This window comes from Brachyistius frenatus, unplaced genomic scaffold (genome assembly GCF_029030835.1).
Source record: "Brachyistius frenatus isolate BFR_SWC_R1_liver_20210118 unplaced genomic scaffold, ASM2903083v1 Contig_25, whole genome shotgun sequence".
In the NCBI taxonomy this organism is placed as follows: domain Eukaryota; kingdom Metazoa; phylum Chordata; class Actinopteri; family Embiotocidae; genus Brachyistius; species Brachyistius frenatus.
In genome coordinates, this window is record NW_027210624.1 from 3,904,057 (window position 1) to 4,030,000 (window position 125,944).

Below are 125,944 nucleotides of genomic sequence, written 5' to 3' on the forward strand. Positions count from 1 at the left end.
ACCCTAGAATGTCATAGAAGAATGGTGAAAAAAACTCCAAGGCCCAGGTGAGATGGGCTGTTACACTAAAGTACAGTTTGAAATGTATCCCCTGTACTGTGAAGCCTCGTGGACAGCCTCTTTTAATCTTTAAAAAACAATGCACTTCCAACCGTGCAGCACAACCCAGGAGCCTTTAGAGGCAGAACAATAGGTGGCAGTGTTAGGCACCTCCAAATGACTGAACCTAAGCTATGCTGAACAGACAATTCAGCAGCTGTAAGAAAGTCACAGTGGGCGGCTGGTTGAACATCAAAGAATACAGCCACAAAGATACAGTGAGGAGGATATATGCCTAAATGTCTGTTTTGTAAGAGGACTGAATTGTGACTTTAATCCATTTAGGTGCGTACCTCCTCCGAAAAGGAGCCCTTGAATGTAAGATGAGTAATAAAGCAAAAGCAGCCACATCCATGCTTTACCTTAATCCCACACACTCTCATTTTTGTCACTAATCTGACAGATTTACACCCTTTTATTACCTGAATACACCGCCCTCTACATATTTCACCTCATGGAGAATCCTATTTGAGAATGTTTAAGTTGTAGGAGCATTTCTTCATGGTTTCTGAGAACACGTTATCTCAGACAACAGATGAATAAACTCGGAGGAAAAAGGTAAAAGAACCTCAAGTAACAGCAGAAGCTTTTTAACTTTTAGGCCATGCTGAAGGGCAGTCCTAAATAAAGTTTCTTGGATATTATTATTATTCCATCAGGACTTGAAAACCCCATAATTACAGAATCCTTCAGATGAGCTAATGTTGTAAGTTTAGGAAAGATGACAGTAATAACCTGCTAAAGCATGAGCCTTACTGGCTTTATACTCAGAGGGAACAGAGTGAGGGAGAGAAAAGGGAGAAACTGTGGCTACTCGTGACGTGTTCCTGAACCGATTCGTGTTTAAGTTTAAATATTACTGTGCTTTCTCTACAAAACGTGAATCGTCCCCTCTTTCAATATGCTGCTCTTGTTCAGCTTTGTTCATTTGTACTGTTGCCAGGGATATTTATGAGTGCTTTGGCTTGTGATGCATTCAAATAAACAAACTCCCTCACTGTTTCCACAGCGAGGAAAGTGCAGCTTCGCAGTGCACCGTAATGATCAGTGAGAGTTTCGGGGTTTGACTACATGCAGAGCCTCGTCATGTTGAACCGAGCTGCGAGGCACGACCGAAAAACACGGCTCGTGTGGTCGCATGTGGAAACACTCTGACTTCTTACATGTGTCTATGACGGTGTGAATTGACAAACTGTGATTTTTGTTGGCCTCTGCCGTAGCTTTTATCTTGCGGATTGATGAACTGATTTTAAGAGAATGAATCTGCTGAGCTGAGACGCTTCGGTGATGTAAGTGTTTGACTCGGGTTCCTTCCAGTGGGAACAATGAAGAAGCTTTCACTCGTCGTTTCTAGTTTCACCCTCACTCTTTGTGTAGCCTCAGATGCACTCAGAGGTGCTTTTTTCACATGTGCGTCGAAGAGATGATAGAAAATCTCCCAGGTTGTATTGAGTGGGCGGAGGTGAGTTTTCATGAAACGGCTGTGTGAGAGGTGCTTGTTTTCCCTCAAGTCTCCAGGGGATTCCCCTCTCATCTCTCTGCTGTAAACCAGCATCACCGCACCGCTGATGGACGTCTCTGTTTGGCAGGTGCTCATATACTTGGCGCCTACTGTTGCCCACAGCAATGAGGCTGTCAGGGCAGAATGCCTTCCAAGAGTGCAGGGGAACATTATATTTCACATTATCTCAGAACAATAGGTCATTTCCTGCTCGCTGCAGGCCAGTGAGGCTGATCGGGGGCTGCCAAGCTCCAGGAAGGGAGCACAGACTGCAGGAGAGGTTGGCGTCTGAAGGGGGGAACTGTATGAAGTTGATGAATTGTTAGGTAGGTGTTTCCAGAGTAGGTGCAAGCTGAACTAACCTGCCAGTGTGAGCAAAAACAGCAGCAGAGTGTATTTCAGGTAGGATTTTAACAGAAACATGTGTCTAAAACTTTACTGCCTGTTTGAGTTTTTTTCATGTAACGGGAGGGGGAGGGGGGGTGTACAGACATCTACAATGAATCCTAATGACTTTAGTGATTACTGACTTTTTACTCTAGTGCGGAGATGGCCATGTTTTTTTCCAGAGGGTCATCCTGATGTATATTTTAAGGGTCACACATTGGAGAAGGAAACATGAAATTCATAGTGCTGAATTATGTTAAGCTACATGAACTTGGTGAACATAACGGGTGGACGACACAAAAGGCTGCACTTTTGAGCCGTTGCAAAAAGCGTAAACTTTCCTTTAAAAAATATTGACTTTTTTTTTTTTTTTTACAGCTCTGTGGGTTAATCTACTGACTCTGAGGTTACAATGGAAATATTGCCTACATAAAAAAAACTCCACTTAAATCCACTAAGAACTTTTATATTAGCCTACACCTTGCCAATTGTGTGATATGCACTGCTGTAGAGGTCATTGATGATAAGTGTGAACTTTCAACGTAGGGAAAGTTGCAGCACAGTGGACCGGCTTGTCTCAGCCAGCTTATGGTGCTGCCTGCAATACTGGTGGCGGAGCTGACCGCACGCCTCCGCCCGACGGACGGAAAACCGTGAGGACGACGACACATCGAACCGGCGCCACGCCGGCCCAACTTCGTTTGTCTCTTCAGAGGAGTCTGCAGAAAAGGAACGTTTTCATCCTCCTGGTGTTCGAGACTCGGACTGATTACATCAACACGCTTTACAGGATTTTAGGGTTTTAACTCTCTATGCCTTTGAATTTTGCATATTTTTGCCAGTGGGCAGTTTTAAAGTGTGTTATCCCTTTCAACAGCCAATCAGCTCTTAGTAAAGTCAGCTGGTCGAAAACAAAAAGTTTTGGAGAGCACAAAGAAAGACTCAACTCGGCAGTTTATTTCAGGAATAGTCACATCTTCTTGTCTTTCTTTGGTGGGAAGTGGCCCTGCTTTCATCAATGCACCCTCTGTTGGAGTCAAGTTAAACAGTGCATACCCATTGTAGTGATTCATCTCAAAATCATCAAGATTTATATTTTGGATTCATCAGGGGCATCTTTGTTATTTATGAGGATGTTGCGGTCAGGATTGAGAAGGTCCTGGTTTCGGCCCTTGGGGCATATTTTTCCCCTGTGTGCTGTTGTGCCACCAACAGGTCAAAGTTCCCCTGACGTTTGTAATGTTTGGTGAAATATCAACAGCTATTTGACCGATTGCCATGACTTTTGTCCGCCTCAGGAGGGGGACTGTGGGTGTGGACAAAAACTGTGGGTGTGGACAAAAACTTAACTAATGACCCCATCAGCCACAGCTTTATTTTGTGTTAGCATCATAACAGGCTAAATTTTAACATAAATAATACCCATAAGACATCAGCTTGTTATCATCTTCACTGTGGGCACGTTAACATAGCTTTAAACTCTAAACACTGCTGTACAACCTCACAGAGCTCCCCTCACCCTGGACCGGTTGGAGGCTGTTAACCCCCTCCAGTCACTTTTTGGATGGCTGAGCAAGTTGGTAAATCACACAGATTTCAACACACTGTTATTACATGAAATATAACTGTGAGGTCAGTTCGGGTCGCTGGCTCACCCTCAGCCCCACCCAGATCCATCCAGCCATTTAGCTCCGGCGCCAAATGCTTCGCAACCTCTGGAAATACCTTTTCACTGAGTGCTCTGTTTCTGCCTCTCACCCCTTTCTTTGGGTTGCGTAACTGCTCTTGTGTTGTATTATTGAAACGTTTGGCTCTGATTAGTGCAGCAGATGAAACGGCTAAATGCTAATGTGTGATTTCCCAGGGGGCCGCCTGGCTTCATGGGCTGCAGGTGTTTGCAGAGAAGGAGGGGGAGGAGGAGGGCTTTTAAAGCGCATCAATGCCAATTACACCCAGCATTGTTTGTATTTTATGTTACTCATCGGGGCAGGTGAACACTCCAGGTTTGCCTCTCAAGTATTTTTGAGGTGCCTGCAATGCCAGTTGGTATCGGACCCCTCCTCCTCCCCTTCGCCCATGAGGTGTGTGAGCTATTAAAATCAGTCACGCATTAAATATGAGAGATGTAGGGAGCAGCAGAACCTCTCCTTGGCTCTGCTCTTGCGAATAACATGGTATTGATTATCTTGATGGACGCAAACCCTCCCACATATCAGCCCCAGGTCACAGATCTGTTGTTTTCTTCACAATAAGATCTGTTATACCTGCGCATTCATTCCAACAGCTAAGCATCACGTGTCGAAGGTGATTCTGCTTTGCATTGATGTTGAAAGATGTTTTTACATTTCTGGCTCAGGAGGAGCACTGAAGGCTTCCAGCTGTATGATATCCCGTGAGCAAACTGAGCTGCCTGTAGGATCATGCAACCAGGGTCCAAGGTGAGTAACTCTTTTACTGTCCTGTTTCCCCCTGCCCCTCTTCTTTTTAATCCCCCCCACATCTCTATCCTTCTGGGATGGATTCCTCTTTTTTTCTGCTGTGCTGAGCAGGCAGGCAGCAGCGCTGAGCCTCCCGGCTTCTTTTCTCTTCTCCTTCATTTAATTTTTTTCTACAGTACATCGCTGCAGATTTATCACCTTGTGCCGTTTTCCTCCCGAAAGCATCGGAAAAGCAGGGGAATTATTCCTGGGTCCTGACAGGGGAGGCCTCAGGGTGGTGGGGGCAGGGGGAGGTGTTGTGAAGAAAGAAGGGAAGGAAGGAAGGAAAGTGGATGCTTGAGACGGGGTCTGAAAAATGTGACTCATGTAAACGCTGCCGAAGAGAAAAGGGGGGATGAGGATAATTGATTCTGACGACCCGAGTCGGATGGCGGTCTACCCCAAGGGGGAGACGGTGAGCGGATCCCAGCCAGAGTCACTATTGTAGGGGGGATGGGACAGGGGACGAGATGGGGGTGGAGGTGGAGGTGTGTTCTCTGTCTGTGTGTTTCATACACACATAGTCACTTCACTTTCCATCTAATCCAACACACGGTCTCCCCAAAATGCACTGAATCTAGACCACCGTCTTTAATCTAGTCAATCTAGTTTCCATTACACATCATATATGCATGAGCTAATTAACCTGTCAAATCTGAGAGGGAAATTTCCCCATTTGTCTCTTTCTTGTTGGGTGGGAGAGAAAAGAAACAATGGGATGATGATGGGCCTCTGCACTTAAATCTAAATCTCTCTTTTTCTTACTTGCACAATTTTATTCAGAAGAACCTTCTTCCTCTTATTAGCCCACGCCCACGACTCCTTGGAGCCAGACTAAATAAATTAATTACAGATTCAGATGCCTGCTTACTTGCTAACCTTGTTAGCTTTTGCACTACAGCAAACAGAAACCTCCTTGTTTGAGTGTGTGTGTCTGGAATGTTTGTATTGATGATTGTTATATCTGTGTGTGTGTGTGTGTGTGTGTGTGTGTGTGTGTGTGTGTGTGTGTGTGTGTGTGTGTGTGTGTGTGTGTGTGTGTGTGTGTGTGTGTGTGTGTGTGTGTGTGTGTGTGTGTGTGTGTGTGTGTGTGTGTGCGTGCTCATATGAAGGGTCCGTTCGTCCTCCAGCAGGCTTGATTCATTTAACCTTATGTGTAAGAATGCTCAGTAAATGTAGGTTACTGCTCAGGCAGACTTAATTCCCCAAAGGCAAACGAGAGGCATTAGCATCCGGTTATTTCGCCACGTTCCCCGGAGCCAAGATGACTCCAGAAAGATGCTCTCTGTCTCCTTTGAATTCTGTTGGACACACACACACACACACACACACACACACACACACACACACACACACACACACACACACACACACACACACACACACACACACACACACACACACACACACACACACACACACACACACACACACAATGCCACACATTCAGGTAGCAGAAATAGAATCTGATGTGAGAGTGAGGAATGAGGACAGGGCAGTGTTAAATAGGCCCATCATTACAGAATAAATGTTTGAATCTCCGGGTGAGCTGCTTGATTGTATTTACTCATCAGTTGTGGAGAAAAATGGAATGGGACAGAAGCATATCTTTATGACAGATCTGAGCATGTACATTAAGTGTGCCGAGGTTCAGACTCTGATTTATATGAGGGGAGAGGAGAGGATTGGAACAGATGGCAGGAGTCCCCCCGGGCGAACGGCGCCTACCCCCCCAAACACTGGGAGCTCTTGACCATCTGGACCAAACGCCAGTGAGCAGCATCCCTGTAGCGGATTCCTCATCGAAGCAACATGGAAAAGGTGAGGTGGGCTCACTCGGAGCAATGTCACCAACATACTGTCCATCAGCTCCATGTGAGGATAAGGTGTCCCACATATGGGGTGCAGTGACCAGATCGACCCTGTGTCTGTCGGGTTGATCCGACTCACCGGATGGAGAATGTTGCTATGAGCCTACAAATGGCCGACTATCCCAATCAACATCCTCCTTTTCCACTAACTGTGTGTGACGATATTAAAAATCTATGTTGCAATGGGAACAGGAATCAACAACAACCTCCGAGCAGCAGCCTACATACTGAAAGAGGCAAGTTTTCATAACGATTTGGATCTTGCAATAAGGCAGACCTGCTTAATTCTTTTCAGTCTTTTGTGGGGATTTAGTTATTTTAATTCCAGAGCTCGCTTCTCCACATGCAAATGTTCCACCCAACACAATTTTTGTAGGAGAACCGTTGCTGCTTCCTGGCTTAATTCCGCCCAAGACAAAATACAAACAAGCCAGTGTGCTTATTCCATCTATAGAAGAATGATATATGGGTGCAGCCAGATAATTCTCTAGCGTTGGCACAAGTGGCGATTCATCACGACGTCACCAATTGGTTTGTGAACGGCGGTTTTGAAGCCTCAAAAGTTCTGCATTTCAGACGTTGCCATCTTGGTTTTCTGAATCCAGATATGTCCTAATTTTGAAGAGCCAAAAAAGAGCAAGGAGTGGATCTACATGTGCTGGAAACCTGACTGCACCAGTAGAACAAGCATGCTCCAAACATACCTCCATTTGAGGCCTAATATCTACTTAATTATGGACTTATTTTCAGGAGGACCACCAGAACACTGATCAGAAGGAATTGATGCAATTAATGACACCATCATGACTTGTGGGGGAAAAAAATTATTGACTTTGTATTTCATGAGAAGTTGATGCTTTTTTTGGGAACCAGCCGCTCGTGGCCCTCAGTGGTATTACACGTTAAGGAACTTTTACATTGACTTCACTTTTCAGGCTCGGAGACCACATCCAGTTTCATATATACACTCTATGAGTTGGAACAGCACGGTTATGATAAGTCCAGCTATGTAAGACTAGGTTGATTTTTAGCGGATGCATCAGGTTTAGTGATCTGTTGCTGTTCTTGTACAGAAATGAATGAAGTGCTGGGTTGGAGGTTGAAATGAAATGTAATCAACTAAAGATGAAGCTTGTCATGAAGCAAAGGTCGCGTTTATATGACCGGTCTTGGAGAGAGAAGTCTTGTGTTTCTGAAGGAGGATAGATCTCCTCAGGACTCTTAGAGTTTTCCGTCCTTCTGTGGGTGCACTTTCTGGAATGAACCATGTGTAGCCGGAGTGGTTGGATAAACCTGCTTCTCTCGCAGAAATAATGTCTCACCCACAAATCAAAAGCATATTCTTGACTTGGCTCGATTAGCTGTGCCGTCATCTCTCATGCTGAAGAGCATGCGACTAGTGGAGCCGGAGACTGTAGTGTATCGTGTAAAGGTATTTGATGTGAACCAGTTACTGAGCTTTCAGCACAAAAAAATCTCATCCTTCAGCATGTTGAAGGTTTAATTCTTATTGAGTCAACAAAATGACATTCTCAAACAAAATGGTACATCTGATTCACCTACTCATGGTTGGATCAGCGAGGTCAAGCCTTTTCCGTAGTCTAGGGCTCTATACTGTATTTGCTATTAGTCATGCATCCTTGTTTATACTAGCTAATGATTAAAACACGCTTCTCCACAGCAAGAAGAAAGTTTCTATTCAATTATCTAAAAAAGTGCTGTTAAGGACTGAAGAGGGCCTCCTTCTACGATGCTGTCATATCCTCATATGATATGAAGAGGAGGAAGAGGAGATAGAATTTGATAGATTGGACATTAAACACATTATTTGGCTCTATCAACAAAGTTTGTGCCATCTGACATCCAAACAGATCGAATACAATGTTACTCTTTTAAGACATGTGACTAAGTGCCATTTAGCCTGATGAGTGGAATTAGCTAGCTGCCCCAAAACGCATTTAATTTGATCAATTTATGTACACACAAGCTCAACACATTATGACATGTCACAGGAGGAGAACAGTATGACATATATATTATTATTATTATTATTATTATTATTATTTGGCATATGCATAGAGACAGGATCAGAACATAGATAGTATTTTATTTTACTCTGTGATGAATATAGCAAAATTACTATCCTGTTACAAGTCTAATGATTCCTTGTCATAATTTTGTCAGAATTAGAAACATCCTGTTTCAATGAGAGGCTAAAAAACTAGTTAATGCAATTGGTACCTGGAGGCTGGACTATTGTAATTCCTTGGTATCAGGGTGTCGCAATAACTCTTAAAAGCCTGCCGTTGATCCAAAATGCTGCAGCATGAGTACTAACAGGATTTAGCAAGAGAGAGAATTTTTTTTCCCATCTTGGCTTCTCTTCATTGACTTCCTGTAAAATCAAGAATACAATTCAAAATTCTTCTCCTGATATACAAAACTCTCGAAGACATCTCGTGTAAAAGATCTTATAGTAACATATTATTCTAATAGAGCACTGGCATACTTGTGGTTCCTCAGTTTCCAAAAGTTGAATGGGAGGCAGCTTATTTAGTTTCCAGGCTCCTCTCCCAGTATTGGTTCAGGAGGCAAACACCCTTTTTACTTTGAAGATTATGCTTAAAACTTTCCTTTTTGAAAAAGCTTGTAGTTCGAGCTGGCTCAGTTGATCTGGTAAAGGCTTGTGGCTGTTGGAGTCATCTTATGATGCTCTGTTGCCTCCATTGCATCTTATTCCTGCTGGTATCTCTGAAGCTGCATGTTTCTGATCTGTGTTGTCTGTCTCCACCAACCTTCCCAATATTTAGTATTTGTTGTCTCTATGCTCCCCTCACCCCAACTGACCATCTCTGAGACTAATTCCTTTCTTTCTGTTAAAGGGGAGTTTTTCTTCCTAACTGTCGCTCATGTGGGAATTATTAAATTGTTGATTTTATCTATAATGTTATAAAGTTCTGTTCTGAAGACTTTACTATTCACTGTCCTGAGATGAATTACATTGGGAGTTGGCTCTATAAATAAAATTGAATGTAATTGAATAATGAAAGTCTTCACCCACACTATTATCCCCACATGCACATTCTAGATAGATAGATAGGTAGATAGATAGATAGATAGATAGATAGATAGATAGATAGATAGATAGATAGATAGATAGATAGATAGATAGATAGATAGATAGATAGATAGATAGATAGATAGATAGATAGATAGATAGATAGATAGATAGATAGATAGGTAGATAGGTAGATAGATAGATAGATAGATAGGTAGATAGGTAGATAGATAGATAGATAGATAGATAGATAGATAGATAGATAGATAGATAGATAGATAGATAGATAGATAGATAGATAGATAGATAGATAGATAGATAGATAGGTAGATAGATAGATAGGTAGATAGGTAGATAGATAGATAGATAGATAGATAGATAGATAGATAGATAGATAGATAGATAGATAGATACTTTATTAATCCCCAAGGGGACATTTTTTTCACTACAGCAGCATTTATAGATACAGGAAAGAAATAAAATAACAGTAAAAATTTTTTTTTTTAAATCAACATCAAATATATGAATCAACAATTACTCTGACAACAACAATGCTCCATAATGTGGTATTGCAAACAAAGTTCTATAAAGTCAGGATCCTAAAGCACCATTTTGGTAAAGAATGGTGAAGCCTGCATCCTCCATAGGTGGCTCTTCGTCCTTTTTCTTGGCAAAACCACTAGATCTGAGTCCCAGTTACCCCATACAGTGTAGCTGTGATGTACCTGCGTCTGCTTATCCTCCTGAGGTGTCTCCTTCCCTGCTCCATTTAGAGCCACAGCCCGGCTCGGATCGATGCCTTTCTCCAGCCGCCCGCCATCAATTATTCACCTGATCAGCACTGCTGCTCATTAGATGACTAATCTGGGAGGGTGAGGAGAGATGGGGTGCTTTGAAACCTGAGACCGAGAGGCAGCAGGGATGGGAAGGGCAGATCACATCTCCAGATCGAGAGAGAGAGAGAGAGATGGAGGGAGAGGGAGAGAGAGAGATGGAGGGAGAGTTCATAGATGTGGGATTACCGATTTGTACATCTAAGTCCTGACATCCAGGAGAGTTTATAAATCTTTGATGAAACCATAGAATCACTTTGATGAATGTGCACATGTATCACCAACATAGTGCACGTGCTGATAGAAGCTTCATGGAACTTAGTGTATTATGACAGACTGGCAGCAGAGCGTGCATCAACAGTGAAAAGTGAGAAAGGAGGAGTGGAGCTGGCGTTAGCCAAAAGATTGCATGTTGCACTCACATTACACCCCACCTAAGTTGTTCACAAGAACATCTGTGGTCAGTGTGGGTCACATTTTTACTGTCCCATAAATCTCCCACGGCCTTTTCCCAGTGACGCCAGCTTTGTTATTCTAAGTCTCCCTGCCTGTAGTTTGGTGTTGTTTCCACCCTGCTCACTCGGTACGTCAGGGTCAAATGAAAGAGAGACAGCTTGTGCAAGAGCTGAACAGGTACACACAACAAGTAAGTGCACTTCTTCTGACACAAAGACATCAACGTGTCCAACATTGGTATCTGAACAGGATTAAAGAAGCAGTGCCACTGTTTATTGCCCACTTTTGTTGCTCAATCTCAACACTTCCAGGCTGTGGTAGTGTTGAAGGGGGAGTAGCTCAAAGACCCAAAGAAAGAAAAGAACCAGAGAAAGAAAGAGAGCAGCCCCCAGATCTCCTTCTTTCCCACTGATCATGTACAAGTGAGGTTGTGGTGGTGGAGGGGGGGGGAGGGGGGAGGTGCGGCTTTGATCGCTGCTGTCCCCCTGAGAGCCACATTGAGGTGGGAGTGCAGTGTGATGGCTGTGGTACACGTTAGCTCTGATTAAAGGGAAATATGCATCACCGTATAGCGTGTTCCTTTTTATCTGCTCCTGCAATGTGGTGTGATGGCGACGGTAGATTGGGCCCCGGTATGTACTGATGTGGCAGCTTTATCTGTGTTGGATCTGAAAGGCACCTGAAGTTGAGTCACTCATTTGAAACCTTTGAGTGCTTGTAAAGTAGTTTGAAGAAGTTGAGGAGCTGATGTGAACCTCACTGAGGTTGTTTTGTGTTTTGGGGAGCGAGTGTTGCTTGTTTGAGTAGCAGCAGAAATCACAGCAAAGGTGCCCTTTGACCTTTGGATACAGGGTCATGTGCCTCCAAATCAATTAGAGCTGAGGACCTGCATTTCACACAGGCATGGTGATGACTAGCAGGGCTGGGCCTGCATTTAATTATGACAGCATGGAAACTAATAGAAAGTCCATTGTGGGGCGTTCACTGTGTTTGTCCCTCTCTGTTGTGTGTGAACGTGTTTTCTTCTTTGAGTTGACCCTGCAAAGCAGAAAAAGTCAGGCAACGGACAAGATCGGTACTAATGTTATCTCCATTCATTAAATATGAAGCCATCACAAGACAGCTATTGTTTCTGTGCTCCTCTCAGAACATGGCAACCTCCTCTCAGCAGTCTCTTAGAAATTGCCTTCAACCCACATCTTCTCCTGTCATGCTGCATTTTAAAAACACTTTTTTATAATGCAGTATTTCGTCATCATATGCAGTCAGTCTAGTAACAGAGACAGTGTGATGTGCATGAGGTAGCAAGTCCAAATGGTAGCAACATTTACACATGCACACACACACACACACACACACACACACACACACACACACACACAGGTCTGAGTATGTGACAGATGGGAAGTCTATTGGGAGGGGAGGAGTGCAGAGGTGAGGCATATATGTAGGCTCCTAAAGGCCCTTTGGCTAACCTACTTCGCTTGACCTTTACACACTACACATGCACAAAACCTTTGTAGAGTGAAATACAATTAATGCCATTCTCTGAACTCTTTTGAGAAGTACATGGTGACTCTTCCCTCCTGTCGGCCTCAATCCTTGACTCAAGCTGTTGTTCTTGCTGCACGTGGCTTCATTCTGTATTTCTGCTTTTTAATAAAGCTGAAAAGCAGGAACGGAAAAAAGTTCGCAGGAACGGAAATAATCTAGTCACTTTAATTTTGCAGCCCAGACTGTAAATATACAACCTGAGTTACATATCAGTAAGGTACCACCTGTCCTGTCATCTTCCAGTACAGTACGCTGTCAGCGGTAGGAGCTCAGCTAAAAGCACATGGCACGTTCGAAACTGCAACTGAAAGTTGAACCGTCATTCCTATTTTCAGGATGAGTGAACTGAGAAATTCTTAGGCATGAAAAACCACATCGATCGTTTTAGGGGAAAAAACGTGGTTTAGAAAAATATTTATTAAAAAAAGTTAGTTTTATTGACTGATACCAGCTACCATAAATAATGATAATACAGTCAGTGGTAGGTAATGGAATCAGCACTTTCAACTATGAATACCATGATGAACTCCCCTCAAGTCTGAAGTCCACCTCTACTCAAACTTGTGTTTTGGTAAAACGTTACTTCTTGTGGATGTTCGGCATCACTGTTACAGACTGGTGTATGTACAGAGTTGGACAATGACTCTTGGCTGTATTTATTTGGGCATTATCCCTGCTACATTTTCTGCAGAAAAAGGAATTGATGAACTCGTTTTCACTCATCAATTTTGTTTGGGGGGGCTGTAGACAGCTTTGTTACTGGAGCCTTCACAAACTCCTGTAAATGAAACTAGCCGAACAATTTTCAGCCGGATTTACTCAGACGGACTATAAGTGGACTTGAAAAGTCAGGCTAACATTAAAGGCCTTAAACATTAAGGTTATGAACAACCCGTAATGCAAAGCTCTCCGTAGAAGACCACAATTACACATGTAAACTCTCTATTCAAAGAGAATATCTGAATCCTTCAGAAAATATGAGTCCTTACTTATATTTAGGCCAATACAGTATCCTCTCTGTCCACAGTGGTACAGAACTCTGCATGAATAATTGGAGAGCTTATGATCATTTGTGAGCTTTATTTACTAATTCAAAGGTGTTTTTAGTACAAAAGTTCAAGTTTTTTTTAAACTGCCTAAACACTAAACTAAGCAACATATTAAAAAAAAAAAAAAAAATTACAAAAATGGGAACAAAGTTAAATGAATTTCCTCAGACTGCCCCGCCCAAACATTCTTATGCACTGGGCTTTAGCAGAACAGCGATTGGGGCAGCATGCTTCTTACTATTGGTGTGGTCGTGAAGGGCCCCTTCTCCCATATTTCCATAAATCAATAGTCTACATTTGGTAGCCAAAGCTCTTGAAATTTGTATTTTTCTGCATGTTCACTTTTGTAAGCAGCTACAGTAAAAAGCACATCTTGACTGAAGTGATTGTTGATGAGTGGGAAGGATAAAAACCACTCAGGAAACACGTTAGATGACACTACAGTACATTGAAAAATATTTCGTGGAGAATATTACGTTTTGATAAATGGCAACTCAAATTTAAATATGCTACAACCAAAACTCCATGATATTCCATGAGTTAGCCTAAACAATTATTAAATCCCCTAATTTTCCATGTCTGGAAAATACTTTTTATTATTCCCTAAATTTCCAGAAATCCCATGACCAGTGGGAATCCTTCTGACAAACCTGTAGGATCAGTTGTAAGTCTTGAGTTTAAATTTCCACACAGCTGGACACACAACAATGTGTCAATGGTTAATGGACCTTGAGGACTTCTGTCTGTATGCCATCATAAGGAAACATTACAATCACAATGTCCTCAACAAAGCATATCTTTATTCTCATAAACATCAGGTTCTTCAGGTACATAAACAGTCACAAGCACAAACACTTTTTTTTCGGACACAGTCAACATATTAAGTGAGCCAAACACATTATGTCACCTAATGTGGGATTTTTCACTTTGACTTGTGCCGACAGTCATGTATGTTTCTCATGTAACTGAGGAAAGAAGAGACTGACCCTTAATTCTGTCACTTCCTGGTTTGTGATGAGGGCTTGAAAACAAAGGACAATTCACCGATGAACACTCAGACCTGGCATACAGTGAACGGTCCGGTGTACAGTAGCAGACCCACATCAGTGCTTTGCCCTTCATTTACAGTCCTACGTTTTGTGTCAGACACATAAGGACAGCTCCACATGGCTTTTGTTGCAATGATATATGCATCTTGTTTCTCTCCTCCACTGTGACACAACAAAGCAGCTGATTCACTAATTACTCTATGTAAATATATATATTTTTTCTCAATATATCTGTATATTCTATCTGTAGAATAAGTCTATAATAGCATATATATACTTTTGGTAGGTTTTTTTCTTTTTCTTTTTTTTTAAACATTCAGGTACATTCACTTGACCCTGTGATCTTTTTTTCTTCATATGAAAGATAAACACAGACAAATGTTAACAGAGCTACTTGCCATGTCGTAATGGCCTCCCAAACGAGAAACAAGACATTAAGCATCCCCCAAAATCAGAAGCAAACATAACAAATGTCTCAGTGCTGGTTCTTTAAGGACCACTCGCAAGCATAAATATACTAAAAGACCTCTGTGTTAATCTAGAGTATAAAATAGCATATTTTTCTGGACTTGACAACAGTTTATATCAACTCTAGTCAGAGTCTGGGTGCACACAATTCCACAGGTGCGTACATGAGCTGGCAACAACAGGTAGGCAATTCAATAATGTCCTTTGCGTATTTACTAAATCAGCAAACAGTATTCTGTCAGTGGTTTAAAATGCTTAAATGCAAAACTCACTTCTACAATCACTAGTGAATAGACCCTTGGCATATCACAGAATACACATATAGGCATTAATCACCAAGCCAAGAAGATAGAACTCGGCCTACAGAGGAACATACCAATGATAAGCCACATTACGCATGAACACCGATTTTTTTTTTTCAGAAGGCCACACGGATGTCACTTGGGTGCTGGTTAGGGAAGTGCTCCTTCATGGGTCCAGACAATCAGACTGTGGGGTGGGAGTTCAAGTCATAACTGGAAAGCTGGGTTTTCCGTTCCATGGGCAGTATTACGTCAAAAGACTGAAGATACGGATTTCTGTTAACCTGTACTAACCCAAGGCCAATGGATAAATTCTCAGCCAGTGTGATAGTAGACAATGCACTCCTGTAATGAGACTCAGTCCTCCCTAATTGAAGAACATTTGCTCACGTTCCCATAGTGCTATCTAGCCATGCAGATTTGGTAGTTTTCAGTGAAGATGTCAACTTTGAGATTTCTAACTCCACCCACATGAATGGAGGTAAATGGAGCATTTTAAAGGATCAGTGTCAGGTTCAGGAGGATCCATTGAGAGAAATGGAATACAACATTAATAATTACATTTCTATTAGTGTATAACCACCTGAAACTAAGAGTCATTGTGTTTTCATTACCTTAGAATGAGCCCTTCATATCCACATAGGTAGCGGGTCCTCTTTCCCGAAAGCGTGCCATGTTGAACCGCCATGTTTTTAAAATTCAACAGGAGAAACAAACCAAACACTGGCTCTAGAGGGCCTTTAGCTACCAAAGATTCTCCTACCTGCTTGGAAGAGGAGGCTGAGGGGTGTGTCATTTATTTCCATTGCCCAACCTCTCCACTAGATGCCCCTAAATCCTACACACTGCTGCTTTAAAAAGTAAATTATGATTCATCTTCAAGAACAACATTTGGGCTTCTCTGTTGATTTCGGAGGCCAGACACAAAAAACCTGCAACAATACTTCAATACTGAGCGAGGACCTTTGTAGCATTTTATCTCTGTTCTGACTCTATATAATCAATGCTAAAAGGCTTTATAAATTCATTAAAATGAAAAAAAAAAATTATTCCAACAGATGATCCACAGAGTGCAGGCATAGAAGCAAACAGGTATCAATGGTACAAATATGTCTTCTGAGTAAAGTGAACTTGTTTCCCTGATGCCAAGCTAGGCTAACATGTTTGCCACCCGACGGTTTGTGAGCTCATTAGGCAGGACAGCTTTAACTTTCCTTTTTCAGTAACTTTTTGTTCAGTAGAGTTACACTTGAACAGAATGCAGGAAAAGTAAACAGTAGAACAGTAGAGAGGGAAATAAGGAGAGCATCTCGGAGGACTATCGTGACATGCAAACAATGAATCCAGCAGTTCACCAACTTAATTCTGCGAGTGGTCACTGCCACCGTGGTTCTGGCCGCAACATGTTTCATTTTGAAAAGTGAGTATCACATCAAAGGGATACTGTTTCCTTAAAGAGATGCTTCCCTTTTAAACTTTTTGAATGTGATGCTTTATTGGGTTTAGTTTTCTTAAAAAAACAAGCTAATAAAACCAAATTATCTGCATGGCCAGATAGATTAAAGGGTAAAATGACCCTTTAACACTTTTACTGTCAGCTAGGTAATAAATTACCGTCAATAACATTAAATAAGTAGTAGAAAAAAAATCATCTAATTTCAAACAGGATATTAAATACATACGTCCAAACAAAAAAGTCCAAAAACAGAACAGTGCAATCAAAATGACATGAGAAATTAGATTGTTTATAAAACTGGATTCTCTGACCTACTGAGAATATCCCATAAGAATTGTAACACCAAGATCCATTTTCACCATTGAGTTAATATTCTTTTTTCTTTTCTTCTTATTTGGACTAGGTCAAATGTCTCAACTGGTGAAAGATGAAACTAGCGTTAAAAGCCATAAGAGAAACTCTCTATCCCTGTGCTGCTGATTGTTACGACTGAGTGTGTGTGAGGAGGAACCACAGTGAAGGGCTCCGTGCCCGTTCAAGGGCTAGGCTGGCTAGTGTGGGCTTGGAGCAGGAGTGTCCAGATCCCCTTCTGCCTCACCCTCCTGGCCGGAGTAGGAGCTCAGCGCATCCCACAGCAGGCCTGGCTGCTCACAGTGGTGGCGACTCCTCCAGTGCTCCATAACCACCTTTTTAGTGTCAAACACCTCACTGCAGAGCACACAGTTAAAGGCTGTACCCGCTGCAAGGACGCCGAGGCCTCCACTGCTTTCTGGTGATGAGAGACTTCCGCTGTCCTCCCCCTCCCTGGCACGGTGGTGGGACATGATGTGCCTCTTAAGCTTGGAGAAGGAAAAGAACTCCTCGTCGCAGCTGCCGCACTTGACCAGGTTGCGCTTCTCGTTTAGTTGTCGCCAATAGTGGGCGGCGTGCTTCACTAGCTCATTCTCAGCATCACGGCCGCCCCGCGGTGGTTGGCCCTCGTGAAGTCGAATGTGGACCTCCTCTCCGTGCACATACAACAAATGCATCTTCATGTCAGCAAAGGTGGGGGTGATGGCCTGGCAGCGGCCACATTTAATTTGTAACTCCACAGGATCCTCCCGGTCCTGTTCATCGGATGGCTCTGGTGAGTTGGCTCTGGTGAGAAAAATAAGAAATAACGGTTATATACAACTTTGTTATGACTGTTTGGAAAAGGTTACCTCGTCTGGCAATAAATCGATATTTTGAGCCATTCGATTAATATGTTGACGTCTGAGCATAAAATCTGCTACAGGGTGAAGGTCACATATTCGTTAGTTATCGCATAATAATCTTACCCTTCCATAGACACGTCATCCTCATGATGGCTGATTGATGGCTCCACAGTCAGCACCACCTTGTGGACCTCTCTCAGGTGACTGAAGTACACCCCCACATATCCAAAGGCTTTGTCGCAGAACTCGCAGCACAGAGAGCGACGTGGTCGTACCTCACAGTGGTGAAGCTTCATGTGTGTGCTCAGGCTACCCGAGTGAGCGTACGCTTTGCGACAGACGGGGCAGCTGTAGGGCCGGCTGTTGGTGTGACTGTTCATGTGGCTCTGGAGGTGATGCTTGAACTGGAAACAGCGGCTGCAGGTGGGGCAACGGTGGAGCGGACGGCTTCCGATGAACAGTCTTGAGTGGGAGCCACCTCTCAGGTGGAGGGTTAGTGGAGCTGGAGGGGGAGGACAGTCCAGAGCCTTGGTTGTGGTAGTGGTGGGGAGCTGATGTCCGAGTAAGAGCTCCTTTTCTTGGCCATCTGGGGTAATGCCAGGCAAACTAACCAGTTGGGGAACTGTCTCCATAACCAACATGGGCTTGGGTCGGATGCTGCGGTATTTCTTTGAAATATCCACTTCCTTTGGTTTGGATCCAGGAACAACTGCTGGTGGTTTCTCAGGGACCCTTCTACGGAAGAAAGACAGGGACCTCTTCTTTCGGGCCTCAAAAGCTAAGATGTCTTCCATTGTCTTTCTCTTCCTTCCTCTCTTCTTGCCAGGTGATTTCTGGAAGGTTCCCAAAACAGGCATGAGTGTGGTCTTGGCCTGCGGCTGTAGAGTGGAGTTTGGCACCTGGTTGTGACTCAAGGCTTCAGCTGTCTCAAGGATCTTGGATGTAGTATCTAAGGGGCTTTTGAGTCCTGTGGGGCTCGAGAAACCTTTATTCTCTGGGGGCACATTGCTAAGCTTGGCAGCAGGGATGAGGGTGCTCTTAATTTTAGAGTAGGGCAGAATGGGCAGTTTACCCTTAGGTGGGGATGGGATAATCTGGACTGCTTTACTAAAGATGGCCGGGGACAGGACAGTGATACTATTCTGGGGCTGGGCTGCAGCTGGCTTAGACTGGCACAGCCTCACTGCTGTCTTACTTTCCTCTGGGGAGTTTTTGACAGAAGCAGGAGGGTACTGAAGGTTCTGAATAAGGCCAGTTGTAGCAGGTCGTTCTGAGCCGTCTGGCGTTCGCTCCAACTGAGAACCTGGATAGAGGACAGCATTGTCTGGTAGAAGAGCTGTGACAGAAATGTCAGAGGAGGCTGGGTCGATGAGAATTACCTGCTCTGAAGGCTCCTCTTTTGGCACTAAGGTTTCCTTTGTGTGCTTGGTCTCTTGTAGTTTCTGTGCCATTGATGCGCCACTTCCCACTGACTTGGTTTGCACCGTCAAGGGAAGCTTGTGGGCTGTGTTGACCCTAGCACCTAGTGTTGGAGATCTGACCTTATCTGTGGTCCCCTTGCTCCTCACCGGCTGATATCTGGGAATGGGTAGCTTGAGGTTCTTCTGGATTGACGGACTTTGTTGCTGTGAAGCCTGAGAGGAGACAGAAGGGGGCAGTGCCACCAGGGAGAATGTGCCATCTTGACCTGCTATTTGCATCAGTGCATAGTTTTGGGTGGGCACGATGATGGAGTTGGGACTGGAGGCAGTGGAAGCCTCAGGGAGGGCTGACGGAGGCTGGCAGGACAGGACCGCAGGGGAGGGGGCGGGCACCACAGCCGGGGCCTTTGGAGCAATGCTCCGAAACTGAAGGCTCTTCATCTGAAGGGCTGGATTCACTTTCTACCAACTGAAAAAGAAGAACAAAAACATTCGTATCGGTTACTGCACTGAGGCAGCTCACCCTTTCCAGTCTTAAATTGCCCTTAAAACCCAAACCCTCAAGTTTCCATATCAACAATAATGGCAAACATTGCGACATTGTGTGTGGCTGCAGGCTTAAATATGTTCAATCTAACATACTTCACAGGAATAACTGAAATGGCAACATGACTTCCTGGTCTGTCTGAAGCTGCTAAAATCATTAATATAAAAGTAACCTTTCTGCAAAAGGTCTCCATTTTGTTTTTATGGTTCCAATGGTCAGCAACCCAAACAGGACAGAAAACACAATGTCAAAAATACAGGCATTTGCACAAGTGTGACAAGCTGTCCTATTACCCATGCCTCTCTGGTCCCAAACAGCAGACTGCGTTTCCCCCAGGCTAAGGACAGACTGCCCCCTTTGATATGGGCTCAGCATGCAGCCATGGTACATGCTGAGGATCTGCAGGGGGCTCCTTGTAGCCTCCCTCACTTCCTGGAAGGATCAGCCAGTGGAGCGTGAAAGCTGCCCAACGGCAGGATCTTTACCAGATGAAGAGGGGCTCCCCTCTCATCTCTCCTTCCACTGACCAGCACTGCAACCCGGCCAAAGGCAATGAGGATGCCCCTGAAAAAAAATCCCTGGATTTACTTTATCATCCCTTGTTCACAAATAACATTTCATGGTGTCCCAGTGGGGATGAGGCTTTTCCACACAGAGTTTCGCCTCTCTGCCTGTGTTGATACAAAATACGGCTGAACTCTATGGGGAAACTATAACCTCAGAGTGAGGTTTTAAACAAGGCTTTATTATCTCAATCTACCGTACAGTTTCCAGCCATCAATCAAAAGCCACAGGTATGGTTTTAAAAACAAAAGCCAAGTTCCCTTCATTTATATCAATACAGTATCTTTATATCAAAAGGAGGGAGAGATTACAGTGGAATGCTTCAAAGGGCCTAATTGTAAACAGACTCCAAGTTTGAATTTCACATTATGACCTGACTTTCAATTGCAGCGTTTGATACAGGCAAAGTTCCAATTGCACTCTGCAATACTAATCAGCATAAACTGCAACAATCTGGTGGTGTTACAAAAGGCCAATATTCAACAAAATCATTTCTCAATACAAAAATCACCTCCGTATGCTGAAGGTGATTTAATCATTCAAAAGAAGGAGAGAAGAAAAACTGCAAAGGGCATATTGTTTAACAGTTGGAAGTGTTTCTGTGCGGAGATTATTTATACAGTACCCCTACCGCATTACGACTCCATAAAACCGGAGATATTCCTCCTCTGTGTGGATAGTTGATCCCAGCTTGACTGTGACTCCGGCTGCACACACGGTGGAATAAAACTGTGGGATGTGTGTTCCTCTGGGCATTTTAAAGAAAGTGGAGATTAGGGTAGAGGCAACGCTCGTAGGAGTTGCAAAGGTCAAAGTTTTTCACAGTGATAAACATATCAGAAAATAGCCCAGTATGACAGTATCACTGTGTACGGTATTTCATTATTAGTAGTAGTCACATTGTTTAAAGTGCCATCAGAAATGTTCTAAATGAATTATCAAAAAAGTTTGACAGTTTTCTTGAGGTGCGAGTTATAAACGGGACACATACTTTAATCTGCAAGGAGGGATTTGTGAGAAAGTTTGATGTGTTTCCTCCTTTGGGGACACTGCGTCCACGTTCTTTGCAAACTGGACATTTGTCCTCGAGGACAAACCCACGTTCATTTATAAGATGTCCAAAGTTATCCCACGTTGATTTTAATCACTTTTTCGAAGGGTGGCGATGGTGCTCAGTTTTGTTTTCTCTGCAGCAACTGTGTGTGTGAAACTCCTTTGCAGAGTCTCACAGACAGTGATTAGGAAAGGTATACCGGTGTACCGCTGCAACACTAAATGCTAGTCGAATTATTCTACAATGTGAAAATATACAGCTGAAAACAGTGGATGGAAAGTTGTGTATCTACAGCTGGAGAAGCAGCCAGTAGGTGAGTAATCCTTCGGTCACAGACAATTCAGCAGACATCACCTGACAGCAAGACACGCCCCACAAAAACAAAATATGCTTGTCTGTTCGTCTCATTCCAACTGGAAAAGTAGGAGCAGTGGAGCAGCTATCCTGTTTCAACTTTAGTACTTGAAGACATCTCATATTTAAAAGAGCCATACAAATTTGATATTAGACAACAAGATTAAGGTATTATCATTATCCTCATTATTCGACCAATATAGAAGATAAGACAAGATGCATGTGATAAACAGAAGGCCTGTCCTCACAATTCTTTCTCAATAATACACAAACTACTGTTTGCTGAGCTAGAGTTGCTGTTTTACAAAAGTCTGTACACTGGTGTGTTTGCACACACGGACAGATGTGTGATGATGACATGACGATGACAAATTAACTTTGATTTTTGGACAATGTAGGGATGCCGTGAGAAGCGGTACTTTGATACCAAGTCAATACCCGTATTCAGAAAGTGTCAACTAAACAATACCAAGAAAAAGCTGCTGAGAGCAGCTGTACGTGTAACTGATACAACATCTGGTAAATTCACAGAACAGACTCACACGACTCTCCAGAGGCCTCAAAGCCACCACTGTAAGAAACATGTAGACTTTGAGCTTTACCTCAGGAAGTACGCTGGTACAACAGGTGAGTGTCTGTGATTATGACACGGCCTCTGGCTACGACTAGTAATTCACCATACTGAATGATGATTGTCTCCTTTACTGGTGTAGGCAACAAGGCAATACTCACATCTGAAAAAGTCTAAACATCTTTCACATCTCTCAGCTTTCCTGTTCTCCTTCCACGCTCTCCGCCTAGTATTCCCCTCTATGCGTGTCCATTCTATTTATACTGTGACTCACTTTTTGGGATGCTCCTCTCACCGTGTGCCTCCATCTCCATAATGAGATTTTTAACAACTCTCTACTTCTCCAGTTCAGCCACATGGGAGAGGGTAGAGAAAGGGGGAAAGATGTGAGCAAAAGGCTGCAACGGTAGCGGTCAACTTGCCCCGTCATCATTCTCTATTCTCCTCAGGTGGTTTTTGTGGTATTTAAGCACAGAGAGAAAAGAAAGCGAGTGGAAAAAAGCCAGAGATGCTTAAGAGACAGACCTGTAAACCTTTGTCTGTTCATAATGATGGAGACATAGCAGGGAGAGCAGTGGAGACAGTATGGTTAAAGGCAGACAAAACAAAGTCTATAATCACATCAAGACATTGTAGTCACTCTGTATAATTTCCTCCAGTATGGCATTTTAATATATTTTCAAAATAGGGTAATTTATTTTGTTTGTAGTGACTCAAAGGATTTGCTCACCATCCAAGAACACAACAGGCAGCAATGGTATAAAAAAAAAATAATAAAATAAAAAAAAATATATATATATATATAATTTTCCTTTAAACAAGTAAATATCAGGGCTGTCTATGCCATTATTGGTATTTATGAAGCCACACAAATTTATAAAAAGTTTTCAGCCCCCTTAAATTTTTGCTTCCCGATATCATAAAGCTGCCGTCACCATGCTTCATCACATGTACTGTAGTAGACATCGCTGATGAGCAACACCTGCTTTCTGTGCGATGTAGTGCTTCGATTTCATCGTTTAACTTTAAAAAAGCAATTTGACAGAAGAAATTCTAAACCCAAGTGAACCCTTTAAATGGTATTTGACGAGTCCGTGAGGTTTGGCACTCATCATGTCCTCTGTGTATCCACTCTGCCATCAACGTCTGACTGACTGAGTGCTTCGGAGATGGTTGTTCTCCTGGCGGGTTTTTACAATCTCCAAAGAAAACATCTGAAATGCAACAAGTGGCCAGAATGTCTCTTGGTCAGCTAGTTGGCTGAAGGACTCATCTTGTCTGACTGTGCAGTTTGGCTTGGTGGCTCCTCTCTGCTCCCCAGACTCACTGGGTGGGTGGTGGAATGTGACTTACTCATTCGCTCATTGGAAAACTTCAAAGCTGTTGGAGATTCAGTATCTTTAGGATATCACAGCAAACCAGGCAGCTCAATAAAGCTCAAATTAGAGTGCCATAACAAAGGCTCTCAATACTTTGACTTTCATGTGGTTAGCATTGATGTGTTCCCTTTGCAATTATGGGTTATTTTGTGTAGACAAATGAGCAAAAGGTACATTTAATCAATTCAAAGTGAAACGGTCTGAATACTTTCCACAGCCACTGTAATGAACTCACACACCAGTGGCCTACATGGGTTAGAGGACACTTCGGGGTGCTGCTTCAGAGGTTCAACATGTGGCTGCAAACCTGACTCACTTTAAATGTAACCGAGACCTGCAAGGCCTCGTCTTCTCTCCAAGTGGGAATAACACAACAAGGCTCGGAGAGAGATGCACGGGGAGGTCACAGATGCTACTCAATCTGCAGCTGGATTTGAAACGCCAACCGCTCTAATCTGACCGGGGTCAGAGGTCAGGGCTAAGGTGACGCAAAAACCTAGTTTCTGGGGGGGAATGTAAAAGACAGAGAGAGAGAGAGAGAAAAAAAAGGTGTTTGTGTGTGAGTGAGTGTGTGTGTGTGTGTGGGGGGGGTGTATAGGGGAGATGGGGGGTGGAGGATGTACGTGATCCACAGAGACAGATTATCAGGTAAAACTAGAGGGGTGAGAGGTGAGGATCTGCTGTTTATGCTGGGAACAGGTCAGAGTTGAGCAAGAGGGCAGTGTGGGGACGGGCCAGGCATCCACCTGGAATGGAATGAAATGGTATGAAGTGAACTGCAGAAGCTGCACACACACGCACACAAAGCTTCAGCTCACTCTCAAACCTGGACCTGGGTCACATGAAGAGGTGATCCAGCCAAGACTGATGGGCTGACCAGCCAAAACAACATACCAATTGTTAGCCAGTAATGCAATTTACTGAGAGGTGAAAGCGCAGCTCAGTGAAACATGGGGAGAAGTGTGTTTAGGTAGCATCCCTGATGCATTCTCTGATTCCGCTACGTCTAGCCAACTACTGTTTCAACTGCAGAGTCCAGCACTTTGTTCCCAATCTATGCAGACGGTGGTCAGGACCCAAATACAGGACAACCAAAGCTGAGTTAGACTCTTATTACCATTCTCACGTGTGAAAAGGTAGTAGACAATCAAAGAGGGAACACAGTTTCTTTTTCTCTTGTGAATGTTTTGGGGAAAGCGGAGCAGAGAGCTGAGTAGTGTGAGGTTTGTTATCTTCCTTGTAGGTGAGAGCAATACTCATCTGGGAATCACAGATAGAGCCTGGAGATGGAGGGGGTCTGGAATGAAGCGTGTGTGTGTGTGTGTGTGTGTGTGTGTGTGTGTGTGTGTGTGTGTGTGTGTGTGTGTGTGTGTGTGTGTGTGTGTGTGTGTGTGTGTGCGCGTGTGCGAGAGGGAGGGCCAAAAACCCAGCAGAGGCCAAGATCCCCCAGGTTTTAGCCCAGATGAAAGGCCAGGATCTGGGCTAGATAAGAGGGCAGATCACGGGGGTCGGGGCCAGCGGGCTGTAAGGAGCCATGTCCAGCAGCCATCTTTCACCTGCCTCCTCGCTCTCACACTCGTATACAAACGCATATACACAGCATGTGGGATTGGTACGTGTGTGAGGTAGTGGAAAAGATAAAACATTTCTCAGTGGCCTTTTTCAGGCCATTTACTAAAACACAATAAAGGAATATCCTGTGAATCATTCAGTCCAAGAGGAAATTAGATCATTCCATTTTTTTTCCGCCTGAGTGAACTTAAGAGTTATCTGTGCTCGATTGCTTCTTCTTGCATGCATGCTAACTGCTCATCTTTGCTCTCCGGCCTAAAGTGTGCGAGTGTGTGCGCATGTGCATGCGTGTGAAGGCGAGCTCGGGTCTGGAGCGATGCGGTCATGGGGAAAATGAAATCAGTGTTTGCAGAGGTCCTTGTTTCATCCCAGAGCTCTGCTGAGTGAGCGAGCCAAGGAGTAGGTGTGTACACACACACACACAAAGTATCTGACTATTTGGTAGTATTGAGCAGCTCCTTTTACCTTTTCATCGGACAACAAACAGTGAAAGGTGCTGCAAAGCGAGAACATTAGTGCACTATGGTATTCACTGCACACACACACACGCGTATGTCATCCACTGTCACCTGAGCAAATCAATGCAGTGGAGAAATCCATTCCAATTAGGATCCGGCTGCTCTCCCCTGCATGTGGATGTAGATGAATCAATATTGAACTCCCACTGCGAACCTGCTATTCCTCATACAGACCGCACTAATCTGAGACGCTGGATGTTCTGCTTTCATTGACTTGCATAGATAAAAGGAAATAAATGCGCTAATCACTTTCATTTGTATCTAAACTATTTCCTAGGGATACATACTCCAAGCAGAGAGCTCCGAGGCTGAAGGATGTCAGAGTGGTCACTTCAGAGGAGCTGGACCCTCAATAAAAAAAACGAGGCACTGCTCTTTGAAGGCAGGATGCTGTAAACCCCTGACAACCGGTGAACTTTGACCCAAAGTCCAACCGGGCCATGTGTCATCCCCGGGAAGCTGGAACGTCCTCAATCATCCGTACTTACAGATGAACCAAATGAGCAAACGAGCACACACACGCACAAACAGAGTCCCGTGGACACAGATGACATGGCTGCTGGCTCAGAGCTGAGTGGTGTCAGCGTGGAGCGGAGGTGACAGCAGTGTGTCCAAGTGTGTGTGTAAGCGTATAAAGGTGCGTGTTCAAGGTCTCAAGTGTTAACGTGCCAGTCCCCTTACCTCCACCTCCTCAGGTGGCCAGCACTGTGTTAGCCATCCACACTTTGCTCAACACTAAACCTTTACCTGACCTTTCCCTCCGCCGTGACATTTGGAACCTTCGGAATAGGTCAAACAGCACTAAAGAGTGGCAGAAAAATGGAAGGAAGCTGGAGGAGAAAAAGGAAAGAGGAGAGGGATGAGAGCTGTCAGGAGTGAGGAGATGACAAGAAGTGTGTTCGAATGAGACAAGGAGGTGCAGGTGGGACCAGTTCAGACACTTTCGATTTCGGTATCCCAGACAATTCATCGTTGGTACACAGCAACAGAGCAGCATTCAGCGGGAAAAGCCTGAGGAATTTAAAATGGCATTCTGCTGCATTCAGGTCTGTGAAAAAGTACTGGCAGATACTTTGTTTCATAAAAGTGCAGAGTCACTGATGTCAGGAAGGTGCTGTGAGCTCATTTTGCCAAGTGATCAACAGGAACAAGGCAGGAAATGACAACACGCTGGTTTGATACTACAGAAGCAGATAACACACAAAAGCACGGATACCGGTGGATGTCCGACGTAGGACGATGTCTTAACTGTACCAATGAGGGAGCAGATAAAAATGTATTGCACTTAAAAATAAGAATTGAAAGATAGAAGAGGAAACAAACAAGGACTTATGTCGGCACCTCTGTGGACACAAATCTATAACAAGCAAACTAAAAGGTCATCAACAAAGGTGATGTGAAACCCGTCTAGTTTCAACTTGAAGTTACACAAATTGATGATGATGAAACCTTAATGATCACAACACATTGGGAGAACTTTAATGGGGGCCCTGGAAGGAAGGAAGGAAGGAAGGAAGGAAGGAAGGAAGGAAGGAGAGGAAGCTGCCAGCTTGCTAATTTTAGGCACTCTGCATCTCAGATGAAACGCTGGAAAAGGCAGAGAGGAGGCGTGGAGAGGCGGGAAAGTTCTCTATCTCTCACTTTCTCGACTTTCTGCATCATGTCTTTCTAACTATCATTACCCCCTGCAACTGGTATGAGAGAGTCTCATAGCGCTTTGATTCTCTGAATCTTCTCTCCCTCTCTTCCTGCCCCCCTCCCCCTCCCACTGCTCTCTCTCTCTCTCTGGCTTTCTCTGTCTCTGTCTCCCGTTTTTCTGACTCTCTCTTTCATTCTCACCTCCCTCCCCTCCTGTCGGTACCTGAGTAAATAAACAGTGTTGTGTGGGATGCTAATTAGAGCAGGTTCAGGGACGTGACGAGCCCAGAGACAGATAAACAGCAAGGTGGGGAGGAGATGAGATGAGATGGAGGGGGTGGAGGTAACCCACCCCAAGGGCAACACAACACAGACACAAACACGTCAGCTTAGCGGTGAAGGACAGACGAGAGTGCTTTTGGCTTTCAACCCAACTTGGGGTGGCTTTGAAGCGAAGGGCGGTAGCAAGGTAGAGGACTTTGAAGGGGCAGCGATGGAGTGAAGGGCACCGGCAGAGAAGGATGCACGTGGTAGAGCTTCAGCCACGGTGAGCGGAAGAGGGAACGGTGTGCAAACTTCCTTAATGACGGCTGCTCCTGGAGACCTGACGCGAGATCAAAAGAATATGCAGATGAACCCAACAGTTCTTCTCCTGTTGAAGCGTGGGCTTCTAAAAGCAGGTCAATGCAAGGCAGCTTGTTCTTATTTAACATCGGATGGCCTTTCTGGGGGGAATAAGCTGCTGGGTATGCAGGTGAGGAGGTAACGCTACCGAGGAGAAGTGAACGCAAACAAGCCTGCTCACACTTGAGAGGTAGCTCTATGTTTTAAAAGCGAAAATATTATTTCGTCAGCTACAGTCTGTAGGAAGTTGACTTTGGAGGAACGTACAGAAGGCCCCTCAGCAGCATTATGTGTTCAAAATGCATCAAATACATCTGTAAATAAACTATTATACTCGTGTTATTGAAACAAAGCTGCGCATTCAAGACCAGGACTTGAAACCTGACGTCGTGTTCCACTGCAACAACTTCACAACCTGTAAACCTGTACTGGTACCAGGAAAGTGGGACATTTTAGGTGTGCTTTATTAAAAAAGATGCAGCACAGACATTATATCTATGTGCTTTTTGGTTGGGAGTAACGCAATCAGATGAAATGACAGACAATCGGTTAATTTGTACTGCAGGAAATTCCGTTGACGGACAAACGGGTAACTTTATTAGAACTCGGTTCCTCTACCTGTGTTTTCACAAGGGGGAACCAGGGTCTAAATCAAGTTCTGGAGAGATAGTTTTACACCCCCAGAAGTCCCTGCTCAGGGGGTAGTTCTCTCTGAATGTTCAGAACATTTTTGGGTGGAGTTAGCAGCAATGAATATCACTGATTATAATCAGGATAGAGCAGTGCAAGAGATTTTATGACCAACTAGCCAACGTCGAAGCCCAGGCTTATTTGAAATTCAGTAGGAACTGGAGGCCGAGGTCGTTGCACTTTTAATAAGTCAGCGGTCTTATTTTCTAAATGTTCCTCAGGCACAAAACAGCATCTAGCACGTCAACCCTCTTGCCCCATTTGGAGACTGCTCCAATGAGTGCATTATGATAATTGACTGAGCCATCTGACCAGTCACCTTCATCAGCACTGCCACCGTCCCCTGAAAGTACCTGGAACTTGTATTCTGCATCACCTGCCAAGCAATGCCAAAATATTATACCGAACACTCGACACCAACGAGGAAAACAGTGAAAACAAAAGTGGAACTTGTGAAATTTACATGACAGCTGCTCCTAGAGATCTGATGCGAGATCAAAGAGACAATGTTAACCCATCATGTAAATGACAGTGCTATCTGTCATTTCCTGGAGATGTAAACAACTGCTGGACTCGCATAGTGTGATACTGCACTTAAAGAATTGACCTTGTGAAATTTCAGAAATGAATAGCCACACTCCTTGACTATTTAATTCCAAGACCTGTGATTAAAGATACTCAGTGTTGGCTTTGTAAAAAAAAAAAAAAAAAATAAACTATAACAGTTTTGAAAGGAAGATGTTCAGAAGCTGTGTAATTTTAATGGTCAGCACTCAGATCTGTAATACCATCAACTGACTCAAACAATCTTGCCTCAAAGGATAGGTTTTCCGCGTTTTATTTTTAAATTAGTTAATTATGACTGTTACTACTTTATTACAACATCATCTGATTTTGATCTTTGTAAGTGGTTTGCCTTTTTCCAGAGGAAATCCAGTGAGTCTGTTCTCTAGATTACAGTGATGCACATTATAACTGGTTTTGAAAACTGTGAGGCGGGCTATTTGTAGTCATTTGTACGCTAATTATTTTTGCTGCAGTAGCCTGAGCTGAGTGGCTCAGCGGCCAGCAGTGCTGTGCTTGAATAAAAATCTCTCAGTGGTGACTATGTGTTAACTGTAAACGTAAAACAGCATGAGTGCACCATCGCTTTTATCTGGCAAAAAAAAAAAAAAAAAAACTAAAGAAAAACGTCACTATGTCTCAGTCTTTGTCTGGAGTTCATAAATCGAGCATCTGCAAAGGTGTCTTTGTTGGGTTATTAAAACCGCAGCGAACGCTGTCTGGCAGGATCAAAGCCAGCCTTGGACTGTAATGATCACTGATGCTGCTGTTAAATTAACCAGACCTGAGCGCTGTTCACTCTAATGGGGGGGGGGGGGGGGTTCGCTCCAGTAGGTGGAGTGAGGCAGTGGACCAGGTACAAGCGAGAAGAGGAAGCCCTACCTTATCAAGAGACAATGTTAACCCATCATGTAAATGAAAGCTTTAATGTTACCTCGGAGATGTGTCATCATTAAAAGACATCCTAGATTAGGGCCAGATTGGTGATGACAGGAGCAGGGGAAACCTCGCAGTTACAAGGACTTGCATAAGCTTTTAATCTCACGTTAAGTCCAGCACAAACACTGATGGAGAGATGAGAGCGTGGAAGGTAGGGAGGATCACCATATATCCAAGAGGCTGCGGAGGAGAGGGGGAATAGAGGGAAATGTGATGGCTGGATAGATGAGCTATTTTTATAATGAGGTCAGTGTGAGCTGTGGGATTTCATTCTCCTGGGAGACACGCGCACGCACACACACACACACACACACACACACACACACACACACACACACACACACACACACAGAGAGAAACTGTGGAGATGTATCACTCCTGCTGAGAGGGACTGCCTCTGTCCACAGGAAAAAGAGGTGGATGTGGAATACAGGAGAGGAGAAAGAGGGGGGGGGGGGGGCAGAGACATAACCGGATGTCAGGAGTGAGAATTTCAGGGATTTTGAATCACCTGTTTGGTCAGAACATTCCTATTTTCTGTTGTAGGTACTAGAATGAGGGCTGATACTTAGTTATGGAACAAGATCTGCAGTTTTTCTCATCATGCGTTTGTTACAGAGCAAACAGAGATTATTCCACTTCCATGTCGCCGACTGTCGCCTCTAATCCAGCGAATATAATGACAGACAACACTGTTGTTCAACACAAGACAGTTCAGCCACCCAATTTCAGTCTCTTAAGTGCAATTTCTGATTAAAAAAAAAACGTGTTTGTGACTATTTTTGTCTCAATACCCTTGTTATCTACAGTACAGAATAGTACCGAGTGCCTTCTATTTGGACGTTCACCTGAATACAGTAGGTAGGAGCTTTTTATCTGCTCTTGTTTTGCTGTGTGCTTCACTTCAGTTTCTCTGCACGGGATCAATAAAGTTAAACTTATCTGAAAACAAAAGACGTTCAACCAAGTGTTTACCGATTGGATGATTCCCTTCCTCCTCAGCTGCTTCCTCGCTCCTCCGCTCGTGGTGGAGTCCGGGTCGTGGTCCTGTCCCCCCTCTCCACACTCCCCCTGTAAAGACAAACCACAATCAGTGCAGTTCGTAGAGAATCCCAAAGGCTTCAACATTAAATGAATACTATATCAAAGTAAATTAATGTATTGTTAATAATGGGTGAAATCATTTACTAAATTACTAAAACTATATAACGGTGTTGTCACCAGGGCCAACCAATGGGCATCCAGCCACTGTTACAAAAGTTTAGCCAGTTCACGAGCTAAAGCAAAAATATTGCTACAACAATCATGTACAATAATTAACAACTCCTTTAATTTAGTTTAACAGGGCTACACTGGCAATTTAATTAGCTGGTTATCAATTATTACTCTGCATTAAAGTGAAAGACCAGAAGGACAAATAACAGTATACAATCGGAAGTAATTATAATATGAAAATTATAGAGGAAAATTCTATTAGAACAATTTCCTCAATTAATTCATACTTTTTTCAATAAATTTTACTTAGTTTTCAAGTGATTATTCATCTCATAATGTGTTTATTTATTTATTTTGTACTAGTTTGAGGCCCCGTAAATAAGCACCAAAAATGAACCAAAAAAACCCAAATGTTGGATAGTATTTTTTTCCGGCACTCGTCAGAGGAAAAGCATGAATTTATTCCATGAATTTCTGGAAGCCTTCTGAAATCGGTGAGCGGATCTCTCATGTTATCTGTCAAGGTATAAAGAGTAACATGATGCGACGACAGAGTATACAGCGGTGACATGGTTTACACACTAGCACAGCTCTGCATGGACTGTTTCACACGCGCGCGCGCACACACACACACACACACACACACACACACACACTATCAACAGACTCACTCTCTCCCAGCACCTTGCTCTCTCTAAATGCCTGTCGCTTCGGCCCTCCATTAAGCTGAGCGAGCGCTCGTTTAGCCAACACTGTCTCGGCATTTGGGGACGCAGGCTGCCCACTCAGTCAGATCCAGCCGTATTAAATAAATAAGGAGCGCTCTTCTGTGTAAATTATTCATTTAACATGCCTTATCCTCTTCCAACAACCTTGTTAGAGCAACTCGGGAGCGGAGAGGGGGCGATGGGAAGGGGGCAAAGGAGGGGAAGAGGCAGACACCGCGGCTCATGTGCGACTCAGCAGAACCTGTGGTGCATCTCTAAGCTCTCTGGGCGTTCAGTCGTAGGGGGGCTAATTCGCCCTGACACCTCCTTTGTTTCAGGCGGAAAAGAGCTGCATACACACAACTACACACTTGCTCACATGCACACACTCTTTGGCACACACCGACATGCACAAACTTGGAGAGAAAGAGCACAAGAAAGGAATTTTTTGTGCATATTCATAGAATAATCATTCTAGTTGTCTGGATAAATTATTGAGAAACGGGAGGCCAGAACACGCGACGCTGGAACGTAGGGGCTCTTTTTTTTGTGCTGCCTGAACTCAAATCAGACAACACAGCAAGTCATCCACTCTAAACAAGCTGATTCTAATGAGGTGGGATAGCGACGGACCGAAAAATGCTTATCTTCAACAAAACCACCATCGTGGATATTAACCTTGAGGATAAATGCATGACAGCATGCAGCACCTAATGTCTGTACAGTGTATTCATGGCAGGTCTAAAAACGACAACATTTATTTAAGTTGAACTGCAGTGTGCAATAAGGACTTATAGCTGTGCAAATACATGTGTTTATTTTACTATTAAAGGTCACGTTGAGGGAAGGACCCTGAAATTTCAACCCTGCAAAATCAGAAACCAAACTACATTCAAGGAAAACTTAACTAAATAATAAATGCTAAAGTAATAAGCTTCAAAAGGACAGCGTAATTCCTTCCAGCTATGAGGGAATTTAAAGTAAAAGCAGTCATTTGTACTTTACGTTTGAGTTAACACGATTTACCTGGAACTCCATCCTCTCCTCAGACCATGCATCACTGTTTGTACAAAAGGAAGTCTGAACTGAAAAGAGAACTCAGACTCCCTCTTCTTTATTAGCACACATTAGAGCCCAGGGCTAGGCTGACGTTGGGGAGCTGAGATTGCCAGTCAGGCCAAAATTTCCAAATATGAGTCCAAACCACAGCTAAATCTGACTGGGAATTTCAACGGTGAATTCGCAGTTAGTCCCGGGATCGATGCGGCCCACACCGACCTGCTCGTTCTCTCCGACTCCGGCGTTCAGCCCCAGAGCGGGAGGTTGTTATGTCAACTCTGACAGTGCTCATTACCAGCCTCCACGCTCTGAATTGGAGTTAACAGGCTTTGGCCGAGGCAGAGGCCGGCGAGACCCGACTGGTACAATGGGATCAGTGTGTGTATGTGGGTGCGCATGTGCCGAGTGTTAATCACAAAACACGCTTTCATGTCTAAATCACACCCCGAGGCCACTGTACATTACAAAGGCACTGATATGCAATGACATCTACTGCTTATTTTCATTCTCGCTCACAAACTCCTCCATATGCAGGCTGATCACAGCATCCTGCTGCCAAAACGCTTCTGTTTGAATTTGTTCATGTGCCTCCGCTGCTGCTGTGCAGTATTTCTGTTTTTATCACTGAATGATCAGTGCAGCGTTTGGACATCAGACAATTTACAGACATTTTTCAGATGAGATTTTGTATTTTAGCCTGTCAAGAAACGTCTCGAATTAATATGCGTGTTGTTTTACTTTACAGACATGTCATGGTGTTGGTTCGTAACTAAATTTTTTTTTTTTTTTTTTAAAGTTTACATTTGCAGCTCGCAGATTCACTAGAAGGGGGAATCATCCGACCAGTTCTACACATGCACATTACATGAAGGGAAAGCAGCAGCAGTCAAGACCCACAGATTTAGATAAGATTTCATTGATTTGCAATTACGGCTGGGCAATACATCAATATCATGTGATATTGGTATACAAGGCTCGACATCATCTCAGAGTTTGTGTATCATTATATGGCATGTGTGCTGTCCTGGTTTTAAGGGCTGCATTTTTAAAGTGATTTCATTTTCTGAATTTACTAGACTTTTCTAGCTGTTCTATTATTTTGTCTTTACCCACTTAGTCATTATATCCACATTACTGATGATTATTTCATTTTGTAAAGGTTTTGTAAAAGCACCGATAGTCCATCCATCCATACCTGCTTAGTTCTAAACAGGGTAAGAGGAGAGCTGAAGCCTATCCCAGTTAACTATAGCAGGGTACATACTGGACAAGTCGCCAGCATAGAAAGGCCGACAGAATAAAGGCAAGCATTCATGCTCACATTAAAACCTGCGGCCAATTTAGGATCACCAATCAACCTAACATCAACGTCTTTGAGAAAGCACACAGGCACAGAGAGAACATGCAAACTTCACGCAGTCGTGTTGCTGTGAGACGACAACGCTGCCAACGACTGCACCAATAATCACCCTGACAATATTGTTGAAATATTGATATCAAAGCATTTGGTCTAAAACTCTCTGATATTGGAGTTTGTCCTCATTGCCACACTTCCACCTTTTTGACAATATAGTCTTTTTACAAATGTGAAAATATAATAATCGTCAAACATATCAAAAAGCAAAATAATTAACATGAGCTTGGTTTTACAATAGACAGTCACTTCATGCCGTCATTGGTTTTTCAAGGTAAAAAAAAAAAAAAAAAGCCTTAAACTGTCTAGTTTATCCTCAGAGACAGGATATAACAGTCTGTTCTCCTGCTGCTATCAGGTGTGTGTCGTCGTCCCCCCCTGCCCCCCTACGTCTCCTCCCCTGTCAAGCCAGTAAACACCTTTCGATGTCAGTGATTACACTTGATTAAGGTTTTCCACTTCAAAAGGACCTGATGTTTATACAGGCCCTGATATGGCAGAGGGGATAAAGAGCAGGTAGATCTCTGTGTTTGTGTCAGTGTGCATGCATATTTGTGCGTTCGCCTCGATGGGAGGAGGAATGTCAATACGCCCAGGCTTTGTGGAATTACAATCATAATGACAAGGCTGAATGCCTTTCTTCACGATGCAGCTGCTTCTTCCTCCCACCTTTACCTTTGCCTATGTGTACTGTTTGTGTTGTTCAACACTCAGAGGGACTACAGAGCATCCACTGAGCCAGTGAGGAGAAGAGATTTATTTCTCCATGTTTTACTTAAAACCTTTGGTGGTTTTGCAACAGGCACTGGAAAATATATTCGCCAAATGTTTTAAAAGTTAAGTTTCCATGTGTTTTTGGACAAGAAGTGCCAACTCTTCTACAGCCTCATCAACCATTTAATTACTAATGACTTATTTTATCAGTTGTACTGTACATCTAAACCTGAGCAAGTCCTTTACATTACTTTATAAACAAGCCTTTTCCACATTAAAAAAAAATCTCTAGGCAGAATAAGAGGGACAAAAAGTGTGAGGTGTCCCGCAGCTGCAGCACTGGAGCTTAAATTAGCCTGGACCACATGAAAAGCTGTCGTCTCTATTCCAGGCCGGGGCGGGAAAATTACAGCCCTGTTCTCTCTACTCTAGCATTAAACCTCAATTAGTGCACAAGTACAGCGGTGATGTCATCAACGAGGGACCCAAGAGCCCTGGAAATAAGGGGGTGCTTTGCTTTACAACTAAGCCACCTCAAACTTCCAGGTCCTCCCTCACTCAGCAGATGAGAAACTCCATCCAGATACCAGATACACGACGATGTTCTTGCAATACGGCTCCAAAAAAATAACAGCAGAAGAACCTGCAGGCCTAGCTTGGCTAAATTTACCAGGAATTTTAATCCCAAGTCATGACTGGACTTTTCCCAAGAGATGAGAGGTCAGTGAGGTACGACAAGAAAAACTCTGCTTTGACCCCCACTAACCTGGCAGGAGACAGAGGAGGAGGAGGAGGAGGAGGGTGACGGTGCCTGGCTCCAATCCAAACATTGACAGAGTGTTTTGTACTGCCCTTCCCTCAGCACACCAGTGATATTACACAACAAACTCACTCCATCATATGGAGAAAATTACTCTTTGCCTATTGCTGGACTGATCCCAGAAACTGAACTCTCTGGGACTTTGTATTATTGTTTTCATGAATTTGAGTATCATTTCTGGTATTAATATCATCTGGGTTTAAAAATTTTGCGTCGTTATTATGTTGTGGACTTCGTTACAACCAAGTATCAAAAGAAGTCATTCCAAACTTGCAGGCAGTCCCTGAAATTATTTTTAATTAGTAAAACAAATAAAGTATTGCATGGTCATCTATCTGCACTCATGAAACCAAGATGGGATGGTACAAATTGGATGGACAAAACAAATCAATCTTAAAGGTTGGTCCGTCTTATCGGAGGAAACAACAAAGCAAAGTGCAAAAGAAGCTGCCAAGAAGGGAGACGCAGAAAAATCATATCCAGAACTGAAACATCTTTGATAAATATACCTGCAGTCAACTCCCAGTCCCACCTTCATTCACAGCTCATCAGATATGTGTGCTATCAGACCTGAATGTAAGAGCACATTGGAATAATTGTTATGGAAGGAAACGTGAGGGATTGTTGTGTGATAGAATGTAACTGACAGCTGATACCCTCGACAACTATTCAACTATTAACCACCCATATCCCACCCTGCAAGTACACACACACACACACACACACACACACACACACACACACACACACACACACACACACACACACACAAAGAGAAAGAGACTCCGTTGTAAACCCCGTAAATCCCTTAAACTAAATCAAACGAGACGATATTTTTTACCAAATACCTTGATATCAAAATTGTAACAACACTGTTGGTGCTTTTTGATCAATAATCATCAGTAATGTGGTTATAATTACCAAGTTTGCAAATAATAGCTAGAAAGTCTGTCCCGTTTAGAAAAGTCCATCACTTTACTGTAATCCCTTATTCTCTCGGTCCTTCGTTTAGTTTCAAGTTTAGTTCAGGTGACCCCGAACCATCCCTTAGTTATGCTGTTATAGGCCGAGGCTGGTGGGGGACCTCGTGATGCACTGAGCTTCTTTCCTCTCACTCTGTAACTCTCAAATATACTCTCCCATAGTTTTTTCTTATTGTCTGTTGTCTCCATTTAGTTCCCTCACTTGCATGGTTTCTGTTCTTTCTTTTGCAGATGTCCCGTCATGGAGCTGCATGTCTCTGTCCTGTGCTTGTCGTCTCCACCAACAGTTCTTCTCTTCTATCTCTATGCTGTCCTTTTTTCTCTCTGTTCTCCTCTCACCCCAACCAGTCGAGTTAGATGTTCTCCACCTCTGAGCCTGGTTCTGTCGCAGGTTTCTTCCTGTTAAGAGGGAGTTTTTTCTTCCCTCTGTTGGAGGTTTTTCTCCTTTAAAAGAGAAGTTTTTCCCTCCTTGCTTATGTGGGAATTGTTGAATTGTTGGGTTTCTCTGTATAATGTTGTAAAGTTCTGCTCTAAGGACTTTAATGTGTTAAGTGCCATGAAATAACCTGTGTTGTGATTTGGCGCTATATAAATAAAATTTAATGTAATTGAATTAATGCAGCATTTATAACCAGGAAAAGACAGCAATTATGCCATATCACAATATCCAAAATCTGGTTTCTACTCTTATACCACTAAATCGATTAAACAATGTTATATTGCTCAGCTCCAGATAGGGCTGCCACTAATAACAGTTTAACTTAAGTGCCATGCATCTTAAAATGTGGCAAACTCCTGCAGACTTCAAGGCTGAGACCAACCAGACCATTTTCAGAAATTAGAAAAACAACAACTGAAAAGCAAATCTATAATTTACTGGATTAATGGGTATTGTTAAGAGTAGTATTGGGAAAATCCTAATGATTCCCACGTTTTTTTATTGCAGAACGAAGAGTTATTTTTGTTTTTGTTGAGATATGGTATCAAAATCAAAGCTCAAGTGTGGATCGTTGGGTTTCTTATCCCATCAGAAGTCACTGTAGAAGTTTAGTTTTTCAAATTACGCACCGCGGTGAGTATCATTTCAGTAAAACCTTAAGAAATGATGCGCAAAGCCTCTAAATAAGATCCAGGCTGTAGTGAATCAAATTCATCCTTCAATTGTGCTCTGAGTTTCCAACAAAAACATCAAACCGTGGACAGAGCTCTGCCTGGATGCTTATTCTGAGGTAGTTCCTTTGCTGCAGGGTCACTGTTCCTTCATGTCGTACAAAGAGCAGAGTGACTACAACACAGCTCAGCATGGGAACGCTCGCAGGCACCACCTCGTATCTTTCTCCTCTTTGTAAGAGAGAGGGCTGTTCCCCACACTGTGTGAATAATGCATTTGCAGCTCGCAGCAACTTCTTACCAGTTGTTCAAGCGAGCTGCCCAAGGACCACAGGACCTCTTCAGTGTACCTGCACCTGAAGAGATGGATCGCTCCGACATCTTCAAAGAGAAGTCAATCCTGCCATAGATTGTTAGTACCACCCAGTGGGTTTACAAAACTGTTACTCGGTCTCTCACAGGTGCAGAGAAAAGGGGATGGGGCCTGGATTTCTCAGAAAGTGGAACAGAATTTTTTTTTTTTTTTTTTTTTTTTTAGAGCCAAGCTCCGACAAAAACTTTGAGCAGGGGTGGGGGCGGCGACGGGGGTGGTTGAGATCAAAAGCCTGCAAGTTCTTGGCGAGCGGACCCAATCAGCCGAGAGGGCCAAGGAGAGGAGGAGAGACAAGCGCTTCCCTTTTAAATTGATCCCACTGAGACCCTCAAGGTTCCCCTCGCAGGACTCACAGAAAAGCGATAAAAATCTGGCCCTGTGGATCTGACGAAGAACTGGGAGGGGAGCAGGCAGAGAAGAAAGACGCTTTCGGGGGGCACAGAAAGAACAGAGAGGAACGGTGGGGGGAGATCAAGGAGAAACGGGGGAGACGAAAAGGGTGGGCTCCTTCTCCGGGGGAGCAACCAGACGTCGTTGTGTGCCAGAGCGGGGAGGGCCGGGTGCTATCAGCTATCAAACCTGTGCTACACGTCTGATGATGTGCTCAACCAGTCCACCACAAGTGTATCTTTATTCTGCCCAGGTCCTGGCAGCTCCAACATTGGATCATCTTGCGCTGGCCTGAGATCAGACTCTGGACGAGGCTGGTGTCGTTATCCACAACATGCTGGGGCCTCAAAGGAACAAACGCTATCAGAGCAACCCAGAGACCCCGCAGCCTGCCAGACACGCCGCAGACCAGCCCGGCCGCCAACATCAGCACACAATAAGGAGGTGTGTGTGTGTGTGTGTGTGTGTGTGTGTGTGTGTGTGTGTGTGTGTGTGTGTGTGTGTGTGTGTGTGTGTGTGTGTGTGTGTGTGTGTCCTTTCCAATTTCCACAGATGTATTTTATGGTACAATATGAAGTAATTATCACCGGGGACTCTCAGCCATCAGAAGAGGAAAATTCAACAATAAATGCACTTGTGTTGTCAAATGTCAAGACGGAAGCGAAAACATAATCAAGTCTACTCTTTTTTCTATGACAAAAAAAAATATTTTTTCAGTCTTGTTTACCAAATAAAGATAAAATCTGATTTCTGAATGTCGTCTTCTCAGAGCAGTAGGTGGTAAAGTTTACCTGGTTTCTACTGAGCCACGACAACAAAATCTTAGTACCTGAAACACAAAATATTTATTAAATGTGTTTGTGACGAAGACGTTTTCAGCACATGCTTGTACTTCTCAAAGGGACCTCTGTAGCATAAGACTTGCAGATATTCCTCAAAATGTGTGTATTACGTGCTGGAAAACATGTTTGGTATGATATTATATGTCAAAAAAAGGAGAGTAGTACAATGTAATCCATCAGAAATACATGTATTTGATTTGCAAACAGCACATTGCCTGATGGCGCTGCCTTGCATCGCTGGCTTTCTGTGCGTGTACAAACAAGTGCAACAGCATGAATACCTGCAACGTAGGTTTCAAAGGGCCATACTCGAAGGCAGAGTGGCGGCTGTCGCGGAGAGACGACGCGTGATAACTGTGTGAATGTGGAGATGATGGTAGACACTTTCACACTGCCTCTCCTGGGAAGCATTCGTGGTGTACATATAATATTGTGTACAACCAAATCTCGCCTCCACACAGCTGGAAAATCAAAGCGTGCACTGAGAGTGAATTTCGGGAGTTCTGGTTGAGAAAAGTTACAGAAATTGTCAGACGCAGTCCCTCGAAGGTGTGTGTGTGTGTGGGAGATGCCGTTAGAGCGTCCAACAAGCACTTCTGTTCTTGGATTATACCGACGCCTTTAGTTCCATCTCTGCGATTCACCGCATTGAGCACACAAAGACACACAAAAGACACAAAGCTCTTTGAGGGGGACCGGGGAGGCCGTGGGATGACGCCTGGAGGAGCCTCCGATGGCAGACTTTCTGCACCGCCTTCAACTTTCAAAGCAGCTATAAACACTTTTGCCTTTAGACACGGTCAGACCGATTGTATGAGGCAGTTCATTTCAAACGCAGTGAAACCTGTTAGAAGGAGCAAGGAGGTGGGAGGTGAAATCAGCTTCACCAAAAAAAAACAAAAAAAACAAGCACTCCAAACCTCAGACACCGAGGAGAGGAAGAAGCAAGGTGAGCAAAGAAAAAAAAAAGAAAAAACAATTGTTTGAAAAGGAGGACTGGTAGAGTAATGACCAGCACTTTACGCTGCGACGTGATCCAAGTGACTACACAATATAACGGAGCTCAAATAAAGTACATGATTATCAGATACTCCTCTCCTGCACTTCTTAGCTGTGAGACTGTAGCAGGCTACAGTAAACCAACCCAGCTGTGATGGATAGCCCGTGCTGAGCATGGGTAACTTACAGACTCATAAATAAGCCGATCTCTACTAATATCATTAAAGTAGCCCCGAGGCCAGCACGCCCCTTTATCCTCCTGCACCACCTCCGGCCGGCACCCTCCTCTCCCTCTGACAAATGCCCTGAAATCACGTAACTATTCAACATCAATATTTTGACATTTCATTCAGCTGACTCTCCAGACGGAGCCATTTATTTAATTAGCTGAATAAAAATTGGCAGGAGAGGCAAATTCAAAGTTACGTGACCGGGGCCCAGTTGCCACAGGTAACCTTTTAGGAGGGACTTAGTGTGGCAAATTGATTGCTGAGAGCGCAGACTCATCATGAGTGCTAATTTTCAGAAGCGGCGCACGGCGGAGCACGGAAATAAGAGGCTCTATTTATAACGGAGGGAAACAGGAGAGGGGGATTAGCTTGTCATTAGAATAAAGAGCGCCGAAGAAGAATCAATTTCAGGGTTTAAAAAGCTGACAAACAGTTCACTTATTCTTTCCCTCTCTGCCTCTGGCTCAGCGCTCACCTTCCGACAGACTAGCCTGCAGCACTACGGGATGCTGTACGGAGGAGAGATTTTTGAGGAGGCGAGCATCAAGACAGCTTTTCTACATCATGCCTAATTACAATGTACTCAACAGTTTGGTTGTGATAGTGTTTGAGTCAGTAATCCTCATAGGCTGTGTGAGGAACAAATAGCGCTGATGCCCAGGTATTCGAACACTCGGTACCAAATATACCAGTACCGACAAAATACAGCCAGATAACCCCCGCAAGCCTGTCATTATCTGCACACCAAATCTCTTTCATATGAGCCCCATTGTTTCCAAATTTGAGGGTGCTCAGTGCAGCAGTGACAAGCTGAAATGCTAAAGATGGCAACAAAACAAATGTCAAAGATTTTTAAGGAGAGGTGATAACGGTCATGAACTCTTGTACCAAATTCAATTTAGATTTTTAGCCACTTTTACTTATGGCGCCCGAACAATACTGCGTTTTTAAAGTCGTATTGATATATTGGCCGATATTCTACATGAGGGGTCGCTAACCTGTTTGTCCTCTGAGAGCTACTTTGACAAAATGAAAGTGTCCGAGGGCTACTCGTGTTTTCAAAAAATGTATTAACATAGCTGAGCTCCACCCAAACCAGCTGAATAGGCTTCTTTTATGTGAACAATAACAAATTGATACTCTTCACACATGGTGGACCCTGTGTGACACTGAATAAGGACACACTGAATAAGGTATCGAGCTGCGCATTGAGCTCGGTGAGAGCTTCAATACTCATGGTAGAGTTTTACAATCTGTGGAGCTTCACTGGAGGGATGACCACGATTCTTCCAAAATATATTCCGTCTGACATGTCTCTCTAAAATCCCATAGGTGCAGAGCTGTATCACAGCATACCATTAGGGTGCAGCAGTATACTGATATCACGGTACACCATGGTATTAAAATAGATTGTTATCATACGGTCCACAAGTACTTATTACAGGTATTGACATGTGTTGTTTTTTTTGTTGTTTTTTTTTTTAAATGCAACGAACGGAGATGCTCGCCTGCCCGCTGTGGCTCTCTTCTCCTCTGCTGCCTGTCAGAGTCAAACACACAAATACAGCAGAGTAAACTAAACTGATCATATCACCATTTCCACCCTGAAAATGTGATTCAAAACTACACTGGATAACTTTGGACATCTTAAACATGAACGTGGGGTTGTCCTCGAAGGGGGATATCCAGTTCGCAAATAATGTGGACGCAGAGAGGAAACGGATCAAGTTATGCGTCTCGTTTATAACTTAAATGCCAAACAAAAATAAACGTGCGAGTTCAAACGTCAATCATAAAATGCGCTGTTGGAATAATTTACCACTTCGCAGGTCACAACTCCATCTTCTCCAGCTCGGGGTGCTGACATCAAGTGTGTGTGGGTTTAAAGTACAGACAGCTACTGGCTGAGCTGAATGCATCTCCAGTAAACTGTCAACTGTTTAAATAATTATTTAGAGCACTCCAGACAGCACTTCAAACAATGTAACTAATGATACCAATAACAACAATAATAATAATTAAATACCGCATACAGTAATACTATTTTACCGTGATATTTTTTGAGACAGTTATCGTACCGTGAAAATCTCATCCCATTGCAATCCCACATACCATTCACATTATATTCAAGCCAATCAGAGCATTTATGAGTCCTAAACCAGCTGTGAATGAGGAGAGCACTGCAATCAGGTTCTTCCTTTAATTTGTCACCCCTGCCTGTGTTGCAAATGTGCTGGTTTTCAGTAATAGCCCATTAAAGTATGCGATATTATCATTTTCATTATTGGCAACCACCTGCTCTAACTCCAGGTGTGCATAATGGATAAAGCCTTGGAAAAAACACATCTCCCAGCATGCCCTTTGGCAACTAGACCAGAATGAAGCTTGGGATTGTGAACCAGGCAGAGAGGCGACCAACCCTGTTCATTCTACAGACCCCCCCTCCCCGTGTGCCTCGTGTTTAACCACGGTGAGTCTCGGGGACAGGAACCTCACAGGAAGTGGTGACATGAACAGTGAGTGGTGCGGGGGGGGGGGTGAGAACAGATCACCAAAAAGTTAACTTTTCCACCAACACCACACTACAGCTTAGGTGAGCCTACGGGCAGACGTTGCCGGTGCATGTCTGCGCCCAGGTTCGGCCCACATGGAGGAGCTAAGCTGGCTGTAGGAGGCGGCAGCGGAAGGATTTACCGTTCACAACAGATTGCTCGAGCAGGCCTCAAAAGCAGCAATGAACTGAAGACAACCTCGTAATGTTGCCTGCAGAGGAAGCTGCCAAGACTCTTCACATTACTGATACAGCAGCAGGAAAACATAGTCGACTTATACACTGCAGCAGACAGCAATACTGGACCCTTTAAGCCAATCTGCTTATAGAACATCTAATAGCACATGAGGAGGAAGCGTATTGTGCTAATTTGTCTTGTCTGTGGAGCGCTTTGACAGCCCCATTGATGATGACATCCCTTTAACATGAGGTTAGTGGGTGTTTGGCCTCCCTTCCAGTCATTTGTGAGCTGCAGAGCCTGGAAATGATTAGGCCTGGGAGGGCAATTAGCCCGAGCATCGCTGGGCTAAATATAGTCCAGCTTGGCCCAGCTCTGCTCCTGGGTCACATCCACACTGCAGCCTCCATGCAGGCATGTTAACACAATCTGGATCCCGTTTGTTTTATGAGTGATGTGAAGGCTGCGCTGACTCAGACGAGATAACATAACTCAGCCGTCGATCAGGTGTCTCAAGAGGGAAGGAAATGAGTGGGAAGGAGTCATGGAAGGAAATATAAAAGGGTAACGTTTGTAAAGGAAGCACGTTTTAACCTCGATGTTCAGAAAATGAGCTGGAGAAGTATGTACTCTGTCCTGCACCCTGTTTTCAACAATCAAACGATCAGCTTGAATTCATCCTTATGGTCACAAGGAACACCCTCTTTAATGGATCATGGTTAGGAAAACATGCTTTCCCACAGCCTTACACCAGCAAAACGGAATGCAAAGGAAGAATACTTTCCCATCGCTCGGCTCCCTGCCCCACAAGGCCTCATATCTCCCACCCCCTGTGAGAATTTTTTTTTTTTTTTTTTTTTTAGATTTTATCCTTAAAAACAGGAGGTTCGCCCACTCGTTCACCTGGGACGGGTCTTGGACGAAGGAGGCAAGCTAGAAGGTTATAGGAGCCTGGGAATGTTTAACATCAAGAAAGCAATCAGACTCGAGCCGGAGCTCTGGGAATTGGACAGGAAACAGGGAGAGTAACCCCTTCCAGGCTGAGAGGAAAGAGAAGAGGAAGTGATTTAGGTTTGTGTGACGATTTTGTACTGTATCCTGAAAGGGAACATTTGTGGACATGCATGGGTAAACAAGATTTTCACAAATACTAAATTTATCCAGGTCCCATCAAGACTGTTTAAGAACCAAGTTTCCCTTCTTTTGGAAGTAACACTTGTTTGGCTTTGCGAGTCTGGTCTGTCCCTCCATCAGTGTTCAGAGGGTTGACGTGTGAAGACTCAGGGCTCAAATGTGATACAAGAAAAGCACTGAAAAAAAAAAAAAGTAGTGGCCTCTAACGCAACATAGATTAAGCTTCGATTTCCCCATCACTGACTCGACCCGGTGTGTCTTTCAGCACGGTATACTGAGGTGAAACATAAGTGGAAATGTTCTGGTACTACACTGAGCTCAGCACAAATTGCACAAGACAGCTCAGGAAACAGGAGTTTTCTTTGCACCCAGAGCAGAGAGCACTTAACCAGTAAAACCTACTCTAAGAGACTTAATGCTGCACTGTCCTGCGACCAGCATCAAACAAGACTAAGGAGTCTGGAGGCATGTGATGTATGCTCATAGTAAGAGTAAATAGAGATGTTGAGGTCCAAAGTCTGATTGTGATCCTTAGCAGTGAAGTAAACGTGAATCAGAAGAGGATGAGGAGAGAACCTCGATCTCCACGGCTACATTTCTCCTGAAGGACGCACATCTCTCTCGCCAAAGTAAAGCATGGCTGGATGAGAGGAGACATAATTATGAGTCAGTTCCTCGACTTTTATGTGACTTTTTTGGTGCTAAAATTGTGGTAATTGGTAAAAGTGGCTAGTTGAGCAAAAAAAACAAAACAACTTAAGATAAGAGAGGATAACACATTACTGATCCCCAGGTGAGGAAATGTGGGTTCTGCAGCAGCAGTAACACTAGTACCTACTACTGAGTGTTGAAAGGCTTAATTTGTGCTGTAAATCCTTCAGCAGAGCTTCTATGAGTGTATTTACTGTGGTGCAATTGTGGGAATTAAAAAAAATAAAATTGCAAATCCCTGCAAACATTGCACAGATTGGTTGAACATTGCATTAATTATTGCAATTGCAACAAAGCATATTCTTTGAGGAACTGACTGGTATGTATGCATCATGTACTCAAAACTACTTCATCCAAAGTTGGACTAAAACTGAAGCTCAATTAAAAAAATGCCAAAATGTTTGTTTCAGCTTCTCAAATATGGAGATTGAATTGCTTTGTTCCCTCAAATGATAGTAAATTGCAGATGTTAAAGTTTAGGACAAAGCAACCACCCACCTGAGGACATCACCTTGACCTCTGGAAAATAATAGTAGGCATTTTTCAAACTTTTCTAACAAGCAAAAACAATTGTTGACTAATTGTGCAAATAATCTGCAGATTAAACTGAGTTTAACCTACAGCTCTAAACTCACACTATTGTAGGCTCTATAAATTCAAATAAATATGCTTAATGCAATCAGTGTCTTGTATGGCAGTTAACGAGTCATTATTCCAAATAAGGGTTGCCCCAGTTATTTTCATTACTGATACTTTCCTTTAGTAATCTTTTTTTTTTTTTTTTTTGCTTTTTCCAAAGCACAAGAAGTCAGATTTTAATGTCTTGTCATGTCTGACCAGCAGCCCAAAACACCAAAGATAGTCAGTTTACTATGGTGTACATGGTACCGGAAAACATCAATAACTCTCATTTGAGAAGCTAGAATCAGTAAAAACAAGCTGTTGATGTATTTATGTTTTTACTAAATGATAACTGTACTAATCATTGTGGTCTAAATTTGGTTTTAGATCATGTTGCTGTTGCGCTAACCTGTTCTTAGTGCTAATTCAAAAGTGACGGGATCAACAAAGTCATACGGACTCAACCTCAGGAGGCACCGATGTATATGTTTCATTGCCAATCAATTTGGCAGGTAGTGAGTGTGTTGCACTAAAAGAGTGAAAACTTTGATTTGCTGATGGTATCAGAGGAAAACCACTGGACACTATTAGGATTCATCCTCTGGGAGACTATGAATGTTTGTGAAAAACATTCATGTTCATCCATCTGATGGTTAACAGACGAGAATGTACAGCGCTGCAGCTACATAATGCAACATTTCCATCCCTAGAGACACCCCGCTACCTAAAACTACTGTAATATGCCCTTTCTTCATAAGTGACTAAAAACTCATGTTAAATAGCGAGCAATGACTCACTATTGGAAGTTAGCCATTCAACCGCTGGCCGATAGACTGACTGGTCAGGTATTCTACCTCCAGGAACAGGAAAAGATGGGGCATTTAAAGAGTCAACACACTCGATGACAGCACCACCTAAATAGCCCACTGGACTTAAACATAAATTGCATCCACTCTGTGCCCACTATATGAAATTCCCTGTAAGCCCGAACATTATAGCCATACCCACAGATCTCCCTGCAGCTTGTAGCAGCAGAATAAAAAACGGAAAATACATCCATCATAAAGAGAGGAGGTTATTTTGGCAGTGTGCAGAGATGATAAAACTGCAGACATGCGCAGTGCCCTGCGTACAAACTGTTTGTTAATCTATCATTTTCCACAAGAGGAATGAGATAACAATGGTGTGGCTTACAGTTAGCGTGGCCGTTGCGGTAAGATCGAAGCGTGTCCTTGGAGTGACATTATTTATTGAAATAAATTCACTCAAGCTGAAATGTGTATAGCAAATGCATTATGAACAGTGCTTCTGGTGGAGCGGAGAGGGCTTTAACTCAGCGTAACATTGCCTTGCTCTTTTCAACAGATGTCCCTTGTGTGACACACAGCAGGGATAATAGAGAGGAAAGGGTCTGAACGCTTTAATTTAGCCCTTTCATGAATGGAAGGGATTTTCCGTTTGATGGCCTATTTGAATGTATAGACAATTCAGAGTCCTTCTCTGAGCAGAGATTCAAATCTTAATTACTTCGTTAATTAGCTGTGATTCACAGGGAGAAGCCTTGCCCTATCCAAAGTCCCTCTGCATTGCTGAGGGGGATCCTCAGTAACTCTCCACATCCTTACACCCATTTTAAAGCAGCAATCCCTGCACTTGTGACACCGATTTGCAAGTCTGCCTTTTTTTTTTTTTTCCTTTTATGTCAACAAACCCCATGGAGCTGTGGCTTTCTAATTCTACTTCCCGAGGAAAGCGGAGCAGATCAGGCCTTTTTTCTACTACGTGCCTTCCCCTCGTCTGCTGTGGACGTACATCACATGGACGCATTCCACAGAACTATGTTTATCGTTTTCCAATGAAAAAGGGACAGTCGGTGCAACATCCTGCATGCTCCACTCACTGTGTGATAAATATGGCTCCCTCGCTCCGGGTGCCCCGACTTGGCGAATCAATGGCGCATTTAGCTAATCACAGGAGAGAGCCACAGTAGGAAGAATAAAAAGGGATTGTCATAAGTAGTGGGAGTAGAGTGAACACGCCGGACAAACAATGATGCTTTGTCCAACACCCCGAAAGGAAGTTATCGCTCATCAAGGTGGATCAAGCTTTTCCCTTGTACTGATTACACGCCACCTACAGCGGTTGGTATCTCAAATAGGCAGCGCTGAACTTGAGGGAAAGAAGGCGTTTTGGCATTCGGTCGTAAGTAAGCTGACAGAAAGGAAAGGTAAGGTCCAGCTGAGGCAGCTGCTTGCTATTACGTCCCCTCCCCCCCTTCTCTCTGGCAGGAAATAAGCAATCATTTAGTACTGACAGGTACATGCTGAACCATAGCTATCTCTGCTCTGAAACCAACCAAATAATGGATTACAGCCATTTAGTATTAACTTTAAGCCTCTCAAGTAACTGTGCCAAGGTTCGGCAGTCTCATACCTTTCAGAGTGTGAGCGTATATTTTCCTGAGTAGGATCAAACATGAAGTAATACTAGTGTGCTGCCTACACGTGAATATATGTGGGGGAGATTTTACTCCTGCTTTTAACAGCAAAGATTATCAGCTTGCACAAGGAAACATATCAGATGTAAAAGCCTTTTCTGATTGTGTGCAGTTGCCACCGAGACAAAAAAAACATTGCAGGAAACAAAGAGAAACTCTCCTCAAACATGAGGTGCTTTTCTGGTTGTGAAAAGCAGTAATTTAGAGGTCTCCGGTGAGCTGTAGAGAGCTTAGCGTGTCCGACTGGATCTGGAGTGTAGCTGCAGACCTGCCTTAATGCACTGCCAGGTCACTGGTATTGTGTAAAAATGGCAATACAAGGCCAGAGTGGCTGCTTGAAGCTTAGGGAACATAAACAAGGTGGCAGTGGAACCAAAAAAAAAAAAAGAAAATCGACTACGTGGTACCACAGCTCTTAAGGTTTGTAACACATGAGCAGTGTTCAGCACAGACATTTGTCAGATCAGAGATCAGCCAAAATAATCAAATGAGAAAGCAACTATACAGATGAGTAGTGGATTATTGTTTTTGATTCATCATTTTTCTGTCAAATGTACATTAATAATGGTGCAAGAGAAAAAAAAAACATCAAAAGTTTCCTAATCACAAGGTGCTCTATTCAGAGCTTCAAATGTCGTGTTTTGTCTGACCAACAGTAAAACAAAAAACTCAGACATTCAGTCACATTTATTATACAAGCATTAAAAACAGTTTTGAGAGCAAATTTGTCATAGTTTTCCCAAGCTTTTGACTCACAAACAAAGTCGACGAAAGACAGCAAAAACATACAGTATTTGTCTTTTATGTCGACCGGTCAATTGACTAATCGTGGCAGCTCTATAACAACATTTTCCAGCACATCCTGGGGGATTCCAAGGTGTTCCCAGGCCAGATGAGATATATAATCCCTCCAGCGTGTTCTGGATCTACCCCAAGGTCTCCTCCCAGTTGGGCGTGCCAGGAAAACCTCCCTAGGGAAACGGCCATGAGGCATTTTGATTAGATGCCCCAAGCCACCTCAGCTGACTCCTTTCGACATGAAGTAGTAGCGGCTCTCCTCCAAGTTCCCCCTAGATGTCGTAGCTCCTTTTCCTGTCTCTAAGCCTGAACCCAGCCACCCTACGGAGAATCCTGGCCTCCCCTCCAACAATCGCCACCATAACGTGGTGGAGGGGTTTGAGTGTGTCAGTGAACCCTGGGAGCTATGTTGTCGGGGGCATCAGCTCCTGGTGGGGTCTCCCAAGGTAAATTTGTCCCAGGGGAGAGGCCAGCCGCCTAAAAACAGTTCGAAACACCCCTGATGATAAGCAGCCCTCGGAGCAACACCACCTCGGGAAACCAGGGCCCCCTCCTGGAGCCAAACCCAGGAGGGGAGCTCACCAGCGGGCTGCCGGGTCTTTGCGCATAGGGCCCCTGTTGGGTTCCGCCTGAAGAAACAACATTGAGCCGCCAACCGAAGGACCCACCACACGTAGCGAGAAGCATCTGGGCGGGGTGCATTGTCAGCTAGGCGGTAGACCTGGCCGGGGTCTTTGACAAGCCGAACTCTGGCAACTAAAGACGCGCTAAAAACTAAAAGTACCAATACTGCTAAAATCTTACAACATAAGACAACAGAGGTGATCGGCCAACTGGCTGACCCCGAACTTGTTAGCATCAACTGAAATACAGGTTTGACCCAAAATGTCAAAACGGGAACTGGACAAAGTACTGTTATCATTGGTCGAAGTTTCTTAAGTAATTGGACAATTAGTTTTTGTATTTATCTATTTGAGCTCATGACTGTTCAACTTCTGGAAGAGTTTTCCATCAAACTCACCAACTTGTGGAGCTTGAGCAACAGGGGTGTTTGGGGTTTTTCTGTCTTTTTTTTTTTTTTTTTTACAGTCTTCATGATATTCTCTTTTGTTGGGCAGAGGGGCTTTTTAACAATGTGTTCCCCATCCTTATGACAATACTTTGACGCTCGTCAAGATTAAATCTCCTCAAACTAGATGTGTTAAAAAAAAACTGGTAGTTTGCCATTCAGTCAAACAAGGGTGGCTCGCATGTCCGTCCGTCTGTCAATGTTTGAACACAATCACTTTGATGCGCATTTTTCCAAACTCCTCTATCGTGATCAATTCATCCATAAGCAATTGCTTTGCAGGGAATTTCCTGGGGCTTGTACTACAGTGTTTCCTATACATAGACTTTCCTTGAGTGGGCGATTCATTTCTGCTTTTTTTGTTTATTAATTTCTTATCAGTCCAAGATAACAACGGTATCGACGCTGTTGATTACCAAGTGAACAATCTCCCTTTGCCCTTCTTCCACCCGTGTCTCCCCCACACCGTGTCAATGCAGCCGAACAGGGTTGAGCGCTGCCCTACGTCAAAACACAGATATCAGAATACAGAAACTAGTGCAACCCTCAATGCCTTCAAATCACAGCAGAGACTCTCGCAGAGGGTCCAGCCGTGTACGAGGTTTTGAACTGGACATGCGTGTCTTTCAGGAGGGACAGGGGCTCAGGTGCTCTTGGGCATCTAAAGAATATTAAGTTACTTTGTTTTCATAAACAAACTACAGACTACACATTTGCCACAGACATGAGGTTAATAAAGCCTTAATAATAATAATAATTAATAATAATAATAATTCAAATAAAATAATTCTACCAAACCTTGTAATTCTGAAAATTGAAATAGAACTTCAATCTGTAACATTAATAATACTAACAGCCCAAAGTGACAGCATTGTGGCTCAACAATGTTAAATCAAAAATACCACACAACAGGAGATGAAGGGAGTTGTGGGCCTAATATTAGAATAATCTCTTCTGGGCAAAGAAACGTCCTCCCTTTCCTTTAAATAGCCGTACCCTTGTCCTAAATATCCCAAATGTATTATTCTTTCCAAAGAAATAAATCTACTTTAACATCACTGTGGCAGATGAGACAGTGCCAAAGCAGAGTCAGGGCATTATAAAAATGCCTACATCCAGATAGAAGTAAACAAGCAGTCGGCTCCGTTGTTTTGTCTGTGAAAGCTCTAGAGGCCCTCGGGCTCGGGAGCCATCTCTCCCTCTACAAACAGCACTGTTCTACAGCCCCAGATGTCTCATTACTGTAAAACAAGCAGAGAGATGAGCGACATACAAGCCACTGGCCCACAACGCTGCCTCCCTTTCAATTAGAAAGGATTAGCCTAGCCTGAGTGGGCCTTCCTGTGCTGCGATATGCTACCTTGCATCGCACAGGACAGCCATATGTCAGACCTAAATAAATTACTGAGGAGCTGAGAGCCTGGCGATAGCAGAAGGGAGTTATGGCTCCACTAGAGTGCACAACAGGCTTAATAGGAGGAGGATGCTGTAGCCTCTATAAAACTTTACACTCTATGAAAAGGGCATGGGCACAGAAACAGGTATACACCTTCCCTCATGGACTCTCATAAATTAGACCTATAGGTTCCCACAATTCCTCAGCAGATTTAGGAGTTTTACTCAGCATGCATTAATCAAGTGATAAAGCCAAGCCAGTGAAATTTCTGCAATGTCATGGCTTGGCTAAGCCAACTGGACAGGTTCTATTCAGCCACATGACATGTACTGTAGGATGGGAGGCGAAACTTAATGGGATAGCAGGGCCCTCATCCTGCTGCCTGCATCACTCACTTTTATGGGAATAGGACGGCGTGGGGTTTAACAAGACATTTTACTCGTCAAGCGAACCGACATTACATAACCATAAAACGATGAGGTCCACAAATCACCAGTCGACTTGTGATGCATGGAGGGGATGGGCCTGTTGGGAGGCTCACAGCCCTGCCAGCAGACAGTCTTGTGTTCGTGGGTGTAAGGGTAACAATAACAACAAAGACTTCAAATAGAACCTGCTTGTCCCGCAGCCAGATGAAAGCAGCCGGTATGCTGGAGTTTCCTTAATCCCACATGAAATTGAAATCCAGCTCTAAAACTACTCTAAACCCTCTGCCTGCTGCTCTGCATGATTTTCCAAAGGAGTGTGTGCCATAGCTGGAGCGACTCCACTGACCAGGGGCGTCTGTGGTTGAACTGAGCTAGTCTGCAGGTCCGGAGAGGCAGGCGGTGTGCAGGCAGGCAGGCAGGCTCCGCTACGCCTGACATGGAGCACCCTCGCAGGGGGAACGACTGAGTAATGGCAGGGTAACTTGATCCAGGGCTGGGAGGGAGTGGGAGCAGCCCTGACGCCTAAATCATAGCTGTGGGATGGAGAGCGGGAGACACACAAATGTGTCTGGAGGAAAAGAGGCACAGGGAGATGAGAGGCTGAGGAGACAGTGGGCACGGCAAGCAGAGAAATGAACAGCAAAGAGCACAGTATATTTGGGAAGCGGCCAAATGACGGGATGAAAGTGAACGCCCTCCGCTGCCTCCTGTGCACGTGCCGCACCCACCGCTGCAGTGGGAGAGGCCTCGGAGGAATGACACGGCGTGGGTTTGGGTTTCAAATTCGCAAGCCCCGTCTTAAACAGAATAAACACGCGTGGGCCCAAAATGACTTCTATTTTCCCTGATGTCTGGAGCTAATTGAGACACTCAGGCTGGTAGACATAAATAAATGTATCCCTCTTTATATAGGTCAAAGCATTTAACCAAGAATTAACCTGTCCTACGGCGCAGTAAGCAGAGAATAATTTTATTACTTACAAAGCCCACGTTTTAGTCCATCTTTAATACACGCATTGTTTTAATTTTTGTTTTGTATTGTATTTAAGGCCTTTAATTGTATTTAAGGCCTTTATTTAAGGGCCTTTAAACAGGTTAAACTGAGTCTATTAGAACAAATGAAACTTTGTTTGTATTTGCTTTGTGCTTAGTTGAAAAAGAATAAGAGCCCAAATTAACAATTCATTTCATAAAGCTGTGGCTGGTCACAGGTTTACAGAGCCCAGAGTAACTTTAATACATTTTGTTTAGTTCTCTTGACCAAAAGTTTTAAACTAAAAGATATTTGGTTGATCATTTAAATAATTTAAAATCAGCAAACATTTGAGAGGCCTATTTGTTTTTGCGCAAACAAAATAACTTCCGGACTAACCAATTAATTGTTTCAGCTATTAAAATGTATATTTGCTTATTTATACAAAGTAAGCACTGAGATAGATTTAGTTTTTTAGCAGCCCCTCCTATTTGTAACACACATAACACATAAGTATGCCTGTGGTAAAAGTAGACAGTTAAAGAAATACCCCAAAACACAAAAAAATCCCAATTACTGTTCAACACACACTTAAAAATTTCCTAAACAAAAATAGAAACCGATGAGAAAACCCCTGATTGCAGGAACTCAGCAGGGCTCAGCCACGTTTTCAGAAAAGTGAAAAACAACTTCCTTATTTAAAGCTTTTATTCACAGAGCTAAACTGGGGTTTTACAGGAAGCCCCTGCTCCACACCTTGAAACCTGCCAATACAACGACGGTCCTATCTGTTGTTGGCTGATTACAGTTTGGGTTTAAAAGGCCTTCCAGGATCCTCAGCAGCGGTTATACACGAAGAGCATTCGCTTTCTTTGCCAAATTTGTCTTTAAAAAGTGTCTGACTTTACTTGTTTTTTTTTATTTTTTTAGAGAGACTTATGATGTACCATACATGCACCGTAATGACAGATCTAAAAGCCACCATACAGGGTCAATACTGCCGTCTGCTCTCATCAAACCTCTTAAGATGTTGCCACGCGACAAACATTTTTGACCGCGCACGCTGCGAACAAAATGGTTTGCTAGAAGTGGAACATAGCCAGGAACTATGCTAATGCTCAAAGGAGCAGCCTAATATAATAATATGCCTGCGCTGCCTGCAGCCTACAAATCCTGTAAAAGTCAGTCATTAAGCTTCACATGTAATTTTCATTAACTTTTCTTGGAAACAAGAGATCAGCAAGCAAGACCAACAATTTAGCAGAGAAAGAAATGTTCACCAGACTATTACTGAACCACATCCTCCCTTTTCCATCCACAATATGGTCCCCATTCATTATTCAGTCTGGAGATGCACTTTCCTTGTTCTTCAATCCACCACTCTTGACATCTTTGGGCAGCACTTAGCAGACGCAATACATATCAGCTGCTTAGAATTCAGGTATGACTGAAAAAAGTGGGCTAAATAGTCAGATGGACTTTCTAATTTTGTGTCAGAACTTTAGGTTTTTCTTCTTCCAAAACTTGCACAAGAGAATCATGTCTGAATGCATCACTGAATTAATGTTTTTTCGGGAAGAGCTGCTTGTTAATTCAGTCACGTAGTGCCTATATTGTTTCCATAATGTGGAAACACCATAACTGAAAAAGTAGGCCAAGGCCTTGCAGCAAGATTTAACTGAGAAAAACACAATCATTAGCAGCTACACAGTCCAACCTGCAAGCTACTTCCTACAGAGTGACTGGCTGCATGTTGGGCTAGATTATCATATCCCTCGTGTAAAATGTCAACAACGTTTGGGAACGCTCTCAGCTTTTTTTTTTTATCTTTTTTTTTTTTTTTTGGTTCCTCTACTTCAAAGCCTGGCAATGAGTGGCGCCTGAGTGCAAAGATCTGGTGTGTGTGTGTTATGGTAAAATGATCTTGGTTATGATTGAGCGGAAATGTTAGACAAGCATCTAAGTTTCCTCTGCCTGCTTTCACCCTACTCATCTAGCCACATGTGAAACCACACTGGAGCTGCTCGCCGGTAAAAACTGAACGCTCCAGTCATTCGCACCGGCATGTGTTTACATTGGATGCCGGCTTCACATGCCAGCCCCTCACTCATATTCCAGGGACAGATTATATCACGCAGTCTAATTCTTCGTTTCTAATCATTGTATGCGATGAACCTTAAAAGTGCGAGACATTTCCCACGGTGAGCTGTGTGATAAAGGAGGCCGTCACGGCCAAACTCTGCTGTGTGTGTGTGTGTGTGTGTGTGTGTGTGTGTGTGTGTGTGTGTGTGTGTGTGTGTGTGTGTGTGTGTGTGTGTGGGAAGGAAAGGGTGTTCTTCGCACTGACTCATCTATAGGCAAGAGAGCTGCTCTGAGTCGGCAAAAGAAAAAAATCTTTAAAAAGAGAAATGTGTAGGCTAACCAATTTTCCAAGTGAGCTGAGAACTGCTCTCTGAAATGAACAATAAAGGTAAATGCAAAGTAATCTCCCAGATGAAGTGGAGCTACAATCAGAGCTGATTTATGTGAATGTGATTAGCTTTATTACTGCCTCTGTCACATAATCTGGCAGACAGCCCAAATAAATTGTACGCTCTGCTCAACTGAATGAAATGGCAGCAGGATATATTAAAGTGGACTTTCCACACTGGCATCAGAGGACTGAAACAGAGAACCTTCACTAGCAATTTAGTAATTATAAATAACTGTATTAAAAAACCCACAAACTTCACTTCTATTTTACTCCCATAGGTATTTTCTTCTGCATTATGATCTGTAAAAAAGTTTTCATGTTGCCACATCTTGGCCATCGTATACGCTGACATATCTGTGACAGGCCCGTGTCAGCTAATAAAATGGTCTGGCTGCTGTATTGGTCGGGTTCTAGTCCTCCCAACACTCCCCTATCTGCACTTCTGAAAAGTTTGATCACAAGCTACAGCCTGAAAACACTATGTAGGCTGATACTCATATTTGAGAGTCTATACATTTGGTAACAATATATTATTGCATCAACAATAAAAAATTTTAGTTATAAACAAATAACATCATACAGATCCTTTGGATCTTTTTTGGGGGGGGAGATTTGTGGCTATGAAACATATTGAGCGGAACATTTTACAGGGTCAAAATCATCTGTTGGACTTACAAACTAATGGTGATGAATGGTTTCTACTCGACCATGTATCTCATTTGACATTTCTGTACTCACGTACATCAGCAGCAGCTTATCACAAACAGCGATATGGACAAGGACAAGGACATGGACATGGACATGTACTCAGTGTCCTCAGGTGTAGCTTTACCTCTGGCCAGGACACTGGTCCTGAAGACAGGTTTTGCTGCTACAATTATTTGTTTTTATGAATTTCTTTCAACACGTTGTTTTTTTTTTTTTTTTAAATTAAGCCAAGCAATGACAACAGAAACAGAAAGCAGGATTTCCCAGTGATGACAACAAGCTCAATCCAACTGGGAGGGCAGTGGTAGGAAACTTCCTGTGATAACTCCGAGCCAGTGTGGAGCATGTGTTGGCTGTATTGTAGGAGTTTCTGTTATGAATGTGAAAGCTCTAACAAATGCAAAAAAAAGTGTTTGCCAATTTGAGTGTTGTGAACTCTCCGTCGTCAGCGCTAAATATTGCTGAGATGGCCATTTTTATAAATAATAGAAAGGGTTCCAATGAAGGCATTTTTTTTCACCTTGCAAGTCTTTATAATGTCTCCTCAACATGAGTCAGATGAGTAATTTTATCAAGTCTGAATTATGTCATGCTGACAAAACACCTTTGTGACAAAATTCAGCTGACCAGCAGGAGTCCCTAACAAACCGCCCCATAGGGGCTCTTGAGCAAGGCACCCCAAGCCCGAGCTGCTCAGAATTTTTTTTTTTTTTAACTAAATGCAGTTTTCAGTCAACTTTCCCTGCTATAACACTCAAGTCATGTGGTTTACTGACAACACCTGTCACAATTATTACATAATTGTCTGATCGCAGTAATTTGAGCCAACCGAATTCATTTTCCATAATGACTGAAATACTTTCCATTCATCTACATAAAAACAGCTGGATGAAGCTAACAGAAACACCAGATTTCCATCTCTGTTTCTGTGCCGTTTTCCATAGTTTGAGGGTTGACTGGTCCTCTTTTAATGATGTCATCCCGTTGCGCCGCTTCTTGTGCTGCGGTTTGACAGCGCACGACATAACACCACAGATTCAGTTGCAAAGTCAAACACTCCAGCCAAGAAATAGCACTTCTTCTTAAAATGTATGTGTATTATTAAACTATGATTAGGCTTAGTACCATGATAGCGGTATAACATTAACCGAAAAGGATATCTCAATCTTAATTGCAATAATTTGTATTTAATCGTCAGCTACAATTTCCAGATCCAAACAGCTCTATTGCTGCCCCTTTAAAGCAACTTTTTTTTTTTACATAACAAAACCTGGGCTCCTGCAGACAGTGTAATAATTCATGTATCTGGAAAGGAAAACCAAGAACACTCACTGGAACATACTGAATACCACAACGAGAGATTTCCAGTTGCAGTAAGACGGGGGAATTCTCTGCTTCCGATCTCTCCAAAATCCTTAAACTTCTTAGAAGGTGTTTAATTTAAATATTCACTCTGATCTTTGACTAAACAACCTGAAAGGACTCGTGAATCGTCTCAGACAGGCATCAAAACCAGTCACAGGGCCTGCTTACTAAGACTAATTCTGCAGTCTTAATTCAAAAAGCCACATAAAATTGTGGTCTCAGAGTTTTTGTATTAAAAAAAAAAAAAAAAGTAGGCCAGAAGAATGTACCAAACACTTCTTGGGGTTTCTGTAAATCCTTCTCAAGAAGCGCATGTAGAGCCATTCAGCTGTATGCAACATTTCAATGAGCAACACAAAAACATCCTAAACGGCCCTAGAAGGGCTGTCCTGGACCTGACGCTGACCTTTGACCTTATACAGTTATAAGTAAATACAATCCCTGCAACGAACAGACATTAAGACATCAGGGTTCGACATAACTGGTGGCCTATTGGTTCTGGCAGGGCAGTGATTGGCCGCCACTGTCACAATCAGTCTGAGAATTGAGCACATTTTAAATAACGTTTGCATGATTTTTGACCAATCAAATGCATTGTGCTTTGCTGAAATGGACGTGGGGAAAATGAATGCATTATGAGATGCGCTCTCAGCCTCTTAGTGGTGCTCCAAAAATAATGCCTGCTAAAAGAACCATACGAGGTTGCGGAAAGAAAGGGAGGCTTCCTACTTTTGTGGAAGCAAACAATCCTCCTGGGTGGAACACAGTAAGTGTTACAGTTTGCTGGTGATTACCTGAAAAGCCATTAAACATATCCAGACGGGTTGAAGGAGCAACTTCAGTGTAAACACACGAACACAGCTGCTCTTCAGCGGCCCGCCCTGGAAGATAAAACCACTCGGTTTCACCTTTTCGTAAATTCTACATTAGAATGCCTTATTTTACTCTTTTCAAACCAACTCATTTCTGGTCGCACACCAAGCATCAAGTTGCACTGCGGTGCTGACTTGACGCTTCTCCGCGCACAAGCACCTGCTCTAAATGTGAGGCATTTAAGGGGCATCTGTAGATTGTAGCTAAATAAAATAACCTGGGTGCATGAATGTCGGCATGAGTATATATTATAAACAACAAAATCTAAATAAAACTTCACTATTGTAGAGATTGTGTACACTAAACCAAAATAATTTTTTGCTGCTGGGCCAGTGAAAATATACAAAGTACGTAAAACCCTGACCTGCTGGCCGAGTGGGCCGGTGGGAATAAAAATGTAACGTTGGACACTGGACATAGTGGCATGGCCTCTGCAAAAGTTTGTTTACCCTTGTACTTGTAAAGTTCAGTAACTCATTAGGCCTTATCGACTTGTCCAGATTACACTATAATTGGACTGTTGTAATACATACACTCAAGGTACGAGCTGATTTTGTATTCACATTTTTACATTTAAAATCTCTATATGACCGTGCAGAATAACCTGAATCATTTTAGAAAATGTTAATGACTAAATGGGTCCAGTTTTAAACTGTAACCAAGCAACAGATCAATGAGTCAAGTCTTGCCTAGATCAAGATGATCAAGATAATGAGTACATTTAATAAGATCAAGACTAGAGCTGAACTTTTTTGAATAAAAAGCAGTTACCTGTAAGAGTGGAGATTTATACCATCTACTATCACCATTTGCAACATTGCTTGCATTTGCCCAACACAACCTCAGACATCAGACACATGAAGACCTTCTTAAAAACAATAAACTTTCTGCTGACTCAAATTTCTGTCACCTCACAGTATATTGCTTATTATTAAATCACCTAAACCCTGGGCCTAGTTGCACAACCTCAGTTATAAACTCAATTAGCAGTAGAAGATCCACCACAGATGTGCTCCAACCAAGAAACAAGCATATTGCTGCACTAGCTCTTATCCTAAAGCAACCCAAACTAAAATCCACCCAGCATCCAAAACTCCACATGCATGTTTTACTGCACACAGGTACACATCCAGAACTGCTGACAGTTAGGAAATGCGTTGAGGACAGAAGTGGGGTTGTACGCAAAACAATATCAATCAGTTCAATGTGTGCTTACACATCCCTCAGGTCTGGTTTGTGTCTGTGAGCACCTCTTACTGCAGGGAATCCTACTCTGATGACGTATTACTGCGATGCACAGCTGCAGGGTTAGCCGCAGGCCTGCTCTGCATTAGCTCCACACACATTGTATGACATCTGAGTTACACTCTTCTATCCGCCGTTTTTTGCATATGCACGTTTACGGGGAAAATCCCACTTTGTGAAGACTGTTGTTAGACTTTGAAGCTGTTGAAGCCCAGACTGAAAATCCAGACCAAAGCTACAGATTATTCCTGCTGCATGTAAAGGCTACCGTTGATAACACAGCAAACGAGCGCTGATTGGCCTCGTTTTCTCCGTCTAAACGCAGCGGGGTGGGTGGAAATGTTGAATTAACTGTAATCATGTCTCACCTGGATCCCCAGTTATGTGGAGGGAGCGCCTTCAAACTACACAGCGACTCATTTTTCCTTTAAACCTGGCATAATCGTCGATCTTCCTAACTGTTTCTCTCCAGCCATTTTAAGCCAAACCGTCAACTTGATCCAGCGGGTGGAAGCAAACGTACCAGTTGTTAAACAACTACGTTTCGCAGCATTTTCAGACAAGTGTAATATTTGAACAGTTATGTATAGAATTATAAATACGTACTCATTAATATGATATGTTTCAGGTGGGTAAGGAACAACATAATAGAGTCGAACATTTCTTAAAACACCCCGTTTAAGCAGAAATGGTACAGCCCGTAAATTCCGGGGACCTACTTTGCTCTGTTGAGTCAAAGCAGCCAATGAGCGGCCGCGTAGTAACCTGTGGCAGCACAACACAGAGCAGCCGCTGATGACAGCTGACACGCATCAAAATATCACAGCAGATTGGGAAAGGGTTACTTCAGGACACTGTGACAACAACATAACGTTATCGTAACACTGTGGGCCCGTACGCACACACACAATGAAGCTAAACACTTGATTTAAATCAAAGAGGCACTACTCCATTTCCCAATTTTACACATAAAGGACAATGTACGCTTCCTGAGAAGTACTAAAGAAGTACTCTGTGTATATTCGAGGAAGCTTTCCAAAGTCCGAGGAAAAAAACAGGATCATATTACAATATAAGTTATTACAAATATTCAACAGAAAACCTGCCTTATAAACTGAGGACATACGTTATAAATATGAGGAGATATAATTGGCATTTTTAGGGGTGGCCTTATAAAAGTGCAATACTACATCCCTGCAGTATCCCTTGCAGAAAGTACAGAAGACTCAAAAAGATGATGTTATTTTATATTATATTACTAGATTGGTACCTCTTATAAAAGTGGATAGGTTTTCATTAGGGTCAAACATTCCCTGGAGTATTCTGTGTTTTCATCATTTTATTCATTTAAATATCTGAACACCTCATTTACATCGAAATCATTGGCATCATTGTATGTAAAAATTTAATCAATGAAACACAATCTTATGACAGACAACGATTTAAAAACTGTATTTGACATAACAGCTCCCGATCTCCTTAATAAGGCCAAAATCAGCATAAATACCAATCCAGTGTATCAGATCCACACATCCATAAATATTTCCAATATTTTATGTGCTGGTGGATAATTTAATCTCCTGTATGACCATTAAAGATGGATTACCAATGCCAACTCCAATGGTCAGCAAAAGTCTGTGTCAGGTGGTTGTGACAATTGAATGAATTCCAAACTCATTTGGGATTTTACACCAGTAAAGTACAATGATGTCTCACACAAACTACCTACAGTCTTACAGTAGTGTTTCCCATGAGGGAGTAGTAGAAGGTGTAAAAGATGTATCACTTTATTTGTGGACACACAAATAACATTTTTATAATGTTAGTACAGTCTTAGTACATTCCTTAATAAAAATGTGCATTACACACAACTGAAACAACTGCTAGCACTACAACTACTAATAATAATAATGGTTTAAAAATTATATAAATTTGAAAATATAAAATAATTCTGCACTGGGAGAAGAGGAGAAACTATAACAATCAAAATAGATGTAACCATGTTTTAAAAAAATTAAAAAAAAATCTATATTTTGCTTTAATATGAATTAAATTAGAATTCCTAAGTGGTTAGAAATTGAAATATCCTAGTAAAGGCAAGGGCAGTAAATGAGTACAGTATTTCGATAAACGTAGCTACGTTAAATCAGTACAAACAAGTTCAATAAATGAAACTTAAACTCTGGTCCACTTACATATGAAACAACACCCAACGTCTTGTGTGTCAGGCTCAGGGAGACGCTAACACTGCTTCTACTACCGTCACCAACGCTCCTCTTATTACAATAGCCGGTACCACAGTACAGCCAACAGTTCCCTCGAAGACTGGGCTCTTCGTGCAGAGTTCTTACTAGTATTTTACTTTTTGCTGCAATAGTAGAAGGATAATGATTACAGTTAAGAGTCCTAATGGTGGTATTTTTCTGTATTTCCTCGTTGTTTGTGATGTTGTTTATGCTGCCGGCTGATTTAAGAATCCTAATGAAGTCATATTAATTGCTGCATTACATTATAGGATGAATCATTTGTGACACAAATGCATAACCATAAACACACACATACATGGACATACATGGAAATGAATACACACACATACACACAGCCTTTCTGCTGGTGTTTCACACTGCGTTCTTTGGTGCAATGAAGCATGGTGTTGTTAGTTTTGCAATTTGAGTCACCTGGGGCTACACATGTCCTGTTCTGTTAAACACTGTCATAGGCCACAGTGTATAGGCTGTGGCAGGTGGCGACGCTCTCTGCCTGCGTATGTTTGTGTGTGTGCGTTTGTCTAGATGACAGACAAACAGCGACAGAAAAAGATGCATTCACTTACATACTACTTAGGGTTTCTCTGTCTTTTTCCGTCTCTGTGTTACGATCCTTTGCACGCGCACACACACACACACACACACACACACACACACACACACACACACACACACACACACACACACACACACACACACACACACACACACGCGCGCGCGCGCACACACACACTGACAGGCAGCCACAGAAGCCTTGAGAACAAAGACATGTAATCAGGAACTTCAGTACAGGTGTTGTCACTGCTGCTTTTCTGAAAGCCTCTGTTTCATGCTGATAGTGACTGGCGAGTGGTATCAATATTTCTCATCGCCCAAAACAGGATATGAAAGAGAGCTGCCTGTTTCTGTGAGCCTTGATGAAACTGAGGTAGCACTCGCAAGCGTTTGTGTCTCATAACGGTAACACTTGATTAAATCCTTAGGTATCACTCTGAAACATATGATTAAACATCCCTTCAGTAGCCTGTGTGTGGCTATGTATTGAGCTGTGTGCTCAGAGCTCTTTTAACAATACATAGAGGTCTTAACTATCGAAAAAAGTAGTTGTGGCATCCCTACTTTGGGATCAATACAAGGATCTTTAGCTCTGGGCCAAATAGAATTAAGAATTGCTTTAGGATAATGACAGTATCGACCAGTGCTCAGTAAAGCGTTTCAAGCTGTGGCAGGTTAATTCCCTTCTATGAAGGTGTTCAGGGAGCCAGTCTGAGTCAGGTTTGACGGTCAAAGTAATTCTCTCCAGAGCGGTGGTGGTGCTGGAGCTCTATACGCAGCGTACCACACCGCCATCTGTAACCACTACAAAATGATTTATGACATATTCTTTGGAAGCCGAGACATTTCAGAGCCTCTGTGCCATCAGAGAAGTGAAGAAATTTTGGCAAAAGCTATGCTTACATAGACCACACTAGTAAAACTCAAATCCTGCAAGGTTATGGAATAATTTATTCTCCTCATTGGCATGTGCCTACGTGTCTGCAAGCCCAAAAGTTCTGAGACGACTCATGGATGACATGTCATGAATTAAAGGTCAGTGTGAGTTATAGCCAGATCAGCCTGCAAAACATTAAGGCTGACATTGTAATATAACTTAATAACACAATTACAGTGAGACAAATAATCATAGGGAAGAATCAGCTCTTCATGCAAGTTAAAGACTTAACCGGTTCCTCCAAGGACACAAAGAAACAGGCAAAATATTCAAATAAGTCGTATAAGTTTTCCCTCTTCTTTTGTAGCTGATATATATTTTTAAGCAAGGTACTCTGACTGAGCATTCCTTGTTGCATATTCCCTTTGTGAATAAAAGTAATTTACCTTGCTCATTATGTGAGACGTTGAGGTGTTTTGATGTTTGGAGATGAAAATGCTTTGAGATGAAATATTCATTTTTTTAGTTGGCTTAATTATGTATGTGTCCACTGTCAAGTTGAAAACTCCTGCTCCTGTGAGGGATGTTTCAAGCGTACCTTTTTGCCATTGGCGCAGAATACATTACCTCCTTATTACACGGACTGCCTGGCATACGCTCATATGCAACCTTATGGAAATATTAAATGAAGAGGCTGCACACCTCAGTGGACACACTGAATAAGCATGAGCGTCTCTTGCTCGTGACTCATAATGTGGAGGTTGGGCTGATTGTGGTTTTGGACTCATGTAATGCATCATCTATTGTTTTAGCTGAGACTTGTGGTCATATGGACAGAATTTACCTGTGCTGTTTGTGAAGATGAGTTATGTGCTCTACATAATGAGCAGATGGTAAAGGGGGCCTTAGGTGTAATTTACCTGACATTCTGAAAGTCACATATCTGCAGAGTGTGTGGACTTATGGTCATTTTCCACACCAGCAGATATTTTCTCAGGGTCCACATCAAAAGAACAGGTCAACAATTTGGTAAATACTCATGATGGGAGTGAGATGAAAATATACCACAGTTGGATCTGTAAATGAGTGTGTTTACTTACTTTGAGGTATCCTGCAGGTCCATCTTGTCCTAGTTTCCAAAACCTGGATAAGGTCTTATCCTGGTTTTGATAAACCTGGATATGCTACTTGGAGCATCTAGGGAGGCTGTAGCTCAGTTGGTTAGAGTGGGTTGCACACTAATCAGAAGGTTGGTGGTTCAATCCCAGCTCCTCCTGTCCACATTCCTAAGTGTCCTTGAGCAAGACACTGAACCCTAAAAAAATTGCTCCCGATGGTGTACCATCCACCGATGGCGTTGTAAGTCGCTTTGGATAAAAGGGTCAGCGAAATTAAATGTAATGTAATATAGGAACCAGGATACTGTGGCATGTAAAAACCTTATATCATTCTCTGCTTGTAAAGAACACAGTGTCTGAAATGTAAGAAGTCAAGGCACAACGGTTAAATATTCTTATGATCACTTAAACAGGGATTGAATAACCTGGTTTGTAATGTGCAACCATATCGTGTACATGATCAAAACCAGGATAAGACCACACAAACCAGGATACTAATATGCATGTAAACACACCTAATGTGAAGTTACAGCAAGCCGCCTTATTTTAGCTTTGCATGAAGACTGGAAATGGGAAAACAGCTAAAACCACAACCTGACTCTTTTACATTCTGGATGTCAACTGGTGAACTTTAGAGATGCTGCTAGGCAGATTTTGTTCCCCTCGAACGGAGCCAACATAGCTGTTTCTTCTTGTTTACAGTCTTTATGTTGACTGACCACCTGCTAGCTCAAACTATATCAAACGAACAGTACGAGAGTGGTGTTGAGCTTTTCGTATGACTCTTGGCAAAACAACAAATATCAACATTTCTAAATCGAGGATCACGGTTAGTCTAGCTCTGTCCACAGTGAAAGTATGTTCCCTGCTATAGCTCACGTATGAATACAGTTTACACTGTCTGTTTAATTCATACACAGGGAGAGATGCACAAACATAAAGTCTCGTCATCACGTTGAAGAAGTTTCTGCAGCCTCACTATTAAATGAGGCTATGCGAGGCACAGAAGTACAGAAATTATGTTATTCAAAATACAGCTAATGAATGATCAATTTTACATTTCTGTTTCTTACATTAAACATAGAATGTAGTAATTTGTGAGCACAGGCATCGCTCTGAGCTGGCAAACTGCCAGGCTAGCTGTTTCCTCCTGTTTTCAGTTGATGCTAAGCTACATGCTATTCATGGTGTCTCCAGCTCCGTAGCTACTTAAAAGAATAGTTTGATATTTGAAGAAAATAGTCTTTGCTTTCTTGGAGAGAACAAAAAATTAATTTTCATATTTGGCGGTAAAATGTGAAGCCAGAGGCCAGTTAGCTTAGTTTTGCTAAGAAAACAAGGATTTGTTTAAGCTGTACAAAAACAACTGATAACATCTAAAGATCATCTTTATATGAATCTTCACCCTCAGGCAATATTTCCTAAAAATAAATGATGGGCAGAAAAAGAAATAGGCCTGTGGAAAAAGAAGCAGTGCAAACTGATGAATGAAATAAATTAGGCGACTTTCTTCTTGCCAGATTATCTGGTTGTGTTCAGTGTGTGTTTTAGCATATGTGCATGTGTATTTGTAGGTAAGGTTTCCAACAGCCTGACCTCTGTCTGGCTTTGTTGCCCTTCTCCCTTCCAAAGCATTGAAGTCGAGGCCCTCTCACTCTTTCCAAAGCTGTAAAACATGAAAATGAAACACTAGTCTATCATAGTTTTGTCCAAAAGTCGCATTGAGTTTTGACGTGTGATGCTCTCCATATGTTTCTTGTAGAGAGTTTGCCTGCACGCTTGGCTTACACCTTTGGGGTGAATACTCAAGAGGTGATCAGGGTGAAGAGAGAGGTTAAAATACATGTGTTTAAATCTGTGCTTGTGTGTGGTCACCTTAAAGGATGAAATGTTTCCCAATAAATCAGATTACGTAGTGACTTGGTAATGTAAACGTAAACCCTTTTTAACAGTGGCACAAACTACTTCTTTTTTTTTTTTTTTTTAGGCCCACACAGAATGAGTATTATTTCCATTTTCTATACATAACCCTGTCGTTTCAAGCCCTGCCAGGAAGGTCTTTAGAATAATTAAATGTTTAACCAAACCTTGCAATGCATCACTGATCATTTCCATGAAACAACTGCAAGAATCCCCTTTGATTTCCTAAAACTTTTCCACATCAGTGTGTAGCCTCTGCTGACTGAGTTTCCTCTTTCTGAACACTTCATTACAAACACTAAATGAGGACTATCTCTGTGCATGTTTATTTCCAAAGCCTTACTGGTTGTTATGTTATTATTACAGTCATTTCCTGTGGTGGAATTTCATTTTGGGGCTCCCCTTTCGCTCCTAAAACTTACTCGCAGCCTGTCACCCTTTCAGCACCTCTCGCTGGCTCTTGTAAAGGTGTGGGTGGCCATGGTTGGACCCTGAAGTGGTCGCATGGACACTGAGCTGTGAAATTACATTAAGCCGCCAGGCTAAGGCCCATGGCAATCCTCCCTTAATGAAAACTGTTTCACAGCGCAGGCTGCTCGGAGCACCGGAGACAATCTGTTTGACAACCAGAGCTTAATATGGAGAGGTTGAGTAAAGGGACACCATCGTAATTGCTGGCATTTTGGATGTTCATTTATAGTGCTCCACCGCTATTCATGTACAGAGAAAAATGTTCTGATGTTCTGTGAGTGTGTGTGGGAAAGGAGTAGGTGTTTTTTTACATTCATCCAGTGAAAACAGCAATGGCCTATCACAGATTGGAACATAAGTACATACATAAACACAAACCACCCACACACTATTCGTTCATATGCTTCACCATTGTACCTGTATGACTACACCGTCTCAGATGTGATGTCTAGATTCATATCATCAGGTAGGGGAATGGCACTTAATAACTGTGCGTTTGGGTCTTAAAAGGTCACATGATATTCAGTTGCCATATCAGCAGGCAAAAAATTCAACATTTCTGCTGTTTGCCTAAAACAATATTCACTTTTTATCAATAAAACTGAAGTGAAGATGACTTTGTAGTCCTCAAAGTATTGAAATATCTGATTTAAAGTTTAAAGCACTAATATGAATGTATTTTTTTTTTAATTAAAAATGCATCAAATAACTACATATGCGTAATAGTTCAAACTCAAAGGGGTCCCTTATGATGACCATCCCACACAGGATTTTCTCCAACTGTGCAGGTTCCTCAGCTCTATAAGGCTGCATTGTTTTGGTGTGGTGTACCCTGTTTCCAGCCACAATCGGCAGCTGTTTTCACTGAAGATGGTCTGATAAACTTATTGTACCCTACCTATCCATCTTAACAGCAGACAGACTTGGGAATGGTGAAGCATATGCTGTAGCAGCTAAGGAGAAAGACATTTTCCTCAGGATTTGATGGAGATCAAAACGGAGCTAAAAGCAATGAATATTGGACTTACTCTTACTAGTTCCCCTTTTCCACCACGTGGTACCGACTCAGCTAGACTCTATTGGCCTTTTTTAGGTTTTCTATGATGGAAAAGTTGTTGGTACTCAGTATTTGACACTTTTTTCTTGGTATCACCTCCATGGTGGTTCCAAGTGAGCTAAGCTGATACTAAAAGATGATGTGAAACAACTTCAGATAGCTGATTGGTAAGAGAGAATCGTCACCAGAATCAACACTGCGTCAGTACACAACCCAGTATCATGGCAAAGTAGCCTTTACTGTAGCGCCAAAGCACATAGAGGGTACCAATTTTGCATTAAAAGTAAGGTGCCTCAGGTTCAAACACCAAAAACACATAATTAGGATGAGGAAAAGATCATGGTTTTTATGTAAGTAATGTTACGTACGTCATGTATGTATTGTATATAGTGACACCACTACTGTATATACATATAGTACATTGTAGCTCACTTACATTACTTAAAAGAAGTCAAAGTGTTGCTTTCTCAAGGACTCGAACACCACTTTTCCAGGTGAAAGTCTTGTTTTTGTTACATGCAAGCAGCCCAAACCTCTTGACTTTATTACTCTTTGTACCCCTGGGAATGAGAACATGGCCATTATACATGCGTGTACTTTTTAAATGCGAAATTTGACACTGCCACGGTATCCTCTAGTGGACTAATGGCGATATTCCATGCTCTGCTGTGACACTGGGCTGCACATATTGTTAAACAGTTCTACTACCATAATGGCCACAAATTATTTGTATTCAACGACACCCCGCAAAACCACACTGTGGTCAATTGAGGAGGTGCAGACCTTCCTCTATTTGACAATAATAACTTCCATTGTTCCTGTTTGTGTGTCATTGAGGATGGCGTCAGGGTTGCATTCACGAGGTATCGCTACGACGATGGGGGCAAATAGATGCATTGGAAAGCAAGATCCAGAAAATTACCAGGTACCAAAAGCAAAGAGCTGGTACCAGCAGGTGGTATGAGGCATGCCTGAGAGGGGCTTTCTTTTGCTCAAGTATTTACCCAACAATTTTAAAGATGATAATGTGTCAGTGTGGTGTTTTCATCTTGTTCTGCTGTCCCCGAGCGGCCAAAATGAACGATTCAGGAAATGAATAATGCAGCTTTAAAACTGCTGCTTAACAAACACAATGGCCCATATCATAATCCACAGTGCTCACTAGTTCTGATAGAAAGTAGGTCCAATGAAATGCTATTTCTTCATGTTTTCAGTTCTCCACCCTCTTCCACCAAAGAGACATGTATTCGAAAAACTGGCCAGATAAAACAGGAACTACCTGAATGCGTAGATCTCACTGAAGATAAATGAGAACATGTGCATTTTTTTTTTAAAGTTAAAATAGTCAATAAAAAAATTAACTTCCACATCAAATTTAACTTCCTTCCAGGAAAGAAGTTATCAACTTTTCTGAAGAGAGAAGGCCAGAGTCTGTAAAACGTATCACCTGGTTATTAATATCATCTTGTCACTGCAGTACATCTCAGTTCACACGTATCATTTCACCACAGACTGGTTTTAACTCTTGAGAGAAGATGTTTCCAAAACTAATGCATTGATAGACTGAGTTTGACGTCTTCACTGAGAGCACAAACTCTGTTCCAACCACAAGGACAAATGAACAGTAAAATGCAACAGGAGCTCCAATGAATACAGTATAAATTTAAACTGGGCTTTCCAGAGGACGGCTGTCTCCTTTTGACAATCACAAAAGGAGGGAGAAGACTGGGGCAAGCCTGTCTGTAGCACTGAGCGGCTGTGGGTGCATTCATGTCTATGTGCGTGCATGTGTGAGGATAAATTCACACACACGTCTGTCTGGCCAAAACAAGTATATATCTTGGCCTGGTGTGTAGACAGGCAGCGTTACGTTCACCCGCAGGTCAGAAGCTCTCTACCCCATGGCCACCCACCCCCATGGAATCATGGGAGTGTGTGTGTGTGTGTGTGGGGGGGGGGTGACGTATTCTTTAAGGGGCCTTCTTCACCCCCGTTTTAAAGTTACCTTCCCTGAGAGTTATTATCTGATCCTGATTTTGAGAAAGAAAGGAAACACATAAAAGGACATTTTTATAGCTCAGTTTCCTCCAGTTTTGCTCCAGATTAAAGGTGCACTACAATGGTTTTACAAGTGAAAATCAGTTTATTTGTCGTAGGGAGGGCTGCTCAGCCTGTGAAAACAGTTGTATAATGTTTTCTGTGGCTCTGAAGGAGGCTTGTAAAGTCTAAGAAACTAACCCTGATGATATCATTAGGGTTAGGGACTGGGCCTGAGACTTAAAATCTTTACTATGACGTTCGCCCGTCACAGAATTAAAAAGTAACAAAAAGCGTTACAGCATTGCAAACTGAAATGATAGACATAGGTGAGATTAATGCTGCTTTCAAATGGAATTCATAAGCCTGAGGTCCATGTGCATGGTATGCTTGGCAACGTCAACATGAACGGCACCTTGAAGCCACGGAGGCTAACAATTGCAAAGTAGCAGGCAGGTAATGTAGGAAATGCAAAGGCATAATGACAAACGATGAGGCCGCTGGCAACATCAACATTTTCCACCAACATATTATAAACGACAAATATAAACCTCTATGACTAAACTTACAACATATTAAGTAACAATCTGGCAAAAAAAATTGAATTCCATCACCACGTCCATTTCTTATAGCCTTCCGAAAATCTGAGTGAAGAGGGGGGCGTTCTTATGAGCATGGTTTATATGACCTAATTTGAAGGTAACATAAGGAGCTGCACACACTTCCCTGACTTTGAGAAACTGTAGTCCAGATCTCTATGCTGTCCTTTCTGCTGTAGTTCTGTGTTTTTTCTGCAGGTATCTCTGGAGCTGCATGTTTCTGATCTGACGTTAGTGGGTTTCACCAACCTACCCAGTGTTTGTTGTCTCTTGTCTCTCTATGCTGTTGTTTTCTCTCTCCGCTCTCCCCTCACCCAAACCAGTTGAGGCAGATGACCGCCCACCTCTGAGCCTGGTTTTGTTGGAGGCTTCTTTCTGTTAAAAGGCAGTTTTTCCTTCCAACTCTTGCTCATGTGGGAATAGTTGACTTCTGTTGTTGGCACTTTTCCTGTGTTAATTGTCCTGAGATGACTTGTGTTGTAACCGATTCATATAGTCGGCTGCCACATGAACTCTTCAACTTGCTGATGATTGGCTTGTTGGTCTGTGAACCGTTCATCTCTTTCCAGAGGAACTCCAGCACAAGTACTGCGTTTGCATAAAATGTCTCGCAAAATCAAAATCAAAGCAGCACGGGCTGAAACATCTGGACTCTTTGTTCCTATGAGTCAGAAACAAAAATCATACATTTCCCATAATGCAATGTGATAGCACCCTCCCTGTCTGGTGCACACAGTGTATGTAAAGGTATTATCCCCACAATGCAAATGTTGGTTAAGTAGAGGTAACATAAGTTAAAGTAGTTACTGAATAAAAACTGCCCCTATGACTGTTATAATTTTCTACACAGTCTATCAAATCATTAGATTATACAATTAGATATTTAGTTGTATCTGAAGTTTGTTAAGATGGATCTATTTTTTAGCTATTCTACATACACTTTAGCAGGTTAATCTATAACCGGGCATTATAACGTATGAACACAATGTATTTATGTGTAAAGTCTTTATCTGTAAAGTGACTGGTAACTATGTCAAATATATTTAGAGGAGTAAAAATTATAGCATCTTCTGAATTGTAGTTGAGCAAAGGTGACATGAAATGGAAATAAAGTAAAATGCCTGGAATATGTAATTAAGTACATTACTAAAGTAAATGTGCTCAAGTTAAATTACAGCCATAAATGCTTTGCTCGTTCAAACATCAAGTCCCCTCTCCTAATGCCATAAAATACTTTATCATGGTTACTTTTTTCAGACTTCAGAGTGCTCTCACCAGAGCCATGAAAAAAAACAAAAACTGCACGTCTGTATTCATGGGCTGATTAGTAGTCCTTGTGATGAGTAAACTCATCTGTGTAAAATAAGTGGAGTGCCCCTTTAGTACAGGAAGTGTACTAAAATATTTTGGGATGTCTGACCAGTGTTTTGGTTCTGTCCTGCTCACCTTTCTCCTAACTCATATATGAGGTGTGGCTCACTCCAACAAGCATGTCAGCTGCTTCCTGTCTTGAAAAAAAAGAATCCATGGAGGAAGACGGAAGTGAGTTGAGAATGCTCCGGTTTCAGATTGACATCTAGTCCTCTAAACATGCATTGTTGGGTTTCAGAGTCCGACAGCTTGCATTCTACTGCTGAATACTTCAGCTGATATTTGTTTTAGCAGTTTCCCCATGGGGCCGACTTGACCTCAAGAGAGTGACATGAGAAAAATTCTCAGGCCTGCAGAGAGATCTGTTTATTTGCTGCGAGCCAGATTGTTAAAAGCTGAAGCAGCTTGTATAAATCAAAAGAGTGGCTTTCCCTCCAACCTCTTCTCACAGCTCTTATTGTGCAGAGTGGCGCTTCACTTCTAGGCTGAAATTGATCTTTTCTCATCTCCACAGTATCAGTTGCACTGAAGGCTCCACCTGAGCACTTTTAAACTGTGTGTGTGTGTGTGTGTGTGTGTGTGTGTGTGTGTGTGTGTGTGTGTGTGTGTGTGTGTGTGTGTGTGTGTGTGTGTGTGTGTGTGTGTGTGTGTGTGTGTGTGTGTGTCGTTTAGCTGGGTAAGAGCCTTGGCTGCAGCTGAGCAGGATGGCGGTGATAGTGTTGTTGTGTGGGGGTTGGTGGTCTGAGAAAAGGGGAGGAGGACCTCACATTTAGCTGCTCTCTCTAGGGAGAGATTAAGCAGTTTAGTCTTTGCTGCGTCTCTCTCTATCACTGCCACTGCCTCTCCTCTGTATTTGGAGCAGGGCAGGGTGTACCTTTTTCGTCGTCCTCCTTTTTGCACTTTCTGTTCCTCTCTCCAACTCTCGTTTCCTCTACTCCTTCGCTCGCTTGTTTTCTTTTCTTTCTATCCATCCTGCCTGTCTGCTTGCGACACTCTGAGCTCTTTCGCTTTCCCCCACCAGACTGTTTCTGTTTTACACCCTCCCCCGACCTCTGGACATCCAGCTGATTCTCTTAGCTGACAGCCCAGATGGCACAGAGTTACCCCCACCTCCCACCTCTCTCCCATTCCCCCAAATGCACACCAGCTCCTCTGTCCCTACTCACCGATAGGCTGCTTTGGCTCAGCCGTCCCACTGAGCTGATCCCCTGGTCCTGTGTGGAGCACCATGGAGCTCAACCACTACTCACATTAATCTCCTAAACGATCCTGGACCTAAGAGGATCAATACTCATTTTCAGGGAGCAGCATGATCCCTTAATGTAGTGGAGGATGGCTGCTTATCCCCCCCTCTTCTCAGTTTTAACTCCCCACTGGAAGAGCAAGAGTCAGCCTTTCATTTCATTTCACGGCCCACTTTAGTTAAGACAATATTTCGCCTTTATTGCTGATGCCATTATTCAGGTGAACAGCACCTGTATGTCCTCTTCAGGAAGAATTTGCTGGGTCTTCATGATAAATCCTGCCTCTGTCTTTATTAGCCGAAGTATTAGTTTAAGTGGGAGGTGGTTGTTTTTATCAAATTAAATCTAGGTCTTGTAATTACCCTCTCTGACCTCACATTCATCCAAATCATCTGGGGGTGAGCAGGGTGCCTACGTGGACCTAACAACATAACCAGCGTCATGTATTTCCCACTCGTTGGGGTATGATTTTGCTCCAGAACAAAATACACAGAGATTGGCCAGAGAAAATAAATCACCCTGTCTTACCCCGGTTGCTCTGAAACACATGTCCTCAAGCTATTTCGTATTAGTAGTGGTCGTATAATTGTTATTCTTTGTTTTCCACAGACGCTGAAAAATGACTTCGTGCTAATAGGGGCATGATCCAAGGAAAATGGGAAAGATCTGACTTTCCATTGGATAACAAGCATCCTATTTTTCCAGGCTCGGTGTGCAGGGAAACACCGCTACGACCGCACGGTTAGCTGAGCGTCTCATCATTGATCTTTGCTGATGCAGACTGTTTCTGGGGCCTTTTTCATCAGGAAAGGTGGAGAGAGAGAGAGAGAGAGAGAAAGAGAGAGTTGGGCACCCTCCCCTCACAATGTCCCTCTCAGGCAGGCTGAGGAGGCCACATGGAGCAACTTTGGAGGTGTTGTTTATGCTAAAGCTGTTACTCTCTGTCTGGGCAGCGTGCCCTGAGAGCTGGACTGCTCCGCTGCTACTGAATTATTCACCGCGGAGATCTGCCATCCAATGTATACAAGCTGTCACATGTAGCTGAATGATAAGCTGATTGTCCAGCGATGAGGAGTTTGTTACTTCGTGTCTGTAAATACTTTACAGGCAGATTTATATCAGGCTTACACGTTTGTGGTCGAAAATGTTGTGTGTTGTTGAATAATGAAATCAAGGAAGCGTAATCCAAATATATCTTCGAAAGAGGTAAGTCCTGCTTGTCCCTGGAATCACTTGCAGTGATTACAAAAATGTCACGTCCCAATTAAAGTGTCTGTCTTGACAAAACAGGGCACCAAACTTGAGGCAAAACTGGGTTGCTGCTAAAAAAGACTGAATGATGACAACATCTCACATGCCAGAGGTCCAGGGACCGGAAACCTTGTAGTCATCTGCTTCCAGTACAGCCTCGCAGCAACTGCTGCTCCTTTGACCTATAATTGCTCGTCACGGGGTCTCAAGCATCATTCCATTCTGTGCTGAGTTTATAAACTTTTCCGTCACTACAGGCATCCAGAGGAATTCACCTCAAACATGTGATGCTGGATTTTTTTTATTTTTTTTATTTACACAGAGCCTATAGTGTGATAAGCAGTGTGTGTGTGTGTGTGTGTGTGTGTGTGTGTGTGTGTGTGTGTGTGTGTGTGTGTGTGTGTGTGTGTGTGTGTGTGTGAGAAGGTTTAGGTCTGATTGGACACAGTCTGAACCTGCTGATTGGGTTGGCATGCATGTGTCCTCTTCTCCACCGCTGCTCAGGAGAACAGCAGTGTCTTTCTTCAGGTGAAGGACTGAATCAGTGATGACAGTCTCATGACCTCTTCCTCCCTCTGACACACACGCTGTCTGCTGCGTCGCTAACCTACTGTGCTTCACACAGACACATACAAACAAACACACACACAGGAACACACAACACAACAGGTCAGTCATATTGGGAAGAAAAATGTCATATTTAAAAGTTCTTACCATGACGTAATGTGCATTAATGATGTCCTAGAGTAATACTTTTTTTTTTAATTAATTGCTTATACATGTAAATGTATAAATGCAACACCTTTTAAAAAAATATTTTCAAAATGGAAAAAAATACAATGAAATGGAAAATAAAATGTGGTTCAACTGAATATGCTGGGCTGTTTGTGATGTAACAAACAATTAAAATGTACACAACCACAAACCGCCATCACCTAGGCCTATACCTTTTTATCATAACTATAACAGACAGGACGAAATACCGGTCATGTTTGAAATACATTGGTAACAGTTGGGCAGGTAAAGCGTACATATAATCATACCGCTCACTTTCAGTACTCCGTGTGAATGGTACTTGCAGCGTGGGTCGGGGAGGTGCAGGAAGGTGATGTCGTAAAGCTGAGTGTCGTAAACCAGGTGCGGAGAAGGGGAGGTGAAGGGGGGAGGGAGGGAGGAGGAGGAGGGGGAGAGGGGGTGAGAGAGGAGGTGACTCTCCGGCAGCATTTAGACACAACGAAAGGATCATGGCGGATGGCCCCAGGTGTAAGCGCAGAAAGCAGGCGAACCCGAGGAGGACCAACGGTGAGTAAAACTACTTCCGACGCGGAGCTTTTCTTTCGGGGGTACGGTCTGGAGGCTGTTCTGTCCCGCGGACATTTTACTTAAAAGTTTGGCAGCTCACAAGTCCGGTTTTTAGTAAGTGAAAGTGCCGGGAAGTAGCAAGTGAGCGCTGTATTCCAGCCCTATGTGGTGTACCGTTATACCTGGGTCGCGTCTCTCCCTCCGCCTAGCGGTCCGCTGCGCCGGAGACCGTTATACGCACCTCACTCTGTTAGGACTGGACCAGCTTTTGTCTCCACTTTGTACCGCTTTATTTATTTGAATACACTTTGACAATCTCCACGGACTCGTCATTCATTGATTTCGTTACATTCTGTCGAGTTTTAAAGCCCACCACTGAACTCGGACCTGTTTCTGTGGGGAAACGGTCTACCTGATTGTTGTTGCGGACCTCCACAAACTGATTGTCTTTAACACTTTAGGCTGGGGGGGAAAATCGTTAGCTTCAGCCGTGCTTTTCGTCGCAAACGTTGCGAACCTATTTTACGGGTCTGAAACGGTAAAGTCAACTGTTTTGGTGTTTTCTTTCTTTTGCTCACTCGGAGCAGGTAGCGACAGGACACTGTTGCTGCGGTACGACGGCTGACAAAACGCATTGAGTCTGATTTAAACCTGCCTGCTGTGTGTTTCGATTTTGTTTTACATTACCAACAACACCGCTGTAATTGTTTAAAGCCAGAACAGATACAGAAATGTGTCTTGTTGTATTGAAGCGCGTTTTGAGCCGCTGCCGTTCTTTCACCCTTCAACTTATTCGAGTGTTTTATTTCTCTGTGCTGCTCGCATTGTTCACATGAAATGTTTCGTAAGAGTCTCGGACGGAGAAGTAACGGCTGACCGCTTGGTAGGAACATGGATGGGGTAACCGAGGTTCCGGAGAACGAGGAATATCTCACGCGCTGTTTGTGTGAGCAGGGCGAGCGCAGCCCATATAAGGACAGCGGATCCTCTCCTGTCGCGCGCTGGGAATCCTGATTCTTGTAGGACTGTTGGACGCGAGCGAACCTCTTCACACACTTACTTCGTCTTTTTTTCTGTTGTGTATTTACGTATTTTAATTACAGCATGTACAGCGACGTTTCAAACGGTTACATTGTTGTTGTAGAATGTCGCTATGCGGCTCTTAACGGGTTTCGGTTTGCCTTATTGTGTTGAAATGCAATAAAAGTAGCCTATCGGGTTCTTTTTGAATGCTATAGCTACTTTGTTTGTATGTCACACGTAGCCTAAATGCCTTTTTTTTTTTGTATGTAGGACTTTTTCGAATTGTTCATATCTGTCTTCCTGCTGCACCCTTCTTGTATTTACGTTGTGGGCTCTAGTGAATCCGTCACGTCTCTCTTTATTCTTTTATTTTGTTGAGAAAGCAAGTTGTTTTGTCGCGGGTCAGTCAACATGTGGTGTCCCTATCAGCTAGTCTTGCTCATGTGTTGGCCTATGCCACCCAGTGTACCTTAAAGGAACTGAGGTAATGCTGGAATTTCGGTGTTATTTCACTTAGTAAGAGCCGATTGCTCGCGTGGTGCTAAAAACGGTAATCCGTGGGTGGAAAAATGCGACCAAACAGTGCTCTGCGGTGCGGGCTGGCTGTCGTGTGAATTTTCTGTGGATACATGATGAATGATGTGGAGAGTGGCGTCTTTTTTTATTCGGTGCTATTGATGTTTTCCACTGTCATTTTTTAATTTTTTTTTTTTTTTTATTAAATAAGGCATTTCATTCCAGGAGCTTGTGTGTTTAGTTAAATCAGGTGTGGACACACTTTAGATAACAGTTCTGCTGTCAAGATGTGGATTTTTCTCTGGCTCGTGGGAGAAAAGGAAGTCTTTTTTAAAAATTTGTATATACTTTTTACAGGATGTCTACCTGTCTTGTTTACTTTTATCTCCTCTCTTTAACTTAACAGGGTTTTATTAAATGTTTCTCAATAATGACAGCCCTATTGATATGTTCCCTGTTGCTTTGCCTCATTTGCATTTGTTTCAAAGAGCTGTCAAGGTCTGCTTTTAAGTCCTCATTTCCTATTACCTTCTGACAAGGCAGCACTCTGTCATGTAAATCAACTTCACTGCATTTTGTGGATTCCTTAGTAAAGTTAGGTGAAGTTAGGGTGTTGTATGGTGTCACAACCATGTTTTTATATATGTTTTTTTTACATTCTCATAACAATTTTTAACATGGGCTGCTATCTGTCTTTTTTTAATTTATTTTTAATTTTATTTTTTATAAGATCCCCTTTGCTTGCTCTATTATCATTAAGGAAGCCCTCAAGTTGTGCCCAGCTTGTTATGTACAGTTACTTTGCCGGGCTCCTGGCTAGCAGAGGGAGCTGAGATCAAGGTGAGCTCCATTCCCCGCTTTAAACAGAGAGGTGTTAACAGCCTGCAGGACGACAGGTGTTTGCAATCGGCGGGATCCTACAGCTTCCTTTGTCGCTTCTCCCCAGTCAGCTCCCCTCAGGAATAGCAGCCGTTCCCTGCAACGGTAATTTAACACAGCAATTTGGGAATAGAGGAATGCGCCTGGTATTAACATTCTTTGCAAAAATAAACAGGGCTGTGCTGGGACAGCTTTGTACCCATGCTCGCGAGGTGCTTTCCATGTTTTTAAAACTGTGTTAGGGAGTTACTTTGAAATGAGTATGCATACAGGTAGCTAAGATTTCTGTTTATTTGACATTATCACACGGGTCGTTTGTCTCATCCCCTAATCTGTCCTTCTCTCTTCTCTCCCCCTGCATTCCTCCCTCCCTCTCGCTCTCTCTTTTTCAGAGGTGTACTCACACACTTGATGAATCATCCATCAAATAAGTAGAATGAGGTTGTCATGTAATGTTTAGGAGCATGTTTATTGGCCCAGTAAAACTATACTTAAACTATACTTAGTGCCCTGGACTTGCTCAGCCTTTCTTGAAACCACTGAATACAACCACATGCTGTAAGTTTGTGGGGGGAACAGTAAAAAAAACAATGGTTTAGCTGCAGCTCCAGTTTGTGCTGCAAAGCAAGCGATGTTAAGAGCAACACTGAAGGCTTCGGATGAGGTGGTGATCGCCTTTGTAGCGCCGCATGCCACTTCTGCATTATAAAAGACATCTGTTTACATTTAAAAGGTCCACCCCTGTTATGTGAAGAGTTTAGCAGAGGAGGAAATTTTTCATTTATCTCACTGCTTTTCACCAACTTCCTCAGCAGCTTCATTTGAAAGTGCCAAGTAAGAAGAAAATCCCCCCGCCTCCGCTCTCGCTCTGTTTCTTCCCTCTCACTCCTCCTTCCAGAGCTTGTCCTTTATTTTTCTGAGGGGTGGGGGTGGTGTGGGAGGGTTAAGACACAGTAGTCAGGGGTGCTGTTGATTGCCCCCTGACCTAGGCACCCATGCGTGCTTAGAGTATGACTTCACTTTCCCCCCTCTGTGCCATTGTGAGGCTTCCAGCATGTCCAATTGTGTTTGTGTTTAAGTCTGTTCAATGACAGGGGAAGAGAGGAGTGGGAGGGGGCGTGGGGGGGGGGAGTTGCTGGAGCTGCAGATTTTTCTCAGCTCCCTTTTTCTGTCCGTCCTTTTCCTCTGACCCCTTAAACTGTGAGCTCCATGTTCCCCATTGAGTCGAGGTGGGGGGGGAGGAGGGGTTGGAGAGTGTTGGTGGGAAGTGCTTGAGGTGACCAAAGAATTACACAACAGGTGACAACTGAGGGACTGGCGCTGACAGATGTAAAGCGTGAGTCACACGGCAGCTATCTTCCCAGACCTCGATGGATTTTGGGGTCAAAACTAGGTCCATGTTATCTTTGAACAATTCAAAACTAATTTTACCCCCTTGTGCAGGTAGAGCCTGCCATCTTTTATTCATCTGAAGGAAAGCTTCATGTCCATCAGGGTGGGAAAAGGCCTGTCGTCATCTGACGATTCCGCAGAATTAAAATTATGTGATGTACGACCACACTCCCACCTCTGTTAAGGCAGCTTAATGATTAGCTACTCCCATGGAGGCTGAGAGCATTAGCCTATAAAAAGGTGCTCTCCCTTCATAAAGAAGGAGTTTTAAACCCAGAGTCAGTTTCAGTAACCCCCTTAACTGCGCTTGGATGTGCTTTATTGGGGTTTGTGTGGCTGAATGCCTAAATGAACCATTGTGTGTTCAGGCTTTAGTGAGAAAGCCTGAGGAGAAAGAGCCTAGTTACCTTTGCAGTTTGCCTGCTCTACCTCATACACTTTCAGTGGCAGAAGAAAAGGGCCATTCAGCAGGCCCGGCATGGGGAGGGAGAGCCCTTTTCACACTCGGCTTGTGGGAAACTTCTCCTCCATACTGTGCATGCCATTTGCATATGACCCATTCTTTTCCCAAAGGTCCCTGTGAGGGTGGAATCCGTGGAACGTTCGCAGAATTCATCAAATCCCTCTCTCACACGGCCCTTGGGCCCTCAAGGGTCTGCGTTGCAGCACCCTGTTTGACATTTTTGTCTTGGAAATGTAGCTTACACCCGCGTCACGCTCGTTACGCTTAACGTTAACACCGACGCATCCCCGCGGCATTTCTGTCCCATGTATTTTAAAGTGGCAATGCGTGCGACCAAGTATTTAGTATGACCAATGTCAGGGTGAAGGCTTAATTTGGCTCTGCAGGCAGGAGTTTCCCCAAATCCTGAGCATGGGCGATGATCTGCTTTACAGCCTTGGAGGCTCCCTCACTGATGATGACACAGCCATACGCAGATCGCCAGCTCTGTCCCTGAAAGGACAAAAAATATGCTGGGGTTGCTGACTTGGGGGACCGGGGGGGGGGGGGGTGATAATGGGGTTAGTATGGGGTAACACAAGGATGTGGCGGTGGGAGCTTGAAGCGACGCGTCAGCCCAGTGAACTGAACAAAAACATAACCGTTGCAATGGAGCAGATCCCCCCCCCCCCCCCCCAAGAATAGCCGTCTGGGTTGATCATTTTGGTACTGTAGTAACAAAAGCTGCTGCCTTGACACGACACATGTGGAACAGCCTCCACACTGAAATGCTTGTTGTTGTTGGGTGAATCGTGTTGTCTGCAACTGCTCCGATGGCTTTGACCCTAAACACAGATACTGACACAGAAAGTGGTGTAGGCTGGTGTTTGATGCAGTGCAGTGCAGGGAGGAGAGATCAGTTAAGTATATCATGCAAGCCAACTGAGCAGAAAAGCCTCCTTTGCCCTCCTCTCCTGACTCCAAAGCTGAGTCATGGGCAGACAGGTGTATTTGCAACTAACTCAGTTGGTTTTTTTCTTTTCTTTTCTTTTCTTTTCTTTTCTTTTCTTTTCTTTTCTTTTCTTTTCTTTTCTTTTCTTTTCTTTTCTTTTCTTTTCTTTTCTTTTCTTTTCTTTTCTTTTCTTTTCTGTTTCTTTTTCCTTTTCTTTTACCTTAACTATTGCTTTTTCCCTCCTACTCTCTCCCCCCTCCTTTAGTCCCTCCCCACAGGTGTGGGGGTGAGAGATAATATTCTGTAGTAGTGTGTATACTTGTGGGAGAGATTACCTTTAAATTGCCATCCTGGTCGAGGTAAATATTGTGTATGGTGCGTCCAGGACTGCCTGTTGATGTGTGTTTTTAATCATCTGTTCGGTGGCTGCTCTTCAGGCCCATACTCAGTCCCTTTGGGTCTGTCTGCAGACCCCTCCTTGTCCCCACATCATCACCACCACCTCCTTCTTCTTTCCCTTCCCGCCCATCTACCCCCGCCCTCTTCTTGGGGTCCTCAGTGGAGCGGTTAATGAAAAAGACTGGACCGACACAATAGGCAGAAGGAGGGCCCGGTGAGGGGCTCTTACACCAGATTGTGTTTGTGGCAGAAACTCATCAGGGTGAGCCTTTGCTGTAGCTTCACGTCAGACCACCTGACCACAGTTTGTTTTTTTTCTTTTTACATAGATGTTGCATGTCTCGTCCCTCTTAAATGTGCCTGACCTTATTATAGTCCCACAGTGTCTCTGTCTACGGGGATGAAATTAGATGACATCAGATGAAGAATAATCTGCTGCCATGCTTTGAACACAGCCTAGTGGCTGGCTTTTTGCCAGCCCCTTATGATGACCATATTGATTTTCCTCTCCATAGCACCAGAACTGATAATGGCCCTCCTGAGGGGGTACACATTCATATTCACATCCTGATTCCAGTTGCACGGCCCGGCTGTGGTATCTCGAGGGCCACAATGACTAACAAATCGAGTGCCTCTATGTCCCCCAAGCCTGAGCACTGAGCTAGCTAGACTCGGCTAGCCCTATGACAGCTCCAGCAAGGAAAAAAACAAAAAACTTAGTCACCCTGTTTGTTAGTCAGAGAGAATGCCGGCTGCTATGCTGAATGTCAACATGGATAAACATCCACACAGGATTAATGAGAGGAGAATGGGCAGCCTCAGAACAGAGGGAGGGCAGACAAGAGGGAGGCATGGAGCATCCGCATCGCCCCATTTAACCCATGAGCGTTTCGTTGAAGTCCCCATGACCCCAGTAGTGTGACGTAACCGAAGGAGGCAGCCTAGACAGACTTGTTTCAAGAAAGAAGTTACGGTATGTCTCCATGAATGCAACATAACCAAATGAAAAGGCAAAGGACAAACAATAATGCCATACATTGCAGAAACTAAACTAATGCCGTGTCTTTATAACTGAATGGAAAAAAAAAAACAGATGAAAGTGTTTTCCCTCTTTACATAGTGTAAATATACTCTATATCCAACAATATCAGTGTTTTGGTTTCTACAGGTGTGTCTTTCTTGAAGTGTGTTTATAGTTTCATGAAGTTCTTCCTTACATAGGCTGAACAGGGCTGTTTGACGAATACCTGTGATTGAATGCTCAATACATTTATATCAGAGCTTTAAAACCAGTTTGTTCTGTTTTTTCTGACTTCTATCCTCTCACCTCACTGTCTGTTAAAGGATCGCAAACAATTGATGAAAAACATAGTTTGTGGTATATTTAACATTTCTGATTGGATGTGAATTTTGGCTTTCTACCCAAAAGGACCTGCAATATACAGCAAAAGACTTATTATAACAACGAAGTACATTGTTTTTTTTGTTGGTGTTTTTTTTTTTTTACATTGGGTCTCTGTAACTCTGGGCACTGGAATTAAGCGTTTTGACTCGTCTCAGCCTTTCTGTCCTGGCTCAACTCACTGTTACAAGCGTCCAGTTGTTTACCGTCAAAACATATTGTAGTACTGAACGTTTCATAAATCAGTGTGTGTGTAGCAGCAGATACTCTCGGATCTCCGTAACGAGGCAGTTGTGCATCTGTCTTCTTACTCATGGTGACAGCGCCCTCCCCTCTCTTATTACTGTGGCAACAGGACTGTTGCCCGCAAGTCAATGAAGCATGGCCTCTAATTGATCATCTTTGGAGTTGTACAGCATTATTAATTAGTGATTGCTCATCGCTTGTTTGTTTGTTTGTTTGTTTGTTCCTACTGCTGCCACTATAACAAACACCATTAGTTGTATGAGCTGTAAGCTGCATGCCAGTACACTTACAACATCAACAAAGCCACACGGCAGTGCCCCACCATCGCTCGCCACGTTCTCATAAAGTTCCTCACTCTGGAGGCCTATGTGTTCTCTCCTTTTCTGTCTCTCGTTCCTCTCTCTGGCAGCTGCCTTGGCTCTGATTCTCCAGCACCAGCAGGTGCTGTAGGCATGCAGCAACTCAGCTATACAGCGCTCATAAATAACACCTGACAAAAGTATGAGAGAGCCAGAGCTACAGCCACAGTGAGAGAGGGAGGCAGAGATTGAAAGTTTCCTCTGGCAGGAGAACAGGGTGTGGCTCACGGTCAAATGCTGGCCTTCTCAAGAAGGACATGCTCAGAATGGAGAGTGAGAGCGGAGCAGAGAAAAGAGGTGGAATGAGAGCATTTTTTGGTACTTTAAATATGTGAATGTGTTGTATATTCTTCTGAAGTTTGCAGTCCTCCTCAATGCCAACTTTTCAATAAACCCCTTTCATGCAAATTTTCTAGTAAATGGATCTTTTTAAACACAAGGCCCGCACTAAGTGACTGTTTAAGGAGGAACTTGAATTTGAAGGAAGGGAGCGTTTTCTTTTCTGTAATTAGGATGTGAGAGCTTGGAACAATGTTAATTGTGCTCTAAAAGCAAATGAAGAGGTCAGAAAAGAAATTATATGCACACTTTTATAATCATCATCAGTAATGAAGCAGCACTTGGAATAAATGAACCCATAAATCAGCCCTGATCAAGGGTCATTAATGAACACAGCTCAAAATCAAATGTGGCCTGTCTTTGTCATTTTGTGCTCTTCAAATTCACTAACATCAGATGTGTATCCTGCCTCATCCGAAGCTATCGATCAGGCGCTCAGGGCGAAGGTTACTTTGTCATTTTGTCTTGCCTCACCGTGAACAAAACCAGGAAGTATGTGAGAGATTACGGCCCAGGATGCAACCTGAAAGCCCCTTTATCTCTATGAAAACAAGAGGCTTCCTGCGGCCCTGCTCCCATCCCGGCCACCTTCCCCTCCTTCACCCCGCCGGCCCCCAGCACCTGTGGCAGCCTATTTAAGGGTCCTCATCAGGGGCTGCGGAGACAACAAACCGGGGCAGAAAACATGAAAGCTTGGAAAAAGAACAGCTTTTGCTGATATGTAGGCCCGGCATCTTCTTGCCACAGAGGGCAAAGAAAACCAGCATTTCTTTTCAGATACATAAAAAAAAGATTTGGCTCTATTGGAACACAAAACTTACCGCTTGCAGTGGGGTTTTTTTGTATTATTTTGCAGAGGATCTTGCTATCATGCTGAGACTTTGAAACAGGCCGGAAGAACACTGGCTTTATTTACTTAATGACTCCTAGTGTTTCTGGTCACCTCCAGTGTGTACACACATGCCCCCTAAAGACATAAGCGCTCAGTCCTGTTTGTCCGTCATGTCAAGATTCCTTTCTTTGACGAAGGTCAAGACTTAAATCAGCCACTTTGCTTGTCTTTTTTGTTCAGCTGTAGTGAAACAGTTGCCTGCATTTTTTTTTTTTTTGGGCACTTTTGATGAGTAAGCAATGGCACATCAAAGCTTGTTGGTCATCGAATGTTGTGTTGTTAGCCTCAAAACCGTCCGTGGTACAAAACCCTCCCCTGCTCCTTTAAGTTTCTGCCACAGCTGGCAAGGGTGGTTTGTCTTGACAGTAGCCTGCGTTGAATTTCAATGACCCCCGTCCTCCCCCCGGTCTTATTATGCCATCGCTGCTAACTGGCTCCTATTCACTGCAGTGTCCTGACTTCCCAGAGGGACCTAGATAAACAAGGGCTATTCAGTCACTGAAAGGCCCACCCCCTGCCAGCCTCGGCCTCTCCTTGTTTCAGTGCCAGGCTGCAGCGCGCCTCGCTCGCCACTGACGCCGGCAGCAGCGGGCACCGTGCCACCGATTCTTCTGCCCCACACTGCGCACTTTTAGAGGGATTAAACTTAACTGATGAATAAATGCAACACATTAATGATGAGGAAGGCTGAAGAAGAGCAAGGAAGGCGTGTGGGTGTGAGTGTTTCTGTGTTAATATGTGCAGTGTGTGAGGGAGGGGGCCGTTATCTGTAGGTGTGGTGTGATGTTGCAGGCCAGGCTGACTTCCTGTTGTTACAGTCCATCAGGGGAGCTCAGGGGTGGGGGATGCTCCCATGAGATTACCCCGTGAGAGTCACATGGTGTGGATGTATTGCATTCAAAGGCCATGTTTTTGTGTGTGTGTGTGTGTGTGTGTGTGTGTGTGTGTGTGTGTGTGTGTGTGTGTGTGTGTGTGTGTGTGTGTGTGTGTGTGTGTGTGTGTGTGTTAAGCATGGTTTGTGAGCGCATTCCTGACCTCCACCTGAATGCTGACCTGAGTGTGAACTGTCTCAGAGGCTCTTCCTTTCCTTTTTGGTCTCATTTTCTACCCTTCCTTCCATCCTTCCTTTTAATCAACACATCTCCCTCGGGTGCCTCTTTCGTTCTCTCCCTATCTCGCCTCGCCAGATGTTTAAAAGCTGTTTGTTTGTTTACCCGATGGAAGTCACTTTGATTGATGCCTACTATAAGACTGTGCCTGCAAGTTGATGCCACTTATTTCTGTATTAGAGTAAAATATCTTAAGGAGAGAATCATACAAATTGACCATTTTAAATGCATCAGAAACCCTTGTAGTTGAAGTGATTACAGACATCAATGTGATCACTGGCGGCTGCAGACCATTGGTAAGCAAGAGGGACAGTGTCCCCTCAGCTGTAATGGCCTCCTGTCCAGCCTCTTCATCACTCCCCGGCTCACCAGCTAATTTAAAGCAGTGTCCTTCTAATCAAATGGCTGTCTGATAAATCTATTGAATCAGGGCGGATGTCCAGCAGGGTGTGGCAGTGACACAGCGTCTAGACGGGCTGAGAGGTGAGCAGACGACTCCAATGTGATTCAGATCCAAAGGAATCTCACCTCTGCGCCTCTCGTTTACTCAGCCGGTTGTGTCTGCTGACGTGGAACGGCATTTTAACCAAATCATTGTCTGAGGGTCCTCCGGAGGACAGGAAGACATTCTCGGGGCAATGTGGATTACTATGGGCGCGCACAAAAGTACACCTTCAGAAATAACAATGGAGTTGATTGAAGCATGCATTATGGTAACAAGCCAGCACACTCATATTTGGGTCAGGCTTTATCTAGCCGTCCTCTTGGAAAAGGGCAGAGGCCTTGGGGCTGAATTCCACTTAATAATTGTATTGGCCCATGACAGATAACGTTGATGTAAAGCTGTTTATTGTTGACGATGAGTCTATTGAACCCAGGCATGCTCTTCTTTGTCCTTGGGGAGCTTATCCCTCAGGCAGGGCCGACTGTGTTTTAATAAAACCCAGGTTCAAATGGACCGAACCTGTGATCAACAAGCAGATTAACCACCTAATAAAACATACATCACGATATATAGAGAAGCCCCCTCTGAGACTGTTCCTATTAATATACAAATATGGAGGATTACTGTCTGCTTGTCTCCGTGGCCGTGGAGAGGGGATTAGGGTCCTGGTCCAGACAGATTGGATTTAATGTGTGTGTAAGATTAAACGATTGCTGTGCTACAAAGCACTCCTGTATGTACAAGCTGAGCTTCTGCTCTCTGGCTCAGACACTGTAACATCCTGTTGTGTTTGTGGATCACTTACATTCATTACATATGTGGATCACTTCTGACCTGTTATTACATAAACATCCTATTATTACTGTATCCTCTCTTCTGTATTATACCACCTAGTTTGCCATCTAAAGTTTTCCATGCTTCACAGCCCGCACTAACTTTATTTCCTGTATTACATAACATTTGTTTGCTTGACCAAACACATTTGCTGGCCTCTTTCTGGCATCTACATACTCCTGATAATTTGCTTGTTTTAATGATTCAACAAAATAGACATTAGACCAGGTCAAAATGCATATTTGTAGTCTAACAGTATTCATAATTGTCCTTTTTTTTTTTTTTTTTTTACCTATTGTCCCACATAGTATCAAAATAAGCATGAGCACTACAATTTTTCTCAGTGACATTTTAAGTCTAAAACAAAATTCAGACAAACATGCACACACACTCTCTCACACAAATACAAATCATATCACTCCCTTAACTTACGATCTATAATTTCATAGTCTACAGCATGCTTGACACTGAGAAATTAGTCCCAGTCCTACTCGGATGCACTATTGAACTGACAAATTACTAGATAATGCAGCTTTGTCTTTTATTAAAACACAATCAGAACATTAATAATTTCACTTGCTTCTACCAGAATATATATCCCTTCCCTCAAAAAGTTCCTGTCTCTATGAGGATGTGGAGGGAAGCTCACCCAGAAAAACTCCACAGAGATTTGTTTTAAGTCCCAACTTCCTCTCCATGAGCCTCCGTTTCAGCTCCTGCAGTATTAAACCGTAGCCGTAAGGGAATCCAGACAACAACAAACTTAGATCTTTAATGGAAGATGGCTTCATGCGCAGACATCGGTGAATTCACAGTGGAATACCAAACTGACCGGAGCTGCAATCACTAAGAAGTGAAAACATGTGTAGTATCCTATCCTGCAGATGTCCTAGAGATAGCACTGGGTGTGTGTGTCCTTTGCCTGCTTTAACATGCGGCCCACACAGGAGCGCACACACACACACACACACACACACACACACCCTGGGCTGTTTATCCCCAAGGGCGCCCAGCTAAAGGAGAGAGAGCCCCTTAATCATGTCCCTGTCCCACGTCCTCGTTATCAGCCACGATTAATGAGCTCTCCATTAATGAAAAAAAAACTGGAGGTGCCAACCCCTCCTGTACGAAAGAGAGGGGGGGCTGAGAATAAACGCTCCCCAGGTGCAGTGACATCATCCTCCAAGGTAGGTGATAGCTGTCACTGCTTGCTTTTGTTAGTGATGACAGGGCGTGTGTGTTTGTTTAAAATGGGTCTGCGTGCATGCATGTGTGTGTGCATGTGGCCTCACACTCACTACCATGTTTTGATTGTTCAAACCCAACCTCTTGGGTCTAATCCGTTTTGCCTTTGTATATCTGTCTAACTCTTTTGTCTATGGCGGCTATATGGTGCAAGGAGGGCGGGAGGGAGGTGAGGCATAAGGGGTGCCTGATGAGACAGTGGAAGAGGGGGTGTGTGTGTGTGTGTGGGTGGGGGGCGGGGGGGCGGCAGGTGCAACGGACACCCGGCGCAATCACCGGCGCTCGGCAAAAACGGCGACAGGAAATCAAGGTTGTCTTGGCAACCTGGCACTATCGATTACGCACGGCCGTCTCCGAGCTCACATCAGAGTCCCGGTGGAAATGGTGCTTGCATTGGGTTTCAGGAGAGAAGGAAGATGAGGAGGAGTGGGAGGAGTAATGTTGGACTAAGAGCAGGAGGGAAATGAGCATCAGATAAAGAAAGAACGGTCAGTCAGCGATGAGAAGAGGTGATTGCATCTCACTCCGAAGTGTCTCACCAACACTTTGGCTCGACTTTATCTCCGTTTCCTTCTTAAATGGACATCCGCCTCAGTTTCATGTTGCCCGAATCTCTTCTAGATTTATGGACGCATGATACTTCTCATCACTGAGTCATTTCCATGATTGAGGCCTTCTCAGAGCCCTGCAAACATTTAACACGCCTGTGTCTCTCTATCCTCTCCTGCCTCCGTTCTACTCTCTCCCTGCGTCTGTCGCTATATATGGGTCTATGTGAGCACAGTTCTCTCAGTGTTTCCAGGCCATTAGTTCACATTGTGCAGTTTGATTTAAGGACCCCATGGCACACATGAGGAGTTTACTTTTCCGTCTCTACAGGGCAGGCAGGTTGCTGTGCAAACCCCTGCCTGCGCACAGTGATTACACCATAATTGTACACTGAGATGGTGATGTTGCATAAGCCGTGCGCAGAAGTAATCGATACACATTATTGACTTGTTAGAAGGAGTATTTTTGGCTGATACTGCATTCAGATGGTGTATTTTAGATAGGCCATGTCTCTTTCACACACGCACCCCCTCACTTACTTTCTTTGTTTCTTTCTTTCTTTGTTTCTTTGTTTCTTTCTTTGTTTGTTTCTTTGTTTCTTTGTTTGTTTGTTTGTTTCCTTCTTTCTTTCTTTCTTTCTTTCTTTCTTTCTTTCTTTCTTTCTTTCTTTCTTTCTTTCTTTCTTTCTTTCTTTCTTTCTTTCTTTCTTTCTTTCTTTCTTTTTGTCTCCTGACAGAAGGTGAAATCGCCCAGTCCCAAATCCCTAACAGATGTGTCCTCTCACACACAATAACACCCAGATGAACATTAAGAAAAATCTGAAAAATTCAAGCAAAACATTGCTTTAATTTTTCTCCACTTTAATTATAAATTGCCTTTTTTATTTAATTTTTTTCTGTCAAGATTGTCGGTCATCTAGATAAAATGTATTTCCCAGCCTCAGTATGAACAGAACACTTGTTAGACATGAAGCTGTGCTGATGGAGGAGATTTATCGCTGTCTTCTTTTTGGAAGAACAACAGTACAAAAACTCTCCCTGTCTTCATCCCACCCTCTCGCTTCCTCCTACCTCCCATGGTCAGTTGAACACAGAGCAGTCCTCTGTCTTGCCGTCATGTGGGTTTTACAGCCTAGTTAACCCACAGATATCTGCTGAGCCAGGCTGTTTTATTCAGTGTTTTCATTTAGTTGCCTTACTATTTACTTTTTCTCAGATACACAAAAGAATAGTTTTGAAAAACATGCTGATTTGCTTCTTTAATTTCTTTGTCTACATACTAAATGTGAGGCTACAGCCATAACCAGTCAGCTTATCTTAGCATAAAGACTGGAAACAGGGGGAAACAGCTTGCCTATCGCTGTCCAAAGTTTAAACAAAGACCCATTTAGTTGCACCTCTGAACATTTTCATATTTGTTTAAAACATACAAAATGCAAAGAATAAAACCAACAATCTGCACTTTTATTTGGTTTTATGTACAGGACTATTTCTTGGCTGGTCATAGGTACATCTCCACTAGTTGGCTGTCAAACTCACAGTGACAACACCAAAACTCTAGACCCCAGGAATTCACTGGACTCAGCCAATTAGGTGTTCATTAGAAAGGTTGAGAGGCGCTGACAGAGCATGGCAGAGCCAGGCTAGCTGTAGCTTATTGTAAGTCGCTTTGGATAAAAGCGTCAGCTAAATGAAATGTAATGTAATGTGTTTATGCTAAGCTAAGCTAAACTTAGCATAAAGACTGAAGCCTGCTGTACAAACATAAAAAAAACATGTACATCTTGGCAAGACAGTACATAAACATATTTACCTGTATATTATTACTAATGTAATTGAAAAACATGAGCTCGTTATTAATATTTGTTAATGCAACTTGTGAAGTCATAAAGCCTCCCTAAAAATGTGGTACCTTCTGAGCAGTGTAGAAAAGATTTAAATCTGACAGGCACCCGCCACTGTGTCACGGATAGATTCTTTAATGGCTTGATAACTTGTGTTGAAAATGTGAAAACATGCCAGCTTTCAAACTGATAACAGTGCATCATAATGACTTCCAAAACAAATATGTATCAACAACTGAGTGGCGATTATTTATCCATGTTGACACAGTTTTCCTGTATTAATCAGCAGTGTCAAGCATCACTTATTAGGCATTACATGTCTACATAGGCTGGACTAGAGCCAACCAACAGGGTTATTACAACATGGAGTTGATAGTCAAATTAATCAAATAGCACACATATCATATGGGGTCTATGTCTTACAACACTGTAGGGGTGCTGAACATCCCCATTCCCCTTGCATCTCTCTTTATTTGGGGCTATTCTGGGCTGGGCTAATGTGGCGGCGGTGCTGGGTGCTGAGTGAGTCAGCAGTCATTAGGGCTTGCAGACAGCACTCTCCCGGAGGCCACAGGAGCCAGTCAGTCTAATGATGAGGCCAGTGAAGTGCTGGGGACCTGAGCGTTCTGGACGTCCTATAGCTCCAATTAGCCCTACCCCGGCCCCGCCCATAGTCACTGTTACAGTGAAATAAATGATGAGTACTTCTCTGTGACATGACTGACAGCTGTCTGATGGACGTTGTGCTGGTGATTTCATAAGTTCTTCATCTTGTGCTTACATTTCCGTAAGATCTGTACATGTTGGGATACACATAATCCTTTGTTAGCCAGAACCAAATACAAAAAGTCTGGCCTGTGTGCTTGTATGTGTCAGCCACGGCTATCTGTGGCAACCATCCTGTAACTGAGGAGAGAGAGGGAGAGAGAGGGAGAGAGAGGGAGAGAGAGAGAGGATCCAGTCATCCTCCCCTAGGAGAGGCTGACTGAACAGGAATGTAAACATGGCAGCTAAATAAACTGCTGGAGCACAGCAAGACACACACACACACACACACACACACACACACACACACACACACACAGAGAGAGAGGAAAAAGAGGAGAGAAAACAAGGGAGTGCATTTGGAGATGTCAGGATCATTCAAAGAAAAGGACAGACCATTACATTGCAGATATTTGCAATTTGAAGTAGAATATATCTCAGAGTAAATGGCGTGGATTGGGACAAATGCAATAAAGTGGATTTTCTTTTAAATCAATCAGTTGTAATCAAAGAATTGAACCTGGGAGGGGAGCTGACATCTACCTTGCATCGAGGCTTACAAGGACAGCACAGAATTCCTGTCCCTCCCCTCCTTTTAACACCTTATCTCAACCTCTCACTCTAAAATAAGATGCACTCACACCATGTCACATGGCACCAGCCATCACCCACAGCTCCTCAAATACTCCCTGAACTTTGAAAGCTCATAAGTGCAGGACGCTGCATTCACACTCTTTCTGCTTTTTTTTTTTGTAGAAATGTGCTACCTTATTGGGGTTGCAGACATTTTTAGCAAACTTAACACTACTTAACACCGTTTTCCTACTTTTATGACATGAGTAGTAGCTCTACCATCACTGCTGACAACCTCTAGTTTCAGTATTGTAAATTGTCAGGTATTGTATGAGGTGTGAGGCTTTGCCTCATCTTTGGCGTGACTGGTTGGCTTTTGAAAAGCTGTCTATACTGCTGTACTGCTGAAGATAATTCACATTTTAGCCTACACAGCACCTACAGTCTTCTCTCCACTGATCCAAATACAGGGCGAAAAGCATCTTGAAAAGTGTCTCTCCATTTGTGGTTGCTTCAGGCACCCTTCAGCACCCCCAGTAGTAGTCTAATTCTTCAGGCTTGTTTTGATGTGGTGATCTGACTGTTGAGCACAGGTGCTTCTGCTGTGAGTTCTCACTAGCTGCCATAATCCAGGGAAGGTGGCAGCCATTATGACGGTGTCTGGGGTAGGAGACTGGCACCATCATCATCCTGGGACCTGTTCTCACCCCACAATGGCTACCGATGGACAACATACCTTGGCACAGTGTGCCACTCCTTTCCAACCCTCTCCATAAAATCCAGAGCAATTTCTGAAAAGTGCTGCTTTATATACCTCTTCCCAGGTCCCATTCTTCCTTTTTTTTCTCTTTTCCAGTGCCTTTCATTTTCTCCCGAGGAGGATCAAAGAGAAGAGATCTGCAGAGGCGTACGGAACCAGACTCAGTGTCAACAAGTAGTTCTCTCTGGTTCTTGGTTTACTGTTTAGAAAAATCCCCTGACAACTTCTAAATGCTGTACATGTAGTTAAAGCAGTCCCTGGAAACTGGTGCAGCTCTGTTTCATAATGTCCTTCTCTTACACCACTTTACATTTAGGCCAACGATATTCTATCATTCACCAGCTCGTCAGCCCATCTGGATGTTCCTCTTGATATCTTCTTCTAATCTTCTCTTTTTGTCCCCCTTCTCCCCCCCCCGCCGCCGCCTTCAACTCCTGCCTCCAACACCGGGCGCTGGGCCAGAGGTGCTAAACAGCGTCTTAACCTGGTGTCTGAGCCTCGACTCATCCTTTATTCATTCCCATTAAAGGAGCATGAGAGTTGTTCTCTGCCTGTAACCGCTGCTGTTCCCCCCTCGATTAGAAAGACAAACGGCCGCAGTGCGAGTGTACCTACCTAGTCTTCCGCACATAACTGATGTGTGGGCATGGACGATGCATACATACTGGGTGTCTCCTGATACCTGTGAGTCCGGTCTGTGACAAGATATGGAGCTACCATAGGAAGACAAATACAAGGTGTATGAGGTGTATTTTTTATTTTTTTTTATTTTTTAACTGTGGGTCTTAAAGGTTTCTAGGTTGTGAGTTTTCAACCCACTCTGTATTCAGTTCAGATCCATGTTCTAATTAGTCTACTGTTGCTATTGTTTTCTTGTCTATTAAATTTGGCCTCATACTACTTCAGACTTCCATAAAAGGTTGTAAAGGCCTTAATATTTCTTTGTTTGAGGGAGCTTCAAATCATATGAAATATTTACACAGTGGCACAAAGGCACACATACCTCTAGCAGGGCCATTTAGCTGGCAGCGTGCCAAAATCTTCCTCTGGATATAAACCCATAGGTCTTACATTTTTGTTTCACATAGAGTACACACACGCCAAACAATATCAGCATCTCCCACCTTTACAACCTTGTTTTCCTGTGAGGAGCGTGGCTTTGAAAGAAAGGCGAAGATAAAGAGAGGAGGAGAGCAGTACGATGGGAGAGGAGTGAGATAAAGGTTAAGAATGGTGATGAAAATGGAGAAAAGTGCTGTGTCAGCGAGTCCAGCCGGGAGACGGACAGAAGTGAGCATTTCTGCTCCGCTGGTGGAATTTTGAGTGTGTGTGTGTGTGTGTGTGTGTGTGTGTGTGTGTGTGTGTGTGTGTGTGTGTGTGTGTGTGTGTGTGTGTGTGTGTGTGTGTGTGTGTGTGGTGGCGATGGGGGTGGGGGAGGAGGGGTGTTGTGAGTAGCAGGTAAATTGATTATCAGCATATCCTGTGGATTGTCATCCTCAGCCTCTTCCTCTTTTAACCCTCACTGAATTGAACAGGCTGCATCTTAATCAATCCACCTAACTGGCACCGTTGGCGGGAGACCTGTGGGAACGAAGATCATTGTTCTTGTTTGTGTTTGAGTACACACCATGTGCCTCATCATTAGTGTTCGTATACATAATCTGAGTTATTTTCGGGAGAGGCGGGTGAGGGACTTGGTGAGCACCTGCGTTGTAATCCAGCCAGTTAATTTTGGAGAAGCCATTTAAAGTGAGCGCTGGCATTAAAGAGAGGTGGATGAGGAGGTCGGGATTTTCCTTTAATCCTCACACTGCTGCTGGCAGAGGCACGAGGGCAAAGAGGCAGCAAACTGCACGACTGTGACGGTATATTTTGGGAGGGGCGAGGCTGGTGCTATGCCACTGGAGCACTGTATACAAATGCTAATTACAGCAGGTTAACATAGCACAGGGGTTACATGGTATACATAGCTTCACAGATATAAACACACACACATACACACACACACATAGATGACCATAGAAACTGACAAACACACTCATTCAAATCCACACAAACATCAGTAGGCTTAAAAAAAAAAAAAAACAACAACAGTCAAACCTGTTCAGATATCAACCGCCATCCCATTGTTTCATGGAGACCTTTCTCATTAATGAGAAGCTATTGTGTATACAAGTCCAGATCACATACACTCACATTTCCTGCTCTAATCACCAGCCCCATGGATAAGGGGCATTACAGTAAAGTAGCAGGTGCCCATCCATGGCGGCAGTGCTCGGGCTGATTTGATGGTAATCTATAATCTGTAAGGCTTTGATGCCACCGCTGTGCTTATCAGCCAGGTTTTGTTTGGCCAGGCTTGAAGCGATGGTTTTAACAGGATGACAATGTTGCACGCTTAACCTTTGGTGATTTTTCAGCGCTGCTCTCTTTATTATTGCGGCTGCTTTTGTTTATGCATGAATGACTTGATGGGTTTCATGGGGTATGTATCTGTGCACAGGCATTTCTGTGTCTGTGTATTTTTTCACTACAGAGGTAAAATTCTATCCACTGTTTAAGACACTTTCGGGCTCGAGGTATAATATTAGGTTTTCACAATATTTACAATCTGTTACTGCACTTGTCTTTTAATACTGATATTCTAGTCTGTGCTGGCAATACAGTGTTAAAGCCTCCCAATACAGCACACTACACATTATTTACTTAATTTGTCTTTCAAGTATACTGCCATCCTTCTTCTCTCTTTACAACTGCAGCTGCAATCTAGTCAGTGCTTGAGACATTTGTGTGTTCACTATTGTGGAATATAAATCCATATTTTCTGGTCGATCCACTGTGTTACTATGTGCAGCAAATAGTGTAAATGCAGCAGACAGTGGGTCTGTTGGCGGTGACACGTACGGCTCACATGGCGCCAACTACTTTTATTGGACAATAATGGGAGGCTGCCATGGATGACTTACAGGGACGCACCCACAGCCTTCCATATGGAGGGGTTTTATTTGAACACAACAGCAGTGGTGCAGAAATGTGGCAGGTTTTGCTGTAATGCACGTGAACTACTGTATGATGTATTTTCTGGCCTTCAAGGCATTATACAGCAACACCTATAACTGTGTTTGGGTGCGGCTGTCAGTTGTATGATTGAATGTGCTTTTGCTTCATGGTGGAATATTTCTAAAACATGCATCACTGGAGAAACACTGTGGAACATGTGTGCTAATCCATATTTTGAACTTTGCACAAGTGCTTGTGTACATGTAGTGTATTGTTCCCTTACTTGTGTCTGAGAGTGCTTTGTTTACGCTTTTCTTCTTGTGTTTCACCTCATGTGAACTTTAAGGATGCTTTGTCCTGCATGCTGAACCTATTTCACCTGGACAATAAGGCCTCCATTGAAGGAGTCAGCCCCCCTCAGCTCATTACGTGGTCTTGGGATGAAGTAAGCCAGCTAATGGACTAACAGTGTTAGGTTTATCAGATTAACCTATAGACGCACCTCTTTATATATGTATATATGTATGTATATATATGTATATATATATATATATATATATATATATATATATATATATATATATATATATATATATATATATATATATATATATATATATATATATATATATAACAGTGCATTGCATACACACACACATATATATATATATGTGTGTGTATGTATGTATGTATGTATGTATGTATATATATATGTGTGTGTGTATGTATGTTAAGTGCAGCAATGCACTATGTTACACTGTGTGTGATATACTCTGTGAATTTATACGTCAGCTAATGTTAATTCACTTTGTTCATTGCTTTTTAGCAGAATAAATGACTAATGTAATGTGGAGACCAAGTCACCACACAGTTGATTAGTTGGACTCACCTGCTGTGTTTGGGGCGAGTCACGCGTCATCTGGCATAATTCACAGCCAGACTAGCTTCCTCTGAATGTAGTCACCCTCCTGTCTCCTTTGGCAGGTACTGGAAGTGTCATGTCATCTCTGTGATAGCCCCTTAACTTCCTTGTACTCCTCAGATAGAACTTCCTCCTGCCTGCAAAGTCTCAGCAGGAGGAAAAATAGGGGAACACTCTGTCTTTGGTGATAAATAGAGATAGTAGAATACATGTGAATGGAAATTTAGACTAATTATGAACAAGACAAATACCAGTACCTCTACTCCACAAGTGTTTCTCTGGGGAGGCCGCCTCTCTCTCTGTTCTCTCTTCTCTACTTTCTCCCTCCCTCTCGCTGTTGATGTCCAGTTGGAGCACCTGGGAGGACGCAGCTGTAGGTGGTGATTACAGTTCAGAGACTCCAAAATAACCTCTCCTCCTCCCTGCCTGCCCTCTCCCTCCGTTCTCCCCTTCTCAGCCACCCTCTCCCAGCCCTCTTTACTCAAATGAGATGAGTCAAACCATCATCCAAATAACAAATAGAAGAAGTGCAGGAAGTAGAGAGACAGAAGAAAAAGAGACCAAATGCTCAAAATTGCCTCCCATTCTCTGCGCTTAGTCCCGAGCAATAATGTGTGTTTTTGGATGTGTGTAGTCATGTAAATAAAGCGACTAACACACACCGACTGGCTCATCAATATGGGGAGCGGTGGGCTCAGCTCACACAGATGAACACAGGATGAATAATGTTAGCTGAGCAAGGCTGCATATGACCACCCCTCTCTCCACCCACATCCAGTGTATGTGTGTAACTGTCTTGAGTGTGTGTGTGCATGTATTTACTGTGCTAAAGCTGCCATCAATCACACGCCCAGGACCTTTCAGCAAGCTGCACACGCACACTAAGACACACACACACACACACACACACACACACACACACACACACACACACACACACACACACACACACACACACACACACACACACACACACACACACACACACACACACACACACTGCAGTTGAGTTTATTAAAAGCCACAGTGTTATCACTGATCTGTGTCACACACACACACACACACACACACACACACACACACACACACACACACACACACATATATATATATATATACACACGCATATATAAATTTGTGTGTGTACAACCATCAGCACAAGTCACACATGTTAGCAAGGTGACAAGGAGAGCTAGTCTTTGTACAGAACTGTCTCTCTTGCGTCTTCCTCTCGGCTACAGTCGCATCACCGCAGTCAAACAGGAAGGCCAGTGTTCATGGTCACACACTGCCTAGTGGAATTCCCCCTGAACAGCAGGCAGCTCACAGCTCTATTTGACCTAGTTCAGCCATCGAATAGTCAGAGACAGAAAGAGCAGGCTCCTCTTCTATCCATCCTGTCCTTCCCCAAAATCATCTGAGCTCCAGCAGAATATTACCCCACATTCAGGAAATGTGTCGAGGGCCGATAACAGCGATGGGACTGGTGGTATCAGCACCGATGTGTGCTGCTTTACGGCAAGGCTTAGCTACGGGCTGGAACTGCAAAGGGGACATTTTGACACTGGGATTAGTGTTGGAATAGAGGGATCACAAGTACAATTCACTTGTTTACTTGAAAACATGAGCAGAACGGAAGAGGAGAAGTTGTTCTGATTGGATGTTTTACACTGCAGATAGGGTTCTCGAGTGTTTCTACTTGGGAAAGCTTGACATGAAAAAGAGAGGAGGTTCTATCCCAGAAAGTGTTTGGCTGTTTCCCTGCTCAGTGACTTCATAGTATGGGTGACATCACATGGGATAGTCCCGAGAGTTCAGTCCAATGATTGCAGTGTGCTTGAGTAATCGAGGTTCCACCCTGCTGGCCTTTGCATGCGAAGAAACCCCGGTCTGGCCTCGATCCTTCAGCCTCAAGGAGCAGAAACCAGCATCTGACCAGAGCAGGAAGGAGCATGACTGAGCTGAATGAAGGACAAGAAAACAGCTGTACGTAACTTGCAAACACAAAGTAACAGCATTATGTGGTTGGCATTTGCATTAGTCTCACTATATGGATGTAATCAGTTCCACGTCAGTCTGGCTGACTCACTTGCGGTCCCCTTCCACGCTCGGTAACAGTTCATTTCTGTCCTGTTTACAAGGCTTGAATACACACAGCGAGAATATACAGTAGAGCACACAGGAGCATCGTTTGACTCACTGTAGGCCCATTACCATAGATGGCAGAAGGGAGTGAGAGATCTGTGCCTATCGATTGCCCCAGATGGACTGTCGATACTCCCCTTCGAATTCTGTCACAGCGAACTAATGGTCTCCCCGGGCTGGTGGCAACCAGACACACGCCCACGCACCATCCCAGCACCTAAGGGTGTAATGGACAAAAGAGGGCCCATCAATACATCAATACACGACGACCTGCGCTTACCTGCTGCCTCAGCCATTTCCCCAATCAGTGCCGCATCGAGAGGATGCATTAACAACGGCGCTGCTCACTCAGCCTGTGATTTTTCATCTGTCCGCCCCATTTCCACAAATCATAGTTTATGTGTTAGTCCTAGTGAGTACAGCCGCAGTGATGGGAGAAGGTGTCGAGGGGCACAGTGGACTGATTTGACACCCTCACACACTGTTTAGATTAGGTCTTGCATCATGTATACACACATGTACCCAGTCCTTCAGGTCTGGTTTAGCAAGACGGATTTTCATGGCTGTCCATCGGACAAGCCGTTTCTAGTCCACCATCATGGCCATTAAACAGCAGGGTAATGGTGTGAGCGGTACTGGTTGACTGCTCTTCAGCTTTCGTTGCCCTGGAGGCTGCTGTTGTGGGGGGGTGGGGGGGTGAGACGGGGGGGGGGGGGTTTGAGGCGGGGGCGGGGCTAGCCCTTCCTGATCACACGGGGAAAGGCCACTTTGCCTGGGGAGAAAGGAAAGGATGTTAAGGGGGGGTGGATGTTGGCGGAGGACTGAGGTGACAAAAGAGCTTTTGTGGTTGTAAGTTTATGGCGTTAACCCCTCTCTCTCCCCGCTTCACACGAATAACAAGAAACCACTGTGACAACTGAGCAATGGCCTCGGGCAGCTCGTTTGATTATGCGTCGTGTGTGTCAGGGGTTGTGCAGGACGTCTGGCCCCTGGAGTCTTGTGACAGATCTGACATTCTAGAAATGGGAGAGTGGTCAGCTGTTGTCAAAATGCCACAAAGAGGAGGATTTTCAACAAAAAGGAAGCGCTCTTGCTGCACTTTTACGTGTTAGTGTCAGAATTAGTGAAGCCACAGTAGGTTGTCAACATGGATCTTGGCCATGGCTTCACTGAGGTGTGTTGCTGATTGCTATAAATGGGGAACTTGCAACTGTTGTAAAATTAGATGCAACCAATGAACAAAAAGGCACTTCTGGGTTATTTCTGCACTTCCACCTGTCCACAAATGTGTGCACAAGTGTGTACAAATGTGCGCTGCCTGTTGCCCTGCAGCCTGTCCCCTCAATGAGACATCTGTCAGGCAGAGCTACAGCGTCAACACCTGACCTTTACTGAGGCGCGCACACAGCAACAAAAATGGTGTCCCTTACCCTCACTTTTGTTTTAGTTTCTTTCTTCTCTCTACTCCTGTCATTCTCTTGTTGTCTCTTGCGTTCCTTTTATTACTATTCACTTAATTTCCGTCTTCCAGCAGCCACCCTCGTTTCAGCCTTTTTATGTCTCCTTTTCCCAGCCTTCATCTCCTCTCTATATTCTTTCTCTCAGTCTCTGACAGTCTGTGACACTCCCTCCCTGGGGCAGCCATCAGTTCAGATGAGCATCGTATGTGACAGGCCAGCTTTGTCTTTTTAAGCCATTAGCAGTTTCTCTCCTCCCACCTTGCCACCGTTCCCCTCTGTTTACCTTTTCTGCCCTCTTTTTTTTTTGTGTTTGTGTGCGCACATCTCACGCTGCTGACTGGCAATCACTGTATTAATCTACATAACAAACGCACTCTCAGCCAGAGTGAAGAATTGAGGAGTGTAAACATGTGACAGTGCTGATGACTGTGCTGCTCAGCCTCCTTGATGAACTGCAGTTCGACTTAGCGCTGCCAGTGATGAGTCTGTGCAGTAAGGTATGTTTACAGGTAAGCAAGATTTAATGAGATTTTCCAGTTGGAGAATTGTTTGGCCGTGTACCTCCCTCCCTCCTCCCTTCATAGTCTAGTGTAATTCTTCTGCACTCCCCCACAGTAAACTGTCAAGCCTAATACAGGCAGGAATGTCCAGTCACCTGCTCCTAAAATGCAACAGCCCTGTGCTACACTAACCTAATATAGACCTGCACTACACAACCAGGTTGGATAACATCATTATTGCTCATTGCATATATTTAAACGAACACCTCAGTGTGCACCAGCTCAGCTGTTAGGCCACAACCCGACAGGGTGGAAGCTAAAGTCATTCCTAGCCGTAAGAAATGATTCTTGAGTAGTAGATTTCTGTTGTAGCCACGTTTATTCAAAAAGAATGTACAGTTGTGATACCTGAATTTAATTTTAAATCTACGATACTGTACAGTTAAAACCTGCAGTGCTAACAGGCACACAGACGAACAGGCTAGCAGAATTTCTAGCATGTTGGCCATAGCTCAAAGGCACTCAGCTGTCCGAGCAGTGTGTATCTGTGACAGAGCTTGGATCAAACTGTGAAACTGGATTCTGTTGTCTGACAACTCAGAGAACAGACTCAACAGCCTGGTGTGTGCCACTTGTTGATGATAAATGATTATCCCACCTCTGCATAGATTTGCCCATTGTCCCGCTTTAATAGTAAAGCACAAGGGGGAGACTTTCACACGTGTGGCTCAAACAGTATCTGCTGACCCAGTCATGTTCCTGCCATTGGCGCTGAAGTGGCTGCAGAAAAAGGAAACAAGCTATGTAATGAAGTTGGATGCTACTGATGTAACTGGCTGCATTTAAACAGGCTGAATACCTTTAGGCAGTCGCTCTAATAATATCCTCACAGAGCCTCCACTCAAAATGTCAACCGTAGACACAAATTGGCAAAATCAAAGGAGAAGAACACCATTATAGTACAGTGCAGCTTTCAAAACCCATCAGTCTGTAAACGCAGCCTGAATGGAGTCTGACAGCAGAGGTGACAGGGACGTTTCATGTTGCCTGCAACGCTCCAATGAGATTTGACGGAGGCTAACACAACATTAGCCAGCTTTGTGTTTGGTCACCTGCTATTGCAGATGTGTTGGACTTAACTTGAAACAGCCACTAACAAAAGGGAAACAAGTGTTTACCCAGGTGTGTGTTGAAGCTTTTCTGTGCCGGCTAAATATTTATGTTGCTGTTTTGGTGTTGAGGTGATTTCCAGGGCAGTCAGAAGTGAATGATGATACGGTAGAGCTCATCGCAGTTGGTTTTTATTCGGTATAAAGGCCTCATATGTTGTAGGTGACAAAGGGGAAAAACAACAGTGACAGATCAACCGTGAAGAGTCTAAAAAAAGGAGCAGAGGTAAAAGAGAGCAGGGGAAAAGTGTCTGCCGGAAGCGTGGCTGCAGGTTTTCTGGCTTTACCAGAATCTACAGCAGATGTTTCCTCTCCTCACCTCTCTTTTTTTCTTTTTTCCTCCTCCTGCTTACCCGCCTCTTACATCACTGCTCTCTCACTCACCTGCAACTACTGTGTGTGGCCGGACTGTTTGGCGGAGTAGGCTTTCTCTCACCACAGACCTGCTGAGTGTTTGAGAACCGGACCAGGCCTCTTCACTGATGGACAGAGGCGGGGGCGGGAGGGATGGTCCAGAGATACTGGAGGTGGGAAGAGTTTAGGAACATGTGTTTGTGGGAGTTTTCTCTGGTGCCATTGGTGTTACATGAATGTATTAATCATCTAATACTTCATCATGGTCTTCTGTGTTGGATATGCAGCCAAAGGTCATGTGATCACCCATGACGACTAAAAGCCAAGGCTGTCTTTTAACAGCTCAACATACAGAACGCACACACTCTCACTTAGATGTACCAGTGTTATTACCTTGGAAGGGGCTGTCTCACCTCCAACATAAACATGGGTTGAGAGACTAGTATAAACTTGGTGGCCAGGGCACTGCTGTGGATTGTGTGTGTGTGTGTGTGTGTGTGTGTGTGTGTGTGTGTGTGTGTGTGTGTGTGTGTGTGTGTGTGTGTGTGTGTGTGTGTGTGTGTGTGTGTGTGTGTGTGTGTGTGTGTGTGTGTGTGTGTGTGTGTGTGTGTGTGGTGTGAATACACCCTCCAGTCCCCACCAGCCCACCTGGCCTTTTTTAGAAGAGCTAAGAGGGAGCCAGAAGCAGCAACTCTGAGGACGCCCAGTGTAACAGAATGTGTGTGGCTCATCACCATGCTCATTAGCCCGGGAGAGAAATGCCATCAGCAGCCACTGTAATTCGTGCCCAGAACAGCCTGTGACTCCCCCTCGGTGGAAATACTCTATTATCTGCATGTCATTTAGGTACAGCAGCACTGTTAGGACTAACCCTGGGTAATAAAAGTATGTAGCCTAACAAGCAAAGCACATTATAGGCAAGATTTAGTCATTTTCCTTTTGAAAAGCATTTCACAACCTCTGAGGCAGAGTTGAGTCTTTTTTGCTTTTCCTTACACTCATTAACACCCATTGACTTCCTTTACACTTCGAAGTGCCATCGTGCAGATTAAGAGAACAATAACCTCCATTAGCATTAGTGTTATCATGGAAAGTGCTCATCAGATGGGAGATGAGTGACCTGCGGTGGCTCATTAGCTCACGTGCTAAAACCTTGATCAGTGTCATTAGGAAGACAAGAGCCCATTGTCTTCTAGCTCACCTCTGAAATGATTCCTATGAAGAGCTCCGCTCCACAGGTTGTTCAATTGCTTCGACTTTGACAGCATAATCTAACCCACTTGTATGTGTTCTCCCTGTAGTGTTTTTTTTTAAATTTCCTCCATCAACAGAACATTTTTACATCTTTAGCGGCTTTGACACAAGTAAATACAGAACTGCATTAAAAGTGACTAATTCTCAGGACTGCTAGGTGCTATTTTTACCTCAGGGCCACACCAGTTCTTCTGCTTTTTTGCTTCCCATCCCAAGTTAGAACAATGAGTAAGAGTCATTTGATGTTGCTTGGGGAGTTTTTGGAACTGCATGTTGTGCTGTGTATTGTGTATCTATGGAGAAACAAGTCAGGGTATGGTGGTCCCGTCTGTGACTCAGACTAAACTTGTTAAGGAACAGTCTCTTGGGACCTCTAGTGCCCTCTACAACTCACTGATTATTTGCAGAGATACTGTTGCGTGTGTGTCGACAGTTGTATCTCTAAAACCAAAGAACCTTTGCTTGACCTAAACGGGCTGCAAGCTTGAAGCAGCCTGTGAACAAACTCACCATGAAAATCCCCAATTCTTTTGTTTTGTTATTGGCACTTGAGTTGACCTTCCTGACTCTGTGGGAGGACGGCTGTTGTTTTAACAAAACCAGCAGCATTTACCTCAGCGCTGAATGAGGCGCCTCACCTTGAGACGGCATACTTGAGGTTTTGAATGGCACGGCTTTGTTTTACTTTGGTCCGAGTTGTTTTTTTTTGTAGTGGTTAGCTTCCCTGAGAAAATGGCATTGCAGAGCCACAAGGGCAGACTCTGTGACGGCAGGGTCTGTCCTCTTTGAGGATGCCTGTGGTAATTTCACCGCTGCCTGCCTGGCCCTGAGCTCCGAATGAGATAAGTGGCGTACCTCAATGAGGGAGCCTGTACCAAGGCTAAATATAGAGACCGAAGAGAGGTAGAAGGGCAGACAAAGAGTTGCTGCTGTTTGCGATGAGTCAATGGTTCTAATCACAAGCAGAACAACAGCAGACCACACAATACGTGTCAGCCCGTTGACTGAAATTAATAGCAGGGAGAGAGCACACCCTTTGATCTGTCCCTTTAAGAGCCAAACTCAGAGAAAAGTGTTTTGGTTGGACATTCCAGACATACCTCCTACACATTCTGGTACGGCGCTGTCTGCATATAAGATATATAAGTTTTAGGTTCCTTACAGATGTCCTCATAGGTAATGAATCAAGATAAAAGTTCACTTCAGACCGTAATGTGTTTGTTCACAGGCTATATATGTTTTTCTCTGTGTCCAAATCTAAAGCTCAGTTATTAGGCCAGTCACTCACACCTTGAGGGCCTCAAAGCCCAGCGATAGCTCCCTCCCACAGAGGTTGAGATACTGCCATTCCTATCTGGCACACCTCGAATGTAACACAAACTGCTTTTGCACGAGTACTCCTCTGCAGTGATTTTTAAGTTATTGGAATGATCATCAGTGAGGCCAGGATCAAATTGCAGGAGTCTAAAATAAGTGCCAGCGTGTTTACACAATTACAGGACAGTAAGTACTCGGACAGAATCAACAAAATGAACCTGTGTTAAGGAGCATGTGGCGCTTCATGTTCTGCTTTGCTGACAGATCAGTGACGACACATCTGCCAAGGTGATCCCCCTCCAATGGAGTAACATTGGACCTGTTTTGGGAGTAAACCTCCCAGTCACCCATTCCTTTGCCAGTAATTGATATAGCCTGGCAGGTGTCATAACAACACAGCCCTCTCTCTCCAGCAGCCTTATTAAGTGCGGCTGACATGGACTGTCTGGCACTGTCTTTCAAAAGACTCTGGGAACTTTGTAAGAGGGAAAGAGGGCAGCGAGTGACGTGACGGTGCAGATATTGCCAAGGCATTACTGAGGGCCGCCGACCACTGCCAGCTACAGCATGTATGTGTTGCATGTTGCTAAGATATGTAGGTGAAGAGTAAGCAACATATTGAGAGGCTTTCATTGTGCATCAGCTCTCTGCTACTTTAAGTAACAGTTGAATGTGAGAGGTTTTCCCAGGTAGAAGCCTGGATTAGCATGTGGTGATATCTATAATGGAGGCAGGTTGTGTTGAGGCCGTGTCCTATTAGCCAGATAGACGTGGGAGGGCATTTTAAAGCTGTGATCTCTGGCTATCTTAAAGCCAAAGCCATGGTTACTGGCTAGTATTTTCTCAGTTGTTCATCACATTTCACCCCTATGTAGAAAAGCAAACTTTTAGAAGTAAGCGCTTCACCTCCTCCACCTACCCATGCTTTCTCTCTAAGATGCGTAGGAGTCGTCCTCCTGTTGTGTGCTAGCATGCTAGCGCTAATGAGGCCAGCTGTCCAAACGCTCAGCCGGTCAGCCAGAAGGGACTGCAGCCTTTGTTGATGCTAGGTGTTACATCTCCTGTCGGAACACACACTTTTGTTTCAACACCGCCAACCATTTGGCACAGGAAGGCCGTCTCTGTTCACCCCCTCACGCACACCAAGAACACCGCCCGCCATCTTTTACTCTTTTTCGCACCCCCTTTTGCTGTACTTTGCAGATCCCGCTTTGATTGTCCCGCTCGCTGTTGCCACCTCCCGTCCGCACACACCAGCGCATTGATTTTCTCTCTACAGCTTTATAGTTGATCATTTTCTCTTGACAGCGCCCGCGGCGAGTGTTGTCTTTGTAATCGCTGACCTCAGCTCCACACCTGAGTGGCTGTGGCCCTAAACAGCCTCTCAGACTCATCCTAAAGTAGCTTCTGTTTCAGAATGAAGTGTTGCACCCTGTTTGGGCTGCTGAACGGACAATACATCACCTGGCAGCGTTGCTCTTACAGAGAAGACAGTTCGATGTAAGGAGGGAGAGGCGCTGGAGGGCAGACAAGAGAGAGGGGAGAGGAGAACAACGACAGAAAAGCAACTACCTACTCTGTCATAATGCTATGTAAACCTAATTAATCATCAGTTTATTTGAATTGGACCGTTTTATTGTTATCTGTTAGGAACCTTGAATAGATTGTCCCATGTGGATAGCAATCCAGGTACAAAGGGTGTGCATCACCCTCTGACTGAGCTGAATGTTTCTTTTGAAAACGACAATGGCATTCACATCATGGTAAAGAAAAGAAAAAAAAAAAAGATAATATTACAGAGTGAAAGAGAGGAAAGAGGTTGCGAATGAAATAGCTCTCCTGATGAACCCCGATAGGATTTCACAGCTGCGGCGCAGCGGTGATGACCCAGCGAACGACTCGCCAAATAACAGTGCTTCTCCCTCCTCCTCCGCCACCTTTCATCCCTGCCGCCCCCACACCTCCTTCCTCCTGCCTCCTCCTCAGCCTGTACCCTGCACGACAACCGAGTCTGTGTGAATACCAACCGGTTGTAATGACCCGCACAATGCAGAGAGAACGGGAGAGACCTCGCCGAAACAATTCTCATTGATTGAAATGGAGACTCACGAAAAAAAAAAAAAAACACAAACATTTGCAGCCACTTCAGGAAGAGGTGGGCGAGTGGGGTTAGAGAGAGTGAAGATGAAGTGAAAAAAAGTGTTCAGGTGCTTTGTACTGGCGGTGCATATTCAGCAAGTGAATGCAGGTGGTGTGTGTATGTGGGAGCGCTGCGTGCAGTGTGTGTGCGTGTGTGTGTGTGTGTGTGTGTGTGTGTGTGTGTGTGTGTGTGTGTGTGTGTGTGATGTGAGATAAAGTAGTTTGAGCGCTGCAGCCCGGGCCCTCTGCTGACTGGGCTGCTCTCACTGGAGAATTGATTTGGCCTTCGAGAGGATCTGTAGCTCTCTCAGTGGAACAGAGGGATGGAGGAGGGGAGAGAAATGGAAGGAGAGTGGGCGGAAGCAACACAGGTGGAATTGAGAGATGGAGGAACATGGTGGAAATGAAAAGAAGACATGGGAACACACACTCGGCGCGCACACACATATCTGAAACAGACAGTCGGTCAGGAAAATTTACTCCCCGTAATAACCCTCTCTGTAGGCTGGCTGTCTCAGCGTCTCCTGGCTCCTTCAGTCCATAACACCACCGACCAGGTCACACCGACTCCCACACACCACACACACCACTTCAGCCTGCAATCTAATGATCTCACACACTGGTTCTGTATGTGTGTCTGCACATCAGAGTGTGAGTTATCTCTGTTTCTCTGCAACATGGAGCCTGTTGTTCCAGAGTTTGTTTTCGCTGTTGGATTTGTCAGGTTTTACTACACGGAGCCATCAAAAACGTCACTGCCGTTATTTTTAATAGCCCCCGTTCACTGCGTTGTTAGTGCTATAGCTGTTTTATTCTCTCCTGCTTTAACGACCTTTTTTCCTCGAAGGGGTCATTTCAAGTTTGATCTAATCTATTTAAGTTAGTTTGTTTAATTGGTGTTTCCAGCTCCCTGCCCCCCTCCTCCTTCAACCATTCCTTTTAATAGTTTTGACATTTAAATGACATAGTGCATATATTTAACCTCAAAGCTCGTAGCCTTTCACAGTCAGTGCTCATAATCAAGAAGCACATCCAGTACAACCCCCATATTAAAGGATAGAATTACTAAATGTGTGTAGCGTCTTCACTCTCCTTTAAAGACTTAATAAAAGATAGAACAGTCATTCTAACCTCTGTCCCTCATATCTCCTCTTGCAGTGACCAACTACAATAATGTGGTGGAGGCGGGCTCAGACTCCGATGACGAGGACAAGCTGCACATCGTGGAAGAGGAAGGCAGCCTGGCGGACGGGGCCGACTGCGAGAGCACCCTTCCAGATGACGAGCACCCCAGGGAGCACTGCTGGGACCGAGGTGAGACCGCGGGGCGCGTCAGTGTTATCACACATGTGCGCTGAGCCATGCAAATACGCACCTCATCTTCCCGCCCACCACTTCTGCAATCCTCAGCAACATGTTCTTTTTCTGTGCTGTAGAAAAGTTGAGGACGAGCGCTTGTTCAGTCTTAATTTCTGCTTTCTAGAATGGGAGACTATGTCAGTAGGAGATAACAGCTATCGATTCACTACTCATCAGAAGTTTCTTTCGCCAAGTGCCAGTTTATTGAGACAAAGTAAAACAGGGGCTCCCACGCCACAAGTATCATCAAAATTACACAGGAAGATTGTTCACATCATTTCAAGTATTTCAAGCACAAGTCATTTAAGACAGCAAGTGTCTCCTTTTACTGTCATCATTAGGCTGGCCAAGTACATTTGAATGTCATACTTATTCCTATCTGTTCACAATGAGAGCATTACATACAAATGCCTCCAGCATATAAATGCAAATGTGTCTTTATTTTTTATTATTTTATTTTCTGTTCAGTATTTTGGCTGCTGCTTTCTCATTTTGACCTCAGCTGAAGCGATACAGGATAAGTTAAGAAATGCTTGTCTGACATCTGCGCAGTAAACTACCCGGCTTTGTCTCTTTGTGCAACACAGAGTGTAAGGAAACAGGTACTACATGGCAGAGGGTTTTCAACTAAGGCAGGAAGCACGATATTAAGCAAAGACAATGCCAACAGAGGGAGAGACCTTCAAGTACAGAAAATAGCCTCGTGACCACAGAGCTTTACGGCACTGGTGGGCATTGGAGGGGACGGCGTGAACTTCTTTTTACCTCAAACTGTGTGGAAGTGACATCAGAGGCAGCGCAAGCGCCACAGGAAGGGCTGACGTCACAGCCTCCCTCCTCTCTGCTAAACAACAATTGCAGGTGCTGAAGGATGTCGGTGTTTCAACCTGGGCTCAAGGCCTCTGCGCTGCGCTCCCGACCTCATACTGCATGTGCTTATAAATCCGCGTGGGCACTTGTGACGCTGTTAGTTTCAGGCTTGTGCCAAGAAATGTACGTGCAACACTGTGACGAGCCCATATGTGAGGGAATCAGATATCCAGCCACAAGAATATTTATTTTAGGGTGTTGTTACTTGCACGTTTTGGCTGGATTGTTCATGGGTGAGAGATATGCGAGACTGAAGGGGGACTTCGATTTAACAAGAGGTCAGGTTAGCACGTGTGAAAATGGAAAAAAGTGACATATCACTTTCAGTTTCGGGTGGGATTTTTATAAATTCCTCTCCTGCAAGTTGCTTTTAGTTTCAGTCGCAGGATCACATACGTGTATACAGTCAAGCCGCAGACCTGTGCACACTGCAGCCACTTTTTTCCCAGACTGTGCTGTCATTTTCATTGCTGCTCTCCAGCTGTACCACCACGCATAAAGGGAAAGTTGGAGGAAGAATAATGTCATTGGTTTTGGCCATGGCTTGTGAACATTAAACACTTCAAAAGCATGAGTTACACTGAAACAGCTCAGTGAGCTGGCGGCGCTCCACAGTTATGCCTGATCAGGCATATTTTCTTTTGCCTTCACTAATGTACGCACACACACTCGTACGCACACCGCCGTTTCTTACACTCCCTCTCTCCCAGCCCTCCTCTCATACATCACGCAGCATCTTTGCTGTCAGTCTGGATCGGACTGATGAAACACGGGGCAAGCCACAGTGCTCTAAACAAACACACGTCTTTCGTCTCTCATCCCTTCGTCCCTCCCTCTGTTGGTTTCACTCCTGAGAACAGAGTCTCTGGTGCAGCCTTGAAAAGTGACCACCACCCACTAATCTTCTCCTCAGCGCGGCCCGGTTTGCATCAAATTAAAGCCCTGACACCTCTTCTCCCGAGACTGCCGCGCTCCAAAACCCAAAAAGCTGCTTTATCCGCACTTTACCATCTCTCCTTTCCTCGACCCCTTTTCTTTTTTTACACTCTCTCCCTGTTTCTCTTGTTCTGAATCATTCCTCTTGATTATATGGTATCATGGGCCCCCTGCTCGCTGTCATTACTCGTTCACTCCTCAATGATTATGTAGTGGTGGAGCAGCCCGGTGTCGGTGCAGTAAACTGCAGCGCTCTCTCCTTTAAGAACAGGCTGACTACCTCCAGGGGAGGAAAAGGTAAAGTGAGCGTTGACCTGGGAGGCCTTCTCCTTTACATTTAATGATTTGGAGAGCATGATTACATCTCAGAGAATGGGCAGGGTGGAGCTGAAGTGGAGGCTGCAAGGGGACTAAATGACAGTGAAAGGCTGAGTTTTACTGTGTGAGAAAACTGCCTGTAGAAGATATCTGGTTGTATGTTCAATGTGTTTGAGGAACACTTGCTCTGTACGGCTTTAACATGAAGTAAGCAAGGCTCTCCTTCACAATGACACTTACTGCATACATACTGTTTCCTCACTGTTGGCCTGACGCGCAGTGACGATGTCAGAAGTTATGTACAATTGGTCTAAAATCCTTTCGAAGCATTTTGGCGTCTCTCTCAGGAACATCTACGTTCCCGTGTGCCTTATGTCACACTGTGATGTAAAAAACGAGTCACCCGCCTGCACCGGACAGGAAGATTCTCCAGAGGGTTGGAAAGATTGTCCAGTGGAGACACACAGCACAAATGTTTGATAGCACTTAGCCCAGGATAAGCAAATCATCGTAGATGAGGAAATAGCTCCCGTCTCTTCTCTGACTTACCTCCTGTTGATGGGAGATAAAGCTCTTTTCTAATGATTGTGTGCGAGATGTTTGCGCGAATCCCGATCGCCGATATGTCTCCCATCCAAGATAGAATCTACGAACGGGTCTGGATGCACGACCACAGGAAACCGTGGGGGCAAAGGTTGGCCAGGGCAGGAACTGCATTATGGGATACGGTTGTGTCATGTTGCAGAGATGTGGGCAGAGACGGATGAGAAAGGAGCGAGGGAAAAAGAAGAGGAGAGAGTGGGTGGTCTGGTGATTTTGTTGCAAGACATACTGTAGTTGGCTTACGCTAAATAAAAACAAAACTACTTTTTTAGATCAGAGCTGCAACAGAACATCCTGCTACAACCTCGCGGGGCCTGAGTTCTGGAGCTTTTTGAACTGATTTTCCACTTGTGCAGTGGTGCATTCACATCCCTGCGTCAGCACATAAATGGCTTGTGTGATGTTTCATGTCAGGGGAGCCGCCTGATAACGTGGAGCCGCCTCAGCGAGGCTGCGAGCCCTTCTGGCCTGGATCTGTTCTCAACAAAGAGCCGAGAGAGACAAACACACATGCACACACAAGGATTGAAAACAACAGCTTGTCATACCTTGGCACCACAGACCCCCAACTGGGACTCTACTTCACACACATGCTCAACATTTCGTGGCCGAGAGGTGTGTTTGGATGCTGCCTTTGAGGACGGGATGAGAGCTAAACACAGTCTGATCAGCACTTTCCCACATGCAACACGTTTTTGAATATATATTTTTTTAGAAAAGGGTTTTGAAGGAATGTTTGACATATCGAGCAATAAACTGATGTGCTTTATTCTTCAGTACCTCCAATACTCTCCCATCTGATCATTAAGTATGAGGCTGCAGTCAGCAGTTGGATAGTTTGGCGTAAAGACTGGAAATAGGAAGAACAGCTAGCTGGTAGGCTTTTTTTTTTTTTATAAACCAACAGAGACATTTTAGGTAGTTAGAAAGACAATCAGCGTTTTTCCCAAGCGGCAATCTCTGAGACTGAAAAATGAAGTCATGGCAAAAGTGCAGTTCCCCGATTGAGGCAGGTTTCAAAAGCAAGGCAATTCCCATAGACCCACATTTTAAAGTGCCCAACTTTACAACAGAAACATGTTGAACAGTTTCCTGTTCCTAACAACTATTTAAATAACTCCTGTTTGATTTTAATTTAGGCTTAAAGTTACTCATAATCTAGGGCGGGGGTGCTTTGACTGACAGGTGGGAGCCATCACAGCCGGCTAGCTGCCCACGGGTTTCAGCAAGAGCCAGACAGACCGGGCTTCACTCAGCTCAGCTTTCACCCCGTCTCACGTTTTGGATCAGCCGGAGTTAGGCTAAGTGAGGCACTGCCATGATTGGTGACAGTCAGAGCCACCCGTACTGAGCCTCTTCAGGAAAGGGTCACGTCACAGAGGCGATGTCCAATTTTGTTTTTCCGCAGTCCCCAAAAGCACAAATATTTCCTTTAGGATGTTCTGGTTATTAAAAATGTGGTCAACATGTTTAGGGGTTGTTTCTGATGTCGCTGTGGTCATGGGAGAAAAGCTGTGTGATAGGTGGAGGTTAGCAGCCCATAATGTTGGGTGAGAGAGTTCCACAATCTCACACACGTACGTACACACACACACACACACACACACACACACACACACACACACACACACACACACACACACACACACACACACACACACACACACACACACACACACACACACACACACACACACACACACACACGTACATTCAATGACAGACAGTCTCTCTCTCTGTATTATCTCTCAAGGGTTTGTTCCAGGGCGGGAGGTTTCTTCGAGCAGTCTTTAATAACCATAGCAACAAATGACTGACAAAATGGCTCACATTGTTTCATGGCTTTGTTAAGGTGCACCAGAGGAAGCTGGAGTAAGGAGTAAGGCTGTGTGTAAGAGTACTGGTATTCACTGTGCGTCAATGAGTCATGAAGTGCTACACCTGTTCCCATCTCAGAGGAGAACACAGCTGGCCCTGTCTTTCAACACACACACACACACACACACACACACACACACACACACACACACACACACACACACACACACACACACACACACACACACACACACACACACACACACAATTCACAAAACACAACTCTCAAATCTCCTCTAAGCAGGGGGAAGCTTAAATCAACCCATAAAACATCTGCCCAAAACACCACCGCAGTATCCACAGTAAGATCACTTTGCTTTCAGCTGATAGCTCACCCTTGTGATTATTGTTCTGTGTAATGATACAAACTGGCACACTAACATGTCCATAGAGGAATAAGGCTCTGTTTAATTGTTGAAATGCTATACCTGGTTCCGGCAGCCCCTTCAGGAAGTGCTGGGAGAGCAGAGATAGAAAGGAGGAAGGAAGCTTTCATACATCCGAAAGTCCATCCTCAGGTTACACTTCCTATAAGCCGCAGCCTGGTAATTAGTGCTCGTTACCAGCTAGCCGGGCTCATGTGATGTGGAGGAAGGACGCACATGCAGGTTCTCATTTGCTGTGATATTAAGCACAGTCTGAAGGCCAAGCCTCTCCAGAGAACAGAGAGAGAGTGTGTGTGTGTGTGTGTGTGTGTGTGTGTGTGTGTGTGTGTGTGTGTGTGTGTGTGTGTGTGTGTGTGTGTGCATTACATCTATCTGCCGCAATACATCAGGACAAGATTCATCACCTAATTATCAGTCCCAGTCTCAACAAGTACCTTACCTAACATTGTGAATAGAGGTTTGCCATTCAGTTCCTACAAAGAGCATGATGCTCATACAGTAGCCTCTGGCCTTTGATGCTAATTAGTTTTCTCATCCTATTGTGAACAGCAGCAATCAGGATGGTTTTTTTTGTTTGTTTGTTTTTTTCGCTTGACACTGGACGCATCATTCCAGGCTGATGAACATGTAATGATCAGAAGCCTCGACTGAAAGATCCGCTTCCATCGTGACACTCGCTGTCACATTATTGGATGATCGCATTTCATATACAAAGGTTAAGGTTTCATATGTACAGCTCCCATCAATAAAACAACATGTGTCAGAGCAAAGGGGTAATCAATAATACCTTTTTACAGGCCTGACTGTAATCAGTGTGTTTGTCCCTCCACAGTGAAGGAGGATTGTGTTTCGGACGGTGAGGATGACGTGAGCACAGACGCCCTGGTAGAGGAGATGCTCCAGCAAGGAGACACAGCCGTCATCTACCCGGAGGCCCCGGATGACGAGCCTCAACGCCAGGGCACCCCCGACACCAGTATCCACGATGAAAACGGTACAGGACATCACGACACGGCATTTTTATCGATAAGGCGCATGAGCCAGGGGTAGTGTCCCTACATCACACACACTAAAACACGCATCACTGTTCCCACCAGAGAGTCTCGCAGTCACGGAGATCTCACACTATTACCGCACCAACCCAGTAATTACCCTCCCTCCGGGGACGGCTCTACCTGCTCCCCGTTTCACCCCAGGTGTTAACTCCACCCCATTAGCACCGCTCTCCGACATCATTACACACACCGCTATTTGTTAAGTGCAGCACACTGGGGCCTTTTATGGCTCCTGGGCTTTTGGCTTTTACCTGCTACCACTGAGGGGAAAAAAGAGAAGGAGGAGGGGGGGGGGGGTTCTGTCAGGGGAGGAAGTGAAGCAGTAACACCTGAGTAAATTTGTCACGTCTGTGCGAGCTCTGACTCACAGCTACCTGGGCGATAATGTGTGTGCATTCCCGTCCTGAGGCCCTCACCTGTCCCGCAGGGGAACTTAATACATCACCTGTTAACAAAGTAATGCTTTACCTGTGTGGGAGCCAGGCAACTGAGACCCTCTGTTAACCAGCCTGAAATCGAGGCAGGCAGCCGCTATTTACCGAGCTCGCTTTTCTTCATATGTGTGGGTGTTTTTGAAAACGCTTCTGATGCACAATGGGCAATCAAATTATGGAATTTCAAGCATGTTAAAGCTGTAATCGCCAGGCTTTGTGTCAGCAAAAAAAGTACAAAAGCATAAATAAAATGCAGCCCTGCACTGGCAGCCCAGTCTGCTATTTTTTTTTTTTTTTTACAAAGACAGGAAGGCGTTACGACAGATCAGTAATCAACCTTTATCCATTTGGTTACCTGGGTGCTGTTTACCTGTGGGGGAGGATCTCTCAGTGATTGGTGAAATAGCAGAGGAGTGTGACCGAGGCAGGTCATGTGGAACATCAAAGAGTCCTCCCTATTGACTGTGTGTTTTTAACCCCCTCTTCTCCTCCTCTCCTTTCATTCTCATATCATTACAACTCTGCCAATTTTATTTTTATTTTCAAACAGGAACTCCTGATTCGTTCTCTCAGCTGCTCACCTGCCCATACTGTGCACGGGGCTACAAGCGCTACAGCTCCCTGAAGGAGCACATCAAGTACCGACACGAGAAGACCGAAGAGAGCTTCAGCTGCCCTGAGTGCAGCTACAGCTTCGCATACCGAGCTCAACTGGAGAGGCACATGACAGTCCACAAGAGCGGACGGGATCAGGTACAAACTGAGTCACACACCATTCAGGACCAGATACTGCTGCTTCACTTTAATACCTTACAACTTGTACTGGATGTATCAGTCTACTTATAGCTGCAGTAGCTTGTATAGTGCTGCTGTAACCGTGGATTGAAAAGCTCAGTCCGCTTTTCTTTAGCAGTTTCCAAACACGATAACTAAACATGAACTTTTACCCTCGATTGATTAATGACATTGTGACATGAATTAGTAGCAGTTCAAAGGTTGTGTTTTCATTGTGGGTCTCACTGAGTGACCCCTCTCCCTTCATCGGACAGAGACACATCACACAGTCGGGAGGCAATCGTAAATTCAAGTGCACTGAATGTGGCAAAGCATTTAAATACAAGCACCACCTGAAGGAGCACCTACGCATTCACAGCGGTGAGTAGACAACCCCTGTCACCATGGCAGCGCATCGTGTGTGTGTGTGTATGGGTGTGTGTATGGGTGTGTGTACACATCTTCACCATGTTTCTCTGGTGGCCACAGATGTTTCACGGAACCAATATTTATGTTTTATTTATGTTTTAGCCAATTCCTTGTGTTTGGATCTCCTTCATCATGTTTCAGTCCATTGTGTGCTCTCCCTTAATGTGCCATAATTGTGTTTCTTTTGGCATTATGGGACAGCAATTAGAGAAGGGCATTTCCCAATGGTGCCATTACATCAGCGTTTAAGCATCATTGAAATGCATTAGAGCTTTTTTCTGTCGTACTGCTCATAGCCTAGCTTGCTCATTTAGCTTCATTCACTAATGGAAATCTGTCCCCCACCCCCGCCCCTACCCCTCCACCTCTCTCTCTCTGTTATACACATTGTGGTTTTATTCAGGAGAGAAACCCTATGAGTGCTCCAACTGCAAGAAGCGATTCTCCCACTCAGGCTCTTACAGCTCTCACATCAGCAGTAAGAAGTGCATCAGCGTCATCTCGGTTAACGGCAGACCACGCTTGGGGAACGCCAAAACCCAGACCCAGGGTCCGTCGCCAGTCCTACCTACGACACCATCAATCCTCCGCACCCAGATCCGGGAGAAGCTGGAGCACAGCAAGCCCCTGCAGGAGCAGCTGCCGCTCAACCAGATCAAGACTGAGCCTGTGGACTACGAGTACAAGCCGACGGTGATAACATCCCCGGTTGTGACCGCCATGAACGGTGGGGTTTTCAATGGAGGTGCAACAGGTCCTCTGCAGGGCACAGTGCAGGCCGTGGTCCTGCCCACTGTGGGGCTGGTGTCGCCCATCAGCATCAACCTGGCAGATCTGCAGAACGCTCTCAAAGTGGCAGTGGACGGGAATGTTATTCGCCAGGTGCTGGAAAACAACGCCAAAGGCCAAGCGAACTCGGGGTTAACCACTGGAATGCTCCACCCCGCACAGCAGCAACTCATCTCAGCCATCAGTCTGCCGATTGTGGGTCAGGATGGAAATGCAAAAATCATTATAAACTACAGTTTGGACCCCAACCAGGGCCAACTCACAGCCCACAACCTGAAGAAAGAGCCTGAGCCGCTGTCACTAGCTCAGACCACTGACACTTTCAAGTCCCAGAAACTTCCAGAAGACCTTACTATCAGAGGCACCAGGGCCGATGAGACAAAAGAAAAAGAGGAAAAGACCACTAAAACCTGTCTCCTGTGTGATAACTGTCCAGGCGGGCTGGAAGCACTCCATGCCCTCAAGCACTGCAAGAAGGATGGTCTGAGGCTGAACGGAGTGGGCCTGGAGAAGTCCGAGTCTGCTGTTGCTGCTCTGCTGTCAGAAGGGGGACTCTGCAACCACCCTAAGAACCTTCTGTCCCTGCTCAAGGCCTACTTTGCCTTAAATGCAGAACCCACCAAGGAAGAGCTGGCCAAGATCTCCGACTCAGTCAGACTGCCAGTCCATGTGGTAAAGAAGTGGTTTGACAAAATGCAGGGGGGTCAGATATCACTGGGTGCCCCGACCCCTCCCTCAGAGGAAGAGGACACCTGTGAAGCTAGCAGTGTGGTGTCTCTGGTCCCAGGGAAGGAAACAGCCACTTTAAGCTCGTCTGTGACCCAGGACAGCCCAACAGAAGCCACCACAGCAGAGGTCAATGGCGCTCACAGCTCGCCGGCCTCGCCTTCGCCACTAAACCTGACAGCTGGCGGTCCCATCCCAGACGAACCCCCCCAGAGCACTGAGGGACCCCTAGACCTGTCGCTGCCAAAGCCCGCCAGAGAGGAAGCGGAGAGAGCGGTGCCTAAAGCCCGCATTTACCCCACCTCTTCCTCCGGCTCAACCAATGCGGAAGAACCCCTAAACCTAACTTGCACAAAGAAAGAGGCCTCGCCACTCTCAGCCATGGGCACCAGCCCCATCACACTGTACGCCAGCCAGCCAAGTGCCAAACCCCTCGACATTGTGACCACAATGCAATGCCTCAGAGCACTAGCCACCAACAACAAACAGACTATCCTGATCCCCCAACTGGCTTACACCTACACCACTACAGCAAACAGCCCTGCAGGAACCGAGACGCACGAAACCATCCAACTCAACGGGATCAAGGTGCGCAAACATTTATATCCCTCAGATTTCTTGTCTGTGTTAAAAGTGGAGTTTGACATTTTAGGATATGATAACACTCTTAATACAATCTACATATCAAGGCTAGCTTAGCTTAGCACAAAGACTGGAAATGGGTTAAACATATTCTCTGTCCAAAGGAAACAAAATCCAATAAGTCTCACTGATTAACATGTTACGATTAATGTGTATACTGAAGCATAAAAAACAATACACGTTCATGTGCTTTCATTTTGACCAGGCAGAGCAAACATAACCTGAGTGAACATAAGCACAGACGTGCTGGCAGGTGGATTTTGTTTCCAGCCGTTTCTCCTGTTTGCAGTCTTTATGGTCACCGGAGCCGTGTTTACTTTACTGTAACAATCTTCATCTGATTCAAACTGACTTCGAAATATATTTCCCAGAATGTCATACTATTACTACAGTTCACACTCTCCGCACTCTTCGGTTACAGTGTGGCCTACCGTGCACAGCGGAGGAAGTTATTTTGACATTTTCAGTCGTTCATTTGTGTTCCTCTAGTTTTATTGGAGGTCCAGACATCTAATTTTGTAAACCAGTTGATTTACATAGAGTGCACAGGAGGATTCCATGTGCAAGTAGACTTGGCTCAAGTTAGCTTTTATGTTTTTGGAGCAATCAGTCAAACCACTCAGAGCAGATATGGTCCCCATCATTACTTCTTATTGTTCAGGACTACTAAAACATGATCGATGGTCTGAAACCATCCAAAATCAAATCAATAAGTCATATATAGAAATGTCAAAATTCAGCGCTTTGTAAAAATGATAGCCCTTAATAGTTCTTCATTGTGCAGACACCTAATGGGTCTGTAATGATGGATGTAGATCTCTGGGAGTGTGAGTGATCTTCCTGGGCTGTCACCCAGAGGACATGAGGCTGCACTTTACTGCACAGCCCCTATTGATCTGTTGGAATCTGTTTAAACGCCGCACCTCTGCCTGCCGCATTGATTTATTGTTGTTGTATTATACTTTTGTGTTAAGTGGATTGGCATAGACCTGCCTTGTAAAAAGGAGCTCTGTGTATATATCTCATCCTTAATAATGCCAAACATCCTGTTTGACTCCAGCAGGGGACACGTGTTAGCATCCCAGAGACAGAACCAACTGTAGATGTTATAGTGTGGTCATGTTTCAAGGAAAAGATCAGTCAAGTGTCCAGAGAAAGCTACGAAGTGTGATTCAGAATCATTTCCTGCATGGCGCACACACACACACACACACACACACACACACACACACACACACACACACACACACACACACACACACACACACACACACACACACACACACACACACACACACACACACACACACACACACACACACACACTCTGTTTCCTGGAATCTGAGTCAATCATTGTCTTTGGTGTAAAATAACAAAGATCTGATTTTACATTCCTCCCAGTGTGTTAATACGACTTGTCATGTTCTCCAGGAGGAGAGGCTAGACATGGGTTTAGAGGGCCTCTGCACCATGGAGGAGCAGAACGACTCCGACTCGGGCCCTCTGAGGAAGAAGATGAAGAAGACGGACAGCGGCATGTACGCCTGCGACCTGTGCGACAAGATCTTCCAGAAGAGCAGCTCGCTGCTGAGACACAAATATGAACACACAGGTAAACACACACTCAGAAAACAGAACACAAACACAGCCAGAAGTCACAGATGGAATAAAGAAAAAACAGAACGAAAAAAAGTCCGAGCCGGAACTTGTCTCACCATCACTCACTGTTTGGTCCTGGGAAAGATGAGTCAGAGTGCGAGTGAAGGGGGATTTTGTGCTGCAGCGTAAAGAAGGGTGGACACCTCCATTCCAGCAGGTATTACTCAACATGCACAGAAGAGGTCTGAGAACTTCTTTCCGCCAACTCCCCACCTCTGCACTGCCAGCTTCTCATGGGAAGCACCAAATGTTGCAAGAGGCGAGCTCTGGTAGTGATTTGGAGCGCTCTCAGATGATGATTGCGTGGCCAAGCGCAGGTCAACGCTTTCAGAGGCGTTTTCGATCCTTTTCTTTATTACTCTGATACCTGGCTTGGACCCACAGATCTCTGCTCCAGATGACTTCATCTTAGGTGAAACTCGCTGCTCCCTGCCTGGATAAAGTTTCCTTGAAAGTTTTAAGGCACGATTGTTGTGATTATGTTGTTTTGTTGTGAAATGTTCTCCTTGGATACATTGACGGTCGAAACTGTGTTCAGCTTTCAGTTTTTGGAAGCTTTTACACAACAATGTAGGAGATTTGCTTCAGTCTCATTGGACTGTTTATTGTCTGTGCTTTTTTCTTTTTTTTTTTTTTCTCAGTTTTTCTTGAATACATGAATGCGTATTTATTCCGTCTGTCTCTGCAGGGAAGCGACCTCACGAGTGCGGCATCTGCAGCAAGGCCTTCAAACACAAACACCACCTGATCGAACACATGCGGCTCCACTCGGGAGAGAAGCCGTACCAGTGCGACAAGTGCGGCAAGCGCTTCTCCCACTCGGGCTCGTACTCCCAGCACATGAACCACCGCTACTCCTACTGCAAGAAGGAGACGCAGAGCCAAGCAGGAGGGCAGGAGAGCCCGGAGGAGGACAGCGAGGCCCAGGTGGAGATGGAGGCCCTGAGCCGGGCACAGGCGCAGTTCCTGGGCCCCTCGCAGATGGACTTGGACGAGCGAGGGAGCAGCACCAGAGAGGACGAGGAGAGTGAGGAAGAGGAGGAAGAGGAGGAAGGCGTGGTGGACATGGACGATATTCAGGTCGTGCAGATAGGGGACGAAGGAGGGGATGAGGATGAGGAGGAGGAGGAGGAGGAAGTGCAAGAGGAGAGGAACGAGGAGGAGATGGAGAGAGTGGTGGTGGGAGAGGGAGGAGAGGAAGAGAACACGGAGATGGAAGAGAAAGAGGAGGCCGACACGAGGCAGGACGAGGTGCTCGGGAGCATTCAGGAGGAGGAGGAAGTCAACATGGAGAAAGAGGAGGCGATGGATACAGCAGGAGCAGAGGGGGAGGTCACAGAGGAGGGCGGGAACACGGCCTGTGAAGACGAGAAGGAGACGCCGCAAGAGAAAGGAGACGCCGACTGAAAGAGGAAGCCGACTCCTCCGTAAGACACAATCAGACTCCTCCTCTCCCCGAACTGAGGAAGAACCATGTCTGGTCACTCTGACACTTCCTTTCAGTTCACTACTGTGTAGAAATCCAGGTGTGCCTGAAAATACTAGTGACTTTTCCACAGGAGAACAATTTCTCACTGTTAGAAGAATCCATTTGTAAAGAACAAGATGAAGTCGAACACGAATTTTAACAGACGAAGAACATGCATTATACAGACTGTGGAATCTCGAGGCGACACGTTTTAGATAATGTTTTATTACTAAAACACCTTGGTTTCTTTCTTTTTATCAGTGTTACTAATTTTATCACTCATATTTTAACCTTTAAAAGCTGTACAGTTGGGAGATATTTCTATCTTTTTATTGCCAATGAACAAAAAAAAAAGTCAGTATTTTGTTAAGTTGGAAGGAAAATAAGAAAAGTCCTGTGCACTACAAGTGGCTTGGTTTACCTTTGGATGGAGCAGTTGAGTTGTGTTGTCTACCCTTCAGTATTACTGCGCTACATATACCATGCCATCACGCTAGCAGACGTTAGCATTACAGTTACTTTTGTGTTGTTTGGATTTGATTGTGAGCCTTAAGAAGAAAAACAGTGAAGAGGACACATCTTTTCATCGTTTACTTCTTTTTAGACTTTTTTTTTTTTTTTTTTTTTAAATCAAATCAGTGTTTGATAGGAATCGTTTGACATTTTGGGGAATAAACTTGTTTGCTTTCTTGGTGAGAGTCTGGCAAAAAGATAAAATGTGTGTGATAAATGTACAACAGGGGTGAACAGCTACACTGGAAAAAAATAAAACCTCGGATCACTGAAAAATTTGAATAATCGGGCACACAAAATATGTGGTCAGTTTACACGTATCCAAATAAAAAATACAAAAATAGGTTCAACCATAAAGATGAATTTAAAAGTCTTGTTTAAATGAACAAACTTTTCATCTATTAGAGTTAGAAAAAAACGCACTGATTTATCGACCGCTTTGTTGAACTTTTTCCAGTGCAGCCTGTGTCTCTGAACAAAATCAAATCCACCTTCCAGCTTCACTAAAGCTCAACATGTTCTGTTCTGTAAAGTAGTTTGGCACATAAACTCCATAAAACTTCAACTCGTCATTTTGCACACATTAAACAAAGAAGAAGAAGAATCACTGAGCTTTGCGGATGCTAGCTGGTGGCATTTTTTACCTTTTAGACAAATCCAGGCTAGCTGTTTCCCCTTGCTTCCAGTATTTATGCTAAGCTAAGCTAACGGGCTGCTTGTCGGCAAGAAAGTGAACGAGCCAAAGTGTCAAACTAAAGCTTTAAATGTTCAGAGCGAGCAGAAAGGGGACGTAGAAAACTGTCTGACCCTTCCTTTAACCCCACCTCCCTGACCCTTGCCCCCCCCCCTCCCCACTCAGCCTTATGCAAAAAAAAAAAAAAAAAAAAAAAAACTAAACCAGAGAAGCATGCATATCAAAAGTGCCATTGAATATTGCTGTTGAAGCTTCGCAGCTACGATCAGGTATTGCCGGGTCCCAGATCAACTAATAAGCCGGAATACTGTTGATGTTGGCTGGCCACACCCGAGAGATCAGAGCTCAGCCTACCACGTAGTCATGTGTCACAGATCTCAGATCAGTTGCTTTCATTTCTAATCTGAGCAGCTACAGTACTTACAATGCACATTCTTGTTTTCAAATGGATGAAGTATGTTAACTGTGCCCTGCCTTTTCAAAGCTGATTCAGTGCACTTGTTTCACGCACCACGAAATGCTCAGATGTCTCTTCAGGTAACAAACTGTCGGCAGATATGAATCCCAGGAGTTTAATTCAGCTATGTTTTACCTGTCAGTATTATTTTTTTGCTCTTTTATGTTGTGTTATGTTCTGTTTCTGTATGTGTACTGTGTGTTTTCAGCAATGGCAGTATTATCCCCACCCGCGATGAGATGGGTTTGTCTGTTTAGTCCTAGAGAACTTTTATATTTATGTGTCTTATTTTTTATATTTCTTTATGGTTATTTATTACACGATGTAGTGTACAATACTGTAGTTTGTATTAATACGATAATATATTTTAGTATGGAAAAAAAGAAGTAAAGGCAAATAACTACAAGCCTGGACAAATAAGACTCCGGCATACTGAGGTGTGTTTTTCGAACAAATGAAATGATGTTTTTCTTCAGTAAAAAAAAAAAAGAAACTTGCACCCTGCAAGCCTGAAAATTGGAACGTGTGACCTCTCTGCATCCATTCTCATGTTAGTTTAGTTTTCTTTCCCCTCTCTAATATGAAGCTACTGAACTTTTGAAAACTAATTGTATGTCTAATAGCATGAGTGTGTGCTGTTGTATTGAAGGATGATCCTTAACCACACAAATTGTCCTTTTTGCCAAGCCAAAATAATATTGACGTATGTTCTTATGTTTTTATTTGTGCCAATTTGTTACTTTATATGTCAATGTCACGACCACACCCACTTTTATATGCCCCTCCCCCTTTTAACACCCTCATCTTTTTTTTATAGTGATTGTTTTTGTTTTCCTTTTTTGTTCATTTTTTATGACTCCCCATCTCACAATAAAATACATCAATTACAAGCTGCTCACTTTGTCCTGATATATTCATTCAGTTTTTAAATCACATTTTAAAATCCCCCAAAAATGTAAAAAAAAAAAATAAAAGAATGATCAGAACATAGTTTGATTTATATTAACACACTTTTATGATAAATAAAATATTTTTTATTTAATTTCCGATTTTTTGGGAAAAATTCCTCAAACATAATATTGAAATGGGGTAATGTTTTAGAAGTTCGTTATAGAAAATGTCGAGTTCTGTCTGGGGTCTCAGAAAAACTGAAACATGGGTAAATACAGTGGATGTTTATGCTTTCTATTTGTGGCTGATATGTGATTCTTTCCACACTGACCTTCCCAAGTCCTAAATGAGTCTATTTGGAACTAAAAAATAATGGAGCCGAACCAAGAGTAGCATAACTAAATATTCTGACATCAGCAAGATGTGACCATATTTGGACGAACAGGGGAAGCGAGGGGGCGGGTCTGATTGAAAACCTGACCAAACTTGAGGCTTCAAATGGCAGTTAACAAACCAGTGGGTGACATCACTGTGGGTTGCAGCGTTGTTGGTCCCTGTAATTACTGAGTGACCTGATATGACATGAACTCGGCATAAATACAAGAGATAATAATATGAAAATAAAGAGCTGGAAATCCTTTTTTTAATTTTGTGGACAGTGCAAAGGCCACCTGCTTCCTTTAGGATAACCAACTTATCCCTGATTAGCTGAGGTAGTGAGGGCGTAGCTTCTTCTTTTTAGCATACAGACGTGGGAGTGGTATCAGTCTTCTCCTCAAACTCTTGATAGCAAAAAAGTGCATTTTCTGAAACGTAAAAGCAACCCTTTTAAACAACAACAAAAAAACCTCCAATATACGAATATATATAAATAAAGGACCTGCACATACCCCTCCCTCAGTGATCAGGCAGAAGCCCCTTTCAGTCTGGTCTGTCTGGTATAGCAGCCCAGCCCAAGGTCAACCCTATTGATCCGGATCAGGTTTCCAGGAGGGTCGACCCTCCTCCTGCCCCCCTCAACAACAGCCCCTCCATCAGCATGAATTAGTAATGGAATGGACTAAAAATCCATAGTCAGTGGAGGAGCTGAAAATGATACAAGAGCCGGTGAACATATTTGATAGTTCTCTCCCTCCCTGTTTTCTTTTTGTCTTCCCAGAAGCTTTCTGTACCCAAAGGAGGGTTTGGGGGCATTTTCAGGAAAGTGTCAAGAAGGTGCTGCTGATACAGTGTCTTTGTTTTAAGGGAAAGCAGGTGTGGGTGGAGGAGTGGGGAGGATCACATCTTGTGTTTTGAGGATGGAGCGGGAGCGGCCCCTGTGATTGTACAACTGCAACTACCTGAGCCACGGGAGTGTTTGTGAGTGCGTGTTGGGGGGGGTGTGACGGAAAGACAGTATAATCCGTCAGAGGTTTCACTCGGCCATCATGTTAAATGGGTCCGCAGAGACGTCTCGAAGGGGGGTTGGCGGAGGAAGAATATTTTATAGGACAGCTCACACCGGAACATTACGGTGTCAAACCGTCCAACAGCATCTTGTAATTGTACCCATTATAAATGTCTTTAACAGTGGTAACAGCAACGCCGAGGCTCCGCTCCGAAACTCCACAAAGGTCACAGAGTGTGTCGCCCATGGCTTCATGTTCAGGATGCGGGCCATTTTACAGGCTTTCAGGCCAATCCAGGACTTAAAGCCAAGATAT

At 43.9% G+C, this 125,944-nt stretch overlaps 2 protein-coding genes across 5 annotated transcripts; one reads left to right on the forward strand and one right to left on the reverse strand.

Annotated features, from left to right (window-relative positions):
- Positions 1-14,065: 14,065 nt before the first annotated feature.
- Positions 14,066-60,543, reverse strand: znf438 (zinc finger protein 438). Of its 2 annotated transcripts, XM_069698064.1 has the most exons (4): positions 60,436-60,543; positions 31,167-31,262; positions 17,880-19,646; positions 14,066-17,697 (listed from the first exon to the last, which is right to left on the reverse strand). In XM_069698064.1, exons 3-4 carry the CDS (start codon positions 19,616-19,618, stop codon positions 17,112-17,114), a joined length of 2,325 nt encoding a protein of 774 aa, XP_069554165.1. In that variant the 5' UTR covers positions 19,619-19,646; positions 31,167-31,262; positions 60,436-60,543; the 3' UTR covers positions 14,066-17,111. The 2 variants fall into 2 exon arrangements, with proteins under 2 accessions (XP_069554165.1, XP_069554166.1); XM_069698065.1 differs by lacking the exons at positions 31,167-31,262; positions 60,436-60,543 and adding an exon at positions 20,018-20,463.
- Positions 60,544-76,050: 15,507 nt separating this feature from the next.
- On the forward strand, positions 76,051-124,244 carry zeb1b (zinc finger E-box binding homeobox 1b). 3 transcript variants are annotated; one of them, XM_069698062.1, is made up of 8 exons: positions 76,051-76,136; positions 108,519-108,674; positions 114,543-114,704; positions 115,750-115,952; positions 116,249-116,354; positions 116,806-118,505; positions 119,991-120,171; positions 120,907-124,244. In XM_069698062.1, exons 1-8 carry the CDS (start codon positions 76,079-76,081, stop codon positions 121,623-121,625), a joined length of 3,285 nt encoding a protein of 1,094 aa, XP_069554163.1. In that variant the 5' UTR covers positions 76,051-76,078; the 3' UTR covers positions 121,626-124,244. The 3 variants fall into 3 exon arrangements, with proteins under 3 accessions (XP_069554163.1, XP_069554162.1, XP_069554164.1); XM_069698061.1 differs by lacking the exon at positions 76,051-76,136 and adding an exon at positions 107,539-108,011; XM_069698063.1 differs by lacking the exon at positions 76,051-76,136 and adding an exon at positions 108,018-108,431.
- Positions 124,245-125,944: the final 1,700 nt, after the last annotated feature.

Coding starts and splice junctions, on each gene's coding strand:
- zeb1b (XM_069698061.1), top strand. CDS start 107,777: ATGGGAACACACACTCGGCGCGCACACACATATCTGAAACAGACAGTC. Junction 108,012..108,518: donor GTGTGTCTGCACATCAGAGT/GTGAGTTATCTC, acceptor CTCCTCTTGCAG/TGACCAACTACAATAATGTG. Junction 115,953..116,248: donor ACAAGAGCGGACGGGATCAG/GTACAAACTGAG, acceptor TTCATCGGACAG/AGACACATCACACAGTCGGG.
- znf438 (XM_069698064.1), bottom strand. CDS start 19,618: ATGAAGAGCCTTCAGTTTCGGAGCATTGCTCCAAAGGCCCCGGCTGTG. Junction 17,698..17,879: donor GATGACGTGTCTATGGAAGG/GTAAGATTATTA, acceptor TTTTCTCACCAG/AGCCAACTCACCAGAGCCAT.